The sequence below is a fragment of the Mustela nivalis genome (genome assembly GCF_964662115.1).
Source record: "Mustela nivalis genome assembly, chromosome: 1".
In the NCBI taxonomy this organism is placed as follows: Eukaryota; Metazoa; Chordata; class Mammalia; order Carnivora; family Mustelidae; genus Mustela; species Mustela nivalis.
In genome coordinates this window covers 74,750,887-74,895,065 of record NC_139020.1, presented here as the reverse complement: position 1 = coordinate 74,895,065, position 144,179 = coordinate 74,750,887, and the positions used below count along the sequence as shown (strand labels likewise).

The window sequence follows — 144,179 nt, the reverse complement described above, 5'->3', positions numbered from 1 at the left end:
GTTAGCATGGGATGTTTTTCTCCACTCATTAACTTTTAATCTGTATGTGACTTTATACTTAAGGTGGATTTCTTGCAGATAATATATAGCCATGTTTTGTTTCCTGATCCACTATGATTAAAAGCTATTTATAGTTCATTTTAATTGGCACATTTACATCATTGACATTTAAAGTGATTATTGGCAAGGTTAGATGAATAGCTGTCATACTGCTTCTTTTTTCTTTTTGTAGCCTTTGTTCATTTTTCCTATCTTTGTTTCTGCCTTTTGAATTTTTTTTAAGATTTTATTTATTTATTTATTTAGAGCTTGGGGTGGGGCACACGGAGAAAGAGAGAGAATCCCAAGCTGACACTGTGCTCAGCGAAGAGCCTGACTCAGGGCTTGATCTCACATCATGATCTGAGCCAAAATTAAGAGTCATCACTCAACTTGCTAAGCCACCCAGGCACCCTGTGCCGTTTGTGGTTTTAACTGAGTATTTTATTTGATTCCATTTTCTGTCCTTTTCTAGCGTATCAGTTATATTTCTTTTTCCCCCTTTTTTATGGTTGCCCTAGAGTTTGCAATATATATTTACAACTAATCCAAATCTTCTTTCTGATATCACTAAACCACTTAATAAGTATTGAGAGTACCTAATAATAATAATAATGATTATAATAATAACAATAATTCCTTCCTCCCATCCCTTATATCATTGCTGTCATTCATTTCACTTAAGCATACAGAAGGCATATATACATGATATATACATAAGTATACATAATTGAATATATTATTGTAATTATTATTTTGAACAGATTGTTATCTCTTAGATCAGCTAATATTAAGAAAAATAAAGGTTTTTATTTTACCCTCACTTACTCCTTTTTTGATGCTCTTCCCTTCTTTCTGTAGGTCCAAGTTTCTGACCTATATTATTTCCTTCCATCCAAAGACTTCTTTAAATATTTCTTGCAAGACAGGTCTAGTGGCAACAATTTCCTTTAATTTGGGTTTATCTGAGAAAGTCTCATTCACTTTTAAAAAATAGTTTTGCAGGGTATAGCATTCTAGGTTGGTGGGGGTTTTTTTTCTTTTTTCTCTCAATACTTTAAATATTGCCCTGCATTCTCTTCTTGCTTTCCTTGTTTCTGAGGAGATTGGATGTAATTCTTTTCTTTTTTCTTCTATAGGTAAATGTTTTGCCTCTGGCTTCTTTCAAGAGTTCTTCACTATCTTTGATTTCCTGTAGTTTCAAAATGATATGCTTAGGTATAGATGGGGACATCCATTTTGCTTGGTCTTCTCTGAACCTCCTGGATCTGTGGTTTATGCCTGTCATTAATTTGGAGAAATTCTCAGTTTTTGAGTATAATAATGAATTTCAATAATTTGAAATTATTATTTCACATATTTCATCTGATTCTTTCTCTATTTTTCTTCCTTCTGATGTTCTTGTATGCATATCTTATACTTTCTGTGGTTGTCCCACAGTCCCTGGATATTCTGTTCTGTTTCTTCTCACCCTTCATGCTCTTTGGTTTTCAGTTTTGTAGATTTCTATTGAGATTTCCTCAAGCTCAAGATTCTTTGCTAATCCATGTCCGGTCCACTAATAAGCCTATTAAAGGCTTTCTTCCTTTCTATCACAGTGTTCCTGATCTCTAACTTTTCTTTTTGGTTCTTTCATAGAATTTCCAGTTCTCTGCTTACATTGTCCTGTCATTCTTGCATGCTGTGTACTCTGTCTGTTAGAGCCCTTAGCAAGTTAATTACAGTTCTCTTAAATTCCTAGTCTTTAACTCCAACATCTCTGCTATACCTGGTTCTGATGCTTGCTCCGTCTTTGTGTCTTCAAATTGTATTTTTTCCTTCTACTATACCTTGTAATTTTTCACTGCTAGCAAGACACAATGTATCAAGTAAAAGGAACTGCCGTAAATAGAGCTTTAGTAATGTGCTGGAGGGAGAGGGAAATCATTTTGTAGACCTATAATTGGGTCTTACTCTTTTAGTGAGCCTATCCCTCTGGACTATAAACTTCACAAGTGTTTCTCAGTGGTTTTCTCCTCCTTTAGATGGGACAGAATGGCCAGAGTGAGCTAGAATTGCACGTTTCTTTCCCCAGGTCAGTTAGGATGTGATAGCATCACAGCAATTTAGGCTCCTTAGTTTCCCCTGAAGGCAAGACTTGTTAAGAAAAACAGAGTGCTTAGGGGCACCTAGGTGGCTCAGTTGCTTAAATGGCTGAGTTTAGCTCAGGTCATGATCTCAGAGTCCTGGGACTGAGCCCTGAGTTGGGCTCCCTGATCAGTGGGGAATCTGTTTGTCCCCTTTTCCCCAAATTGTGCTTGGTCTCTCAAATAAATAAATAAATAAATACATCTGAAAGAAAGAAAGAAAGAAAGGAAAAGAGAGAAAAACAGAGTGCTCTGACATTATTTTTAAATGATTCTTTTTCCTCTCCTCTTCTAGGAAGCACAAGGATTTTTTTCTCTAATATTTACTATGAGAACCTGGCTGAACTCCTGGAGGTAAATCTTACAATATTGTGGGGCCCCTATATGACTGGGGTCTCCCAGCATTTGTAACTCTCAGGCTTATCCCCACTGAACTGCCAGCAATTCATCAATTGTAGTTCAGGTTTTCCAACCCTGGCACTGTGGGTGGGTAATTTCCATTCTCAAGTCTCTGTTTCAATAAGCCAAGGCTCTTTGTATTTTCCTGTCTGTCCCCCCAATCTGGAGGTTTATCTCCCCTATGTTATTCTCTCTCTTATGGATCCATGAAGAGCTATTGATTTTTTTAGTCTTCAGCTTTTTACTTGTTGTTAGGAAAGAGAGAGGATTTTCAAGCTCCTTATATGCAGAGTCAGTTGTAGATCTTGATAAATGCCAATGTTACTGAGAGAGTTTTTATTCAAGGTGGAAGAATTTAAGATATACCAGGAGAATCCAGATGCTCACTGAGGTCTAATTATAAATATTTTACTCTAACTACAAGGATCAATTGTGAAGAACTTGGTTGGAGTCATGGATGGGTTGAAGATTACGAAAAAGTCTTGCTCCAATCACCAGGCTACCTAGGCAAGGTGCTGGTCTTTCTTTAATCTCTGTAATCCCTCTTGGAAAGGCAATTTTCATAATGAAGGGATCTAACTTAACTCAGGCTTGGGCCTCCATAAGGCAATATCTGTAAAGCGGGTATATTTCTAGTTAGTAAAGATACTCAGAGGATTTACTGTATGTATAGTGTTGTGTTATTTTTTTCTCAACAAATCCAATGTAGATATCCCATGCCAATTCTTTCTATCAGTTCTAACTCTCACCTATTTGTTTTTTGAATAGAAAGTGATAGAGTATGATGTTTCCTTTAATACTGAAAATTTCTTAAACAAACAAACAAAAAGCCAGGTTATTCATTGTGGGAGGAAAATGAAAACCAGTGTGTTTGTATCTTTAAATAAAACACAGCCTAAGAAATAATACAATCTTTTGTATTAAGTTGATGATGCTGTGTATTGCATATCACAGTTCTTTTTTGTTTTTGTTTTTGACTCCCGCTAAGGTCTGGTAAAGAATCTGCAACCCTGTGTTGAGAAAAGGCTGTGTTCTGATGGAGCATAGGAGAGATGGGTTCTGATAAAAAAGGCCTGTGCCTCCAAGTATAATAGCAGTGCCTTCTGATTTTGCAGTATCTCTAGTCAATGAAGCCACAAGGTGAGATCATTTGGAACATTTTATATTAACTTAGGGTAAGATAAGGGAGAGAAGCAAAACTTTAAAACACAATCTGGTTTAATCAAAATCAGAGGACCATGAACTATTTGGGCCTCAGGTGGGAAAAGGAGAACTTGAAAGTGGTTATAATAAATGAGCTCCAGTGCTGCTGCCTGTGATGGCTTCTACTTAGTAGAAAGCTGTGGTTCTCCAAGGTAAAGATAACAAATCTGATTAGGGACCTGCCTGAACAGGGAGTGTACTCTGACCTCTGGAAGAGGGTTTTGCCTTCTCAGAAAGCCTCGCCACATCCTATGTGTACACTGGATGACTAATATTTATTATAGAGCCATGTGATGGAAGAGTGAACAAAGGTTGTCCCTGGTCACCTTGGGTCCATCCTCACAATTGCTCCTCTTGTGGAATGTGACATATTGTGGCCTCCTTCAGCAGTTTTTGAGCCACAAGCAAATGCTATTTTATGAATACAGCTCAGAACTCCCAGGTATGTGTTAGTGTAGCTTATCAGACATATTGCAGACTCACCCTGAGTCTCAGTTGCGAAACGATTCTCCCAGTACTTCCTTTGCCTTTCCTGTGCTTGGATTGGCTATGAATGATGTCATGACACTGTTTACTTTTCCTGGTGAAGGCGAGGATCTGAGTGTGATGTGCGTGTCCACGTTGCATTAGGTAATAGGAGAAACTCTGTGCATGGGTCTTGAACCATGTTGGACTCATTTACTATGAGTCTATGATGTGGCAACTGAATGAAATACACATCAAATGTGTGCCCTTTGTTATTTACAACTTTTGGAAATGTCTGTTTACTTCCTCCTGGACTATCTCTCTAAGTTTAGTATTCAGGCTCTACTGTTAACAAGTTGTGTCTTTCCACAAACACAAGGCAAACTACTAGGCACAATTTAAAAAGAGATTTATTGATAGAATTCTGCCTTGACGAATTTTTAAGACAAGGAAACTTTGTTTATATTGTGTGTTGAATTGCAGGTCTTTCCAGCTCATTTCCACAAAGCAGAAAATACCCAGAAAGGAGGCATTTGACTAGGTGGCTTTAGAAAAATATTAACATATCTCAGGAGCTTAGAGTAAGTTAGATACTTCTCATTTCTAAGGAGGTAGGAAAATACTCATCATAGAGTCTACAAAAAAAACTGTTTAAGTCATAAAGTTGAATGTATGCGATTATACTATTCAGTCAGATGTCATGGATGTCATGGAAAAGACCAAATTTCAGGAGAGATAAAATTCTATCAAAATGTCTTCAAAGTGGTTTCCTTTTTTTTTTTTTTTTTTAAGAATGATCTCACTCTGCTCTATACAAAATATATTCCAGTATATTTGGTTGGACAGTCAAAATAAAAAACAATAATTTTTCACAATTACTTTCGTTATAATTTTGGAAATGGGATGCTCAATAAAACATTATAGACTCCAATTAAATAAAAATTGCATTAAGAATCCAAGGAGCATCCTGAGACATTGTTTGGCTCTTAGACACTTAAAGCTTTCACATCCTCATTATTCTATGCACATAAGCCTAACAAACATTTGTTAATGCTGGTAAGAAATATTTCACATGATTTTAGCATACCCATAGAAGCAACTGTATATTAAAACATTCCTCAAGGTTAATTCTTATTTCATTGATTATTTTGGCTGTCTCCATGGGATTTCCAGAAGTTTCATTATTCTTTTGGGCCATTCAGCACAACTCACTCACTTGAAGCTGTGTTCCTGGACAAAATTCAGAATGTGTTGCTTTTATTATACCACATTCATATTCTAAGAAGCAAATTTACACTATATAGATTGATATAATTTTGGATTCCTATTAGAGTATGTATTTATCTAGAACCTATCAAACTTTTTAGATAAATATTTATAGATATTAAAAATTTCCCAAAATATTTAAAATTTTGAACTTAAAAAATAAAATTACTGTAACCATATTGAAGAAGTTCTATAAGGTATTACAAATCACTAGCCTGTACTGTGCTTTGTAGAATCACAGCTCAGACAAGACCACTTGGACTTAAGGATAATCTATGACTCATAACATCAGCCTGTCCTCAGACACTTCCTGTGATGGGGAACTTACCTTTCATGATAGCTCTTTGAACTTTTTATAGCTTTTAGAGGAAATTTAGCTGGCTGACCTTGCTTAACATTTTTAACCTTTCAGGTCTCAATTTTTTCACTTGTAAAGGTGTTCAAGACATTTTTTGCATTCCTACTATGGGTTAGGCAATCCCAATTTTTTTGGTTACCCTGGGTGGAAACCAGGGTAAGGTATAAATAGATGGATGAAATGAAAAAATAAGGTGCACAGAAACTTTAGGCTTTGGGGATATAAAGTGAATAAGACAATAGTCTAAAGGGAGAGACTAGGACATACACAAATAGTTATAAAGACAATACAATGAATGATTTAATAAGGTACACAGAATTCTGGGCACACTAACACTACTATTTTCTCTTTTAGCAACTCTCTTCTACCCAACCTCATGTAACAACCTCAAGGTGTTAATTTCCAACAAAAACTGACCAACAGCCATGCCCTCTGGATCTGGACTTCTCTCTAGGTGCCTTTTGTCTATTGTCTCTATTCCCTTCAACTCCTATCAAAGCAGGGATTTCATCTGTTTTGTTCATCCAAATGAACCATATCCAGAAACTAATGGGGAGCTACCAAAGGAAGTTATATAAAGTAGAGACATGAACTTCCCTTTTCTTATTACCTTATCTGTAAACATAATTCTGTTAGCAGTGGAGACATGGGTCAAAGAAGAGATAAATGGCCATGAAGGAGGGCATTGCAATAATTCAAGTAAACATGCACAAGGGGTTAAATAGGGTGATGCTGAGGATACTGGGGCAGCCTTGATGACTGGATATGGGGGTGAAGAAGTGACAGAAGTTGAGAGAATTACTTTCGGAGTTCTGGTTTCATATTTCTGACCAAATTAAGGCACCTGGGAGGAAGAGTAATTTCTAGAGGAAGATCAGGAGTTCACCCTTGGACATGTTGCATTGAAGTTAACTGTGAACAGTAAGATGAGGAGACAGGCAGTGGGCACATGTTAGAAGAGGTGTGGGGCTGATGTTACTGCTCTTGTTGACACCTCAACACCTATTCTGGTCCTCTCTCAATGTGATTTCGAAAATTGACCTCATCTTCAACATAGGCCTATTGATCTAAAAGTGCTTATCTAAATGTAATTACATGCCAGGAATCAAGGATAGGCACGTGATCTAATTCCCATCAATGAGAGGCAAAGAGACATTCGTAGGAGGCTTTTGGGAGAGGTGCTGGAAGCCAGGCTTTCTCTCCTAATGGATTTGGACGAGGAGATCTACAACCCTGGTGCTCCTGATGGCTTCCCTAAGCCACAAAGATACCCAGCCACAGGATGAAGTCAATTCTGAAGTACAGAGTGGGGAGAGAGAATCTGCTTCCTTGATGGCATTGTTGAACCAGTGCATGTCAGCCATTTGGGAAGCTTATACCACCTCTGGACTGCCTCTTATATGAACATTCCAGTATCTTTTATGATCATTTAGGTGAGAATCTTGTTAATGACAATTGAAAGCATGTTAACTGAGGCAGCTGAAGATATAAATTTGGCAGTCACTAGCCAATGGGTGACAGCTAATACCAGGGGCATGAAAGAGATTCCCCAGGAAAAGTGGCTAAGAATGAAGTTCTGGGCACCTTATATTTAATCACTGAGTGCGATTCTGAATTCCAGCCCATGGCTCAAGATCCCTTTTTAATCAAACTCAATCTCCTTCAACAAGTCTATCCTTTAATAAGTAGCTCTGTGACTCTGAACATTCTGCAAATCATGTAGGTGTTTCAATGAACTCAACTGTGAATTGAGGGTATGTATTCAGTCTATCTATCCATATGGTCATATTCAGGTTTTCTACAGTTTGAAATGCACAGAATTTTGAGAGACCCTCTTAAAAACTGGGCACAAAATCTTGGAAGGAACCCGTGCAAGTGACCATAAAGCTTCAAGGTCCATCTTCCTCTGTTTAGCCTCCAGGTTATTTTGTGGAGTGAGTAATTGTTCAAGACATATTAGCTGGTATGATTAGGAAGAATTTAATACTAGATTTAATTTAATACTTTAAATCTAGATTTAAATCTAATTTAAATCTAGATTGTGGAAATACACAAAATATGTACTTTTAGAATTTTTGTATTGCTCATTTTAACTCTGCCCTCACTTCTGAGCAAAGTGTTCTTCCTATCTCCCTTACTCTCCCTCTATCCGTAGGGCTAAGTTAGCCATAAGACACAGTGGGCACAGTGTCTTGGGCTCATCATTCTTTTAGGAGCACACAAAAATAAATTTATTTCTTTTAAAATCAGAAGCAAAAGATGAACTTTTTTTTCGTTCAAAAAAATTTTTTGAAGAAAATTTATAATGCATAATCAGAGGGTAGTTATCTTTATTCCAATGAAGTAGTAAAATCTCATCTTTAATATTTTCTTCCAGAAGAAGGCAAAATTTCCCAAGGCCCACAAAAGTCAGAGCATAGCCCTGCTGTCTGCTTTTCCCTCTTGTGTTGCTTTTTCTCTCTTCCCATTATTTTTTACACATTCTTCTCTTCCTTGCCTCTCTCTACTCTCCACCATATTACTTTTCTTTAAAAAAGGCTTTATTTATTTAATTTAGAGAGCCCACGAGTGTGAGCTGGGGGAAGCGGCAGAGGGAGAGGGAGACAATCCTCAAGCAGACACCCCACTGAACAGGGAGCCTGAGAATGGACTCCACCTTTGGACCCCGAGTTCAAGACCTGAGCTGAAATCAAGAGTCAGCACTGCTTAACCAACTGAGCCACCTAGGCCTCCCTCCACCATTTTACTTATAATTCTCCCACCTCTAGCATTTTCTGGCCTCTGTCTCTGTGACTCTCTCCTGTAAAATGAAAATATAAAAAATAAAAACAAGCATTTTCCATGCGTTAGCTTTTCTTTCCTGTCTCAGCTGCTTATTTCCTCAGGTTATCAGCTTTCTGAGAAAGATACATAATCCCTTTTAGAGTGGAGGGCTCAAAAGAGAGTTCGAGACACTCTTTCTGAGATGGCAGCCTCTTGAGAACCTGATTCCCAGTAAAAGAGTGTTGCCGCTCCACATTTTTCACACAGAGCACAGTGAAGACAACGAACATTAATTAGGATTACAGAGCCAGGGAAGCTTACCGCCCTGTGACAGCTCACAAGAAAGAGAATGCCACTTCTTTTTTTGGATGCAATTCTGAGTGTCATGTATGTATTAATTCTTGGGCTCAAGCCAAGTTACTTTGGGGGTGAGATGTAATCTGTTATTTTTAGGTCATATCGGGTAGGAGTATAGTCTATTATTTTAGGTTAGTAAGAAGGTAGGTTTGGCTAATTTTAGATGATCAAGTTTCCTATTATGCACCTTCCTTCAAAAACTGATTTTGCAATGTTATCATTTATAGTTCATGCTTATGAAGAATTTAATGGTGGAAGCATTCCTCAGTTCAAGGGGATTTCACGCCTGGGTAGTTTTCACGTTTTATTGTCTTCCAGCTTACTTGCCTGACTTAGGATCCCTACTGCTTCTTAAATTTCACAAATTAAAAATGAAGTAAAGAAAAAAGCATACACAACAAAAACAAACCAACACTTAGTTCCCCCTTTCTGACAACCCCACTGTCCAGAGGGACATACACTTATGTGTAAGAAATAAAGTGGCAAGTTTCCTGTTTCATGAATGCCTTGGATTCTAATTATTTCTTACAGACAGATTTAAAACAAAGACTTATGAATAATGTACAGATCATTAAGATTGTAATCTCTAAACTCTGGCATATAATACAAGCCTCTGATTCACCATATGAGTTCACACTGATTACCCAGGATGATTTCCAGATGTTTACTCTCTGCATGTAATTAAATTTTGGTAAAAATTATAACTTAGCTGCTTAAAAAAAGAAAAGAAAAAAAAGAACAACAAAAAAAACCTCTCAACAGAAACATGAAAGAAGTTTTCACTGAGACGTTTTGTCCCCCCACAGGAGTCCCTTCTCTCATGATATAAATCTCCTTCCTCAAAAATCTCTGGCTTGCTTAAACCTACTCCTGATTGTAACCAGAGAAGAGAGTGTTGCTCTAAGAAATGGTGATGGCTTGATCACCTCAAGTCCATCATTTGAGAGGAAATTGCCACAGAATTTGCATAACTGATAGAAAACTGATAGAAGTAAATTATTGAGTATTCACAGACTTTAAAGGAAATAGGAACATATTACAATGGGCAGTAAAATTAAATCTTCAGGGAGAATCAAAGTATCATGGAAAAAACAGGATATGAGCATTGTCTTGTTATGTGTTGGGAACTGAGATTCTAAGTTTGAGAAAATCTGTGCAATGTGTCAACTGGAACGTGACAGGATAACGTGCAACTACTAACAAAGAGACAGACGCCCCAAGATGAAAAAGGAACAAAAGTTAGATACGTAAGAAAATATCTCAAAGGTACATATCATGTAGAAATCATTTAAATATATCAGAAAAGAGGAGATGGTAAAATAATCAAATACAGAGTAATAAAGGAGAGAGGAGACAGAGAGACGAAGGGAGAGGCAGAATAATTTGACAAGAGAGAAAGGATGGAGAGATAGAACGAGAGCAAGTGCTCGGCACTGGTTCCGTAATGACCTGTTTCTCATGAAAAATGCATTATCCGAGAAAGGAATGATTTTTCTCCTCCCTCACACTCCTGTGATTTGTGTGTCTACAACACGCCAAGCCCATGGGGACGCAGCCGATGGATTCAGAGTTCCAGAATGATCAACCAGAGACTGCCATTCCAGAAGCCAAATGCAGTGTAAATAATTAAATATCAATGCAAGTCAACTAACATTTCTTGAGTGTGCACTCCCAGAACAAAGCACGCATCAACATTCTGACAGAAGTTTTAGGATCTTGACAGAAAAGCAAAAACCACCGTGGTGACTCTGGTTTGGGGGTGGGGGGGAACGTGACTCAAAAAGGGTTAATGTAACTCAGCCTGGAAGTTCTTGACCTTGTTTGGAATAATGGATGTCATGTTGGATGAAAGCCTCAGATGTTTACCCAGGAAAATACACATTTGTGTGTACAAACAAAATTTTGTTCATATTGGGAGGTTTAAGGATGTTCTGAGGTCTGTGTTCCCCCTAGTTGAGGATATAGAGTTCTAAATTTAATAGAGATAAAATATGTAATATGTCACTATTTAAACTACTTGCTGATTCAGTTCAGTTACAATCTGAGGAATAATTGGAACTATGGAATTTAACTAAAGAGTGAGGCACAGATGTTGTCTCTGTGAAATCTTTATTCAAACAGCTACTTCCTCAGTCTTCCAGCAGGATTTGAGATTTTGGTTTGCTTATGTAGTGTTTATACCTTGTAGTGTTCTAGAAAAGAAAACTGATTTTTAAAACGCATACACAAAATTACAAAATAAATACTTGGAGAAGGCGGGGCAAAAGGAAAACATGGATTAAAAACAAATAAACAAACATAATGCGGGGGCAGCTGGCTGGCTCAGTCAGTAGAGCATGCGACTCTTGATCCTCGGGTTATGAGTTCAAGCCCCGTGTTAGGTATAGGGCTTACTTAAAAATAATGTTTTTTTTTTTTTAAAAGCTCACAATCCAGAGACAAAAATTAAAGCATATAGTCTCTGGGGGTCAAGCAAGAGGCATGCTTTAATTACAAGATTTATAAGAAGCCACACAATGGAAACCAATCTGGTCGCTGGATTATTGGTTAGAGCATGTTAGGCTGCAAGTAACAGAAAACACAACTAATAATGGTCTCCATGAATTGGTGGTTATTTTTCTTCCTCAACAAGAAGTTCAGAGGAGGGCAGTTGTTCAGTGATGCTATCAATCTAGGCTTTTCCTGTGTTTCCCATGGCTCTTAGGGTGTTGCTTTTCTTCATTCTTAAGAGTCTCATAGCCTCAAGCCAAATGAGGACTACACTCTTTCACCAGGAAAACAACTGCCATCCAAGAAGTTTCTTTGCAGACTTCTTTTTATGTTTTATGGCCAGACTGGATCATGTGACGACCCCTTGGCCCCACCCTCCCTACCAAGAGGCTGGAACATTGAGCATCTACCTTTTTGACTTTTATAGAAAAAGAAGGGCAAGTGAAGGCTTTGGGGATGGCTTTGGGCTGACATTGTCTAAGCACAAAAAGAACAATTTTTCCTGCCATTGAGCAGCCTCACTCCTGGGTGTTCTCAAAAGGAGGACACTGTCTATACCTTTGCCGATGCCCTCAGCATAAACCCCTGCAGTAAATGCACCAACAGTTTCCATCATGTTCCATGGAACTTCATGTTCCTCTTCTGAGGCTGATGGCTTAGGCTAAGGGACAAAACTGGGAAACGTAGGTCTACAAGGAGTCAAAGCAAGACATCAAGTTTACAGACCTGTGATGACCTGGTTTAACTCAAGGGTGATATTTAGCCTGTCTAGAATAATGTATGGGCAGCAATGCCCTTGAACCACTCCTTTGTAAATATTATTTCTCACAACTGGCCTTTGAATAAGAATGGATCCCCAGGGAGTTAAAGCCTGTAATCTCCAGCACAAACCAAGCTGGAGTACAAAAGTCTGCATGGCTGATAAGGGCAGGCTCCTAACAACCAACTAGCAAGGAGTACTAAGTGCTCTGTATGCAAATTCAGAGGCATAACAAAGACATATAGGGCGCCTGGGTGGCTCAGTGGGTTAGGCCGCTGCCTTCGGCTCAGGTCATGATCTCAGGGTCCTGGGATCAAGTCCCGCATCGGGCTCTCTGCTCAGCAGGGAGCCTGCTTCCTCCTCTCTCTCTCTCTGCCTACTTGTAATCTCTCTCTGTCAAATAAATAAATAAAATCTTTAAAAAAAAAAAAAAAAAAAAAAAAAACAAAGACATATATATGCCTGACAGATAAACATTCATCCAAGAAGAGGTGCTCCAAGAAGAGGTAATCATTCTTTTTACAATACTCCCTTAGCGCTTTATCTCAGTGATAGTATATTTATGTAACTCTATTGCTGGTTATGAGCCTACTTATTTTGTAGCCCCAGACCGTGTTATTTTTCATATAATAGACTTATGCATGTTTTTAGAAATAGGGAGAAAAAATTCTTCTAGTGAACAGCGGGTGGTGGTTCACTTAGGTAATAATTGGAAGGGCCTCTTTGCACAAAGAAATCAGTGACAATTTTCTTCATGCTATTTTCAGTAGTAATTTTTTTCATTTTTCTTTTCTTTTCTTTCTTTCTCTTTTTTTTAGAGAGTAAGTGAAAGAGAGAGCATGAGCAGGGGGAAAGAGAGAGGGAGAAACAGACTTTCCGCTGAGCTGGGAGCCTGACACGGGACTCAATCCCAGGATACTGGGATCATGATCTGAGCTGAAGGCAGATGTTTAACCCACTGAGCCACACAGGCACCCCTATTTTCGTTAGTAATTACTTGAAATAAGCATTATTTGAATGCTTACTGTTTGAAGATTGGAAGGCTAGATGCAGTGGTCTAGGCACCAAGGCTCATGGGAGGGTGGTGGGGGGAGTAGAACACATCTGAGAAAGGAAAACAGAAAAAATGGTGAATTCTACATGAAGCAAAAAAAGGTACAATTTGATTATAATCTTTTGTATCTAATTCATGTTTGATAAAAAGGATTAAGGTCTATGACTTGTTCTTTAATTGGAGGCGTTATTAAATGAAAATAATTGGTAAATGGGTTACCTGATGTGAAATCTTAAAATGTACCTGTGAGGGGCGCCTGGGTGGCTCAGTGGTTTGGGCTGCTGCCTTCGGCTCAGGTCATGATCTCAGGGTCCTGGGATCAAGCCCCACATCGGGCTCTCTGCTCCGCAGGAAGCCTGCTTCCCTCTCTCTCTCTCTCTCTCTCTCTCTGCCTGCCTCTCTGCCTACTTGTGATCTCTGTCTGTCAAATAAATAAATAAGATCTTAAAAAAAAAAATGTACCTGTGAAATATACCCTTCATCATTTATAATCAAGCCACATCTTTTGCATTGTTCGTTTAGAGTAGAAACACAGAAACACACCTTGCTAATTGTTTCTTGCCACTAGAGACACTGAGGAGGCATTCCTGTTTTATTTGGGGTTTACTAACAAAGGGAAAATAACATCACACAAATTACACACTTAGTTGCAAGAATAATAGGAAAAGGAAGATGACTAAGACATACAAAGTGAACAAAATACTCATTTAGTGTCACAGAAAGTTAAAGAATTAAGAGGTGGGATGTCAACTGGGGAGCATGAAATCCTGGGCAAAGAAGTTCCGATTTCAAATGCTAAGAAATAGAAAGTGATGGTGCTTTTTAAAATTTTTGCATTTTTAGATTACAAGATTTTTGAGAGTAATAACTGTCATTGAGGTTTACATTTATTCATTTACACACTATAGCACTATGGGGGATCAAAAATAAATAAAAAACAATCCTTGCTCCTCTCTGGCTCATGGTCTACTAGACAAGAAGTGATGTTTATGTAAAAAGCTGTAATAGAAGGTAGACTGTTTTAAATCCCATGGCAGAAATATAGATCGAGTTCCAGGGATTCTGATAGGAAGGCTTATCTCCAGCTGTAAGGCATCAGGAAAGGCTTCATAGGAGAGGTGACATTTGAGCTGGAAACTAAGGGATCAGCAACACTTTGACATAGGGAGATGGAAAGAAGAACATTCTAGGGAGGAGAAACAATGTAGCTTCAAGTGTTGGTGGCAGAAAAGAGAGACATATGTATAGAGGACAGAAAACAATGTAGTGTTTCTGGTCCACAAGAGCTCCTTTAGTGGAAAAATGAGAGATAAGGTTGAGGTCAGATTCTAGAGCGTCTGTTAGGCTTAAATGAAGGCAGTTGAACTTCAGTTGGCAGATAATGAGGAGCTATGGATGTTTTTTTGAGTACCTGATAGACGCTGAGCATATGTTTTCTGAGTGGAAGAGGCATCAAATGATAAAAACTGCAATTTCACTCTGCAGGCCTAACATGGTGTTAGCAAGGAATAAATGTATAACGGGATTTGTAAACTGTCCACAGAGAAATGTACCAACAGGGAAGCTGTCTCAGAAAGCTACTGAGAATGTGCGAGGTCTGAGAGAGAACCAGCAAGAGATGGCCTGAGGAGGTGGGCGGGTGCTCAGTGTTCCTACCCACCCCTGCGGTGCGCACTCCGGCCAGCACCGGGGCTAGGAGGTGAGCGTGGAGCGGCAGGCCTCTCGGGCCCCCTTCTGCTAGGGTCTGAAATGCTTCCCATGGGATTTAGAGGGAAAAATGCAAGTGGAGGTCATTTTCATTTTTACAACAGTGGCAGGTTCTGGCAGAAACGAGTTATTAGGGCGCCTGGGTAGCTCAGTGGGTTAAGTGTCTGCCTTCCACTCAGGTCATGATCCCAGGGTTCTGAGATCGAGTCCCACATTGGGCTCCCTGCTCAGCGGGAAGTCTGCTTCTCCCTCTCCCTCTGCCTGCTGCTTCCCCTGCTTGTGTTCTCTCCCTCTCTGACAAATAATAAATAAAATCTTTAAAAAATAAATAAAAAAAGAAATGGGTTTTTGCTGTGGACAGACTTCCCATCCCACTGTCTAATGACCAGCTTCATGAATGTGCGGCAACTGTGAAATTGGCAGCAGGTCCTTGATGTCGGGGTATTGATCGTGATTTCCTAATCTCCAGCTCATGGCTACCAGGTTAGACACATGGCAGCAGCATGCCTTTCCATCTAGTGGGGTCTCTTTCCTTACATCTCTGTAGCTCTACCAATGCTTTTGTGGCCCCCTAATTCCCTGTATTCAATTCCTTTATACTTGAAATACCTAAAATGGCTTCTGCTTCCTGCAATGAACACCCACAGGAATGGGGGATGGGAAGCTTGCAAAACAGAGGGAAACTCATCAAGGGATGACAAGGACAACTCTTTAATGGATGGAAGGAAACAAATTCAAGTCAGGGGTCCTTTCGACTACAGAGGGCATCGGTGTGCCTTTCAGTCTCATTTGTAAACAGTCCACAGAGAAATGTGGACCTGTGTTCTGGGTCCTCTCTTCTATCAATCTAAAAAAAACACACAAATCCCCCACCCCATTACAAAAATAATGTAGATTCACTCTAAAAAGCTTGGGAGATATGCAAACTTATACAGAAGGAAATAAAAATCACCTGTCATGATATTCAAGCTGTGTCTTGAATCGACAAGGATGAGGTTCAACTATGACTGAGAAGTCACTCTAGCAGTCGCTTAAGTAGAGCAGACACACATTTCTTCCTCTGTCACATAAATAAATTCATGGGTAAGCGCTCCAGGGATGGTATGGTGGCTCCATGACCACTGAGAACCCAAGCTTCTTTTCTCTGGTACTCTTTTCTTCATATGTTCCCACTTAATTGTCCAAGCTAACTGGCCTAGCTCACCCTCTCATATCTGCATTTCAGGCAGCAGGAGGGAGAAGGAAGATTAAGAGCCTGCTCTTTCAGGAAACCATATGTGACATTTTGCTCGTGTTCCTTCGTTCCCAGTGGTCACATCTATGTGAAGAGGAAGGTGTGAAATGTAATCTTTATTCTGTGCAGCTATGTACTCAGCTAAAAATGGGGTAAGGGGAGCTTCCATCCTTCCATCTTCCATCGTCCTAAGGGAGGAGGCAAGAAGGGATACAGAGGATAGTTAGCACGCCCACTCACATCACCAAACCATCCCCTCTCCTTCCTCCAAGCTTGCTGTTTTCCTTTTCATTTCTTCTCAGGTCCCAACACCACCCTCATCCCAGGTGGTAATCTTGACCCTACTGCCGATGTTGTTTTTGGTCTCTGTGCCTGCTTCAGTGCCCTTTGCCTGGATCATTTCACTCAGAATGATTCTCTTGGCCTTAGCTACTTTCCTTTTAAAATTCTTTTTCTGTCAGCTTACCCCTGAGTTTCCCTCTCTCATCTTAGAGGACTCCCTGAAAATGTAACACCCACTGGGCCCCCCCAGGGCAAACTTCTATAATGCCCTCTTGTAAAGTCATTCTGACCTGGCTTCTCAACCCTTCTCCAAGAAGGGCTTCAGACTGTATGGCTCTCCTCCTGACCCACCATTCTATTTTTCCCTCTAAAAGTGCAGTAGTTCCTGAAAATGACATCTTTCCTGAAACTTCTCCTGACTAACTACAGCCCTTTTTACACTTCACATGAAGCTCCAACCAATGTTCCTTGTGTGCCTTACCAAGACTGCAAATCATGTTCTGTAGTATAAACTACACCTCTTCTGATTTCCAGCCAGTACTCTTTTAGGGCTCTTTGTAGTTTGTGAGTTTCCTCCAACTATATTTTTCTTTTTCCTTTTTTTTCCACTTTCACATTAAAAACTGCTCAGGGACTGAAGTTCTCTGACCACAGAAATATATGAAAACAGACACGTAATTCATGCATCTGGTTGATGATGTTTCTCTCTTGGCTCCCTTGAGGCTGAGCCAGTCCCAGTGAAAATCTTCCCGCATCTTCTGGAACTGTCATGGCTCTCATCTGCAACACCCTGGGCTTCTCAAAACTTGAGGCTCTGAGATGCAAGCCTAGTCAGTCCACTTTGGTGAAACTTCCTAGAGAAATTTCTGGCTGTGAAACCTTCCAGTGCCTCAATAAGGTGAAGATGCTTTCCCAGCAAAGCTGAGGATTTGACTTCAATAGATTCAATATTTAATCTCTGTGAGTGTACCAGCTCAGTGAAAAGAGAGTCATCTGGCCCTTCAGCAATTATAATGGTCTAGGTCATGTTGCTATAAATCTGCAAATCTTAGTGGCTTTAAACCAAAAAGGATGATTTCTTGCTCATGCTACTTACCTCATGTGGGTTGGCAGCTGGAGTCTGACATAATAGATATCTGAAGACTCAGGCTGACAGAGAAGCTACCATCTGAAATACTGGTGGTCCCCATTCCAAAGAGGAAAGAAAACTCTGGAGACTTTTGCATCAGTAATTCAATACTCCGGTCTGGAAGAGACCCTTATCACCTCTACTCACTGGCTAGAACTAGTCACATGGTCCTATCCAACCACAACCACAAGTAGACCTGGAAGCACATTCCACCTTGTGCTTGAAAGGACAGAGAACTGGAAATATTTAGAGAACAGCCATAATAATATCCGCAGAACCTAAGAAAAGTTGAGCCAGTTGTGATAATTTACATTCACAGGCCACTATCAGGCCCAGACCAACTTCAGGCCATTGCAATCCATATTTCTAAACCTCTTTGTGTCTCAATCAAAGGAAATAACTTTCATCATTTTGCTCCTAATTACTCTGTATACCTCTCCAAGTGTTCCTACTTCGAGGTAAAATGTTTCGAGAACCGTGGTGCACACTCCCAGGACTGTCTCAGCTTCCTTGCTGACATCCTTGGCATTTGAGCTCTCCTTGAGTGTCCTCCCCAGCCCCACCACCAATCCCAGCCTCCCAGCTCCCTCCCGCCTCCCCTGTCACCCTGGGAGCTGCTTGCATGCCTCACTGTTTCAGCGGATGGCAGCAATACACAAGGGCACCTCATTGTTGGAAAGGAACAGCCTTCTGCCTGCCAAGGACAAATGCAGACACACAAAGCAGTATCAAGCAAGACTTCACATCAAAGGGAACCCTGCCTGGGCTTGCCAAGAGCAGGGCTGCCTCTGAGCCTCTCCTTTCAGCCTTGTTGGTATTCTTAGGGCCTAAGGGGCCCCCACGGTGCTCCTGCCAGGGCTCCTCATTTACCCAGCACTCCTGTTCACTCAGACACCTGAAGCTGAAGCTTTCCCTGAATCTGGACTCGACCACTTGAACAGAGCAGACTGCCAAGCATTTAACAATGTTGGGAGATTAGGAAGGAAAATTCATGAGGAATATTTACCCTGTGAACTCCTGCTGAGTAAGAGAAGGAATACTCAACTTCTTCAGGGCAACAACCCAGAGAAAATTAAGAAGTTCCTGCCTTGGGCCTCATGGAAAAAGACACATGAAGGAAGGTGTGCCTCCGGAGGAAGCAAGGATGCCTTAGGAACGGAAGTTGGGGAACATGAGAACCGAGGCCGAAATGGAGACCAGTTGTCCTGGGCAATTAGGCCTGGTGAGGAGAAGTGGTGTGCTAGACTGAAGACCCAGACAAACCGAGTTCTCCTTTAAAATCAACATGAGGGGATGCCTGGGTGGGTTAAAGCCTCTGCCTTCAGCTCAGGTCATGTTCCCAGGGTCCTGGGATCAAGCCCAGCCTCGGCTTTCTGCTCAGCAGGGAGCCTGCTTCCCTCTCTCTCTGTCTGCCTCTGCCAACTTGTGATCTCTGTCAAATAAATAAATAAAATCTTTTAAAAATAGATAAATAAATAAATAAATAAATAAAATTGGCATGTGAATTCAGGCTCTGTTGCTTTAAGGAAGAGACAAAAGTCTTTTGTTTTAAAAGAAGGATGAGGAAAAAAACCAAAAATGGAACCAAGAGGGGACAGAGATAGGGATGAAAACTTGATTTTAGAAAACAGGTGAGGCTTTCTGTCCCAGAAGCTGAAGAACTCTTTTGGAAAGATGCATGAATTGTCAAAATACAATGAAAGTTTTAAAATCACCTCCTGTGAGAGCCAGGAGGGGAACTTATGGTTGTTGGTCCTTTCCAGATGATTTTTTTGAGTTCAGAAAATCTGAGGCTCAGGGAGTTCAAAAGGCTTTTTTGCAGCCACAGGAGCCAGTTAGTGGCAAATCTGTTCTAACTCCTGCCTCTCAGGCATGGTGGACAGGGCAGCGCTGGGCATGGCATATGATCAGAGCACACAGCTCCACGACTTCATCAAGTACAGTATTTTTAACTCCGTGGCTTCAACCTTTTGACTAAGATCTTCCACTGTGGCCAACCCTACCACCCTGTTCCAATAGCTTCCCAGAACAGTAGTAATTAGAGCGAGAAAAATAATGGATAGGGCCCAGAGAAAATGTCACATTTCTGCAAGTGGGAGGAGGTGGAGATAATGCATTTACACAATTTCCAAACTTCAGAGCACTTCATGTGACCATAGGTCCATGGAGAGAACCCAGACATTCTATGACAGAGAAAAAGAAAGTTATATCTTTTATTAACCTCCCATTGAAAGGAAGCATTTTCTTCATTATGACTGTAGGCAACAAACCACAACAGTATGTGCAGTCCTTGCACTCTGTCACTAATAGAGTTCATAAGTATTCTCATATTTTATTAGTTGTGGTAGAGATCTTGAAATATCTTTACCCTCATTACCACTCTGAAATTATGACAGTTAGATCTCCCACTAGATCTTGTTATTTAGTGTTTAATAAATAAGCACATATATTACAAAGCCACAGATTTTTATAAATATTTTGATAACAAACTTTCAATGTAATTAGATTTCTTTATAATTATGTGTTTTCTTTAATGCAGTTAAAGGTATTATTCTGAGAAGGGATCTGTAGACTTTGCCTGACTGTCAAGGGCTAATTGGCACAAAGATTAGGAAGCCCTGACATGTGAGGGGTGAACAAGTGTCAGGTTGCTGTTGGAGATCCATGACACTTGGTCCCATGTCCCTGTTCCATCGCCCTGTGGGCTCAGAGTGACAGAGATGCTCCCTTGTCATTCTGGCTTGGAGAATTGCCAGTGTCTCCTGCCACAGACTGTGTTTGTAATTTCAGGGCACACCAGCCTTTGAAAGCTGGTATGACTGTATTACAAAATGTGACAGGAGAGAATCCATTGTGCATTATTATTAAAATTAAGGTTGATGGGGATTTTGTGGCATTTGTTTTAAGAGGGTGTATTCACATGCCCCATGGAAGTTGACTTTTCCCAGGGAATGGGCACTCCAAGGTCTACTCACACGGAAACTAGTTTTTCAAGGATAGCTAAGTTGGTTTAGTATGACAAATAAATGCTTAGAAAGAGAATGAAATTTTAAAATATCAGGGCACCATTTCCACCTCTCAAATATGCAAAGAATTTTAAAGATGTAATTCTCGGGACTGATGGAATGTAATGAAAGGAGTATTTTCGTAAACTTCCCACAAGACCAAGAGTTGGCATAACTTTTCTAGATGGCAGTTTGAGCCCTATGTTTTAAGTGCTTTTCAACCAGTAATTTCACTTCTAGGAATTTATCCCACAGACAGAATTATAAAGATATTCTTACAAGTAATATTTCAATGGACATCCTTGAAACAGTAAAAAAAAAATTTGGAAATAACATGAATGCCAACAATATGAGGCTAGGGGAAGTAAGACATGCTACCTCTGCAGGGCAACTATGATGCTGTGATTTTTTTTTTTTTATTCATTTATTTTAACAGAGAGAGGGAGAGTAAGAGAGGGAACACAAGTGGAGGGGAGTGGGAGAGGGAAAGGCAGGCTTCCCGCTGAGGAGGGAGCCCAACGTGAACCTCACAGGACCCTGGGATCATGACCTTAGCTGAAGGCAGATGCCTAATGACTGAGCCACACAGGCACCCCAACGTTGTGAATTTTTAAAAAATCACCATTCCAAGAATATTTTATGAAATAGAAAAATGTGTAGATATAGTGTCAGGCTTAAAATGCACGGCATAAAACTACAGGGGTAAAATTCTGTTTTTTAGATTGAAAAATATTCATTGTATCTTTTTGCAATCTTACTTATATACATATCTGCATATAGAATCTGTATGTGTTTAAAAAAAGACTGGCAGGAAATGTGTCAAAGGGTTAGGACCAGCAGTCTTTGGGTAGTGGTGTTTTAATTATTTTTCTTTACTCCTTTTTATTTTTTTGTATAATCTAACCTTAGATAAAGCGGTAAGACTTTTTCAAAAGATGATTTGGTGCCACATGAGCTCATCCAATGTTTGCTGTGCCTTCTTGTTGCTCCAGACCAAAGTTTGTTTTGCTGGTTGCTACTGAGTGTTATTTTTCTCCTAACCTTTGCTCTCTTTCTCCACCATTGGCTTCCAGATGTCGGATTTAACCAAGTTCAGGGCACTCGACTCATGTCCTTCTCTCCCCTAGCTTGGACAGAAAATGCAGAGACTATAGCAAAGCCTGCCAACCTGAGAGAGTCAGCACCAATGCAAGCATCAATTAGAAAGCCCTTGGCAGAATGAAAAACCGTGTGAGGGGGAATTCGAAGCTCTGGTCAACAACCTCGAGGACTGAACTTAAAATCGGGTGAGGCTTCCGGGAGGCATGTGCCCCTCTGCTCTCTTCACCTGGGGCTGCATCTGAGCTTAGAGCTTTGCATGCGTCCAGAGCTGGGAGGGAAGAGGACAAAAAATTCTTGCAGAACTACTTCACCTTTTGCTGATATTTGGTTGAAAGGGATATATTTTCCAACTTCCCTTGGTTATTCAGCATGTAGCATACATAAATCAGCTGGAAAAAAAAAATCTGTTTGGCTAGATGAAGACAGATTTTCTTCTGATTTTAACTTGTAAATGAGAATCATGAAGGTAAGTTTTCCATATTTAAATGTTTGTTTTCAAGGTTCTACTATTTGCGGTGCCATTTAGAAATTTGAAAACACTAGAGTCTATATTCTGTTCCTTCTCTCTTTCTTGAACTTGGATCAATTTTCTCCTGGGTGAAGTTTAAAATAATAAAAGCTGAGAAACCATTTACTCAATGCCTCCTGTTGCATAGCAATCTAAACAAACAAGCCCCTTTCCTCTGTTTAGAACTTCCAATAAAACAAATCACAAGGCTGTGTTTTAAAAAGATGATTTCCAAGCCTCCTTTCTTTTTTTTTCCTTAAGATTCCTTAAAGAAAAAAAAAAAAAAGAGGTCAAAGATTGCTGGCAAAAGACTCAATTGTCTTTTCAGTGATTTCATTTCACTTCTCATGCTACTGAGGGATTTGAGAACGTTTTTTGATTGTGGTGAGGCCTGAGGTGCTGAGCTGGATACATGAATACCAAGCCAACCAAAGCAGGAGAAACACTAAGAAATCATAATGACCTTCAAGTCTTCAGTACCTTCTGCATGCCAGGCTCTGGGCCATGTCGATTACCTAATCACGTAACAAACCTTCTGTGTTGTGTGCCTTCCATCTGCACCCCTGGGTCACACTCGACTCTTCTCCATCCTGTCCTCTGTCCAGAAATGATGGCCTATATGGACTGAAGAGAGGGCTCCTGCCCAGGCAGGAGAGGAGTGGGAGGAGGGAGGATGGGCTATTTATTTTCCTGGTTACCTCCCTGCTGCTTGCAGCATGTTGGCTGTGTCCCCCCACCCAGAGTCACAGCTCCTGCCAGGCGGCCCTTGGATCCAGCTCCGCTCCCGGAGTCCAGGAATTGCACCTCAGTCTCTGCCCTTTCAGGGTTTGCGTTGGTAAGAGCTACAGAGGATGACTTGAGCTCTGATGGCAGAGTCCAGCCCTACCAAGACTACCAAGACTGCTGGGAAGAGCCCCTCTGTTAACCCTTTTCAGTCACCCCTTTGGTGCAGGTCGTTGGTTTTCTGCTTCTCTGTTTTCTCTGCCACCACCCTCGAGGAGACCGGCAAAAATTCTGCTGAAGAGGACAGCACTGGCCTCCTAATGGACTCTTATGTTCCAGCTTATTTAATATACTCTAGCAGAACAAGCCTTTCAAAGGCACTGCTAAGATGCTCCATCGACCCCCAATGCCCAGAGGAAAGAGTTCAAACCTGCCATCTTTAGACTTTCCTGAGCTCTTGGCTTTGGGCAAACAGTTTGTGCCCTGTCCCTTAGAAAGATGGTGCAAACTCCTGTAGGATTGCTCACAGAGTCAATGGGCTTCGGCTACCCTTCCAAAATTACACTCATCCCTCAAGATTGTCTTCCAACCCCACCTTTTCCAGTCAGCTTTCTTGCCCTGAGGTTCCATTTGGAAGTAAACTCTCACAGCCTTGTCTTCCTGTGGGATGTGCTGGGAATCAGTCAGCTAGCACCTTACTACACATCTTCTGGTGTCTCGGAAACATGAATTACATTTTAAATTCTTTGTCTTTTCAGAATTGCGGGCTTTGGAACCAAGGAGTTTTGGCCTTAACCATCAGCCCTGTCAACATTGGAAACGTGTACAACTTACTAACCTGGCAGATCTTCCTTACTCAAAAATGAAAGCATAATAGTAATACCTGCCTTATCCCACAGTGGGAGCATTATGTTTACGCATATAGAACTCTTATTACAGGGTGCGGCAGATGCCTATTATTTTACTTCTCTTTTTTCCTTTTCCTTCCAACTAGGGCTCAAAACGAGCTAAAATTAATTGAGTGCTCTTTATGTGTCCCCTACTATTCGAAGCATTGTGCACACATTAATTCATAGGCAGCAATCCTGTGTCCTGTTATTCTCCCCACTTTACAGATTGAAAAACTGAGGTACAAAGAGGTTAAGAACCTTGTCCAGGGTATACCGGGACATAAGATGGGAGCATTAATTTACAACTATCTCGTTGATTTTGGGGGGCAAAGATCTACTTTATACCGACTTGCTTTCTGTCTTTCACAGGGCCTCACAAGATGTCTTACACAGAATATAGCTGGTGTTCAATAAATGTCGATTTCATTCCAAGAGGCAGAAGCAATGGATCTAGTGTTGCAATAGGCAGGGGGCTAGAAACACACTTGGTCAAAGCAGCAGCTGCTTGCATTAAGCGAGCAGTACCATGTGCAGCTGGGAAAGGGTGGGATGCCAGGTTCTGGCAACCGGGGAATGCGGCCGCTGCCGGGAGTCACAGAGGGGACAGCGAGAGGCAAGGCAAGAAAGAACCTGAGCCGGGAGGCCAGCAACAGTGCAAAGTTGCTCAGCTGAAGCCCAAACTCCTCTTTTAGCTATCCTCCAGGGTCTGAGGAGACAGTAAATCTCCCTCCATCCTGTAATTATACCACACGAGCATCTTTAAAAATACTTAGCCCCAAACTGATGAGCCCTTTCCTGCTGCTTTTCTACCTGAGCCAGCAGCCTCAGAGCTTTCTGGGATTTCTGTTAAAAACACTCAGATCCCAGGAATCCTTCCCCACCAACACAATTGTTGCTCAGGCCAAGCATGGGACATATGGCTGAGCATCTGGGAGGGGGCAGATTAGCCAGGAGCACTGGCGAGCGGCACATGCTTTCATTAGGCTGGACGTGTCACAGTAAATCATTTTGTAACTGTTCCCTCCCTTCTCTCTGCATAGCAAAACATAAAGGAAGATGAATGACCCAAAGCACCATAATGCTGTTGGGATATGCCAAAGCTTGTGCCTGAGACACTTACTGACATTTCCTTAAATATCTTTTTAATATCTTGGCCAGGTCAGGCATACCAATGACATTACAGAGCTTGCAAATCAATGCCCCAGCTGTTTTGGTTTTTTAATAAAACTGAATGTGATCTCTTTAAAATGATTGCCTTCCGCACCCCCACCCCCCGCCCCTTGCTTTTTACAGGGCTTTCAGAGAGCGGGACTGTGGGAGCCCTGAAGTCAGGAGCTGGCTCTCAAAGAGTAGTTGTTCCTTCGGCCCGTGGGGGTGGGGGTGGGGGGAGCGGCAGAAATCAACCATTTGCTGGATTATTGGCATCATCTGTTCCTGGTCCCCTGTCTGACAAATCCGATCTACATGATTCCCCAGACCAAGTTATGGTGTGCTGCTGTTGTTAAAAAATGAATTTACCAAGAATCTTGATGAAAAATCTGAAGGCTTCGACTTCTAAAAATCACATTGGTTTCTCCAACTGGGATCAGTCCAAATGATTTATTCATAATTTTATTAAAGAGATCTTTTTCCAGAGAAATTCTCTGTATCAACATAACAGAAATTGAAAGAGACACTCTACCAAGAATCCAACCGTATGCATGTGACTTTTGCCCCCTGAAGAAATGGAATATGTTAAACTGTCATCAGTGGTCACCATCCTGGCCACTGGAAAGCCACCATCCCCCAACTGCAACAGGAATTCCTCACGCAAATGACGACACAGTCCTGTCAAATGGGAAGTCCCAGTGGGAGGAAAAATCCAATATAAGTGCCTATAAATCAGAGTTTTATAATGATATTAGTTGACTGCTACCTATATGGGTCATAAATGTGACACCACAATAAACAGCCCAGTTTCTTTGAGGATGTATTTGAGGACTCTTTTTAGTGCCCTTGAGAAGTTACAGTACCTCTCTTATTGCTTTTATTTTCTGTAGCTTGTACAAAATGTCTAAACTTTCTTCCTTCCAACATTTTGCCTGGGCTACATTAGCGCAAGTCTGTGTTTTCCTGGGCCTGCAGAACCACAAGCCAAATTAAGACAAATGGGGAGTTGGAGCCTCAACTGGGCCCCTGGAGAGGCCTCCTCCCACTGCCTTTCCCCTGTGCTGACTTTTCACAAACCAGCTTCGAAGCAACTGAAATTTCCCTTTTTGATTTTTTTTTTCCTGACCACAGGCAAAGTCCTGTCTCCTCAGTTCTCTGAAAGTTATCCATTCCTGAATTTTTACCCTTAACCACAGTGGAGGAAAGGGAATAGCTGAGGTTAGGAAATATGGAAAGAATGTTAACAATTTACCACGAAAATATACATTAAGAATATTTTCAGCAAGTGTAATCTCCACGTTGAACTTCTAAATCTAGAATTCTCCTGTCACGTGACCTTCCTCGCACTGATGTGTGCCCCTCTGGGCCTCAATTCCTACCTTCCGGAATGAACTCTCTGGAGAAGGTAGGACTGATTAAAAATAGACAGATTCAGTCTCCAAGTTTTCCTCCCTGTTCAACATTTGGCCGTACCGGTTATAAATGTTCAAGCGGTTAGGTTAAAAGAGTTGTCTTTTGCATGAGCCCGCATGTGAAGATCGCCAGAGATTTTAACAGGCATAAAAACAGAAGTGAAAATTCACGCACAGATAGTGCCTTCAACGGAACAGCTACTTCTGCTAATAGTAATTCAAACTCATAAATACTTTAGCCTCAAGAATGTCACTATTAGAAAGGGACTTAGAGGAGTGCCTGGGTGGCTCAGTCATTAAGCATCTGCCCTCAGTTCCGGTCCGGATCCCAGGACTCTGGGACCAAGCCCTGCATCAGGTTCCCTGCTCAGTGGGAAGCCTGCCTCTCTCTCCCTCTCCCACTCCTCCTCTTTCTGTTCCCTCTCTCACTGTGTCTCTGTCTGTTAAAATAAACAAATAAAATCTTAAAAAATAAAAGAAAGAAAGAGATTTAGAGATCCTTCCACTCGTTCCCTCATTTTACATAGACACGATTAACAATAATTACCACTGCCAGTGTCTCTGTATCATCTCATTTAATCCTAACCAGCCCAGAATATGGCTTCCCCATTTTGCACCCGGGAAACAAGGCAGGGAGGGGTAAATTAACTTGCCCAAGGTGAGACAGTGGAGGAAGGATCTCAGATTCCTAATTCCAAAGTCAGGTTGGACAGCCTCCAAGGACTTGAACCCTTGTGACCAACAACTGGCCTGGCTTTATGGGGTCCTTCTGTGTGGCCCGCCACCCACTCACCCTGTTCTCAGGTCGGCCCTGAGGGGCTGTCAGGATCCGAGATGAATCTGCCTCGGTCCCAAGGGCCAGAGCTGGTGCCTCTACAGACAGGCATGCCGGGCTGCATCTGTCACTAATGGCATTTCCAGATTTCTGCCTCTTCGTGAGCCCCCCTCTTGGCAGCTTTGCATGTCCGTGAACCTAATGTGAATAGTGTGCCTGCCTCTCAGCTGTTCCAGGCTGGCAAGAAAGCAACCACGTCTGTGGCCAGGTTACTTTTGAGGGCACCTGCATTATGGAGGAGATGGCCTCGCACAGGGTTTAGGCTTCTGGATCCATCTTTGCAGGGCTGAAGCTACCTTGGGAATGTAATGTGTAATGCTGACCCTGGACACACCCACAACTTGCTTCTTTAGTTACAAAGCACTTCATGTATATTTCTTTGTATTTTAGAGATTTTCCTCCCCTTCTTCCCCCTTTTTTCTTAGTGACATAGGATAGTAACTTGAAGGTCACTGTATTGTTCAACTTTGTTCCTCTCTCTTTCCAACTTTGGAAACCAGCAAATGATTTTTTTTTAAATATTTTATTTATTTATTTGACAGAGATCACAAGTAGGCAGAGAGGCAGGCAGAGAGAGAGAGGAGGAAGCAGGCTCCCTAGGGAGTAGAGAGCTCGATGTGGGGCTCAATCCCAGGACCCTGGGATCATGACCCAAGCTGAAGGCAGAGGTTTTAACCCCCCCAGGCCCCCCCGGGCAAATGATTATTAAATGCAGAACAGAAAAGCCTATAGTAAAGCCCTCTCTTCTTACTTGATGTAGTGGATTTGGGCCTTTCTTGGCTACCCACTACCATTCTATATCCCAACATCCCGCTTTCCTTTTAAGGAATTCTCTTTCCCTCACAGTGTGAGATCATGGTCACAAGTTCAGCACCCACAACCCACTCTGGAAGCTAAAGGGGGGGGGGCTATTTCACAGGGTGATAACAAATGCTTAATGAGTGACTTCAGATAGCATCTCAAGCACGGACTAACAGCTCAGGAACTCTGAGCTCTTCGACGCAGCATTCTTCTTTGTCTCTTCATCTTGGTCTAGTTTGCCTTTTCATTTTTGTTATTATTTTTCGATTACTATTCCTCTATGGCAGTCTGCACTGGGCCACTCCGACTCTTTATCCTGGTATATTGAATGTTGTACAATTAACACAGGACAGGAGGTATGGTCCTTTTTTTTTTAAAATTGTGAAATATAACACTACTTCAAGAAGAGCACATAAAACTACACAAAAGATTTATAAAGAATTGAAAGCAAGTGCCCATGTAGGACTACGGTCATGATTATTTGCCTCCTAGAGCCTCCTCCGTGCCCTTCACCAACTGAAACCCTTGTCCTCATTCAGGGACGACTTCATGGGTGTGTGAGCTGGGCAGTCACACAGGACTCCCTGCTTAGAAGTGTCTGGGGCTTGCGTTAATGTTCTGCAGTTGTCATCTCGAAATTCTATAATCTTTCAACGAATCATTCTGCATTTTGCCTGGGGACCTATAAATTATGTAACCCATCCTATCTTTATTTCTTGAGTTTACTATTAACCCAACTTTTATGAAGGTGATTTTCTCGCTTTTCTTTATAATTTCACCACCTGCATGAGCATCTAGAGCTCTTTGATCGCAGTGGTGTGCTCAGACATATTGTCCTGCTATAAGGCCTACCAGTCCTAAGATTCCTGTTTCCCCAGAGATGCCCTGTTTCCTTTCAGTATTCTCCCAGTACATTTTACTTTGCTTAGATTGCCAGTGTTGATTTCTGTTGCTTGCAAATGAAGAAACACAACTGGTACTATTTGTTACTAAAAGACTCTTGAAGGGCACCTGGGTGGCTCAGTCAATTAAGCATCTGTCTTTGGCTCAGATCATGATCTCAGGGTCCTAGGATCGAGCTTGGCGTCAGACTCTCTACTTAACCAGGGAGTCTGCTTCTCCCTTGGCCCCTTCTGCGCATACCCTCTCTCTCTCAAATAAAGTCTTTTAAAGAAGATAAAGACTCTTTTGGAGACATAGACAGTATATAATGGTTTTTCTTTGTTCTGTTCCTTTCTGCACATACCCCAAGGTCTTATGAGTGTTCTATAGATTTGAGATTCATTTAAAAACCAGCTAACATTCAATCTGATAGATTCTTATTTTCTAGAAGAAATTGAAACTTGAAATTGTGAAAGCACTTAACTATATTTAGGAAAATATTCAGATCAGGCCATGAAGTCCAAATTCCCTGCCAAGGACACTTTTCTTCTTTTCAGAAAAATTACCTCAGGTTGTTCATGGATCACCACTTTCCTGGAGAGCTCCTTCCCACAACATGTGGCTGAGGTAGGACTCTAACTCCCTGGCGACATGTGTGTCTCTCATCCCTCTACCTTCACTGACTGGTGCAGGGACACACAAGGGACCTAAAAAAAAAACCAATAATAACCTTCTCTAGGAGGGTTCTGTTTGAACTACCGAAGAAGTTGATTTCTGGTCCTTGGAGTTCCCAGAAAGACATAGGCTTAGGACGTAGAGACGTGTAGAGACGGACGCCAAGGTGTAGAGACGGACGCCAACACACAAAAGGTGGTGAGCAGAGCCATGAAGCAGTAGAAGTTGTGAGATTTGGTAGCTGGGGATTTGGCAGTTGATTATGGCACAAAAGCAGAGGCAGAGAAATTCTGGCTACCACGCTGCTTTGAGCCTCTGGGGTTACTGCGGTCTCTAGAGGAACATTTTGGTGCTCCACAAAGCTTGTCTTCATCTCTGTCAAGATGGTTTCCTCTGCTTGCTCACTTCCTAGTGTGTCCTAAGATAAACTTACAACACCTGCATCTGCCTCTGGCATCAGAAGTGGCGCTTGTAAGAAAATGTATTTACAAAACCTGGACTGGATCATTTGATTTGAGATCCTAAAAAGAACCCTTCTGCAGACTCCCTATGCTTGAACAAACCGTGTTCTTACTAACTCGAACTGGTGGAAGGGTGAAGTGTAAATGGTTAAGCAGATACTTTAAATCCTGCTAAAATAGGAGGAAAGAGAAGAAAACCAGAAACATCACCTCTAGCTTGGCCAACATGAGAAGAGCTGATAGGTGGATGACAGTGCATTTTGATCATATAAGAATATTGGTTTGTTTTCATTTTCTTTTAGGAAGATTTCTTTGGGGCCCCTGGTGGCTCAGTCAGTAAGGAGACCAACTCTTGATTTTGGTTCAGATCACGATCTTGGGATGATGAGATCGAGCCCTGCATCAGGTTCTGTCTGGGTGTGGATCCTACTTGGGATTCTCTCTCTCATTCTCCCTCTTCCCCTCCCCCACTGAAACAAACAAACAAAAAAAGTATTTCCTTTCTTTAGAAGAACATGATATAAACAAGCAGACCCTGGAAGGCAATATCTTATGGCTGAGAGAGCACTGAACTGAGAGTAAGATCCTGGGTAAGTCACCTGACTTCTTGGAGCCCCTGTTTCTTTAATCTGTAAAATGGGAATAGTGATAACAATTGAGCTTTCCTGCCTGTTGAGAGATGCCTCCGGAGAGAGTGTAAAAATAAAAACTGTTTTGTAAAAGACAGAGCACTCTGTAAATGCAAGACAGCTTAAACCCTGCCTATCATGGCCTACAAGAGAAGCAAAGCCAAGGAAACTGAATCAGTAAGCATCAGGTTTGAAGAATTGTTTCTGAACCAAAGTCATGAGATCAAACTTTATGATATCAATAAGTGGGAGGGAAGCACAGAAATCACATTTTCTTTGATCAAATTATTTTAAATAAATTCCCCTTATCAATTGTGCTATATTATTTTGGGGCATCCCAGGCAGTTTTCTACAATGTCATGGTGTTAAATCAACTAGTTGGCAAAATAGTTGCAAGTACTGAGGTTCCCCTTTCTCTTCAGCACAGAGAAGGGACACCAAAGGAATGGTCAAGAATGTATTTCTATCTGGGTCTCAAGTAAAGATGGCCATTGGTACCAGTTCGGACTAGACTGAGGATAATCACAAGACATGCACATAGCTACATCCCCTCACCATGGCAACCATCAGCAAGCAACCACAGCACCTTTTCCCTCTGTAAGCCTGGAGATGGCCTCAGAACCCTTCTAACTCAATGGTACCTTGATGAGATCAGGGCGAAAGCCATCTGTTGTACCCAATCAAGACTGTTCATAATCAAAGTGTTAGGCAGGTATTAGGTGATGCCCTAATTGCCCATGGAGAGAATCAAACCAACAACTTATAGGTTTGTGACTTCTTTCATTTTCAGAACACTTCATCGTTGCACTTAACTCTAAGCAAAGCAAACAAGTTCACAGGGTTCAACCAAAATGCCTGGGTTGTAATTCCATAGAAGTTCCTCTCTCTTCATCCAGCCATACAGGATATTTGATCCTTCTAATGCCTTTAGCTGTTGGCTGCAAACAACTGTGAAGAAGAGGAGGAAACCTGACACTTTAGCTGGATGATGTTTACACAGATGCAGCTTCTTCCTCAGCATATTTGGTTAGGAAGAGCTCAATGAGCTAGAGGCTGAATCTCAGGAATGTGTAAATAAAGTGACATTGACACAGACCTTTAGGAACATTTACAAACCCCACTCTAACCCCACTTAGAGCAGGGGTTCTTAACCTTTATTGGGCGTGGATCCCTTTGGCAGTCTAGCAAAGTAAATGGACCCCTCTCAGGTCTTTAAGTAAAAGTTTAAAAAAAATACACATTGGGTTATAAAGAAATCTGACTATCCTGAAATATAGTTATTGGGATATTCTTTTAAATCTGTGATATAATAACATGTGTGCCTCTTTATTAAGTATTAACTAACTAGGTCTAATTGCAGGTTGAATAGCTACCATAATTTGGGAGTAGAGATGAAAGCAAATAAATTGAGATATGTGGGACAACTGTCATGTTCTATAAAATTATCTGTGATTTCTATTGGTGACTAAATCACAGGTCCTGACTGATAATACTACTGTGGTTTGTGATCACAGTTAAAAGAGAAAAGTTACTAAATTTCTGAAAGAGGTTAGTAAAGATAAAGACAGATTTTTATTCCCTGCTCCAACTAAACATGAGCCCTCTGAATTGTGTTCTAGGATCCCAGTTACAAACCTCTGACTTAGACAGCTTTGGCCTTGGGGATCTATAAGCTTATGAGGGACAACATTCTTACCTCTAGTTTTTCACTGTGGGAATATTTATATAAAAGAAAATAGTTTTCTATGGGCTGCTTTGCTTTGGGGTGTGACAGCCAAGCTCTACTCAAAAATAAAATCTTCTGTAATCTCACAGCTCCCGCCCCCCACTGCCAGGGGTACATACAACTTAAACACATTCTCTGGCCTGGACTCTGTGCAGATGCGAGGAAATGGGGGCTTAAGCAGGTTAAGTGACCTTTCCTCCAGAACTAAACAATGGGCAGAGCCCTCAAACCCTACAGCCTCTCATTCCTAGAGGCAGAATAAAGTTCTATTACTTATGGTCCTTTTCTATCCCTGGCAAGTTGAGGGTTAAGAAGGCCAGGAGCTCTTTCTAGATCAGACTTGAACCAGAAGTCCGAGAAAGGAATCTTGTAGGTAATCAGGGACCCCTCATGGTTTATTGGAGTTTATTTGACATAGGAGACTCTAAAGAGGTAGATGACCGCCCCCCCAAGCCCATGTGGTGTTGGTGGAACAGGCTCTAACAGGGTATCATTGAAGCATTGTTCGAGCTTGATACTTCTGTTTTGTGATTGATCAAATGAAATCATGGATGGATGGGTGGGGTGGGGAACTGGGTAAGAGAAGACATTTTAGAAAATATTATCCCTAGGTCCAATAGCCTCTGACACAACGTTATAATCTAAATGCACGTTAGAATTTAGATTATATTCCTTATGTCAGCATTAAAGTTGACTTTAATGATTTATTTTAATTAATTTAATTTATTTTATTTTAATTGCAATATCACTGTTTTATTTATTCACAGGTGATCACAAAGGATCCCTTGAATTACTTACCACCAGAAAAATAACTCCCGAGAGTAAATCAAATAAACCATCTGTTTCTAACAATAGGGAAGCCCACAAACAAATCCAGTACTCCTAGTACACTACTTTCCTCTGGTTCTCTGTGCTGGCATTATTTTTGATGGCCAGGAGGGGAGAAGGGAGCTTCTGGGCATCTCAGTTTCTCCTGAATTTAGATGATTGCGGGGAGTGAAGGGAAGGAGCAAAGACCACTCTCTACAACTTCTTGGAGGATCTCTGTCTTTCAATCCAGTGCCTTTTCTCCCACTGGGAGGAAAAAAAAATTACCCAAGTAATACATGCTCTTGTAAAAATGTAAATAATATGGGGGCACCTGGGTGGCTCAGTGGGTTAAAGCCTCTGCCTTCGGCTCAGGTCATGATCCCGGGATTCTGGGATTGAGCCCCGCATTGGGCTCTCTGCTCAGCAGGGAGCCTGCTTCCTCCTCTCTGCCTGCCTCTCTACCTACTTGTGATCTCTATCTGTCAAATAAATAAATAAAATCTTTTTTTTTAAATGTAAATAACATGGAAGTGAATTAAATAAAAGTTAAAGTTTCTTTTCCTTTGCCTTCCTCTAACCCACCTCCCTCCCCAGAAGCTGAGTATCTTCTAGTGTTTGTATGTGTAATCACATAGTATCTTCTATGTGTTTGTATGTGTAAATGCACAGAAAATACATAAATGCAAAAAAATACATATCTCTACATAAATGGGAACCTATTATAATTATACATATTTTTCTTTTACTTGCTTTTTTAAATTAACAGTGTATCTCAGATATCTCTTTGTGTTTGCACATGTAGAATTTTTTTTTTTTTTTAATGACTACAGACTGCCCATAACATAGCTGGGTGTACCATATTTGTTTCACTATTTCCCGATGCATGGACATTCCTGTTTGCAGGTTGGATTTTTGTTGGTTTTCTTCCTAACTAGAAACAGCACTCTAACATTATCCAACCTCCTTTAAGCGGCTCAAAACCATCCCTCAGTGTGTCCTCTCTCTCTTCAGGAATCAGAGCCGGGTGAGAAGAATAGATAAGGCAGAGTAGGCAATCGTTTTTCTTCCCCTTTGCTGGCTTCCTTTGCCACCCCCACGAGAGTTCCACGCAATGCACAACAGGAGAGCTCCCCCTGCTGGGAATGCCCTCCCTTCCTCCCTCTCACCTGGGGAACTCCTCTCAACCTGTAAGCCTCGCCTCACATCTGTCTTCCAAGGCCCCGCCCCCACCGCCACGCCTAGTCAGCGGCCCCTCCTCCCGGCTCCTTTGGCTCTTTCTGCGTCTGGGATCACTTTAAAGTTACCTGCCTGTGCACCTGGCCCATGAGGGGAGAGAAGGAGTTCACCGTGTGTCCTCAGCTTCCAGCACCTTGATTAGCGCGTTGCCCGGGGACACGCCGGTGACCTGAACCACAGGGCCCCCAGGTGAGCAGCTCCTGACGTAGTGTACGCTTGGTCTGGTTACCTACAAATCTCTGTTGAAGCAACACCATTAGGTTGTGAACCATCTGGATCGCATCTGAGATAGAACAAGGTGTACAGACTAAGAATAGCCTTGCAGAAGGTTAAAATAACACGTGTCGCCGGCGCGGGCCGGTCCCTTTTCTGGCTTGCCCACACTCATCACATCCATGGGGATCGCTCTGATCTTGGCAGGAGGCTCCCACGGACTGAAAAAGAGCAATACCGGTTCTGCAGTGACTCTGTTTAATTTGTGTTAGCGTTGGTGCTCATGCCCGGCCGGTCGGCTCTCATGCAAGTTGCTCTGATAGAACCGGTTGTTACTCCCTTTCCAGCTGCAACCCTGCCCGGCCTCGTGCCTCTGCCGGGCCTGCGGGGATCTGAAGGGCTTTCCGGCACCACGCTCCCAGCTTCGTAAGACGGGAGGCCCCAGCGGGCTCACAGCTGCGGCGGAAAGGGGCCTGCCTTTCTCCAGCCTGTTTGACGTCGGAGGGCAGAGCAGGAAAAGACGGAAGGCAGATAGCACGGAAGGGGGAGCCTGGGTGGCTCAAGGTGGTTAAGCGGCTGCCTTGGGCTCAGGTTATGATCCCTGGGTCCTTGGATAGAGCCCCGCATAGGGCTCCTTGCTCAGCGGGGAGTCTCTCTCTCTCTCTTTCTCTCTGCCTCTCCCCTGCCTGTGATCTCTTTCTCAAATAAACAAGTAAAATCTTAAAAAAAAAAAAAAAAAAAAAAAAAAAAGCACAGAAGGGCTGGAGAGACGTTCCGTCTGAAGTAGCCACTAGGTCAGATTCCAGAGTTGAGGCTGACATTTTGAATCCTAAAACTCTAGGCTATACGGTATCTTGGGGATAAGATAAGTGTTAGAGCCGAAGGACGCATGAGAGCTGGTAAGCCTTAGAGCCGAAGAGCGGCTTGGGTGGAGGTGGGGAGGGCACCGTACTATGTAGAGCACGCGCCTGCCCGCTCCACCCTTCCACCAGATTGCTGCTCCCTATTCAACCTACACAGAACTTCTGGGGGTGACTCGCGATAGGCCCTGATTTCCCGCTTCGGCTTACACAGCTGGCCTGGAGTAAACACTGTTATCAGTTCAGGGCCCCCAACAGTGAGGGGGAGGAAGAGGCAGGAGGAGAGGAGATGGTGGAAGGAATGGTGTGGACTGTGTCTTCCTTCTGTCCTTCATTCTTCAGAGACGCAGACCGATGTCCAGAAGCGGGAGGGGTCAGGGCTGAGTCACTCAGCTGGTAAAGCCGTGATTAATCTCTTGTATGTCCCACATTTTTTTTTAAAAAAGATTTTATTTATTTATTGGACAGACAGAGATCACAAGTAGGCAGAGAAGCAAGCAGAGAGAGAGAGAGGGAAGCAGGCTTCCTGCCAAGCAGAGAGCCTGATGCGGGGTTTGATCCCAGGACTCTAAGATCATGACCTGAGCTGAAGGCAGAGGCTTTAACCCACTGAGCCACCCAGGTGCCCCTGTCCCACATCTTTGAGAAGGGAGAGCAGGCATCTGCCGCGCTTCTGGGAGAATCTTTGTCTAGGGGAGGGATGTACTATGGCTAAAATGCTTCCCTTACTTTCCAATACCTCCTCTATATTAGTTTTACTCTTTGACCTCAAGTTTGGCTCTTTTACAGATGCAAATACCCCTGGGAGAAGCAACAGAATCTCACCAAGAATAATTTCATTCAGTCTTTTCTGTAAAGCCGACTGAGCAAAGTAAGTTGTAGATGAGGAAGAGATGTGAATGTGTGTTAAGGTTTCCAACTATTTCCATCTATACTCCAGAGGAATCTAGATGCCCGAAGGGAAGAGATGCCCCTTGGTTTACTTTTTGCCTAGAGACTGGTCTGACATCAGGGACTCTTCCCCTGAGAGAGTGCGCGTGGTCACTCTGACCACAAAGTTCAATATGGAGTCACCATAGTTCACATCCTGGGCTGGCGGCTCCTACGGCTAGAAACTCCCACTAACCCAGATACTTCTTGGCAGCCCACAGGAAGGTGGGTCTATGCTGATAAGCACAATCATTCTCTAAAGTGGAAGATGGCCAGGGAGATGTGTCAGAAGCTCTCCTTAGCAGCAGAAGGTGGGGGAGCTTGCCTTTTGAGCAAGGTATATCCTGGGCCAATGGCTCATTTCTGGGTTCCTGAAGTCATCTGCTAATTCCCAGGCAGTAAAGAAGGCACCTCCTTTCCTCCCTCACAAGTGGACTTACAAGTCCACTCAAGAACAAGATCATTGCTTTGCTCCAAGTGCAGGAGTGCCTCCAAACGCTGACGACTGCCCCCATTCTGGTGGCTCTACCTTCGTCGTTCATTTCTCTGGTGGCTCTACCTTGGTCCGCATTTCTCCTGAGTTATAGAAGCCCAGAATAGAAATAAGGAATATGGGACTAAGACAGCTGAGCATGCTGGGAGGATTGCTTAAAAAGCCTGCCCCCCCCCCCTTATCTTCATGTCCCTTGTGAGGTTGAATAAAAGAAAGTAATGTTTCCAAAGCTCTCTGAGCTCCTTGGGGAGAGAGATTATGAATGCCCAGATTCTGTGGTTATACAGGGCATTTAATAATATACTAACAGCTAGACTTTCCCCTCCTTGACAGAATTTGATTACACGAAGCTCCCAAAGGTCTCCTCTGAAATAGAATTTTCTAAAAGTCAACAAAAGTGGAAAACACTGCAGGCTTCCAATAAGGACTGACCCCAGGCAAGGTTCTGCTAAGTCTGGGGGAGGGGCAGCGTTTCCTATGGGACAGGCAGAATTCTTCCTCTCTGGAAGATCTCAAACACTGGAGCCCTAATGGGAAACACAAGAGTTTGACTACTGAGACTTAATAAGGCCTGACATTTCTATTCCTAATCCTCATATATATTCCATTATGGTGATTTTTCATGACAGAGCACTCAAAAGGAGCCCTCTTTTGTTCTGGCGGGGGGTGAGGGAGGATAGGGAGGACACAAGGCAAGTGGTGGGGAGAGGAAACTATAACTGCTATAAAAATAAGAACAATCACAAGTAACCCCAACAAAATTTCTGGAAAGCCCAGCCCTGACTCCTATTTCTCAAAAAATTCTCCCTTTAAATGATCTGCCCAGGCTCCAATGAAATCCTAAACCATTTTCTTCTGTGCTTAAAATATGAAATCCAATGTAGAACTAAACGTTTGAGAAATAAAGACACGAAATAACATTATGAAGAGCTGGGGGAGAGAAAGTTTGGTAAATCAACTCTTTCTAAAATATCTGAGCCTGCCTGGGCCTGGATAAGGGAGGAATTCAGAACCCAGTTGTGCAGCTTCTTTCTGCGGCTGCTCAGCCATCCTTCAGTGGCTCTGGAGGGGGAAAAAACAGGTAACCTGCTTCACAAACACTGAGCAGCTCCCACTTGAGACCATTAGAATGCACAGATAATCGGGACTGTATTCACACTGGTCCGATCAATAAGAGATTACACGCCTCCTGTGAAGGTTACAGTACGTACCATCTACCCTCGAACAGAATGAGTAATTTTGTGCTATTTTTGGATGGTGTGGTTCTTTAAAACAAAGTGATAAATTAAAGTGGCCTCAGTAATGCAGCAAAAATGTTAAGCTGTTTTAAGGCAAATGGAAAATGTGGTCTTCGTGTACAAAGAAGGAGTCAGCAGATGGAAAGGTTTGGAGTCGGCTCTCTACTGAGTTCAAAAGAATTTCAGCCCGTCAGTCTGGTATTGAACTTTGGAAACTATGCAGTGCCCAGGATTGTGCCAGGGCATGAGGAGTTATTAAAGAGATTTTTTTTTTCTAATGCATTTCCAGTTAATAGAGAATTCCTTGAGGGCAGGCATGTTGTCTGTTTTTTTCCATGATAATATCACTGCGTTAATATCCCACCTTCCACAGTTCTCCCAGACCACTCAAATGGCTTCGTGTTGGTCACTGGCAGCACATATAACCTCTTCCACTGCTCCCCAAATCCAGGCCCTCTTTGCCCACATTTCTCTTAGCTAAATCCTACATCCCACACAACCTTCAAAGTCCAACATAGACCCCCGTGCATTCCTTACCGCCTTCAGCTTGTGCCGCCACCCCCCTTCTTTCCTCTCCCATTGCACTTAGGGTTGGTTAGACCACACAGAGGGGTTTAGCTGAGCAGCAGCGAGAAGGGGAACATCCAGGAACAGCATGGGCAAAGGCTGAGTGGGTGCCCCTCCCCAGTGATGCTGGGGGAGGTGGAGAAAGGGAGAGAATGAGGGGAGCGAGAAGGAGGAAGAAGAGGGATTCGCGTTCAAATCCAGGTCCCTCCATGCCTGAGGTGGGTAATTTGGGACAAATGGTGTCATGTCCTGGAGCCTTGGGTTCCTCCACTCTCAGAGACCTCCCTTTTGTGACTGCCTCTAGTATCTATAAGACAAAAAATAAAATATAAAATAAAATAAAATAAAAATAAAAAAATAAAAAAATCCATCGAACCTAAATCAAACTGGTGTCCTGGGGTGAGGAGGGTACAAAGTAGTGGGAGTTTCAGGAAATCTTTCTGAATTAGGGTCTCCTCAGTGATCCCCTTCACAGCACCAAGTTATTTTTTGTTGCTGTATCAGTTTAAGCCCGGAGAGGTGTCTGTATGTGTGGGTGTCTGGCTCCCTCACTAGGCTCTACACTCCCTGGACAAGGATGTGGTATTTCACTCACTGTTTTATCCCCAGGATCAGGCCCAGTGCCTCAATAAATACTCATGGGGTCAATGAATGCGTTCACCCTCACTGAGCTGGTAGCATTTCAACCAACTGAGCTACCCTAGCACCCTTAGCTAGTAGCATTTTAAAAGGCACTTTAGAACGTTCTAGCAATGGTGTGCTGTGTAGATAAGAGAGGGAGAGGCTGGAACCACAACTTCAGTGGCATAGCTTCTGAACTTGAGAAATTTCTGGCATTCGTTGTTGCTTTTAGTTCTTGCCAGCAAGGGTACTCCTCTTCTCAGTCCTAGCAACAGTTTCTGCTCTGTATACTTGCTACCAAAGATCTTCTAAGGGAGCCCAACACAGAATTAACCTCATCGTGTTTGATTCAACATGATGTATCTTAACAAGATTTATTGTGTGCTTGGTATGTGCTAGACATTGTCCTAGGGACTTGACATGTTGCATTAGAGCTCTCCAGAGAAACAGAGACAATAGGATATATATGTACATATATATTAAATGATTTATTATAAGAGTTTGGCTCCCACTATTATCCTTATTATTTGGGAGGAGCCAGGATTTCGGCCTGTCTGACGTCAGAGCCAAAAGGTTTAACTAGTACTGTGTACTAGATACCTCACCCTGCCTTGGAAAACGATCCTAGGGTTTTCCTTCATCCTTGCAAGTGATTTTCATTTTATTTTATCAAATAAGATAACTTAGCAGCATCAAATAAAAATTTTAAAAGTAGTTTATTATTTTTATCTGTTACTTTCTAGTCCTCACTCACTTTTACATGTAATTTCAAAAAGGACCAGGTTTGCCTCAATTTTATACACAAAGTTAGAAGTGATGCTGGCATAAAGAGTGTCACCCTCATTTGGCCCTGGTTAGTCATTCATAATAATAATGATAAAATAAGGGACGCCTGGGTGGTTTAGTGGGTTAAGCCACTGCCTTCGGCTCAGGTCATGGTCTCAGGGTCCTGGGATCGAGCCCCACATTGGACTTTCTGCTTGGCAGGGAGCCTGCTTCCCCTTCAGTCTCTGCCTGCCTCTCTGCCTACTTGTGATCTCCCTCTCTCTGTCAAATAAATAAATAAAATCTTTGGAAAAAAAAAAAAAAACAGGCTCGTAACACCTTTGTTCTCAGCCTCCTCTTTAAAAAAAAAAAAAGATAAAATAACATGAAATTATTATTACCAATTGTGTTAAATAATTATTTAATGAATATTTAATATTATTAAATTAAATTAATATTAAATAAAACACTCTCTTCGTCTGCAGTTCAGTTTCCTGAAAAGGAGCCCAAAAAGGTGAATCTGTTAGTTATCATAGAAGACATTTATATCAACTTCTCTTCAGATCAAGGGAATATAAGATATCAAATGTTGGATTTGAATGATAGGAATACAGGTAATTTTGAGGGCTCCTGGGTGGCTCAGTTGGTTGAGGATCCAACTCTTGATTTCAGCTCAGGTCACGATCTCAGGGTTGTGTGATCCAGCCCTGTGATAGGCTCCGCACTGGACGTGGAACCTACTAAAGATTCTCTCTCTTCCTCTGCCCCTCTCAGCTACTCTCAAAGAACAAAAAACAAAAGCAACGCCCCCCCCCCCAAACCAGATAATTTTCTTTTGGTCTCTCTTTTCTGCCCTTTTTTACACATCATAAGAGAAATGTTTATAATTCACTTTGTTTTTTCTTATGTTGGACAATTACAGCATTAATTAAAACAAGACAAAACTGGGCCAAACTGCCCCTAAGAAATACTTCCTGTGGCTGAAGGAACATCAGGGCTGGTCTACAAGCCATCTCCACTTCCAAAGGCCTTTTAGCACCTTCCTTATCACATCTTAGTGATAAGGAAGGTGCTCCCAACATCGATATCCCAACACATTGATTTCCTCCAAGATTCTTAGTTACTTAGTGACGGGCCAAGGAACAGAGCCCAGGCATCTAGATCCCCCACTCCCTTATCTGCTAATTATACCCCAAATCAGCCAGCTTTCTGAATTTTTTTCTTTTCTTTTTTTTTTTTTTAAGATTTTATTTCTTTGAGAGAAAGAGAGTGAGAAAAGAACATGAGAGCACGGTGAGGGGTAGAGGGAAAAGCAGACTCCCCACTGAGCAGCAGTCCTGATACGAGGTTCAATCCTGGAACGTGGGATCATGACATGAGCCAAAGGCAGATGCTTAACTGACTGAGCCACCCAGGTGCCCCTGAAATTTTTTCTAAAAAGGTTTCATCACATGCATTTTCCTGCTTCATATTGGGTCCCCGGGTCCATGGCTATAGGAACATAAATACAGTAATTAGGAGCAAGGGTAGCAAAAACATGGTGTGCCCTCACCCTCCTCAACCATGGCTGACATCATTCATGGGTCAGGGAACTCTCTTCCCTGAGCTCAGCTTTCCTCTAGATTCTTCTCAACATAGTGCTCCAGGCCTCCGCTACAAACAGCTGGCTCCCAGGGTGAGTCTACTTGCTCTACCTTGATAGGGTAGTGATGTCCACCTTGATTCTTTCTCTTCCTTACATCTGGCCTTGGCTCTATACTGGTCATGGCTATAAACTTGCACTTCTTTCTCACTCTGCTTGAGAGAACAGATTTTGAAAACGGATCTTCAGGCTGGAAGCTACTTTCATCCCAAAGCAGGTTCCTGGGGCATGAGACCTGGGGAGTCACATCTAACCTGTTTATTGTGCCTGCTTTGAAAGCCTTAAATGACCAGTTCAGGCTCACACAGCTGGATTCAGGGCAGAACAAAAGCCACCCGCAGGTGAGCCGGCTCTTGGTCCAGTGCTCTTCACCACTGCCTATCTGACTCTGGGCTTTATCAGACAGAACAGAGAAAATGTTCCTGGGATCTGACATGTGTAAACACTCCTCCATCACCCTGGTCATGGCCGCTTGCCAAGATAGGACTGAGGCCAGATTTAGTGGGTCCTTCAGCCCGGTGACCCTGATGGAAACAATCCCGTGATGTAGAACAGAGGGAGCGGGAGAAAAATGTGCTGTCCTACAAAGAACAAAGCCTGGGATGATTCATTCTCCTGATCCTGGTGATTTACCCCGGGATGCCGGTCACTCATAATGGCTGTCAGCAAATTTGCTGGAATTCTGAATGCTTGTCCTGAACATATAATCCCCTAGTTACTTCCTCATTGTTCCCAAACGTTCAGAGCTTTCCTGGGAATGCTTTCCTGGTTGCCCTCTTAGTACTGTGCAAGAGAACTTTTTAAAATGCCAAATAGTCCGGAGGCCTTGGGTAACTCCCTTAGCTTCCCTGGGCCTCAGCTCCTCAGCATCCTTAAAAATCAGGAATTGAACTCACTGGCCTATTTAAAAGGAAACCTTTTAAATAGTAAAAACTTGTTTGAGCTTTCTCTATCTTAAAACTTGTCTGATTATGTGTTAACTGGACCAGGCAGGTAAGGTGGGTGGGGCAGGGCGGGCCAGGGCCTGGCTGTGGGCATAGCCTCTGGCGTGTGGGCCCCCACCAAGCACTCACTTCCCTGCCTTGGATCTCCCACCATATCCTGGAGGGATCACTTATGTTCAGTTCATCACGACTTATTTCTTGCCAAATTTAGTAAATTCTTACAAAGTAAAAGAAAAGTAAATGACATAAACACCGTGAAAGTATTATGAAAAATCAACAAAGCAGAGTATGTGTATATACAAAGTCATATGAATACAAGTAAATATTTACATGGAAATGTAAACATTTACAACATTCCATTTTTAAGGGGACATGTTGTAGGTGTCCCCCCACCCACAAGGTGTATTTAGTTTTATTTACAGAAATGGGATCAGTTGGAGCACATTACTCTGTAACATGCTTTTTTTGACTAAACAATATGTCTTAGAGTGCTTTATTATGTCAGCTCATGAAGCCTTTTAAAATGGCTACAGAGTCCCTTGTGTGGATATATCACATCATGTTTTAGCTACTCCTTTTTGTCAACCACTTCTTCATTGATGGATATTTAGTTTGCTTCTAGGGTGTTGCTATTTCAAAAAAAAAAAAGTATGGCAATAAACAAATATTCTTGCCCATATGTCTGACCATAAGCAAAAGCATTGGGTTTATAGAAATGCACGTTTTACATCTGAAAAATTCTGCCCACTTGTCCTTCTGTATGGTATTACGAATGGGAATACCCATTTCCCCATCTCATTGATCTTCCATTGTTGTTTTATATTTGCATTTTCTTTATTACCAGCAAGGCTGAGCACATTTACATGTTCATTTGGCTGTTTATATTTCTTTCATGGATTGCCTATTTATACCCCTTGCTTATTTTTCACTTAGGTTGCCTTTTTTCTTATCAATCTGTAGGAGTTGAAAAAGGTTTTTAATCAGCTCGTGTACTTATCACCCAGTTCTGATACTGTCGACTCAGGGCCAGTATATTCTCCTATCCATTTCTACCCCATGCATGGATTCTTCTGAAGCAAATCCCCAACATCATACCAAACCATCTGTTAATATTTTAGTAAGTAAACCTAAAAGATCAAAGCTCTTAAAATATCCACAGTAATATCATATCCAAAAAGAAAAATTATTTCCTTAATATCATCAAACATTCAATGTTCGTATTTCCTTCATTAGCTCTTGTAGTTTTAAAAATAATTACCTCAACATCATCAAGTATCCAGTAAATTTCCTCCATTGGCTCATAAATCTTTTTTAACAGCTTGTTTGAATCCAGATTCAAAGAAGGTCAATGAATTTTAATCGGCTAATAGGCCTTCTAAGTCTCTTTTAATTTACAGATTCTTTCTCTCATTTGTTGGAGAATTCTGGTTCTTTTTCTTTGGAGTTTCCCATAGCCTGGATTTTGCTGATTGCATCTGATGATATCATTGGACATGTCTCTGTGTCCTGTGAGTTTCTTGAATACTTGCGTCGAAGTCTTGCTTAGATTCAAGATTGATGTTTTGACAAGAATATCTTATAGGTGTGTTGTGTTTCCAGCAAGGCCCCATGACTCCGGCTGTGTCTTTGTGAGGTTAGTAGTAGGCATTCCCTTATATTTAATCATATAAAGAATGATTAACTGTGATAGGAGAATAACTGTAAAGAAGGATGATGTATGGTATCCAATATCTAAGGGAGAATACTCATGGAGAAATGAGCTTGGAGAGAGGGTTCTCCAAAGACTGAGGCTGCCCCTTAGTTGGAGCAGGTCTGGTTGTGCACAGCAGATGAAGACAGTTGAGTTCATTGGGCTTCTTGGCCAGAGCTAGTCCACAGTCGCCAGGCAAGCCAGAAAGACTCCACGGATGCCGGCAACGGTGGGAGCTGGCGGCTGCTAAGGGTGGAAGGCCTGCGCGCAGCGTTCATGTTGGGAACAGTGTCCTCAGGCACAAGTCAGCTGATGCTGAACAGTGCAGAGGAGGAGCTGGGGCTCCACTGCCCGGGTGAGGCCTGGAGAGCGCAGTGCCGAGTCAAGGTGATCGCTGGGCCCAGGCTAGGACTCTGAGGTCTCTGAGGGACTGCACGGCCTAAGCACGTGGCTGGGGCAGAGCAAGCACCCTTGAGAGGCCACGCGGTTGGACCAAGAAAAACAATACTGGAACGCAGACTGAGAAAAACCCCCATTCTCCAGCAGTGTCCCTCCTCCGCCCTCTACTGACAAAGCTTAACATTGCACTCATTGTTCAAAAAAACTGCTTCAAGAGTCCAATCCATTATTACGGAGCAGGTACTGAAGGGTGGTAGGGGGCTGAGAGGCAATAAATTGATAACTGACACAATGATCAGGTCCTAGGCCCTTTATTTCATTAGAGGTTGCAAAATGGTTACATTTTTAATTCTCGCTATCTTCATTTATTAGCCGGAACACTCCTAGAGGGAGACACTTTCTACATCTCTTTGGTTGTCCTGAGGCACAGTATATACAAGAAACTGGCTCTTTCTCCACTGCCACCATTTCTCCCTGTGTCACAAAGTCTGGGTCCTTAGGGTTCCAATATTCTCTCTTCATTCACAAGATCTGAATATGAACTCTAATTTTTGCTCCCTTGCATCTCCTTCTTTCTCTGGTCCAATGTCTGACTTCAGGTCAAAGCTCTTTTGTTAACACCTCCTAAATCCTGACTCTATCTGTAATCCCCCAAATAGAACAAACAGGAAGTGAAACTTTTCATTCACAAACCCCGGAATCATCACAAACACCTTAGGAAGTGGGTGTCCTCGTCCAGGTTTCACAGATGGGGCCCCTGAGGCTTAGAGAAAGGATGAGAGTGCTTCCAGTCCCCCCAGTGGGAAAGGGCAGAGCTGGGCCTACCCTTAGCTCTGCTTAACTCTGAGTCAGGAGAGCCTGCCAGCCCTGGAAAACTCCCAGCCTTCTGCTTATTTCTCTCCAGGTACCCTCCAATGCACTTGTCTCCTGACTTCTCACCAGTTCTCCATTTGCTTTTGCTTCTGAATTTTCAGGTCATGAAAAATGTTCTCCCAGAATCATCACTAGAAATTCTCTGCCAGGATCACCTCCTCCAATATCCAACTGAGGGCTTACTTCCTAGGCTGTGGTGTCTTCTCAAACAGGAGTCTGAGAACTGTATTTAGCAACAGCTTATTTTTTCTGGTCTCAGGTTGACGGGGCAGACACCTCTCTAGCTTTCAAGACACTGTTTGACCTCCTCCATCCCCTGTCCCTCTCCATCCCCAACACACGTGTCCGACAGAAGGGAATGAGGATAGAGGTGAGAACATCTCTTCCTCAGAGGAGGTTATGCTACTCCGGGGATTGTAAAGAAGAAAATAAACAACACCAAACTTGGCACGGACATTAAATACGGCTCTCTTCATTCTCCACTCTCAGGAAGCCATGAGCCAGCTGTGAAGCCCTGGCCATTCCAGCTGCGTGGAGACTGCTGAAAATCCTATTGTGGTCCTTTTCCTCTCTTCCTTCTCCAGTTCACTTTTCTTCCTCAACAACACACCTGCCACTTTTCCTTTCCTCATGAGTCACCTCCTCGGCCCCACAGTTGTCACTCCCACCTCCTGTTCTTCCTTAGCCCTTTCCTCTGAATTCCTTCCTTTCGGTCCATGGCCCCCTGTCTTCCTCTCTTTCCTTCCTCCTACCCCAGCTTTACTGGCAAAACCGAACAAAATAACAAAGAATGGGGAATAAGTAAACAGCTGCCTACCCTCACTTGGAAGTCCCTGGAAGTGGCTTCCTTCACCTCCATTGCTAGAGTGTCTCTGTGTTTCAAAGTGTTTGGCCCTCATTCAAGGCCAGTCACAGTGGCCGTGGAGTCATTGTGTTGAGATGAAGGTAAATCCAGGCAGTTTCTATTTTTAGATGCAATTGTGTTTCTGGAAAAGGCTGCACATAATAGGAAATCCTGAGTGTGAAGACTGTTTCCTGCCAGTTGAAGCATTGTTGTCTTTGGCAGTTCTGACAACAGCAGAAGTCTTCTAGTAAGTGCACAAAGGTGGAGGGGCAGGGTGAGGAAGGAACCTGGCATGTTGGGCAGATGAGAAGCAGTCGAGGGTGGAGGAGTTGGGGAAAGTGGGAATTGCCAGAGAAGGTGATTTAAAACTCTAAGTGAAAGCAAATAAGTTACAGAATCCTGTCAGATAGGGAAAAAATAAACGGTTTACTTTATAAATATACTTGTAGAAACGGGGTCAGCTAGGACAAGGCATTGTCTGCTCCATATGTGCTGGTCCACGATGAAGTGTCTGCCTCATCGATCCTGCTAGAGGTGATAACGCTGACAGTCACTGATGATGACAAGGGGGTTGGTGATGATGGAGTCTGAGAAAATTAGCTCTTTTACTCAAGCCTAAGAAACTGAAGACTCTTTTCTGCTGGGGTCTCTGGAAAGTTCTGAAACAGGGCTTCTCATCCTTTCATATAAAGATGAATCACCTGGGAGCTCATTAAAAATCAATTCTGATTCGGTGTTTGGGAGGAGCCTGAGATTCTGCATTTCTAATGGACTCCCGGGTCAGTTCTGCTAGCTGATCAATATAGGCATCCTGTTCATACACTGAGGGACCAGGAAAACAAGTATGGAAATTCATCTTCAGAGTATTGAGTCACCGTTGGGCCACAGAAAATAAGGCAAAACTTTTTTATTTGACTCACTCTCATGAATCAGGACTCACATCCTTGGGAAGACATGGTAGACACTTTCTCCAACAGATAAAGAACCATTAGCTGGGAGGGCTTACACCAACACCCCTGAACAGTTCAGCAGTGGCTGCCTTCTGTAGACCAAGACTGACTGAAGGATATATAACGTTAAACTTGGGCTCTAGGCATTGTATGGGGTGGGGGGGGGGGAAGCAGGGAGGCATTTGCCCATCAGAGGCAAGGTGGAAGTTATTGCCATAATGGCAAGCAAGGCAGAGAGACAACCCTCCAGAGGCCTTTGTTAATGACTGCTAGACCACGGTGCACGTGGGAGTCAAGTCAGGGGAGCCAGTACGGGAACTTCCTAGCCTACCTAACAGAAAAGATCAAGCGCAAATGGACAAAGGCTGGTGTCAGCTGCCACAATGAAGAATGGCAGCCCTCACCCAGTTTCTCGGTGTGGGTTGCAACAAAAACAAGCTAAGACCCAGCCAAAAGACACAGGACAATCCACATGGAGCAACCACACACACACAAACAATAGAAAATAATTAGTTAGGATTGTCTCCTAAAAAAAAAAAAAAAGAAGAAGAAGAAGAAGAAGAAGAAAGAAAGAAAAGAAAAATAAGAAAAGAAAAGAAAGAAAAAAGAGGGGGAAGGCTTTCTTTATACAGAGAAAGTGCCCACTCGGGTTCCCGGTCCCCTGGGTCAAATATGTTGATAAAGGAAAGAAAAGTAGTGCTTCATCCTGATTGGTTGGAAAGACCTTATCCTGATTGGTTGGAAGAGCCTAATCCTGATTGGCCGATATGGGCGGCAACTCAGGCAGCTCATTGGTGCTTTTTGGAGCCGGATCTTGTTTTAAATCTGACTGGCGCAGGGTACCGACTCCTGGCCGCCTCCTGATTCTGTTCTGTGAGGGGAGCCGTCCTACCCTAAGAGCCAATAGAAGGTACCTTGGCTGCACAACATTTGTCACTTGGGGCTTGCCTCCAGGCTCCGTGTCTCACGGTGGTATGCTGGTGGCAGGCCAGCTCTCTATGAAGAAGGAGGAAAACGCGGGAGCGGAGGGGAAGTGGCAGGAGGGGAGGAGAAGAAAAAACTCTGACTTCAGTACGTGGCGTTTACTGATGTTTAGTTGGGACATAATTCCACCATGGCCAGTTTCGAGCCACTAACATGAAGGGACAAGATGGTTCAGTTCCTCCGTGTAGAAGCAGGATGGTTCTATAGAACAGCTGGCGGAACTCCCCTGGGAGTCGTTTAGAACTCGGGCCAGGTCTCCTGCATGATCGCCTCCTTCCCGTAGCGGGGATATTACTCCCTTTCCAAACCTTACTAAGACAGGACTGTAATTATTGATAAAGCTGCAAATAGGAGTCGGAGGAGCAAATCTCGAGGCTAGCAAGCACTGTCTAGCAAGGTATCTGGTGGCGGGGAGGCCTTGGTCTAATCTCCAGGTGGTAGGTGGTTGCTCTGTTACTGGGAGAGGGCTGCTGTGACCGCCTAGAGCTTCTGGGGCACATCACCCCAGATGTCCCATCTCAGAGTCCCACTCTTATCAGGGCCCTCACTTCCTTATGGGAGATCTGGCCAAGGCTGTGACTTCAACTCTCTTGTTACTGCAACAGCCTGAAAATCCAGTCCTAGACCTGGTTTTCTTTTTGACTGACCCTCCAGCTGCAGTGGAGGAGGGTTCTTAAAATGTTGCCTACGAAGCCTTCTGGCTTTTTTTTTTTTTTTCTTTTTAAGATTTATTTATTTGAGAGAGGGAGAAACTTTTAGCAAACTCCTCACTGAGCTCAGAGCCTGACATGGGGCTCTATCTCACAACCCTGAGATCATGATCTGAGCCAAACCAAGAGTCAGACACTTAACCGACTGAGCCACCCAGGCGCCCCAAAGTCTTCTGGCTTTCACGCTATGTTCCAAGTTGATGGTTGGCTGATCTGAGCTTGTTGTTTTCTTCAACAATTAACCAGCTCTATAATCTTTTGCCACTGAATCTCTGATATGCCAGTGCCAAAGCCATTGCATAAGCGGATGCATCTCCTTCCAGCAGACTCCATTTCGGCACTGCAAGTGAGTCTTACCCAACTTATTCACAAGCTAAAGAGAGAATCTTCTAGAATCTTTCAAAGCCCCAGATAAGACTCACAATGGGCCCTTGTTGCCATTGGGCTGCTTAATGGTCTGATTCCACAATGCCATTCCAAGTTTAACTTCCAGTACCAACTGTCCTAGGTTGTGTTTTCCTGAATCAGACTCAGACACCAGGATTTGGGTGTAAGTAGTGGATTTGTGAGGGGTTCCCAGGAAGCACTCGTAGAGACAGGGAAGGGCAGGGAGCCAATAAGGGTGTGTATCAAGCAAGAGCCCTCTGGGAGATACTGGGATTTAATCCCACTGGGAAACACTCTAGAATATTCCTCAGTTATCCAGTGCCCAAGGGATGAGAAACTTGATGTATTTATCCACACCTCTTCTGACTTTGCCTGGGGGCTGCATCTGGAGGTGCTGATTCATTGGCATCCCAAAACAGCCCTCAGCAAAGAAAAAGCAGGTGTTTACCAAAAACAGCTGTTGGTATTTAGAGGTGAGCGCCAAGGAGATACTGGCTGGGCATGTCAGCCTCAGCTACAAATTTGTATCAGAACTGAGCTAAGGATTATCCCCACTATGATAGTGGTAGCAGTACCAAAACGATATGACCCAGCCCAAATGGGGATGGTGGTTGGAAGCTACTGGGGAAAGAGACATAGTCTCAGGTATAGTCTGGGTGATCTCCATGCTGGAGCCAGTAGGTAGATAACACAGTTGTCGGGAGTTCCAGTTAAAGAGCTAGAACCCGGCCCTGCTGTGTGGGGTAAGTCCCCAGTTCCCACTGAGCCTCTCCACTGGAATGCGGGTAGACGTAATCTGTGGGTGGATTCCTGGGATAGACGAGCTACTGCAGATAACCGCTGGGCCCTCCAGGTAACAATGCCTTGCCCAGTTAGGAAAACCCCTTAAGAGTGACTCTGTGGGTCAGAATTTCCAGGCACAAATTGCAGGAAGGTATTTAAAAAAAAAATACAGCTTTTGGAAGGGCCAAATTATACTGAGAATAACAGCGTCTAGCTGCATTGGTGTGGGGTTTTCAGAGCACATTCACAAGTTCAGCTGACCCTCACAACAAGGCAATGAAGACAAATGAGGGGGTATTTTTGTCCTCATTTCACAGATGAAGAAAATTGAGACTCAATGAGGTCAAGTGACTATTTCTGTTACAGGATTTCTTTTACTTTAATGCCTGAGGTTTTTGCTCACACTACTTTGAAGAATAAAGAGGTAGATGACCAGACAGAGTGGTTGGCAGCAAAGTTTATTGAGCGATAGCACAAAGCTCCCGAGGAGGGAGGGGAACTGAGAGGGTTGTCACCGGAATTTCTGAGTCAAGGGGGTTTTATGGGCTTGTTGTCTATTTTAACCTGATTAACCCTTCCTGTGCCTGTCATCCAGTCAGGTTTTTGTCCTCTACCGTGGCTTGGGAAAGGGTGGAGGGCTCCTTTCCCCATGGTGTAAATCTTTTTAAGGGTGGTTCCCTCTTTGGGCAGGGCTGTCCCTGTTCGCCTTTCTTCCAACTCCTGCATTATTTCGAAGATCACAAAGCTGCATAGTGGTGGAGGAGAGGCTCAACATCACATCTTCTGATTCTGTGCCATTCAGTGCTTGCTCCTAGGCCAGTGTTTCCTATAAACTGTCTCCCATTAACTGTAAAAGAGAGCCTTGGTAGCAGGATCATATCTGGTTACTTTTGGCGTCCCCAGTGCTGGTATATTTTGATTGCTTGATATCTGTAGGTAAAGCAAATGAATTTTTAAAAAAATTTTTTTAAAGTTTTATTTATTTGAGAGAGAGATGGAGGGAGAACGAGCAGGGTGAGGGCTAGAGGGAGAAGCAGACTCCCCACGGAGCAGGGAGTCTGCTTTGAGACTTGATCCCAGCCCCACCGAAGGCAGATGCTTAACTGACTGAGCCACCCAGGTGCACAGTAAATGAATTTTAAAATCCCTCCCCTCCCCCAAGACCTGTAAAGAGATGCAGAAGTTTTTGTCACTCCTTTTTCTCCTCCCAGCTACATTTGCATCCAACACACATGCACACACTTCTCTCACACATACCCTCACACACTCTGACACACACGCGAACTTCAACCCTGCACACTTTGCTTCCTCTCCCCCAGCTGTATTCATGGATAACTGACATATTAAACTGTAAAATACTTGGTATGGGTATACATTGTGAAGCATTCCATCTAGTTAATGAACACATCCATCACCTTACATATTTACATATGCTCATCTTTATATGAGAATATTTAAGTTCTACTCTCAGCAAATTTTTTTTTAAAGACTTATTTATCTGACACAGAGAACACAAGCAGGGGGAGAGGGAGAAACAGGCCATCCCTGCCACTGAGCCAGGAGCCCAAAGCTCCATCCCAGGACCCCAAAATCATGACCTGAGCTGAAGGCAGATGCTTAATTAACCAACTGAGCTGCCCAGGTGCCCCTACTTTCAGCAAATTTGAATTAAACAACACAGTTCGGGTGTGTTCTTTTGATGCCTCTTGGAAACCCTCATAGAAGAACATGAGAAATCATGAAGGGGTCATGATTCTCAGAAATCCTAAGAAGAGCCCTCACATTCATTAGGAGACCCAAACTGCTCTCTGGGAATGCCTTTAAAGTTAGAAGACAGAATCTTGACGGACTCCTGACAACTTGCAGAATTGTTCAGCTACCTTGAGGGAGGCGGTTAGGGTGGAACTGCTCTCCCAGGGTCAAAGCCTCTCTGGAAGTTGCTGGCAGCTCAGCGGTATGCAGTGACCCTCTAGAGCCACAAGAGGGAGCCAGTGGTGTAGGGAGTTGGGCTTAAAAGAGCCACCCGCAGCAGGAATGAACCCCCAGAGGCTGGACTGAACCCACAAAAGGAATCTGGACAGAAAGCCAAAGTGAGAGAAGGGGGAGGCCTAGTGGGGAGCAGAACAGAGAGAACATGAGGGAAAACAACTGTAGAATTAAACAGAGGGGGAGCGTGTCAAAATTTAATCATGTTTTATGTGAAGAATAAATTGTTGGGGGACTTTCATCTTTTACTTTGCACTATTCTGATTTTTTTTTGTCTAAAGAAGCATACATTATTTTCTAAATTGACAGCATATAAAGAAACATATTTTAAATAAATGGGAAACAGAACAAGCAGTGAGAAAAATGTTGGAAAAAATCCCAATGTTCTAGGAACATCAATGTCATTCTTGGATTTTTGTTTTGTTATGAGGCACTGCCCCTCCACTTCCACATCTGTACTCATCTCCATGGTCTCTTTTTCCTTCCTTCATTCTTTTATGAATTCTAATTGCCTTCTGAACACACTACCTTTAGCCTGAAATTAATAGAAATAAATTAATACCAGATAGTATCAGTGTTTTGCAGTGATTCTTTTTTTTTTTTTTAAGATTTTATTTATTTGACAGAGATCACAAGTAGAGAGGCAGGCAGAGAGAGAACAAAGGAAGCAGGCTCCCCGATAAGCAGAGAGCCCGATGTGGGGCTGGATCCCAGGACCCTGGGATCATGACCTGAGCAGAAGGCAGAGGCTTTAACCCACTGAGCCACCCAGGCACCCCAATTGCAGTGACTCTTAACTGAAGCTGTTCCCATTTCCACTTTTTTACGAAGATAAAACTCCAAGTGTTTGATACCATTCAATTGTTAGGAATTCATTAGAAACAATAGTAAAGCTATTTCAGCTGCCTCTTGGAAGCCTCTATTTAGAGAATCTGTTTTGCATATCCTAAGAGGCATAGCCATAAAGCAGTGACAATGATTTTTAATTAAACATCTTAGACCTTTTTTATCTAATTGACACTCTTCCTGCAAACCACAGGAACCAATATGATTATTGCAGGCATCAAAGCATTTGGCTTAGGAAATTACCCTTGGAGTCCATTTAGGGAAAAATTTTTAAAAATTGACTTGTGTCATGGCTCTTTGGGACTCCAAATATTATTAGCCATCTTACAAAGTGTTTAATGCAAGTGAATTTAGCCTCCGGTGACCCAAAGCTTTTCTGGAAATTAATCCACCTCCAAAGGATAAAGACTCACCACCTCCATTAGGGGCTACCATTCCACGACGAGGAGGGAGGAATAAACAGAATCCAGCCTTGGTGTTGGGGTTATAGCTCTGTGATGTGAGAGGAGGTTATCTTTGTGGCATGCTCTCTTAGCCTCTCCCTGGTTCTTACACAGCTGAGAGAAGGCTGGGGTTGGAGAGCAGCCTCTGCTCCCCTTCCACTCCTCTGAAGGTGGGTCTGAGCTGGTGTGGGCCCAGAAGTGGGCTCCTACTGTCCCAGTGCTTCCCAACCATCTTTATATCACAAATGCATAAAGAGGGCCACTTTTCCGTATTAAAAAAAACTAGAACTTGGGGCGCCTGGGTGGCTCAGTGGGTTGATACCTCTGCCTTTGGCTCAGGTCATGGTTCCAGGGTCCTGGGATCGAGCCCCACGTCGGGCTCTCTGTTCAGCAGGGAGCCTGCTTCCCTTCCTCTCTCTCTGCCTGTCTCTCTGCCTACTTGTGATCTCTGTCTGTCAAATAAATAAGTAAAATCTTTAAAAAAAAAATAAATAAAATTAAATTTTAAAAAAAAACTAGAACTAAAGAGGATCTGGAGGCATCATATTATATTACATAAGTATTGAATGTGTATGAAACTTTCAAATAAAATCTTTTAACACTTTTAATGAGAAGCTTGAGTTTGCTTTCATCAACAGAATTTTTTAATTGGATTTTGATGCCTAAAATGTCTCCTTACAACAATTCCTCAAGACGTTTTAATCATAACCTCTTCAGAGTTTTGACAGTCACCATCAAGGATTTTGTTTGCTATAGAAGGCGATAAAATTTCTAAGACCGGCTTTACAGCCGTCCAAAAATTTACAACATGGGAAATTCTAACAAAAGAGACCCCAGTGTTCTTCATCTTCTTTCATTGGGAAAGAGAATGTTGGCATTTCCAGTAGATTATGAATTCAATGGAAGGTTTTTAGAGCAAATATTTCATTTGCAGAGGACATATGTCATTAGGGGGCTTCCCTTGCTGCAAATGGCCCAAAGTATTCCAGGGATATAAAGACAGATAGTAGGACCTATGAAGCCTAGAAGCTGGGACTTTTTGTCTCCTTATTCTCCTCCGCTGGCCACCTCTTGGGCTTCATTCTTGTTTCTTGGCTCCCTCATCGGTACAGGCACTGCTGCTCTCTACCAGGGTGTAGATGCCTAGGGGGAGGGTGCCTCCTTCACTTGCCTTCAGCTCCACTGTGCATGGCAACCAACACTGAAATCGCCAGTGATGCCCCAGCCTCTCAAGCCTGGAGGCCTAAGAAAATCGGGGTTTAGGACACTCTAGTAACCCATCCAGAGCCCCCCACTACAAACCACTGTGGGGGAATTCTCTTCTACATTGAATTCAAGGAATCTTGAGCTCTGGTACCAATCTGGCCTCCGATACTGACAGAGCCATGACCTCTCCCTGCTGGTTTAGCAGAAGGAAATCTCAGGTCATGGCTCTGTCAGTATCAGAGTGCCCTCAACTGACTTTGCACCTGGGGCCAAGCTCTGTAGGAGCTCACCAGGGTTAGCCACAGTCACAGAAAGAAGTTCTGGAGTTTCCGTCTTTGGGTATCTATTACTTTTGAGGTGTGACCAGCAACTTCTTGACTATTCAAAGTGGAGTATCTGAGAATTGTTCCCGATGTGGTTGGAACAATTGTCATTAGAGTAAATGTACAGTCACTCAAGGTGACTATTTTGAAAAGAGTGACACTCATTTGGATATTAGACTGCTCACGTTAGAATAACTTACCTCTTCCTATCCTTATACATAGTCCTCTTTCATCCATAGGTCAAGAATTCTGCATTTCTGAAGTACTGTTCTAATGCTTCCTCCGTGAGTGAGTCGGCATGAAATCAGCTTGGTAAGTGGGCCTCTTCTAATATTAATCAGCTGTTGCTTTGTATCGCTCATATATTTGTAGCCCTCCCTAAATAACAAATTACCCCACAATTTAGTAGCTAAGATAGCAAACAATTACTACCTCATGGTTTCTTTGTGTCAGAAATCAAGCCGGGGAGCGGGGGTGGCCTATCTGTGTGCCTCTGGCTTTAGAATTTCCTCTAAAATTTTAGGTTTTGCAAATTCCAGTTAAGTTCATTGGAGCTTAAGTTTTCCTTTTCTTTCTTTTTCCATCCTGCTATGCTGGGGCCCTAAACATTTTTTTTTTTTTTTTTTTTGACAGAGAAAGATCACAAGCAGGCAGGGAGAGAGAGAGAGGGAAGCAGGCTCCCCACCGAGCGGAGAGCCTGATGCGGGACTCGATCCCAGGACCCTGAGATCATGACCTGAGCCGAAGACAGTGGCTTAACCCACTGAGCCACCCAGGTGCCCCGGCCCTAAACATTTTTAAGTCAGCCCAAGTGGTAATTCACATTGACTATGGCTATGGGGAGAGTTGCCACAAAAATTATACCTGCCTCCAGAGGTGATTTGGAGGCTTCCATAAGATAAATGTACATGAAAAACTCCCTTTCATGGCATGCAGTGGTTCCTCAGTTCTAGGAGATAGAGATACCTGGGAGTCCCCCTGAGTACCTACCTGGCTAGGTACACACATTGTTTAATCCCCTCCCTTAGAATGTGGGCAGGCCGAGGGGGTGATGGGATGGAATGTCCCTCCCATGATTAGGTTACACTAATCCATCGACTGTGAGTTAATAAAGGAGATTATCTCAAGTGAACCTGATCTTTAAAAGACAGTGAAATATTACATTCTCTCAAACTACCACACTGTTGGAGGGTCTGTGGAAGGAAGCACCTGGCAAGAACTTGCAGAAAGCTCTAGACTCTAAGGGCAGTCCCGGCCCATGGCCTGCAAGGGAAACCAGGACCTCAGCCCTACAACCATGGGGAGTTTAATTTTACCAACAACCAAGTGAACCTGGAGCAGATCTTGTCCTAGTTGACCCTCCAGATGAGGACACAACTAGCAAACACCTCCCTCAGTTTCAGCTTTGTGAGGGGTCCTGACAGAGGACCTCTGGACCCTTGCCCACAGAAACTGGAGAGAATAAATGTGTTTTTAAACCACTAAATCTGTGGTAATTTATAATACCACACTGGAAAAGTAATACTCACCTTCTCCATCTTGAAATAAAATTCATAGATAATGTAGTCTGTTTATAAAACATAATAAAATTTCAGTATAGTGTCTTAATCTATTATAAGAAGTATAAGGAAGGTTTTCTAAAAGGAGAATAATACATGTATTTCAATAGGTGAGTGCCCAGTCCTAATCACTGAAGAAGACATATGAAAGAGCCAGATATTTGCACCCTGTGTATAGAACCACAGAGAATGTCACAGGTACAAATCAGACTGACCACATTTTTCCAAAACAGTGAACAATCGCTGGTAGAATTTTGTACAAAACAGAGTACAATCTTCTGTCCATTTGTACACTAGTGGCAGTTCCCCAAAATGTCAGTGTATATTAAAACTTCACAAAAAGTACCTTGTAATTCAGGTTAGATTTTTTACACATATAACTTATGAACACATCTCTTATTTACCCAACCGTCCAGCGGGACATTTATAATTTATTCGGGATACAGAAAAATTCTTGTATGAGGGACACCTGGGTGGCTCAGTTAAGCATCTGCCTTCGGCTCAGGTCACGATCCCAGGGTTCTGGGATTGAGTCCTGCATTGGGCTTATTGGGCACCCAGCTCACTGGGGAGCCTGCTGTTCCTTCTGCTTGTGCGGTCTCTCTCTCTCTCTGACAAATAAAATCTTTTTTAAAAAAATTATTGTTCAAGGTGGGAGCCCATGCTCTACAGGTTGGGAACCCCCTTCCCAAGTCATGGTGAAATCATAAACTCCCCCATAAATTTCCAAAATGAGCCCCAGGGGAGGGCGCTGCTAGGGCATCAGTGTAACATTCAAGTGCTGTTACTGCTTTGTGGTGCTTATGTCCCATGTCCTGTTGGACTGGCCTTTGGGGTTGTCACCCTGAAGAAAGGGATGCCGTTAAACATTTCAAATGCTTCTGGTACAGGGGATTTGTTTGTTTGGCAAGATGACAATATTGAAATTAAAAATACAAAAACCTTCCAGTGGTGATGACCAAGAATAAAACCACTGCAGAGTGCCCTCCCCAACCCCTGCCTTGCTCTGCGCACAGCTTCCCAGCAGAGAAGCGTGTGGAGGCCAAGCTGTGAGACCCAGCAGGGTGTGCCAGTGTTCTGGAAGCACAGGAAGCAAATGGAGCCACTTGCCCACGACTGCAAATGTTGTTGGTGACAAGGTCACTCCGGCTAGTTAACAAGATGCCTGGCTTGGTTTACAGGGAACGCTGATGCCCATTTCTGCTGCCGCAAAGGGGGCCGTGAGGAGGTGTAGCATGCTTCCCAGCCAAAAAGCAAAAGGTACCCCAAGAGAGCACCATCACCTGGGAACTCTGACTGCCCCACTTGCCACAGGCAGGCTGGGGGGCCTTCCCCACCCCACCAGACAAGCCTGAACGTGCAGAAGGAAGGTCCTTGGGTCCAGTCTGGACCCTGGAAAATAGCACCAGTCAGATCCTTCTGTGAGAAACTCGGAAGGAGAAATGTTCACAAATCACAGACTTCCAGCCTCAGAGCCCAGCACTCCAACCCAGTCACGGTGGGGAGGCTTTCCTCCTGGGACTCCCAGCTGCCCAGGGCCTTGGCAGCGAGACTGAGAATAGAAAAGCTCTTCAGCAAGCAGGCAGGTTCCCTCGGTGCCTCACAGCCTCAGAATCATGAGTTGGTTTTTTTTTTTTTTTTTTTTTTTTTTTTAATGTCTGATCTTATTTATTTGTCACTCTTAGAAAATCTCATTTTTGACTGGACTCAGACTTAGAGGTAGAAGCTCTCAGAGAGGACAGCCTCCGTCTCTTGGCAATCTGTTCCTGGCGTTTTTCTTTGGCCTCCTTCATTCTCTTGGCCAAAAGTTTAGCATATTCTGCAGCCTCTTCCTTGTTTTTCTTAGTGCGCTGTTTTTAACGAGGTGTTACTGCTTCTCCAGTACCACCAGAGAGAATCCAGTGTCGGGATGTGCTCTCGCCACAAGCGCGGAGAGCCTCTGTTGTCCTGTGCATCTAGATGCTGGCTTTTATTGTGAGTGCCTGCCTTCCCCCAATAATCTGGGGATGAATGCTATGTCCGCTCTCGGCTCTGGCGTGGACTTGTTTTGGAAAGTAAGCAATATATCGGAGTCCTGTGCTGGTTCCCATTCACCATGAATCCTCTCCTTTCTTGGATTTCCAGAACTGTTCTTCTGTAGTCTACCTACAAGGGAACATTTCTGCTTCAAGCCAGGAGTGAGAAGGGCCCTATTTTGCAAAATTCCCTGGTTCAATGAAGACCGATTTCATCACATCTTTTTGCTCAGACAGCAAAAAAGAGCACCTTACTGACACCCCATCGGGCAGGACTTTCATTGCTGAGCAACAATCTTTTCCCTAGCAGATGGGGAGAGCAAATGGCTCTCCACTCCGTTCAGCCCCACTGAGGAAAGAGCTACTTTCTAAATGTGGACCTTGAAAAAAGGAATCCGGAGTAAGACAGAAACTTTCAGCTTTAGGACCAGTACCATGGTCCAGAAATGCTTGATTCTTTCCTCTCTTCTTAGAGTCACACCTTACACTCAGGGCCATATGGTCCTCAGTTACAAAGCATACATTTCTTACATTTCAGCATCTTTAAAACTAGACGTGCCTTGTATATCTCTTACCATTATGACATTGGGCTTTTTATCTCTTAGTAACTTAAATAATGGTGTGTCTTATAATTAATAGTTATGTTTATAAGATAAAAACACACAGGCAAAGCAGCTCCAGCAAAGAGAGAACCTTTCCTAAAATTCAGAGCAGTGGGAAATGCCTTGTGAAGAAATCTTGGGTTGTACCTTTTGATGGGGTTATCAGATTACAAATGGCATAAAAATAGTAAAATATTTCCAGAGCGTCAAGGATGGTGTCTTAGCTCGGCTGCTGTAACACAGTACTATACATGGGGTGACTTAAATAATAGACATTTATTTGTCATAGTTCTGGAGGCTGTGAAGTCCAGGATCAAGGTACTGGCAGATTTGGTTCTTGGTGAGGACCCTCTTCCTGGCCAACATCTTATTCATATCCTCACAGAGCAGGGGGATGAGGGAAGGGGTGGCAGAGTGCAAGACATTCTGGTCTCTTCTTATAAAGGCATTAATCCTTTCATGAGGACCCTACCCTCAAGAGCTCATCTAAACCTATTTACTTCCCATACTAGCATGTTCCAGCTGCTATAACAAAAATGCCATAAACTGAGTAGCTTATAAATAACAGAAATTTCTCACAGTTCTAGATGCTGGAAGGCCAAGATCACGGTGCCAGCATGGTCAGGTTGTGGTGAAGGCCCTTTCTTGGGCTACAGATGTCCCACTTCTTCTTATGTCCTCACATGGTGGAAGGAGCAAGGAACACCGTCAGACCTCTTCTATAAGGACACAGATCCCATTTATGAGGGCTCTGCCCTTGTCACCTAATGCCTCCCAAAGGCTCTACCTCCTAACACTATTACCTTGGGGGTTAGGATTTCAACATATGAAGTTGGAGGACACAGACATTCAGACCATAGCACCTTCCAAAGGCTTCATCTTCGAATATCATCAAATTGGGGGTTAGGACTTCAGCTTATGAATGGAGGCACGGGGTGGGGGGGTTACAATGTAGTCCATAGCAGATATCATCCCCAGTGAGGTGTGACCATTTGGATGACAGTTTTCCTAAGTCATTTCTGTTTGAACATCATAGCACATACAATGTAGTGATTAATTTCTGTGTCCAACTCATTATTTTTGATGTGCCACCAAACACCCAACCAAACACCAAACACCCAACCTTGGCCCTTTTCTGGTCAATGATTTTCTACCAATAATTTTAACAATAGTAACATAGAGTTGTTTACCTAGTTATTTATAGTTTATTCAAAGCAAGGAGGACAACTTCTATCCTTTGGGGAAAAACAGTTCCCACTGAATGAAATAAGCAATTTTTTAATTGGAATGGAATTTTTCCATTGGAATGGAAATTTTTAAATGGAATGGAATTTTTAAAAATGAAGGATTCACTTGGGTCCAAAGAATAATGGCCTATGTATAAGATGAGGAAGAAGGTGATCAGACCATTCCTTATAGAGGAAGGTTATTCAACATAAGGCTTGATATGAAGCAGGAGTGTAACAGTCATGAAAATGAGTAGCAAAGAATTGCATTCTAGAATGTGTTCTGACCTTAAAATATAATGGTTCTACTGGACTCTGGACAGATTCATATAAAGCAAAGTTTCTCAACCTCCACACTACTGACACTTTGGACTAGGTAATGTTATGTTGTGGGGCCTGTCCTGTGTGTTGAAGGATATTTAGGAGGATATGTAGCACACATACACACACACTACATATCTGTCTATATAGAAAGAGGGGGGTGGGGATGAACGCGCAAATATGGAATATGCTAACAATTGTTAAAAACTAGGTGGAGTGTGGGCACCCGGATGGCATAGGTCATGGTCCCAGGATGGTGGGATGGAGCCCTGATCAAGCTCTCTGCTCAGAGGGAGCCTGCTTCCCCCTGCCCCTGCCTGCCTCTCTGCCTACTTGTGATTTCTGTGTCAAATAAATAAATACATAATTCTTAAAAAAAAAAAAAAAAAACTAAGTGGAGTGTGTATAGTTGTTTTGTCCCATTTTCCTTTTCCATATGTGCGAAAATGTTGAGAGAATAAATGGTTTGGGAGAAAAATTGGTCTCATGGTTCAATTGGAGACCAGGTCATTTTATTATTTATTTTTAGAGCCAAAAAAGGTTGACCTTTTCTCCAAGTAGATCCCAAATAACTTTATTTACTTCTTCACCCTCTTCTCATTTCTGGAGGTACTTGGAGTTAACCATTGAGAGTACAAACTGTCCATAATAATGTAACCTGAAAGGTTTTTTTAAATAACCTCTTTGGGGACTGGTGTGTAGTTAACACACACTGTGCCTCACGCAAGGGGGCATCATTCACACAGGTGCCTTCATGAGGAGCCCCGGCCCTGGAGCTGTGTGGGTAGGATGGCCAGTTTATGCCAGTTTGCTCTGGGTGGTTCCAGTTGGCACCCAGAACCCTTCCTTAGTGGTTGGTCACTCTGTGTGCAGTGCAGAAGGCCTGGCGGTGTTTTACAATGTTGGATCACGAGGAGCAGGGCAGTGTGAATTCTTGACAATTCTTAGTGGGCAGTAAGATGTTTTGTTAGTAGATGGTTCTGGCTCCATGCATGAGCCCACTAGGCCACACCTCTGCTAGTCAACAGGTACCATCCACCCACAAAGTCTAGTTCAAAGAGGAGGCGTCAATGTCAGGGACACTCTTTAGAAACTCTGACCTAGACTGAAGGCTTTGAAATAGGCAGAACAAAAGGCCAACATCACCAGCCCAACATGTGAACCTTATTTTTGACATGGTTGCCTTTCCATGTTATTTCCCCTCTTAGGGTTTATAAACCATGTCCTTCTTCCCTATCCTCTGCTTTCTCTACTCTTTGTAATCATGTAATTACTGCTTTGAGAAGATTGAGGTCTGGAGAAATTAAGCAATTTGCCCAAGGTCCCAGACCTAGAAAGGGGAGACACAGGACTTGAGACCAGGGTCCCCTGAATCCAGAGTTCCTCCTCCTAATCACTTCATTCCTGCTGTAGACCGTGTCCCCCTAAAATTCGTATGTTGAAATCGTAATCCACAATATGATGGTGCTGAGAAGTGGGGCCTTTGAGAGGTACTTAGACCTGGGGTTGGAGCCCTCATCGAGAGAAGTCATGCCCTTATTTAAGAGGCCCCCCAGAGCTAGCCTGCTCTCTCTCCTGCATGTGTGGATACAGCAAGAAGTAGACGGTCTGCAACCCAAAACCGGGCTCTCACCAGAACCCAACTGTGCTGGCACCCTGATCTCAGACTTTCAGCCCCCAGAATCATAAGAAATAAATTTATGTTGTTTATAAGCCATCCAGTGTATGGTAATTTGTTGTGGCAACCCGAACAGACTAAGACTATTCCTTTCCAGCTCATCAGATGTTCATGAGCAGTGACTTCACCTCACTGGTTCTGCCTTCTCAGGGGGAGTTTGTTCTTACAGGAATTTATAAACACAGAAACCCCACAGGACCCGCAGGGACCCAGAGAAAGGAGAGCGCACTGGTAGTGGTGGCATTTCTGACAGCACAGAGTCATGGAATGTTCTGTGCCTATCAGATGGGCATCCCACCCACGACTGGAGGCTCACAGTCTCCTAATCCTTAGTGTGGAGGAGCGGTTGAGAGCCTCGCTTTGGAAAGAATACACCAGGGTTCGATAACCTGGTTCTGCCCCACAACCTGTGACATTGGACAAGACATTTAAACGTCTCTCAGCCATGATATCCTCATCTGTAATATGAAGATAACAATAGCCATAGCCCCTACCTCATAGAGTTACTGTGAATTTAAACCAGTTCACGTGAAGTACTGAAAGCAGTGCCTGGCCCATTGTGAGCGAATCTTAAGAAAAACACTCTTAAAAGATGCCTACAGTATTGAGGGAAATTCATGTGTTCCATTTCTCCCAACACACTTAATGTACCTCAGTGGAGCCAAGTCACACATGATTCACACTGAGAATAGAGTCATATTTTTAATATTTAAATATTTAAAAATTAGCTTTTTAAAATTCAGTCTTCAAGTTTTTTGAAGGAATGTAAGGGTAATCAAATACAATCCTTTATGAGCTTTCTAGGACCCCCTTGTCTCTTCGTTTTAATAAACCTCAGAGTCTCCCCCAGCCTCTCAGCTAGCTCACCCACACCCTCTTCCTGAGCCCCAGCCCAGCAGCTCTCTAGGACACTGCTTTTGACAAGTCCTTTCCACCTCCTCTGCCCACCCCTCGCCCACTTTCCTCCCCCCGCTACCCTTCCCCACGGTTCTCCCCACTCCTCAGTTTTGCTCAACTCCATCCTTCACTATCCGTCCTCTGATTTCACAGCACAAAAGTCTTGGAATTACATATATTTCTGGGAAACACACTAAAGTAGGTGGGGGTGAAATAACGTGACGTTTGAGATCTGTTTTAAAATACTTCAGAAAAGAAAAAAAATGCAATAAATGCAGCAAAATCTTGACAATTGTTAAATCTGGGTGATGGGAATATGTGTGTTTTTGGTTTTAATTATGCTTTCTTTTGTGGACGTTAGAAATCTTTCACAGTTAAACAAATAGTAAGTCTTAGACCAATGTGGCAGAAAGACCTGCCACAAAATGGAAGGAGAGAGGGGAGGAAGTGGAAGGGAAGCTGTTCAGTCAGGCCTCGGGGAAGCGGGGGGCAAGGAACTGCAGCTATTAGGAACCCAGGCCACCACTCTGGGGGGTGTGGGGTCTCCTTCTGGGGCTACATGGTTTCTAGTCTTTCTTCATTCAGCACAAGTACCTCCTACTTTTTTTCCCCCACTCTGGCACTTTGTATCCCTATGCACAAGGCAGAACACGGCTACTCCTTAGGTCCCAAATTCTCCAAACCCTTGGCTCAAGGCAACTGGTAGAGGCTGCAGGACTTTCCCTAAATTCTGACTTCCCAGTTGCCAGGAAAGAGAATCTGAGTATCTTCCTTTGGTCAGAGCTTACTCTCAACCCAATTATCTGTGGTACAAATGCATTCACTAGGTGCCCGTGTGTGTGAGTCTGTTGGGGTAAGGGCAGTAGTTCTCAAAGGAGCACTCCCAGCCACAATGGGGGCTTTCTCTTGTAAGTAACCCCAATACTGTAAAGCGAATTTCAGTTTATAAAAATGATCAGTTCCAATTTTTTTTTTAAATTCTGAAATATAAAACCGAGGCCTTGCCAGATCCCGAAATGCCATCTGAATCACCACCTCAAAGGAAGGGTAGGTTGGAGCCTCTATCATTCATAAGTGCTTTCTGTATCGTTCTGAGTCTTTCCAAAAATCTGTCATTTATGTCTGAGCTGGGTGGGGATGCCCAGCTCCCCAGAATATCCTATGCTCGGGCCTGCCAAATAAATAAGGGTTTACTGTCTTCCCTGGAGTCTGGAATGGTTTTGGTCAAATAGGCTCCACATTTCCATGAGTTTTAAGATGCTGAATATCAGCCAGCTCCACCCCACCAAGTGTAATTGTTGACAGCTGTGTCTTGAAAAGACTTTCTTTTGTTGCTCATCCTGCTGAGTGAGCCGAATTGCTTCATTAACATTTAGGCCATGTTACACGTTCAAGTGCTTGTGAGGTATTTGGATTTCAGATGAGCTTGGTTTTTTTTTTTTTTTTTTTTTAATTCTTGTTCCAAACATGACAAGCCTCCATTTTTTTGTAATGAGTTTTTGTGTATATGGGTGCCGCTGAAAGCGAATTTGCATCTTTGTGCATTTGTCATGCAAAGATGTACAGAAATGATTGGTATGGGTTGACCCAGTTATTAAGGCCTTTTATATTTTGTGAAGAGCAAATTTCAAACCATTCCCCAGAGTAGCTGAGGAGGCTGGTGCTTCATTGCCTGAGAAGATAGGGTCAGTTTCAAGGGTGCTCAGTGGGGGAGGGGAGTCGCTCCCAGACTAAAAGAAATCACAGGCTTCCCTAAGCCATCCTGATAAACGTTTAAATGAATTTAAGCAGAAACAAGTGAACTTGCTCTGAAAGTTCAGCTTCCATCACCTACCTTTCTGAAAAGACTTGTGCTCTAAGCCATTTCTCTCTAGGAATTCAGGACCTGTAACAACAGGCAGCTTCTTCCCTGCTTGAGGCTCCAGGACAAAAAGAATTCTTGGGAAATATGCTCACTGCTTCTCTACTACCCATTCTCTCTGCTAACTCTGGTTATGATGAGGGCAACAATGTGCTGTGCTAAAACCTTCTCAGACTCCTTTGATGGCTGGAGTACCCCCCTGTGATCCAAATGTTGCCAAAGAAATGCACAGGAAAGTTACTGAATGAAACCTCCATAAAAGCTTTGGGGAAGAAGCAGATTTGCCTGGCAGTCTCCTAGGCCTTTGTCCTCTCATTGCTCTGCCCTTACCTCTTTTTACTGTCTTCAGTGCTGCTGCAGTGGTTGGAGAGATTATAGTCATCCTGGAGGAAGCAGGAAGGTAGAGCCCAGCCCACAAGGGTAGCCTGGAGAAGTTGTCCCATTCCAGGACACCTGGCTCTGGACTTCTGTTATCTCTTCAAGCCACTAAACAGGGTTTTCTTTTATTTGCAGCCAAACATATTCTTTATTGAGACCCTCCATGAGGGCACAGAAAGGGGTTTTGGTGGGAGCCTATTCTGGTTATCTATTACTGCATGACAGACCAGTCCAAAACTTAGAGCTTAAACCAGCAATTATTCCAATTACTCTCTTTCCTGGCTTTGTGAGTTAGGAATCCAGGCAGTGTCGGCTGAGCAATTATTCTGATCCATATGGCATCAACTGTGGTCACTGGGTGGTACTCAGCTGGTGGCTGGTCTAGTCTAGAGGCTCCAAGACAGCTCCACCCACTTGTCTGGTGCCTTGGCAGGGAGCCCCTGAAGCAGGGCTCAGTGGGGTCTCTTAACTGCAGCACATACACATGGCTTTTCCACCACAACAGCTCAGACATCCCATGGTGGCTCAGGGCCCCTGGAGAGAAAGAGCTCAAACAGAAGTTTCTAGTTTCTCAAAACTGGCCCTGGAAATGGGCCCTGTTTCACTTTCACCGTATTATATTGGTCAAAGCAGTTACAGAGCTTATCTAGATTCTTGAGCAAGGGGACTTAGACCTACCACCCAACTGGAGTATTATCTAAGAATTTGTGGCCATCTTTCATCCTCCATGGTTGCAATGAACTATAAGATTGCCTGAACGTGATCTACAGGCCTAGAATAGATAGACACAGCTGTGGGAGTAGGCCTAATACTCCCTGTGATTTCTGTAGGGAATACAGATTGTCCACGAGGTGTCAGGAACTAGTCTAGGCTCTGGAATGTAATAAACACCACCAACAAAGCCCCCTTTGTTTGAGGTTCTTATTGAACACATAAGAGGAGATAGAAGACATATTTGAAAATACACAATAACTGCGATGGTTAATTTTATGTCAGCTCGAATAGGCTAAGGGATATTAGATAGCTGATAGAACATTATTTCTGGGTATGCCTATGAGGTTGTTTCTGGAAGAAATTTGCATTTGAATCAGTAGACTGAGTAAAGATCACCCTCATCAATGAGCCTGGGCGTTATCCCATCTGTTGAGGGCCTGAACAGAACAAAAAGGATGGAGGAAGGACAAATCTCTCTGCTTGAGCTGAGACATCCATCTTCTTCTGCCTTCTGCCATCTTCTTCTTTTGTACCTCGGTGTTCTGATTTGGGGTCCTTTAGACATGGACTGTGACTTATACCATTGGTTATCCTGGTTCTTAGGACTTCGGATTTGGGCTGGAAGGACACCACCAGCTTTCCTGAGGCTCCAGCTTGCAGACCATAGATCATTGGTCTCCTTAGTCTCCATAATCATGTGAGCCAATCCTCACACTAAACCTCTTTCTACCTGGTTATGTCCTTATTGGCTCTGTTTCTCTGGAGAGCCCTGACTCATATAGTGACCTAAAGTGGCTGCTATGGTAGTATAAAGAGCCTGGCCCACAGATGAGGTGTCCTGGGTTTTCATCTTCAGCTCAGTGCTAAGGATCTATGTGACCCTGAGAAAGGCCAGCAACACCTCCAGGCTGTAGTTACATCATCAGGAAAACTATGGGAGTGGATTTTATAATCTCTGAGGTCTCTCTCCCATTGTAAAGTTTTATGGGTCTAAGCAATCACTAATTAGGATTATGAGAAGAGCTGGAGTCATGATTTCTTCCTTTAATTCTTAAAAATAACATGCTTTTCTGTTGTCCACTGAACTTTTCTTCCAGAGACTTAGTTCATTCATAGAGCAGACCTCAGAGAGAACTTGGGGTAAAGGTAATATTTTTATGAAAATTAAATCTTCCCAGATAATTTGATTTCTTTGGCTTTCCCTGAGAACTTGTTCTTTCCAAACATACCCTGCTGTTCTCCTTTTAAGGTTGTAATAGAAAATGTTTCCATTGTCATTGGAACATGACAGGTGATTCAGGACGGCCAAATATTCCAGAATTCATTGGGTTCTGAACCACAGGGGAATCGAAGAAGTCTTAATAAGAAAGAATCTCACAGGGAGTCACTTAGGGTTCAGTTACAACAAGTGGACCCTTCATGACTGCAAGATGAGTGCCTAGAAGTGTAACATTGAACTTGGCGGTGGGAGAACAACCATAATTACTTCTTTTGGCGAATTTATTCATTTCCACCTCAAAGATTTGCAGTCAATTCTGACTATAGCATGGGCAAGTGGGAATTTATTGCCAAGGAACAGAGCAGGAGTGAGTGGGTGGACATTAGAGGAAGCACTGGGGGGTTAAGGGGGGTCCAGCTAAACTGACCTAACAGGATTCTTGCTGCAGACAGGCCAAGGTGACCAGACATCACCCAGAGAATGTGGAGGCTGAGGAACCTGAGTAGAGGTTCAGAGGATCAGATGTGGAGCATGGGGGATCCTTGGCACACTGACTTAGCAGGGTTCTTGCTGAAAGTGGATTTTGTAAGTAAGTGTGCCATTGGGCCTAAGAAAAGCTTCAGGAGCCTGGCTTAAGTTTGGTCAAGCAAAGAATCATTGTCAAGAGGTAGAAAAACCTGGGTTTCTTTCTGAGGGACAAAAATGTATATAATTTTGGCTTTGACTTCCTGAGGTTTTCCGGGTCAATCTGTTAATTATTTTATGATTATGTTATGGATATGTTATTTGGGTTTCTGGAAGAGAAAAAAAAAGATCTACAGTGTATGCTTTCTACTATATTAGTACAGAGCACTATTATGTAAGGTTTATAATTTGGGGAAATAAACCTATGACCTCCCTGTAACTCTATCCTTGGGATCCCTCCCAGGAGACAGCCTTATAAGGTTAAGACTGCTTCATACAGAGGCCTTTGTGATTCATCAGTAACTAGTCTTCTTTGGATTGGCTCAAGAAAGATGCAACGTGTGCAAAATGACACTTTATAGTGAATAGTGTAATTCGAAGAATCATTACTACTAATAATAACATAATAATCGAACATTTACCAATGACTAACATGCCAACAGTGTGCCACACACTGTGCTAGAAGCTTCTCCACATCATCTCTAATCCTCATAGTAGTCCTGGAAGGTGTTACTGTCTCCTCTGAAAAGGCTGAGGTTTAGGGATGTTGAGTCTTTGTACTGGTGAGTAGTGGGGCTGAAATTCTAACCTAGTCTGTCTGTTGCAAAAGTCTGAGTTTTGGAAGTCTGAGTTTTCTTTACTTTTGTCTGTATCCAATTATCCCTTTGTAGATGCTGCAAATATTGATAGAACACCACAGAACCATAGAACAATTATGAACAAACAATTTGCATTTTGCTCACTTGGTAACAAAAGACAAGACAATGAGGCAGCAATTAACATTGCTGAAACAGGATATTTTCCCTTTAAGATTTATTTGGTAAATACCCATTGTCAAGTAATTCTGGATTCTACTGAGCTCTCTCTCACCTCTCTCATGCAATTCAGAGGTTCATGGAAACCACAACAAAGACTAGCTCTGGCTAGTGGGTAAGAAGTAAAAATGCTCATAATTTTATCAAGTGCTGGCTCTCTGGATCATTTTTATTTTTGAATTTACAGTCTCCTCCACTCACCTTGTCTTTTGAGGGAATTCTTCTCTCCTAAATCTCTTCACTCTTCTTTTTTGCCTCCAAGGTCTCCCCTCCTGCCCATTCATTTGCAAACACCTTTAAAACCGGCTTGCTGCCCTGACTCCTGTTAATCTAAGGTCATTAAAAAAATAAACGCCTTGAGAAAGGCATCTCTTTCAGTAATGACTGCACATAATACTTTCCGGCCCTGGCCCATATTTTTGATTTTTTTCACCTTCTTCCTCTGCTAGGTGGCTTTGTATATATTTCAAGTCTGGGTCCTTGCCATTAAGTCATGGAGAATAGATAGTAGAAAAATAAATCACCCCAACTGGCTACTTCTTGGCATCTTCTGTAAAGATTTTGAAGAAAGGAGAGCAAGACCAGTGGCAAAAATGTAGTATTTTAAAAGTTTTCTCATATTGAAGTAATTATAAATTCATAGGAAGTTGTAGACGTAGTAGAGACAGATCCTATGTACCCTTCTCCCAGCGTTCCCCAGTGATAGTGACAACAGCTAACAAGGATAGCACAGTATCAGAACAAGGAAACTGATATTGGTACAATTCACAGAACTTCTACAGATTTCACCAATTTTATACACATTATTTGTGTGTGTGTGTGTGTGTGTGTGTGTGTGTGCATGTGTGCACATTCTATGCAATTTTATCACATGTGTATGTAAGGGCCTATTTAGCCAGAGCAGCCCCACCTCGGTTGAACAGCCATTTTGTTGTTTATGCAGTAAAACTTAAATTGACCCTGGCCCCCGCCAGGGGAACTTATTTAAAAACAAGTCGGAGAAACCAGTCCCAGGTTTTGGGCTTTGTACAAAGCCCAAATACAAGGGTGGGTCAGGTCAGGTGGAGATAGCAGCCCAATGCAAGGATGAGTTGGGTCAGGTGGAGACATCCAATCAGTAGAGCAGGCATACTATCTCCCTAGCTACCAAGGAGTGTCCCCTCCCCCCCCGCCCCCCCACCCCTGCCTTTTGGGCACCAATTCTGAGCAAGGTGATAGGCTAGTTCAAATGTCTATTATAGGGTAAATTGTAATTCAGTTGGTCACTTATGTGTGACCTAGCATGACTTTGCAGCTTTCTCTGTGTGTTACAATCTCATTCGCCACCTGTGTGTGGCCAGGCCCAACCACATGGTTGCTCTATAAAAGTTAGTCTGTGAGGCAGGGAGGGGTCGCACTCTCTCTAAGAGATGTGGCCCCGGCCAGTCGGTTTGATTCTCAATGCTTGGCGCAAAATAAAGCTTTGCTTCACCTTCGCTTTGTATCAGTCTCGCTCCTTTAATCACGGACCCATTATTGGGGGACCCAACAGTGTACATTCATGTACCCACTGCCACAGTCAATAACTACTTCATCACCACAAAAATTCCTCATTCACGGTCATACCCAGTCTCCTCTCCCCTGATCCTTTAATGCTTGGCAACCGTCTATCTGTTCACCATCTCCATAAATTTTCTCATTTTGAAATGTTGCATAAGTGGACTATTTTTTTTTTTTTTTAGATTTTGTTTATTTATTTGACAGACAAAAATCACAGGTAAGCCAAGAGGCAGGCAGAGGGAGAGAGGAGGAATCAGGCTCCCCCGCTGAGCAGAGAGCCTGATGTGGGGCTCAATCCCAGGACCCCAGGATCATGACCTGAGCTGAAGGCAGAGGCTTTAACCCACTAAGCCACCCAGGCACCCTGCATAAGTGGACTATTGAGATGGGATTTTTTTTACTCAGGACAATTCCACTGAAATCCCTTTTGGTGAAATGTCTGTTCTTGTCTTTTGACCATTTTCTAATGGGATTACTTGCTTTTTGTTTTGTTTTACTGTTGAGTTTTTAAATATATATGTATTCCAGATATATCTTCTGTCAGATATGTGGTTTGCAAATATTTTCTCCCAATCTATATCCAATCCATTCATTTTCCTAGCAGAGTCACAGAGCAAAATTCATAATTTCCATGAAGTTCTGTTGACCAGTTTTTTTCTTTGATGGATCATACTTTTGGTATCATGTCTAAAACCTCTTGATCTAAAGATCAAAAAGATGTTTTGTTTTCTTCTAAATGTTTCATGGTTTTGTATTTAAATCTATGATCTATTTTGAGATAATTTTTATAGACAGTATGAGGGTTTAGGTTAAAGTTTATTAGTTTTGTTTACGCATGTTCAACTGTTCTAGCATCATTTATTGAAAAGTATATCTTTCCTCCTTTGAAATGCTTTTGGAAGTCAGTTGGCCATACTTGTGTACAGGCTCTATTTCTGAGTTATCTTTTCTTTTCCACTGGTCTATGTCCATATTGCTTTGGCCATTCCACACTGTCCTGGTAGCTACAGCTATATATTAAGTCTAAACATCAAGTAGGGGGATTTAGTAAATTTTATTCTTCTTTTTCAAAATTATTTGCTATTCTGGTTCCTTTGCTTCTCCATATAAAATTTAGAGTAACTATTCCCATATCTGCAAAAATTCTTGTTGGATTTTGATAGGAATGGGACTAAAACTGTAGCTCAATTTGGAGAGAACTGCTGTCTTTATCATGTTGAGTCTTTCGATCTGTGAACATGGTATATCCTTCTATTTTTTTAAGGTCTTTAATTTCTTTCATAAATATTTTTTATTTCAGCATATGAGTCCAGCACATGGTTTATTAGAGTTATGCCTAATTATTTTACTCTGTTTTCAGTGGTTACAATTTGTTTTTAATTTTAATTTCCATATAATCATTGACATATATAGATATACAGTTGATTTTTGCATGTGGATTTTGTATTCCACTAACTTGCTCAACTCACTTATTAGTTGTAGAAGTTTTGTTGATCCCAAAATATAGATTTTATTTAATCTAAATTTAAATTGTGCGTACCTCCACTTTTATTTTCATTATTATTAATATAGATTTAAATCCAGAGAGTACACTAGATAGGAACATGGTCCGTAGTGTTACCAGATATAAAATATTCCTTCAGAAATTTTATTAGCATGGAGATACAGAATCCTAAATTCTCAGTGGACATAATAAAGATTTTCTCTGTACTATAATGTATTTCTTAAATCTGAAGCATAACCCTCAAAATATATAGACTTCAAGCCAATTCTCCTTATTTTCTCGGTTATTTTTTTTCATCTATGTGCATTAGCTATACATATAAAAAAAGCATGAAAATCCACTTTTATTTCAATAAAATATTAGTGTTCTATATGAAATTATTGATAAAAAAAACTATTTTCTCATTAGAATGATAAATACTGTACATGTGGATTAGTCAGTGGTTGGGAAAAATAAGACTATGCAGTTATCATAAATAGATTTTCTTTAAACACACCTTAGCTAAGTGCTTTCTAAATAAGAGAAAAATACCCTGAACATTTTGCTCTAACATATGAATTGAGTAAGATTAGGGTGAATAATGGAAAGTAGTCTATTCAGATCTACCTATAGATCCTGAGACCTTAAAACCCAGGGCCGGACAATGTCAGTCTAGTTAAACCAGAACTGGTCTTCTGGCATCCTACTCTGTCTGATTGTGGTAATACCTAAGTGGACCAAACATCATATTTGTGGTGAGGAAAAAGTTAATAATGTTTCTATTTAATATGCTATGCCTAAGGCAAATTATTTATTTTAGGGCATTTCTTTAAACGTACATTTTCTATTGACATTCTTGTTTTTGTACTTAAATTAAGTTTTAGTATTTCTTTTTCTAAGCTTCTCTCCCCTTAAAATTAGTTAAATCGATTCATTTTTTTAAGATTTTATTTATTTATTTGACAGAAATCACAAGTAGGCAGAGAGGCAGACAGAGTGGGGGGGGGGGGCTGAGCAGAAAGCCCAATGTGAGGCTCAATTTCAGGACCCTGAATCATGACCTGAGCTGAAGGCAGAGGCTTTAACCCACCGAGCCACCCAGGCAACCCAAACTGATTAATTTTTAAAACCAAAAATTTCAAACTCTAAATTTCCAACATCTGGAAATGGGGAGCTAAATAAATGAGACAAACCCATTCACTGAGAAAAACGAGTAAAAAATGGAAAAAATTATATATAAGTAGATATGTCTAAAAACATGAGAGAGTGTAGTAGGTCAAGAGTGGGAAGAAAATGAAAATCCATAAAGGTGATGCTTATGCCTTGAAATTTTTGTTGATTTAGAAGAGGCTGTTGAAATGCCAAGAGGCCAATCAGTACTCTTGTTAGTTTTAGAGTCAGAGAGATAAAAGAGTAAATGATCTGTCAAGGTAGGGTTTTGGTGAGTCCCATTTTGGTCTGGGACCCTGAGCTATCCCCTGGAACTAAGGAGCGAACCTAGAAAAAAGTCTCTCACAGTCCTCTTACAGACCTCACACAAGTAATCCAACAATGCTAGGGACTCCAGATGCTTGACAAAGGCAAGCCAAATGCACTCTGGAGAAATATAGTATCACCTTGGCTTCGAAATAATTTCAAGAAAAAAATTTTCTAATATAATGCCTGGCACACAAAGATAACTGAGCACACAAGAAGATAAAACAACACAAACTATAATCAGTAGAAATAGCGACTTCTGGTAGAAAATGATGTATGGAAACTGCAGATATTGGAGTTATCAGAAACAAGTATTAAAATAACTGCAGTATACATTCAAGAAGACAAAAGACAAAACGGATTATCTGGTGAAGGAACTGAAAACTTTGATAGCCAATTAAAAAAAAAAACAGAAATTCTAGAACTGAAAAAAGAAACAGTGAAATTAAAAATGCAATGGATGGGGGTAGCTGGGTGGTTTGGTGGGTTAAGCCTTCAGCTCAGGTCATGGTCTCAGGGTCCTGGGATGGAGCCTCACATCAGGCTCTTTGCTCAACAGGGAGTCTACTTCACCCTCTCTCTCTGCCTGCCTCTCTGCTTACTTGTAATCTCTCTCTGTCAAATAAATAAATAAAATCTTTTTTAAAAAATGCAATGGATGGGCTTAATAGTTCATTATTCACAGCTGAAGAAAAATTAGTGAACTGGAAATAGTTTAGAAGAAAATATGCAGAATGAAGCAAAGAGGTATGAAAGAATGTAGTAAAGATAAAAGAACGCAGGGGCACCTGGGTGGCTCAGTGGGTTAAAGCCTCTGCCTTCAGTTCAGTCATGATCTCGGGGTCTTGGGATCGAGCCAGGCATCGGGCTCTCTGCTTGGCAGGGAGCCTGTTTCCTTTCCTCTCTCTCTGCCTGCCTCTCTGCCTACTTGAGATCTCTGGCTGTCAAAAAAATAAATAAAATCTTAAAAAGAAAAAAAGATAAAAGAACACAGATCTTATTTAGAGTTGGAGAGGAAGAAAAAAGTTGGACAAGAGCAATTTTTGAAAGGAAAATGGCTGAGAATTTCCAAAATTGATGGAGGATGTCAATCCACAGAATCAAGAATCCAAATTAATCCCAAGTAGGATAAATACATAAAAATATGTTAATATACATCTGGCCAAAAGAGAGAGGGAGAATCTTACTTAGAAAGATTGCTGAGAACACTCAGTTAATCTGAATGAAGTCAAGGAAAGGGACTATATGTGAAAAATTAATACAGAGTAACAGAGATAAAATCCAAATATATCTGTCAAATATAGTAACTATAAATAGAATAAATCTTTGAATTAAAAAGCAAAGATTATTAAATTGCTTTCAAATATAATGGGACTACTCATTTCCAGTCCAGCTTGTAAGGCGCTTGGAAATCATTACTCTATTCCAAAACAAGTAAAAAACTGAACAAATTGAAAAATCAACTCCTCTTAGATTTGTCAAGAGAATTGAGGTAAGAGGGCAAACCACTGCCCCCTAAATTAGACAGGCAAATACAGAGAATCACAATTTACTGAAGCAGAAACCCATGAGCAGAAACCTCCCTGAGAATGAGTAGTGGGGCAGGAAAACCTTAACTGAAATTGATAAGGTGCTAGAGACCCAGTGTGAATACGTCTTAGAGTTAAAAGCCCAGTCCTAGGGGCCCTCCACATTTTTGTGAGTTTTATGTCAAAACACAGCAAACTTCAAGGCAAGGAAAGTTATCAGTGATAAAGAGGGTCATTATGTAATGAAAAAAGGAGGGGGTATCTGGGTGGTTCAGTGGGTTAAATTCTTTGCCTTTGGCTCAGGTCATGAGCTCAGAGCCACTCAAGCGACCAATAAATAAAATCTTAAAAAAATTAAAAAAAAATAACTCAGAATGGATTACGGACATGAATATAAAATGTAAAACAATAAAACTTCTAGAAGATAACGTGGGAGAAATCTGCATGATCTTGGGTTTGATAATGATTTTTTAGATATAATACTAAAGTCATGATTCATAAATGACTTAGTTTTAATTAAAATTAAAAATTGTTGCCCTGCCAAAGGTCCTATCCAAAAAAAATGAGAAGACAAGTCATAGATGGGGATAAAAAATATTTGATAAAGGGCTACAAAAGACATATCTGATAAAGGGCTGTTATCTAAAATGTACCAAGAACTCTTAAAACTCAACAATAAGAAAATGAACAGTCGTTTTAAAAATGGGTAAAAGACCTGAGAAGATACCTCACCAAAAAAGAGATACAGATGGAAAAAAGTATATGAAAAGATGCTCAACATCATATGTCATTAGGGAATTGCAAATTAGAAAAAGAATGAAATGCCTCCAGACACCTACCGATTTGAATGGCTGACATCTGGAACACTGACAACACTGAATGCCGTCAAGGATGTGGAGCAACAGGAACCCTGATTCATTGCTGGTGGAAATGCAAAATGGCACAGCCACTTTGGAAAACAATTTGGCAGTTTCTTACAAAACTAAACATACTCTTATTATAGAATCTAGCAATCACACTCCTTGTTATTTACCCAAAGGAACTGAAAGCTTATGTCTACACAAAAACCTGCACAGGGATGTTTATAGCAGCTTTATTCAAAATTGTCAAAACTTAGAAGAAACCAAAATGTCCTTCAGCCAAGCCATGGAAAGATAAATAGAGGAGTTTTAAATGTATATTACTAAGTGAAGGAAGCCCATCTGAAAAAGTTGTATGATTCCGACTATCTGGAAAAAGAAAAACTATGGCTATAGTAAAAGCACCAATGGTTGTTGGGGGTTAGGGTGGAGAGAGGGATGAACAGGTGGAGCGCAAGTATTTTTAGGGCACTGAAGCTACTCTGTGTGATATTATAGTGCTGGATACAGATACATGTCATTATATATTTGTCAAAATCCATGCAATTTTCAACAGCAAAAGTGAACATTAATGTACATTATGGACTTTGGGTTGTGATGATTTGTTGTGTGTTCATTGGTTGTAACAAATGTGATGCTTTAGTAAGTTGTGTTAACAATGGGGAAGATATGTCCATGCAGGGGTAGAGCATATATGAGAACCCTGTTTACTGCTCATTCTTGCTGTGAAGCTAAAACTGCTCTAACAAAGTCTATTTAAAAAATTACAAAAGCCTAAAAAATCAAATATTTAGAAATAAGTCCAATAAAAGAAGTCCAAGATGCCTATACGGAAAGTTACAAAGTATTATTGAGAACAACTAAATAAGACCTATATAAATAGCCATGTTTATTGACTGCATACTTGATATTATAAAGGTGTCAAGTCTCTTCCAATAGCCTACAGATTTAATGCAACCCTGGGATTATAGATTTCATTCAGAAGGTACGAAGGTTTAAGAATGGCCAAGACGTGGGATGCTGGGTGGCTCAGTCAGTTAAGTGACTGCCTTTGGCTGAGGTCCTAGGATCGAGTCCTGCATTGGGCTCCTCACTTAGTGGGGAGCCTGCTTCTCTCTCTGCCTGCTCTACCTGCTGCTCCCCCTGCTTGTGCTCTCTCTCTCCGTTAAATAAATAAATAAAATCTTAAAAAAAAAAAAAAAAAAGAATGGCCAAGACACTTGAAGAACAAGGTGAGATGACTAGCTCTCTAGGATATAAAGACATATTATAAACTTACAGCAACTGGGACAGTGGAACAGAATAGAACATTTCAAAACACAGAAACTGACACCTGATTTAAGATCAGAGTGGTACTGCAGAACAGTGGGAAGAGGACAGTCTTTCCAATAAACAGATCTAGAATTGGAAATCCACATGGAAGAAAATTAAAAAACATGAGTGCTACCTCCTACCAACAAAATTTCATTTTCAGGAGAGTGCAGACTTCAATACAGGAAACAAAACTTTAATAAAGTTTTGAAAGATAATATAGGACAATGTCTTCTTGTTCTCAAGATAGGGAAATGGTTTTAAAATAGGACACAGAAAACACAAGCCATAAAAGAAAGGACTTATATTTAAAAAGAAAGGATTTATACATTGAATTCCATTTGAGTGTTCATCCAGGGATGCCAGGAAAAGAAAATGAAGAAAGAAGGCATGAGACATGTGCTGATAAAGACCTCTTAACTGGCATATGTAATGAACAAATACTTTAAGAATTAAGAAAAAGATCATGGGAAAATGACCAATAGGTAATTCATAAAGAAGGAAATCTAAATAGCCAAGAAACTAATGGGAAGTGCTTGACTTGACTACTAACTAGGAAAATGCAAATTAAAACACCACAAAGTATCAGGACCATAGCCATCAGGATGACAAAAATGAATATGGCTGACAAAACCAAGTTTTGGAGACAACAAGGACTAAAAGGAACCCTCATAGAATGTCAGCATAAATCATCATATCCCTCTTAGGAAAACAGTCTGCCATTATTCAGTAAGGCTGAAGCTATGTGAACCCCAAGTGCAAAAATGTGTAAAAAGCTCCAAAAAAAGTCACCAATGTGCAGGACCCAGTGTATATGTCTCCCCAGGGTCCTCTGGATGTTGTCAAGGGCCCAGGCCCTGATTTTATAACAATAAATGAACCTCTGCGTGGGGCTGGGGTCTGCCATTCCAGGAGGAGATATTTTATGCGTTGTCATGGACGAGCAAGAGCTTAAGACCACTGAGTCTGCCTTCCTAGACAAAGGTGAACCCCACTTCTACTTTGTGCTAAACTCCCCCAGCAGTTCCAGCTTTTTAGATCATCTTTCTTGATACCGGACAAGGTGTGTTTGTTCACCTGATAAATGACGTTCAGGGTGCATTGCGTCTTGTTCTGTGACAACACTAGATGGAGCTCCTTCTTTTCGTTCCCTCTCAGCTGGTGCGGGCGGGCGGGAGCCAGCTTGGGTTCAGCAGTTTCTCAGAACCCAGAGCTAGGGGGCCCCTGGCACCTCAGGCTTTACCAGGATGTCAGCTTCCGCCAACATAGACATCTTTACTCTGGGGGAGGGTGGAGTGCATCTTCCCTCAGGACAGCAAAGGAGCTTAAGCGGTCTGCCAAGCATCTTTATTCTTCTGCCTCTAGACCAGGGTGAGATCAAATCATTTCAAATACCATGGATCACTCCTTTTTCCTTTGGGACCTTCTTCAGCGGCAACCTTGATTTCATCCTTTTGAATAGCAAGTCTCTCTCCATAGCAGACAAAAAAGGGTTCAATGCAAGTTTATTGTCCATTGAAAAAGAACATTACATCAGTATGGCAAGGAGGGAAAGAATTAGCAGTAGAAACGAGTAGCTACATGTACTGGGGTGGCTCTGCTCCTGGGAGACTAGACTTCCACCTTCCAAGGTGTTTGCAAATTCCTTATGGAAGTCTCAGCTTCCATATGGCCTCTGCAGGACCACCACCCATTCTCAAGTAGGTCCTCCATTCACATCACCTCCCCTCAATTTGTTTTCTCTTTTAGTTATTTGTTCAGTTATTTACTGTCCACCATTCCACTAGACTGTGAGTTCCCAGAGACCTTCTCTGTTTGGCTCAAGCCATTGTCCTCAGGTCCTAGAGTAGTGCCCAGCACATATTGGTGCTCAATGACTGTGGCATGGATGTTCATGGATGTTCATGGATTCCAGGCTCCACCCAGATCAGCTCTGTACATAGCTCTTTGCCCAACCTGCACAATGACGTCCCTATTTCACTGTTTGTCAGATTGTAGAATTCTAGCCCTTCCTAGTGTGCTCCTGGAAAACCTCCCAGAGAAGGTAGAAAGCCTTCAGTGATAATGGAAGAAACAAAGACTTATGTGGAAGTGACCAGATAGTTTAACACTGAACACGCATGTTTCACGAATGTGGCAGATTCATCTTCCTCCCCATCACATCCCTAATGCTCTCACCTTGCCAACTCTTCTGGCATCTCGGGACTTTGCCGTCACTTCTCTCTACATTTCTTCCTTTCCTCAACTCCCATCCTTAAACGTCCCTGCAGAATAACTCAACCAAACCGTTCGCCAGGTCTTCCTCCCAAACTGAGTTCACAGCCCAGTTTTTACGCACCTTAAGCCCATGGAAGATTAGCCTGATTAAAAACCACCTCCATTAACACACCCGGAGGTCAGAGATACTATGATGTTCTCTTATGGTAGCATTGCCCTCTTCTTCACAACTGATTTTCTCCTGTTTATCTGATTCTGTTACTCTGCCCCTTCTCCTCACAAAAAAGCTAGGGTAAAAACACCTAGTGTCCTTCCTATTCTACATTTTTGTCTAGAATCAAAGTGGTTTAGAGATGACAGATGGAGGCCTTGAGAAAGAGAAATCAATCCCCCCAAAGTCTGGAGCCTGAAGCCTAGTGTAGAAGTGGAGGGGGAGGGAAGTTTCCTTTACTTGGCCTTGGTGGCTGCCCAAGATGCTATATCTTAAGGTCTAGTTCAGAGGAGTCATCACCTTGATTCTTGAATTGCCTCTGTTCCCCACAGGCCTCCTCTGACCTTTCATATGTATTTTATATGTACTAAGTAAAGCAGGCTGCTGAAATACACAAACCCTGAACTCTCAGAGACCCAAAACAATAAAGTTTCTTTCTAATTCCTGTTGCAACCTAATGCAGGTCTTATGGCCTTCCATGTGATCATTCAGAGGCCCAGACCTCTTTCCTTTGTGGTTCCTTCTTCCTCTTCATCTTCTTAGAAGCAGGCAAATGGAGAAAGCGATTATCTGGAGATACATGTGTTCTCGTGGCCCACTGGCTCCCTTGACTTTTTAAAAAAATCTTCTGCTCACATTCCATTGGTGAGAAGCAATCAACAGCCCACCTGCATGCAAGGGGTGGGAGATGTGGTCTCTGGCTGGCCAGGGGGATCGTGAATCTGTGGTGATCAACTAACCATGTGTATCACATGTCTTTAAAGTCCAAATTTCCATCTGGGGATTTCTTTCTTCCCCTGGGCCTTCCTACTTTCTTCTAGCATGATTTCTCATCTTTTCAGCCCAGGCCACTCCTCTTAATCCCTTATAAACTTCCCCCAAATGCTTTCCCTTCTCTTCTCTCCGTTTGGTATCTAACTTAATACATTTCTTCTCCCTGAAAAGGTTCACTTGTTTGGGGGGCACCTATACTTTGGCCTGTTTCTGGACTTTAGCTTTTCTCTTGCTGGCCAAGCCTGTGTCTCTTTGTTTCTGATTCCACTTCATGAATGTGCTGTCACATTCCCAGGATCCCTCAGGACTCTAAGAGTCCCGAGGCCTTCTGCCCAGCCAGGGGCTACACTTCTCATCCTCCCCCACCTACCCACTGTCTAGATGGGTGAAGTGACTGATTGTCGCCAAAGGAATGTGAGCCCAAAGAGGGGTGTGTGTGTGTGTGTGTGTTTTAAGACCCGAGTAGTTAAGAAATAGGACCTTTCTCTTCAGGCTCTTTCCCCATCTGCCAGCTGCTAAGAGGAAAAAGGAGCCATTAGGTGCAGCGGGCCCAGGCTCTCGATGATCACACAAGCTTTACAGCTTGCCTTAGACTGCTGACTCACTCTCAGGGAAGCAGTATCTATAGCAATGATGTCATATGTATGAAAGTTAGCTTCTGACACCACCTCAACCCCTTCCTGACTTCTGTCCTCCCATGTGGCCACTGTCCCCTGATTTTCTTTGCCTTCTTCCTAGACTATTAAAAGCTTAAGGTATAAGACTTTCAAAATAGCTTCCTCAATAAAAGTATTTTCTAATAAGATTTCAAAACTCAGTAAAGGAATTATAGGCACCGTGACAGGCAGAGAGGAAGATATTTTTGAACAAGGTATTTGCCCATAGCTCTTTAAATCTCCTACAGTTATTAATATCTACCATTTACTGCTGATTACCACAGACTGTGCTTAGCACTCTATATGTGCTTTCATTGAATTTTTTCCACAAACTTGGGTTTATATTAGTATCTGTCTTCTCCAACTTTTGGGCATCTGAACTAGGGACCATTCCTGGGAAATCTGCCAAGCTGTCTCCTTCTTCTTTTCTTACTCAGTTTAAAACATCTGCTTATTTCCCCCTAGCATCATAGTTCCATTCTATTCTCTCCATCCCACGGGACTATAAGTTGATATCTGAGAACATCCCTGTCTGTCACTTACCTGCATAACCTTCTTGTCCTCTGCTCATTTTCAAAGGCAGGTGAGGCAGCCTAAGTCTTCTACATATTTATAAACTCCATAGAACTTAACTAAGCAAATTTTTCATAGAAGATGCTTAATGACCATATATTTGAATAATAGATGAATTCCAATGATTTAAGTATTTACATTCTAACCACCCCCATAGTTCCTAAACCTATCTGTATATCAGAATCAAACAGGGGAATTTGTAATGATATCAAAACTTTTTGGGGTGGGTTTCAGAAACCTCTATTTTTAACAAGTTTCTTAAGTGATTCTGAAGCAGCCAGCTTGATCTCAACCTGCCCACTGGTGTTTGAGAACCTACAGAGCCCTCCATCTTTCTTCACCTCAGAATCCTATAACATTTCCCCTTTCCTCCACCAGCCATGCTGCCCTAACCATTTTCTCTTAGCAGCCAAAACCCAGCAACCAAGTTGATCCATCCTGAGACTTTCTCACCATGAGACAAAGATCTGCCCCAAAGTCTAGAAAATGTTTAGTTCCACACCAGACATCCAAAATTCCCCCTGCCAATCAGCCCCTTCCTACAAATGGGGGAATGTTCCTACAATTCAAGTAAGAAGAGAGACTATTTCTTGGACATGTTTCCCCACATTGCATATTTTACTGAGTTTGTCTTTAGACTATCTTCTCATCGTCTTCTTGGTGTTGAGGGGGGATCCCATGTTCTCAGATGACTCGAATCCAGTTTTCTCATGCTGACCCTACCTGCAGCATACTCATTTGGGGAGCTTTTTGCAGAGAGGCTGCTAAAGTAGAACAGGCAGATTCAAGAAAACTGCCATCTGGTTTCCATGCTGCAGATGCCCACACGAGTCTTGAAAAATCTAGCTGGGGAGGAGGTGGAAGATCCTGTGGGCTGGCTGATAAAGGAAGAGATGAGAAGGGTACTTTTTCCCCCTTAATGTTGCAACAATTGGGTCTAATCACCATAATTTGAGAAAGAGAAAGAGAGAACATGATCTTATCACTGTTGGGTAGAGCGAGCTAAAGGTTTCAGAAAACAACCTTATTTTTGAATTCTATATTCTAGAGACACACAGTGTATGGCCCCTTGATAGCTCTTTAGCGCTGCCCAAGAAGTGGAGTTCTTATCTAATCCCTCCCACTTTTCCCCTTGCTTGTACTTTCCTGCCAAACTCCTGTTGTGACCAAAGGAACAAGGCAAGTTTCCATCTACTTGTATGCATGTTTATATTCTTCCATTGTATATATTACATAGAACTATTTTCTACATTGGCTGAGGCAAGGTAGAAGTCAGGGTATGAAAATTCAGTTTGATTTTTTTTTAATTTAAAATTTTAGAGTTCCAAGAAATCCTAGAGATGATCTAATCCAGTCAGCCCTTTTCTAGGAAATAAAATTGAAACCCCAAGTGATGCTGCCCAAGTGCATGGTGAGACCATGACCAGATCCAGGGTGGTCTCACTAATGGGTCGCCCAGATGTCTCTTGAAGGACTGGTTGCCAGTGCTGCTGGGAGGGCCGCTGAGCTGGCCAACAGCATTCAGCTGTCAGCCTTTTTAGGATTTGCCCCAGTTGCAGAGAGTAGTCTCTCCTGGGAACAGGCCTTTCCTGGGGCAGCCCATATCCAGTGACTGACTGAGAAGGCAGTAGAAAAGCCCAGCCTTTACCTTCATGTGGGACACCTGAAAGGGCGATTTTCACTCCAGAGATCTCTGTAGTGTTGGCTGAGTCTCTTAGGCAGTCAGTCAGTGGGTCTCATTCTTCCTTTGCTTTCTTTTCCCCTTTTCACAAATGTTCATCCCAAAGGCACTGCTGAATACACTGCATACTTAACCTTCCTCTGAGGGTGGCCAAGAGAACCAGTCTTGAATAAACCAAACATAAAAATTGTCTAAAATAAAGACTGGTTCCTGCTAAAATGTCATGCTGGAACTACCCGTGTGTGTATGTGTGTCCATCAGTGAGTGTATGTGGATTTTTTGTTTTGTTTTATTCAGAAGAAGTGGCCTACAGAAAAATAAACACATAAGGTACACAGTGCAGATTTCAGTCAGGTCCAGACTTACCCCAGAATTAATCTGTTCTTAAGGATCTATGTAAATTATTATGAATATATAAAATAGCCGTACATTTAAAAATATTCTTACAAATTTGACATTTGAAAGGCGACTCTAAATGTATACCACATTTCCAACCATTTGGCAAATAACTTAGTTATTTTCATCTCTCTCCTCTTTCTATTTATATCCATGAACATTACGTTGTAAGTGTATTGACACACTGACATTTTAAAGCCTTTTTATTTTAAGCCATTTGTCTTTGAAGATTCTTCACCACCATCCCCTGTCTACTCCCTCTTAAGAATGAAAATATCAGAGGGATAAGGATGCAAATATATAACTAAAAACAGAGCTCCTGTTTGATGAATAAGTAGCCTTATTAGATTATAGAAAGGACAGACTGCTACTTCTGGATACATTTTGTAAGTCTAGAAGGCCCTACGTTTGTTTCTCAGTGAATAATAATAAAGATGGACGAGAAGAAAGGAAAAGAAGTACTGAGGAATGAAAGTAGAAGATGTTGATGTTTTAAAATATAGTATATATTTTTGGGAGAAAATCATCATAAAACTTAAAGTTGAGGGGCACCTGGGTGGCTCAGTGGGTTAAAGCCTCTGCCTTCGGGGTGCTTGGGTGGCTCAGTGGGTTAAAGCCTCTGCCTTCAGCTCAGGTCATGATCCCAGGGACCTGGGATCGAGCCCCACATCGGGCTCTCTGCTCAGCATGGAGCTTGCTTCCTCCTCTCTCTGCCTGCCTCTCTGTCTACATGTGATCTCTGTCTGCCAAATAAATAAATAAAATCTTAAAAAAAAAAAAAAAGCCTCTGCCTTCAGCTCAGGTCATGATCGCAGGGTCCTGGGATCAAGCCTCGCATCAGGCTCTCTGCTCGGCAGGGAGACTGCTTCCCTTCCTCTCTCTGCCTACTTTGCCTACTTGTCAAATAAATAAATAAAATCTTTAAAAAAAAAAACCCCAAAAAACCCTTAATATTGATACATGTAGTAAAAAGAGAACAGATTATGAAGAATTGCACTATGCCCTTAGTGATGCCATCCCCCTTATAAAACATTTTAATACTGAGATATTTTATTTTACTGTTAAATTATTAGTATTGTATTTTACATTGGTGAATTTACTTATCAGCATCATCATTTTGGGCCAAATCCTAGCCTCCACATTTCTAATAGAAACTCCATAGAATACAGAAATGAGATCATTTTGACAAAATCTACACTATGAGAATATAGGGCATCCTTTCCCTACAATGTCAATCTAACATTTATGGAACATGAACTCTGCATCAGGAGCTAAGCGCCTACACATATTAACTCATTTACCTTTCAACATCCTCTTGCAGGTCGGCTACATCACTTTACAGTTGTATTATCCTTTGTACTTTACAGTTGAAGAAACTGATTTGGTGATGACTCTGGTCTGGAAGGCAGCTGTCCACTCTGCGCTGGCCCTGACTATGCCATGGCTTATGGCGTGACCTTGGGCTGCCAGTTCCAGACAGTCAATTTCTCATCCGAAGCATGTGGATGCTCCATCGCATCCTCTTGAAGGAGTCCCCTTCCCCTAAGATAGGACTGTGCGCTTCTCTATTTTGTTCCTAGAAAACTTGATTTTGGAATTGCTAAAACATCTTCTGTGGCTTTTTAAAAAAAAAACAAAAAACGAATTTTATAATGAAAACCTCAGCATTTGTCTGAAGGTGCAAAATGATGTTGCCTGCAGATTTTGTCTTGGAAGTGAGAAAAAAATAAGAAATTGTGGTTGTGTGGATCACTACTTCAAAAGAAAAAAATACATATATATGTGTGTGTATATGCTTAGAAGAGGGTGGCTTGTAAAAAAAAAGTCTTTAAGGAGAGGTGAGGGATATAAGAGAGGGGAATTGAACACCACAACATGTTTTTCCCTTTAGAAGACCATCTGCTGAAATTCTGAGCATGAGAACAAAGTAGGATTTGAAGGATCTGGAATAAATGAAGTGAAAGAATTGCTGAGAAATCTTTTGACTGAGCAATTTCCAGACAAGTGAAGGAAGTCATGTGACTTGCCCTTCTGGTCCAACAAAAGTATGCAGCATCTTGGAGGGCAAACTGTGTCGCGAGGCTTCTCTGACTGAAAGCATGTGATTCAAAGACCGTAATAACAGAGCCCGCAGCAAGGGGGAAGGCAGATTTCAGAGTGCAGGCATTCAGGCACTCCACACAGGAGCCAAGAGGGCAAACCTCAAGGCCCAGAGAAGTGAAGAGAATTACAAAGCTCAGTGCTCTGGGAATCCACGTGCTGAGGATTCACAGCGTGAATTTTAGAAATGAGATTGATGCTTGAAATCTTTTACTTTCTTAAAATATGGAAAAGACACCAGGAGAGGGGAAAAACTTTCCCAACAAAGGCACTAAGTGGTAATCCTTGGGCTCTTCAGCCATCTGTTTTGAAAGGTATGGCATTAATCTATCATGTCTTCTAAAGCTGCTGACTTGTTGGGTTTTTTTTTTTTTTAATGTAAGAAATTATGAATCAACTGAATTAGCAAGCTTATCTACTGTTCTTATACTATCTCATTTAGGGTAACATTAATAACAGAAGATGCTCTACAATGCAAGAATTTAAAGCAATAGGAAATATACATTTTTTAAAAACCTACCAAACCCTTCTTAGAGGAAAGCAGCAAGGATACAAGGGCCTGAGAAACTAGAGAAAAGGATAGAAGATCCACCCAGGGTTATTTTTAGCTGTTGTAATTTTAAAATTTTATGTGTTAAAAGTAAAGAAGAATTCCTCAGAATAGAAATTAAGATTCATCACTGAGAAAGAAAAATAATGGTATACACGTTTTCCAAGACTTACAGGATGTTTTAATCTACCTGCTAGATTTATGACCTACTGCAGTTCTCCATGCCTCACATTTTCAAAAATGGAAAAATCTGCAAATAATAAACTGCTTTGTAAGGTTTTTTTTTTGTTTTGTTTTGTTTTTTACGGTTAGAAACTGAGGTTTTAAGCACTGAGCTGGGCCTTGGGTTCTCGACCCACGTGGACACTATTGCTTGGGTCTCAGGGATGGGGCTGTGGTATCTGTTGCTTCCTTTTCTATCTTTAATTCAGATTGTCAGTAGCTTTTCATCCTGGCCTTTCAAAGAGGAGCCAGTCTCAAACCCTGCTTTTTGGCTCCTGATTTTTTCATGAGTGCTTTTGAAATGATGGATTCCGCACACTTTCAGGAGGCCAGGAATGAAGGGCACTGGAACAGAAAGCACCTTTACCTCCTTTCCCTTTAATTAGGGAGAAGAGAGCAAACGGCCCATTGGCCTCTGACCTACAGGGCCTGGTGGGCAGCATCTGGCCTTCTAGAGAGGCCAAGAGGAGAAAGAGGTGGCAGCTGACCTGCCTCTCTTCCTTGAGCTGCCCTACATTGACCGAAAGTTCTCCCAATCAGGCCAAAAGCCCCCGAGAGATGACTGCAACTAGTCAAACCACCTGCCTTAGGTCCGGTCTCCTCTGGTCATGGCTTTGGGGACTGAACTGGAACGAGGATCATAGGTGAATGCTATAGTTGGGATTTGAGCCATTTCTTCAGGTATCTCTTGGTCAATAGCCTTTCTGAGAGTAGCCTGGCATGCCATTTCTTGCCATCCGTGGTTGCCAGGTGGCTCCTGGGGCCATTAGGCACTAGCAAGCCCTGTGCAGTTAAGTTCTTCCTGTCCTTGAAAAGGTCCAGGCACATTGCAGAGTAGTTTCAAGCTCCTCCATTGCAGAGCTTCCTGTGAACTTCAAAATTATTTGGGAACCAGTTTGAAGGGTTTAGACATTTTTAGTAAAGATATCTCCCTCCAATTTCCTTTTCACGGTTACTTCATTTAGCCCCAAGTATTTCTCTTCTGGATATATGGAGACTGCTCTTAATTAGTCTTAATGCCTTAGAGCTGTCCTCTTTCCCACCACCTGAACATCTTCCCACATTGACTGTCACTCAGCCCTCCACTGCCTACCTTGCATTCTCTTATGGGCATTGAGGCCCACCAGAGTCCGGCTGTCTCTGTCCAGCCCCTCCCTTAATGAACCCTACCCCCTTCATTCTCCTTACCCCACCAGGCAGGGCTCCATACTCTTTCCACCTTGGCCAGCCTTTTGACATTCTGATTTGCTAGCACCTATTGCAGACTCACTTTGAGATGTCAGGCCCAGTGTCACCTTCTGTGGGAAGACTTCTCTGATCCTCTCACACTGGGTCAAATACCCCTCTGCTGGGCCCCTACCACTCTTTGCTTCTGCCCACAATGAACTTAACTGTGCACATGTCCATCACCCTCACCAGAGTCTGAGCTTCTACAGCCCAGGAGTTGTGTCTTCCCCCATCCAGTCCTCAGACACTGGTCTGGTCCAGGGCTTGACATGTGCAAGAGCTCAATACATGTTTGGGGAATGAATAAAGGGTTTCATTGACCCCAACAACCAGAGAGAAGGAGCTGCCTGCCACTGGAAGAAGATCTGGCGGCTTCTTCCATTCTCCTTGCCTCACTGGGGCTAAGAGAGTGCCAAGATTCCCCAGTCTCCTCTTGGCAGCCAGGAGGAGGGTGAGGAGAGGGGCCTTTATTCCTCCTCCAGATGGCTGGAGCTGGGATGGAGCCCAGCAGCTGTGTTTGGGTGGAAGGCAAGAGGGCAGATGGCCTGGTGTCTGTTTGCAGACAGCCTGAGAGGCTGCAGCCCTGGTACAAGACATTCTCCGAGGTAGACTCACTAGGACAGCGGTAAAGTAGGGCACACGCCAGGGCGGGCCACTGTGTTAGCATTCACTGCTCAAACACTGACCAGCCTGATTACAAAACAACATAAAGAGAATCCTTTGTGCATAAGAACCTTGTGTTTCTTCTGGTCTTAGCTTTTAATGTTGCCATCTAAACAAAGCCTTTCCTATATGAAAACTCTCTTAATTACTATCATTTAAAAATTGGTTTAACACAAGCAAGCCTCATTAGATTTCAATTTCGTTGTCTGCAAATTTTGGCAGCCATTGAATTAGTCACCCAACCAATCCTGGTGGTAGGGAGGAGTAAGTAGAAGAGGGATTCTTCATTGCTGAAAGATTTTTAGAACCAGAACATAATACAAGGCATAGAAATTTGTACCAGGGCACTAGTTTCATGCTTGCATACTTAGATCAAAATAAGCTTATTGATCTCTTCATATCATCAAGAAATTCTTCCACTAAAAAAAAAAAAAAAAAAAAAAAAAAAAGCCAAGATCCTGAAGGACCAGGGTAAGAGCTGAGGGAGGTGCTGTCACCATCTGCCTGATTGCTCCTCCTCTCTTGATCCAAAGCCAGTGAGCCTAAAAAGCGAGGCACTTGTGTCCTGGGGTTGTATGCATGGCTTCCCTAAAATGCCAGTTTGTAATGGACATGCTTGCAAGACAGCCCCCTTCCAAGTCTTCAATTTTTCGAGCCTCCATTGTGATCATCTTTCCCTAATTAAATATTGAAGCCATGACCTTAAATCACTTTTGAGTTTCTTCATGTAGTGAAACCAAGCATTTGAAAAATGGCATGTCATGGTGCTGTCACATAGCACAGGTATAAAACACCCACCCCCTAAAAATAATTTTTAACAACAATAAGGAATCTGATTCTACCCAGAATCCCTTAGGGACATCCTGGCGATGGAAGTGCAGTTGCCTTCTTTCTTCTCATCCTCCTGCCTCCCACCCCTAGAATACACAACTTTACGGACTATGTGGAGGAAGTACTCCAAATCAGGACCATTCAAATACCCACCATTCTTTAAGGCACCTGTAACAAAACAGCTGTGGTCAGAGGGACTCCCAACTTTCTTTCTTGTGCCTGATGCTTTAGTGTCCTCTCACCAAGGGTTCTTGGCTGCCAGATTGGCATTAGCCTGAGCTGTCCAGTATGGTAGCCGCTAGATACATGCAGCAAGATAAAAATTCAAAGTGAAATTAAATGAGATACTTAGTCCCTCACTCACACTAACCGCATTTCCAGTGCTCTGTAGGCACACGTTGCTAGTGCCTAACATATTAGCACAGATGAAGAGCATTTCCACCAGCACAGAAAGTTCTATTGGGGAGCACTGCTTCAGACGATTTAACTAGGCAATTTACTTTGGCATCAAGTCAGGCTTGCTTGATTTCATGGCTGAATTGATCCACTGTTCGAACTTATTAATCGGTTCAGTTGGGCTAACTGTGCCCTGAGGCAGCTGTTGAGGAGGTGACAGAAGTGATTTGTTCCATAAAATGGCAATAGTAAAAGTGAAATTATGAACAATAGTAACAGCTGACATCTATTGAGCACTTATGATCCAGACACTGTGCTAAGCACTTCATCTGTGTTACTTCATAATCTTCACAAAGCTATTATTATCTTAGTGAGAAAGGAAGTTAATTGCAGAGGTAGAGTCTTTAGCATTCATCTAATCTGACACCCCAGATGACACAGCTCAGACTCTGGATTCAGATGGCCTGGGTTCAACTGAGTGACCCTTGGGTGTGTGTACCTCAGTTTCCCCATTTGGAAAATAGAGGAAATAGTAGGATCTAGCTTATGCATTATTATGGAAATTCAACATGAATGGTTCATGTAAAGTACTAAGGACCCTGTAGGTGTTAATTACTTTGATTATTTATCATAGGTGAGAAAAATCCAGGGAGGTTAAGGACATGCCCAAGGTCACACAGCGGATGCTAGCCTAGCACTCTTTCCATTATATCAACGAACTCCTCTTGCCTATGAGTCACATTGTGCCCTCTCTTCCACCTCCCACATGCTTTCAACTAGCTTGCTCCCTTTTATCATAACCACTTGGCAGCCAGCTGCTAGTATCATGAGTCGCATCAGCACTGCTCCATTGGCAAAATGTGCAATGACTGTCCCTTGGAAGCAGCCAGTTTCCATGGCTCTCTGGCTTGTTGATATTTGGAGTATAGCCTAGATCGTTTCCAAGGTCCCTGTCATTCCCAATGTTCTCAGAGGATTTAAGCTAAGAAAGCAAAGGCAGTTTTTCCTCTTAGGTAAAAGAGAATAAATCTTTTGACTCAGTTGTCTGGACTAAAGATAAGGCTCCTTAAGATTTTCTACAGTAGGATCATATCTGAGGAAGGAGAAAAGAGAAAGAAAAAAAAAGTAGTTCACTAGAGTGTCCCTATCCAGGTGACCACCTACAAGGTACAATTTATTGATGACATAAACCTTTCTGCCTCAGTTGACTGCCTGTTGGTATGTCAGAGTGGCCCCCAGTCCCAAGCCCTGCCAGAGTTACTCTCTTTGGTTTATTTCTTGTGCTGGTCCAAGGTGCTCACATTAGAGTCCTTTTCCTAAGAGGACATCAACTCACTGAGTGTCCATGTGTTTGGATGTGTCCACTCTTATCTGGAAATTTCCGGACTGAAAAAGAAAATTCTCTTACACATCAGCACCAAGAATGGCCAGGCAACTAAAACAGCTGATGGATTTTTTATCTTACATACAGAACATGTGAGTCACAGTATTTTACCCTTCTCATTGGCCGCTAGGAAGCTCAGAACCAAATTTACAACCTATTTCTAGCAAGACATTCTTCAATATGGTATAGATTTGGCACACAAACCCTACTCCTGGGGCTTTTTCATATTTTGTTACACTTATTTCAGTTCTTCAATTCTTTTTAGCACAATGTAAAATATAGGATATAAGTAATAAAGATGATCTCTGGTATCATTTCAGGACCTTGAAAAATCCCCGGGCATCCCAGTCTATCAAGTTTTCTCCAAAAGGCTTAGTTCTTCTCATTTCTTAATTGGAGGGAAATTATAAATTGTAGACACCTTTAATTCTGTTCTCTGTAGTGTGATGCCATTTGGAGTGTTGCTCAGAGCTTGTGCTATAGGAGAGAGGTAAAATAAAGAGAAAGCACTGGTTAATCTAAAAAAGTAATTAGAAAAAGGAGGACCCCAAATATAAAAGGAAAGAATTAGAATTGAGGGGGTTGGTGTAGGGATACTGGAGAAAAATCTGCATGCATAATTGTTTTTCCTCAATCCAGTCTCAGGTACCAGCCAGCTCCATCTGGCACAGGTACCCAGGCAGGCTTTCTGCAATGCAGTTTTAGAATCTATTTTAAGTGTCCTATAGCAGCAATTCCCAAACTATAAAGTACGTACAGATCACTGTAATTCTTATTAAAATGATTCTGATTCAGTAGGTCTGGGGTGGGGCATGAGAGTCTGTAATTTTAACAAGTTCCTAGGAGATGTAAATGCTGTTGGTCCAAGGTCCACACTTTGAACAGCAATGAACAGCAAAGATATGCAGAATATTTACAGCAGCAATTGGCGATAAAAAACCTTTGGACTCAAAATCTTCCTGGTTGATGTCGTCTCTTAAAGTCTTGCTGGTGTGGATATCTGAGGCTTACATCAAATTCCTTTCCAAACACTTGCATTGACCTCAGAATGCTTCTTGAGAACACACTTGCCCAGGCTACCCCACTTGGTAGGCTGCCTCTTACAAGGCAAGGTAACTCTTTAGTGGGTTAGCATTTACATCTGCTTCTTGCTATCTCTTGTAATTGCTAAGTTAGCTGGTGAGGGCTATCCTTTGGAGGGGGAGGAATGGGAAAGCCTTGTACCCAGAATGTATAAAGAACTCTTACAGCTCAATAATAAAATTAAAAGATGCTCAACACTAGTAATTATTAGGGAAACACAAATAAAAACCACAGTGAGACACTTCTTCATCCCAGTAGAATGGCTATATAATAATTTAAAAAAGAATATCAGGTGTTGGCAAGAATGTGAAGAAGTTGTAACTCTCTACATTGGTAATGATAATGTAAAATTATGTAGCCACTTTGTAAAACAGTCTGTCAGTTCCTCAAAATTTTAAACATCAGGTTTACCACACAACCCAGCAATTCTACAACTAGGTATATACTAAAGAGAAATGAAAGCATATGTCCACAAATAAGCCTGTACAAATGTTCATAGCTGCATTATTCATAATAGCCAAAAAGTGGAAACAACCCAAATGTCCATCGATGAATGGTTAGAAAATGTGGAATATTCACACAAGGGAATTGTCTTAGTTCATTCAGGTGACTGTCACAAAATACCATAGAATTGGTGGCTTAAACAGTAAACGTTTGTTTCCCACAGTTTTGGAGGCTAAGAAGTCCAAGATTGAGGCATTGGTGGATTTGAGTATCTGGGGAGAGCTCACTTCATGATTCACAGACAACTAACTTCTCACTGTCCTCACATGGCAGAAGGAGCAAGGAAGTTCTCTGAGGTTCTTTTATGAGGGCACTAATTCCATTTATGAGGACTTTATCCTCATTACCTAATTACGTGAAGTCTCCATCTTTTAACACCATCATAATGAGGGTTAGGGTTTCAACATATGAATTTGGGGGAGGAGTATAAATATTCAGTCCGTTGCAGGAATATTATTTAGCAATGAAAATGAAAACACTGATAACATGCCACAATATGGATAAACCTTGAAAACATTATGCTAACTGAAAGCCAGTCACAAAAGGTTACTGGTTGTATGATCCCATTTATATGAAATACCCAAAACAGGCAAATCAATAGACAGAAAATAGATTAATGGTTGCCAAGAGCTAGGAAGAGGGATAGTGGGGAGTGACTGCTACTGGGTATAGTGCTCCTTTTTGGGATGATGGGAATGTTCTAAAATTAGATTGCACAACTCTGAAAATAAAAACTACTGAATTTTACATGTTAAATGGGTGGGTTTCACAGTGTGTGCATTGTGTATTAATAAAGTTGATAACAATTTTGTAGGGACAGAGAAGTGGGGAGCATGTTTTAAGAAAACCCTCCATGCAGGAGGTAGCACTCTGCCTCCATAGAGGTTTGTACTTCTTTTCCCCCTCTTGGAGAACCCTACCCTTCACTATGTGCTGTCTCAGTTTTGGTAATATATCTACATTTAAAGCAATCTCATCCCAGCTTAGTCTTCAAGTATCCTTTCTGTATGTTTGCCACAGCTGATTACCTCCTGTGTTATGGTTTACTTATTTTTTTGAAACAGATTGGTTTTTACCTAAATATATATTTTTTCAGAAGAAACCTTATATCATTACCATAAATGGAAAATCAGTATTATTTACCATAAACTGAAAGTAACTTCAAAATAAGTGCCATGAAAACCAAACAATTTTATTAACTTTTATCTTGATACTGGTGCTTAACAAAATCTCTGAACCTGGGCCTGCTTTCTCGTGTGTTTTGTTTTATTTATTTTTTAAGATTTTATTTATTTATTAGAGAAAACAAGCAGGGGGAGCAGCAGGAAGAGGGAGAAGCAGGCTCCCCACTGAACAAGGAGCGCGATGTGGGGCTCCATCCCAGGACCCTGAGATCATGACCTGAGCCAAAGGCAGATACTTAACTGACTGAGCCACCCAGGCACCCTGGGCCTGTTTTTATTAAAGAGTTGTCAAAACTTTCAAGTGGAAAAACTTTCTTCCTGATTTAACCAGGATTGAAGAGTAATTTCAAAGGGAATACATTTCTCAGCATGTGATTCAGCATTCTATAATACCAAGTCCTAGAGCTATTTTGTGTACCGCTGTGACATACATTCCACACTGGGGATAGAGTTTAGCAGTGTACAATGTACTGTCTTGGCAATTTCTTCTGTGATCCTCCAAATCCTACTTTTCTTTGGAATGGAGTCCTGGTCTTTCCAATTACCAGAGTGCCTTTCCTTACAATCACCCATCATGCACCAAACCTAGCTAAGTGAGGATGGAATCAGGTCATAGGGTCACCCTCATGTTCCACCCTAAGAACATCCTCTTGTGCTTGTTATTCTTTGTTTCCTCACCCCCTCATTCCCCACCCCTTCTTTGACCTATTCTCTGTCCTGGGGATTACCTGCTAAAGACTGGATTGGATTCAGCTACAAAGCAGCAGCAGCAGAAGATGGATGCCCAAGAGAAGAGTGGCCAGGATATTTGTCATTCCACTCGCTTCCTGCTTGATGAAGTGGTTCTGGAGTCTCGTCACCCCTACATAACTGCACACCCCTAAGAAGGCCCTATCCCCATGGTTCTAACTATTACTAGCTTCTATGAACTATTTCCTCACATTACTCTATCAGATCTAGAGGTGATAATGACATCCTATTGATGATGAGTCAGCAGTGATTTAGCATTCCTTGTTTGAGCCCTCTGTCCTAGTGACACTTCCATAATAATTTCTTATTAAAATACCATCATATGAATGATCTGAGTTGGAGAAATTTTTGTTTCTTGCCAGATTCTAAGTGATACAGATGGAATCTTACTTTCCACTGTGTATGCATTTATATGTGTGTTTTTATGTGCTTGCATCACCTAGTCAAAATATAAAAATAATAAATCAAAGAAATAACAATATGACACATCAAAATTTGTGGAACACAGCCAAAGCAGTGCCTGGAGGGAAAATTTTAACTTTAAAAGGAAAAAGTTGACAATTAATGATCTGAGCTTCTTTTGTAAGAAAGTAGGCAAAGAAAAACAAATGAAGCAAAAAAAAAAAAAAAAAGGACAAGAGCAGAAATTAATGAAACAGAAACTAAAAATGTATTCTTTGAAGTGATCAGTAAAATTGATAAACACCTAGCATGGGATCAAGAAGCAAAATACATAAGTTACCAATATCAGGAATAAAAAAGATGACATAACTATAGATCCTAAATATTTAAAAAATTTAAAAGGGTAATATACCTATGTAACTTTATGCCAAAAATGTAATATTATAGTTGAAATTGACAAATTTAATATTATAGTTGAAATTGAAACATAAATTACTTAAACTGATACAAAAGAAATAGGAAAAATAAGTTGTCCTACATTGATTAAAGGAATTGAATCTATAATTAAAAATCTCCCTTCTCCTCCACAAATCCCTACAAGCCCAACCCAGATGGCTTTGTTGATTATTTTTTTTCTGAACATTCAAGGAAGAATTAATATACTTTTAGAGGAGAAAGAAGAAATAATTCCAAACTAGTTTTATAAGGCCAGCATAACCCTGATACCAAAACTGCTAGGGATATTGTAAGAAAGGAATGCTATAGGCCATTATGTTTTAAGATTACAAATACTAAAATCCTGAACAAAATAATATTAATAAATTGAATCCAGTGATAAATAGACATACATATGACCAAGTAGTTGCAAGAATAATTTAATACTCAGAAATCAATGTAATTCACCAAATAAACTAAAAAGGAGAATCATAGATCACCTCAAAACACACACAGCATTTGACAAAATCAATAATCATTCTTGATATAATCTCCTAGCAACCTAGGATTAGAAGGGAGCTTCCTTAATTTATAAAGATATTTATAGAATACCTTGTTATTGTGAAAGAGCAAGGTATTATGAAATAAATGTGATATTGACCTGAAGATAGGCAAATAAGTTGAAAATAAGTTTAAAATAAACTACAGAATCCAGAAATATACCCAAATATATACAATTCCTTGATGTGCAAATTAACACAATGGCAAATGGATCATCTTTTTTTAAAAGATTTTATTTTTAAGTAATCTCTATACTCAAGGTGGCGCTCTAGCTGAAAACCCCATGTTCAAGAGTCACACACTCCACCAACTTGAGCCAGTCAAGCACCCTTTTAATAGTGGTGTTACAGCAATTGTATATCCATGTATAAAAAAATAAACATTGTCTCTTACCTGACATCAAACACAAATTATTAATCTAAGATTGATAATAGACCTATATGTGAAGGGTGAAACAATAAAGCTTCTAGAAGAAATGTAAAATATTTTCATGAACTTGGACTAAGGGGAAAGATTTACTAAATAAGACACAGAAATTGCTAACATAAGAAACTGATAAATCTGGCATAGTTAAAATTAAGAACTTCTGCCCACCAAAAGTCAGACACTTGTAGGGGAGAGAAAAGATAAGCCATAGCCTAGGAGAAAATATCTGAAATGTACATATCCAACAAAAGACTTGTACCTAAATGTATAAAAGATTCGTATAAATCAATAAGAAAAACACAAACAGCCAAATACAAAATGGGCAAAAGACTTGAACAGACACTTCACAAAGGAGGATATGCAAATAGCTAATAAGCATATGAAAAGGTGCTCAACAACATTACTCCTCAGAGAAATGCAAATTAAAACACAATGATGTAACCCATTCCATCCAACAGAGTGACTGAATTAGAAGTCTGATGATACAAATCATTATTAATTAGGATGTCAAGCAACTGGAATTCTAATACATTGCTGGTGAGAGTAGGGATTTGTATAACTCCTAAAAAGCCATTTGGCATTAGACATTAAAGGTAAACACACAACTGTCTTATGACTCAACAATCCCATTCTAGGTATATCCCAAAAGGAGTGAAGCCTATGCTACCAATTGACATGTGCCAGAATGTTCTTAGCAGCTTCTTTAATGATAACCAAAAATTGGCAACAACCCAAATATCCATCAGTAAGAGAATGGGTCAATAAGTCATGGCCTATTCATTCAATGGAGTCCTATGCAATAAGTTTTTAAAATACACAAAACCACATAAGTGAATCTCACAAATATTAAGCTGAGCAAGAGAACCCAGACACAAGAAAGTACAGTGTACAATTTCGTTTATGTAAATGTCAAGAAGAGGAAAATGCTGTACTTCATTTTATAGCAACTAATCCCAAATGCACACAAAAGGTGCACTTGCATAGTACAGGAAAATATAATAATGTCCACTCTTTAAATAAAAAGACATGATCAAAGAAATCAATTAATTGACTGTATGCGAGCAGGGTCTTATAATCTAATCACCACCTAACAGGGAGACTGAGTAGGAGCGTGATATACTTAGACATTCATAAAAAAGCCAAAAACAGCCCTTGCCAAACATTACATATCAGACCCCTGTGGTGGAATAATATTTTAAGATATTAACCACAGGGGCCCCACCCAGCCCCAGGATTTTCCCATGGCCCTTCCTCCCACTCAAGCTCAATGCACTTTGCCTCCGGGCAGGAATGACATAGGGAGAGGAAAAGAAGCCTTTGTACTTCCAAAAGCCTAACCCACAGCAGGGACCAGAAAGAGCCCAGGGCATAGGACAAAAGATTCCAGAAGAATAAATAATGACTCAGAGCCAGTTTTTCCCACCCTCCAAACTAGCTTTCCCAAATCCCCTGGGTTGCCAGGAGAAAAGGACTAGAAGGGAGTATAAAAAGCTGGGTCCCTGAAGAGGTGATCTGTGCCTGTCTCCCCTGGGGTCTGTTGTTGGGGGAATGCTGGAAACCCCACACAGATCTGAGGGATCCAAGTGCAGAAGGTGTGTATTCTTATTGCCCAAGTGGAACCCAAGTGGTGATAAGCCTCCCCCGTTTATCTAGCGCTGGGCAGGAAGCAGGAGCAATGAAAGAAAATGGTTAGGTGGGATGTCTGGGTTGATGAACCTGCAAGAGCCCCATAGAATTGCTCATGCTCCCAAACAGAAAAGGAAGATGCACTAAAAAGTGGGCCCAAGAGTGGACTGAGAGAAGCAAAAAGAGCCACACTTGGAGAGCCCCAGAGGTCAGAAATGGGGATGAGATAAACATACACGTGTGGACCAAGGGGAGAGAATACACATCTAAGCAGATGTCAGCCTAGTAGCTGTCCCTTCCCAGTGCCGTGACACAGTATTAGCCTCCTGGAACTTAGACCCAGTCTCACAGAGAAGGAGGAACTCTGAACGAATGTTAAGTTTCTAGCAGCAGGTAGGATGAAAGCTGAAGCATGAGTACAGTTAAAAAATAACAAAGAAAATTCTGCTTCTTGCATGGGTGGGTATATGGCCTGGGGTTTGTTGCCCATGTTATGCTTTCCTACAGTGCAGGCTGTTAGTCTGTGGTGTATTCTAGTCTGTGGTGTATTCTACCTACCTGCTTCTTGGCCTCTCCTAAGCTGCACAACAAGACTTGTCTGGAGACTCTGGGTTTCCCTGCACAAATTCCCATGACCACTGCCATTTCTAGGCACCGAGAAGCCTAGCAGTAGAATGGGCAAGGTGGCCTCACTCATTTGTGGGATATATGGCAACAAAAAAGCACCAATATATGAGAATTCTCAGCCTTCCTCTCCCAAGTTCATTGCAGTGGGTTCTGCCTTAACCCGTCCAGCTTTAATCATTCTAGTGCCCGCTGGGAGAGATCTGCCTTTGCCGGAGAGGTTCTTCAGGAGGCTTGTCTGTGGAACTGAGAGGCAAAAGGGAAAGGTGGAAGAATGTGAGAATCTCATTAGCATCCTGGGAAAGGAGTTTGCTGAGTAGTGGGGAAGTTTGCAAGGTGTGAAGCAAGTGGATGGAGAAGAAAAGGTAGCTTACAAATTATGTTTGTAATTTGCCCTAGGCTAGTAAATTATGTTAACAAATTTGCCCTAGACTAGTATTGCTTTGCTTTGTGCTTGAGTAGTAAATTTGTCAGATATTTTGAAATTACTTTTAGATGGCTCAGACTGTACCACTTTTAGCTACAGTTTCAATAGAATCACCGTGACCTAGCCGCCACAATTCTCAATAATAACTCTTTTGAGTGGCAAGTTTCATTGCTCTTACTAGTAAGCAACAGCAAGCTACACATTCTCATGGATTTAAGCTTAAATGTCATTTATTTAAAAGTTTTTGGGTAACTCACAGAAACTGAAAGGCAGTAGAGAACTGGGCTTGGATCTATATATCTAGAATGATTCTGAAACCTTAACATGAGTCTTACAAGCTTTATCATATAGCTCATCTCAGTTTTCCTTTCCTTCACTAACTTTGGTTCCAAGGTGTGGCTGAGAGTCAAGTCCAGGTCATGCACCTGGGATCTTGGAAGGTGTATAATTGTCTTTATCAGCTTCATGGAGGGTGGTGGTAGACTCTCTCTGATACCTTAACCCGGAAAGAGGAGGAATGTTTCCAGAATTCTCCATTAGAGGGAGTCATTGGCTGAAAACCAGAAAGATGGGACTTGTCTACCACTGAGGTCAGCTACCTCAAAAGCCCTGCCTTTGGGCATCAGATTTCCTCTTTAGTACTTGTTAAAAAATGCAGATTCCATGTTCCTTCCTCTGAGCTACTGAATCTGAGTCTATGAGAATTGGGTCCTGGAACTGTAATTGTTTTTAACCAGCATCCCTAGTAATTTTTATGTACCTCAAGCTTTAATGTATACCCCCAACAGCAAACCTGATATTCACTCTAAAAATCCACATATGTTGGAAGCATTGTTGCCTTCCAACCTGGGTAGTTGAGAGAAAAAGTATAACTCTATGGAGGTGGTCCTCTGTATAGCTTTGGAGTGTAATAGGTGTTAGTTTGGATCCTAGTTCTACCCTGTATAGCCCTGCAATTTTTCAAAAATTAATTTATCTCTCTGAGCCTTGGTTGATTTGCCTGTAAAATGGGATAACAATAGTATCAATCTATATTAGTTAAAGTAGGACAAGCTATGCTGTTGTAACAAACAAATCCAAAGATTCAGTGACTTCAGGGAGTCAAAGTTTATTTCTTGTTTCACAGGAAGGTACAGATGGATGGCTGTCCCTGGCAGCTCTCTCTGACCATGTGGGCTCCTTTCACTGGGCACAACTTGGAGTCAATTGCTTGCAGTTTTGTAGATGAAGAAGAGAAAGCAAAAAGGACATTGGGATCTTACATGACCAGGCTGAAAGGAGGCACCTACCTTTTGCCTGTATTCAATCTGTCAGAAGTCTGTGGTGTGACCAACCTGACTGCAAAGGTAGGCTGGGAAATGCTGTGAAACACACAGATTTGGTAGAACACCAATGGTTTCAACTACAATTATCTCATAGGATTATCATGAGGACAAAATGGGCTACATGTATGAAACACCTACAAATTTGTTTTCATTCCATTTTTTTTATTATTATTTGACAGAGAGAGATCACAAGTAGGCAGAGAGGCAGGCAGAGAGAGAGAGAGAGGAGGAAGCAGGCTCCCTGCTGAGCAGAGAGCCTGATGTGGGACTTGATCCCAGGACCCTGAGATCATGACCTGAGCTGAAGGCAGCGGCTTAACCCACTGAGCCACCCAGGCGCCCCTCATTCCATTTTTTTTTTTTTTTTTCTGTTTCTACTCTAAAGGAGGAAAATGCCAGATGGTAGAGTTTTCATGGCTTTATTTACCACAAATAAAACATGCCTATGAGCTGCCTATTCGTTTACTTTGCTGTGCAGCCTCACAGTGGAACTGGTGACTATGATAACCAGCTGGGCAGTTCTTTCCTCAATGACTTTGTGGTTCTTGGAGGAAACCATTTTTTGAGCAATCTCTGCATAGTAAAGTCTGTTGCACATCAGCAGCACTTATAGCTCCGTAGTGTTGTGGACCAGGAATTTCTGGAAGCCACTGGGCTGCACATACCTCATTTTCTTCTTATATCCATAACCAGTGCTAAGCATCACAATATGGCCCTTGAATGTAGTCTGTATCCTGTTGTCAAATGTCTCTGGATTCCCACCAGTTACATTTAAAATTTTTTAATTAAAAAATAACTTTGGATACAAAATTAATAGATGTTCAGTTACAGAAAAATTATCTAGTACATATAAGCAAAAGAGTAAAATAAAAATTAACTGTAATCCTCCACTTAGAAATAATAACTATTAAAATGTGAGTCTTTTATTTTCTTTAAAAAAAAAAGATTTTATTTTACACATCAACTTAGAAACTTTTTTTTTTTAGACATGGTGGTAGAGTATAACCTGCTTGAGTTGTCATTGGGTTCTCTTTCATATCATTATCCTTGTTTTTCTTTTTAAGATTTTATTTATTTATGACAGAGAGAGAGAGAGAGAGAGGGAACACAAGCAAGAGGGAGCTGGAGAGGGAGAAACAGGCTCCCTGGTGAGCAGGGAGCCCAATATAGGGCTCTATCCCAGAATGCAGGGATCATGACCTGAGCTGAAGGTAGATGCTTAATGACTGAGCCACCCAGTCGCCCTTTCCATATCATTTTCCATAACTATGCAATTGTGAATGAGTGTTACAGGTATACTGTATTTTTTAAGCATTTCACCAATTGTTGGGCATTCTTACTACTATCATCAACTCTATGAAGAAATGAACATTGTATGCTAAATTTTTACACTCACCCTTGGCTATTTCATTAATAGCCTGGGTTTTTCCACTTCCTTTGCGTCTCTGTGTTGGAGCTGGCTGGCTATGCTGGTCATTTAATCAGCCATGCAGACTGAAACCAGTGGAACAGGTTGAGTTTACTGCCGTAAAAACCAGCCAACCCTAGCTAGGACTCTTAAAATTATTGCTGTTCCCTGGGGATTATGCCCCCAGCTCAAAATTTCTGGCAGACACAGTGAGAAAACTGCCTTATAGGTTACCTCATATTCTTAAGAGAATACAGTGTCATCTTTGCCCTCGTCAAGAGGAGCCCCTGGCAGCATGGGCTATGCTACTATTTATACACCATGTTTTATACATGCTGGAAGGTGCCAAGTGTATTAAGTCAATGAGAGTCACTTGCACGATGCATATGGGATCAGGATATAAAATGACTTGAAGTCCTTTTTTTGTACAATGAATCTTCTTCTATAAAATCTACAGATCAGCTTCCAAACATAATTTTTTAAAAATCTGGCCAAAAAGTTTCATAAGAACTTTTATTCTTCTGTTAGTTCTTTGCTTACACTTACCTCTGGTTAAATGGGGCTCAAACAGAGGGGAGTAAAGCCCTTAAATGATGGTGCTACTCCCTCTTTTTAAAATGCACTCCCCCAAAATAAAGAAAAGAAAGGGAAAAAGAAAGGAAAAGAAAAAATGTCCCAACCCCTTGATTGCGTATAGAGGATGAAGTCCTAACCTCTTAACACATAGGATTCCTTAGACTCATTCCTATGAGTCTAGCCCCAAACCTTTCCCTACAGCTTTCTCTCCTCCTCTTCACTTCTTTCTTAATGTTACATGATGGATCTCAATACTTTGTGTCGCAATTGCTTTAAATATCTGTCTTTCACTCCCCATAACTTATCTTTTTAACCACAAAATACTGTTCCTCTCTTCTGTCTGTATGTAAGAACCTAGTACCTGCCATATAGTAGGCAATCAATAAATGCGTGTCACTAATAATAACTAACATATGATAAGAAGGACTAGCACTTACTATGTTTTTAGGAATTTATTTGTGTTGCAATAGGCCATAAACTTCGTACTATTATTATCCCCAGATGAGGAAACTAAGGCACAGAGGTTAAGCCAAGTCAAGATTACAACAATAAATAGGGGGTAGAAATGAAATTCAAACCTAGGCAGAAACTCTCTAAAATCCTAGTTCTTAACCTACAGCAAATGAAATTCATTACAGAATAAACAGTGTTGACCATATTCTGGGGAGAGAGACCACATGTGTGGAAGTAGATCAGTTTTTCTAATGGCTACACAAGTTCCACGGATTGACTGCTTATATTTAAATTCTGTTTTCACCACTTAGTGGCTTTATGAGTTTGGAAGAGTTATTTCAGTTTTCTAAGCCTCTATTTTCCCATCCATACAATGTGGAGAAAAGTGACCCCATTCTGATAAACATATAGCAACCATGAAATGATATAATCCTTATTAAGCACCTGACATTTCATAAGAGTGCAGTAAATACTGCCTACCCACAGCTATTATTACCAGATCATAAGACTTGTACTTACTGCAGTTTGCCATCTTGGAGTGAATATTTCAAATGCCTTGGAAAACAGGTCATTCATTCTTTAGTCACCTGCTTTGAGCTTGAGTCTGTGTCTGTGTATGTAGTGGTCACACAACATTACTCATGTTGTGTGAAAATGAAAAGGTTCCTAATCCACCTGGAAGTCCTCCGGAATGTTGTTCTGCACCAGCCATGTATGTTATAGCTTTTCAGGGCCACACCAAATAGGGCTGTGGTATCGCACTACCGAACAGCTTTTAGGGACCCTCTGGTTTCAGCGTTGTATGTATCAAAGATCAAGGCTCTTCTAGACCTCGGGGAGTCATGAAGTCATGGGTGTAGAGTAAGGGTTGGAGGCAGTTCTACCCAGCACCCAGAAAAAAGCTCTCCCTGCAACCCATCAGCTAATAAGACACCAGTACATGGCATCTACCCCGTAAGACTTTGAGCTTAACCTGCCAGAGACTAAATTCTCACTGGGCTCTTCTCCAACCAGGAGGCAGCCAGGTGGGATTTGCCCATGACCTCATATCTCCTCTTGTTTTTATTTCTAGTGGGTCTAGGCAGCTCTGCCCTGAAAATATAGCTCTGACTAGAAGAAATACAATCTCCTTCCTTTCATCACCAAAGCTCCAAGTTCAAGCCAGAAGTAAACTGAACTTCTGTGAAGGAAAGGAAGAGATCAGCCTGATTCAGAAGGGTGTTGGGAGAAAAGAGAAGCAGACTGTACAGCATGAGGGAATTCCAAAGACGAGGAAGCAATAGGCCATGGCAATGATGACAGCCAGGAAACCCAGAGCCCGCCTAAGTGGGCTCAGAACCTCTATCCTCAACTCAACCTAAATTCAGCTTGAGTCAGACTTTACTGGTGAAGAAGGGTGGAGGGCCCACTGTAATCTGCTTGGGATCTTGTGAGTCAGTAGAGGCCTATGAGGACCTGCATTGTTTCCTCTGTCATTTCAGAGGAAGTGGTCCCTGGGAGAGGTGCATAGACATAGAATTTTCGTGTTGGAATCTATCCAGCTATGCTCCCTCTTTCCTCCTCTCCTTTCAGAGGGAATCCATTTGCCCAGGGTCACAAAGCTAATTTGTGGCAAAACATCGCTTCTAGTCTGTCATCCTCATAATGACACTTTCTGCCTCCTACAGCTGATTCACCCATGCCACTTCCATTTTACCCACTATTCATGCCTAATATATGTTGGAGCCTGTGACCCTCCCTTGTGTGCTGCCAAATGGGAAACGGGACATATGACAGCATTTCTCAGGACATATCATGGCATCTGTATTTCCGACCACTTGTGGAAATCATTTTATTTTGGACTTCATATATGAAGTTATTTCTCGACCCAAAAAGGAGACCACAGAGCTCCCAGACCAGAGAGAAACTTCCAGGGCCCAGGGAGATGTTTTAGGTAATCAAACAGTTGGAAGGGCCAATAAAGTTGCAAAACATTTGATAAAGTCATTCATTTGCTACACATAGCTGATGATTATGAACATTTTTTTTTTTAGCAAGAAAAGAATCATTTTCAGAATGGCTCTAGTAATATTTATTGAGTGCTTACTGTATATAGGCAGTATTATTTCATCCTCAACCACGCCACCAAGCAGTTACTGTTACCCCCACTTCAAAGAAGAGGAAACTGAGGCATAGAAAGCTTAAGCAACTTGCCCAAACCCTTGCCAATAACAGTCTGACTCCAGAGCCTGCCTCTTCGTCATGCTTTTGTTAACTGTGTTGTCAAACTGTGTATCTCTTGCCTCATAGCATGGGTTTACTCACTCTCATTGAGTTCTATTCTCTTTATGAAGGCCTAAATCAAAGTACCCCTCAAGGTATTATTGTTGATTAACTCCTGAGCCAAATTTGTTTGTAACCATTCAGATGCTATGTTCAGGTAATTTTCAGTCCTTACAAAATACTGCAATACTGCTTTAAGATTTTTTTTTCCTGTTTGAATGTACTACACTACATAACCAATATTAGCATGGTGGTATATTTTCTTCCTGCCATTTTCCTTTTTATTTAACATGTGTAGAGGAAGAAGAACTTTCTCCTCTATCCTCTTAGGTTAGCTCTGGGGCCCTGCAAATTAAACTGACAAAGAACAGGTGAACAGGAGAAGAAAAACCCCAGAGCTTATTTATGTATCCAATGTGTACATACACTGGCAGACTCAGTAATGAGTCACTCAAAGGAGTTGTCAGAATCTGGGGCTTATATACCGTCTTAATAAAGGATGAGAAATTTGTGGAGAAGTGCAAGACGAAAGAAAAAGGATTCGTGCTCGGGGCGGGGGGGGGGGTGGTAAATTGTGGGAAGGTAAATAAATGGAGGAAACTACTGGAAGATAAGGGTTACTTCAGTATGATTTGTTTGTGCAGACCCATCGCAGGGCCAACTTTCTGTCTCCAATGATAATGACTGCTCTTCTGGTCCAGGAGCAGGGAGGGGGACACCTTCACAAAGGAAGATTTATATCCTGCTTTTAGGCAGATGGGGGAAGCCAGAAAGCTCTTTCTGTATTTGTTGCTTCTTAATTGTTATCAGCTCAAAGCAATTTTTATGCCAGGTTGGCATATTTTGGGGTGGCATATTTAGATTTCCTTCACATAATAAAAACTGTGGGGCACATTTAACTGCTTTCTCCCCTCCCTTGTTATATAATGTATTTTTGTATGTGTGGCTAAAGTCTTTTTGCTACCATTTTTCAATGAGTAAATAACATTTCATTGAATAAATCTATCATTATTTGCTCGTGATGATAAATAAATAGGGCACATAAAGCCCTAGTGATGATGAGATGTTTGGGCTGGTCCCAAACTCCTCGTGTTATCAATAACTACAGTATACTTCCTATTTTCTTTCCTAACCAGATGTAATTTATTCTAGGTTAGCAGGCATTTAATTCTCTTAAGTAGGCTAAAAGCATGCTTTATATCTTTGTTGACTTGAGGTAGGAAGGGTTTAAGGAGATGTGGATGGGCCATGAGCCAACCCAGAAGTCTCAGTAAGTTCAATGAACACCATGAAAGGCCTGCATAAATCAGGAGTGACAAGAGAAGCACGTTGCCACACCAACCAAGGGAATATGTACAAGTAATTTAGGAAGGCTGGAAATACTACCCAGTCTCAATGTCCTGGTTGGAGAAACCATTCCTATCACAGGGAACACTGGCCCTTTCACCCAGGAGAAATTTTTGATGATGACAAGATAATCACGATTCTCAGGTTATTCGGAGCATTCTCCATTTTTTCCAATAACCAAATGCACAGCACACATTACACACAAACACGTCCAGAAATGGCCATTTTCTGCTCATTTAAGCAGCAAAGAAAGGCGACCTTTGGATTAGGAGACAAGAAGATCTCAATTAAGACCTCGGTGTCATCCCTTCCCATCACAGCCCATAGGCTCTTACTCAACATGGCTATTTCTCAGTCTTCTCAGCTATTGAATGGGTATCTCATTTAAGGGAATGATTGAGTGGTTTAGAAACTTTTTGCAAACTACAAAACAGTACATAAATGCTAATTTTTATGTACTGTTGGAGCATTTTCAAATACTGGCTCTGTTATATAATGATTACCCATCTTGAGGCCAGAGTTAGAAGTGATTATATACCTACTTAACAGGGTATTTGGTGATCTGTAAAATGTGAGATATTGATAATGATTTTTATCTCCTGCTGTAGGAGATGCCAGAAGGTGTGTTATTTTACTCTCAGTCCCAGTGGTGTTCAGAGTTTGAGCTGTACCCCTCCAGGGGCCCAAGTAGCTATCCTCCCAAAAGAATAGTCATGCAGAAGACCCCCCATACACACCCCACCTTCTTGCTGGGAAGGTGGGAGCCCATTTTACTCAGTTCCTATCTACTGGAGCCCTTGTATTCTTTCAACTGAGTGTCTCTTCTCAGTCCTCCTGCTGCCTGCCTAAACTCTGTCCATAGTATCTCTTGCTTTGTGTATTATGATCACCTATTTGGTCTCCCTGCTTCTGGTTTCTCCTCATTTCAAACCATCCTACATATCACTGCCAGAAATTACATTTCTAAATAATGTCACATTTTGCCTCAAAATAATCTATTGTCTCCAAGTTGCTTGATGAATTAAGAACAAACTATGCTAACATGGTATTCAAGACCATCTACAGAATGTTCATGTATCAGAGCCTACTAATTTGTCCTCTCTCTCCTCATTAATAAGAAATATTCTTTTCCTACTGAATGCTAGTACCAGACTTCAGGCTGCTCTGAGTAAGGACTACGTCCTCCAGCCTCCCTTTAATTGGATATAGTCACATGACTTACTTCTGCCAAGGAGATATAAGAAGTGACATGCACAACTTCCAGGAAGTATTGTAGAGAAAGACCATGCTTTTCATCCTTCCCTTACTTCTTTCTGCTGCCTTAGATGCCAGCGTGGTCACTGAAACCCAAATAGCCATTTGGAATCATAGAGGGAAGCCACATGCTGAAGATGACAGAGCATGGTTCCCTGACCTTGTGGAACACCACATCATTCCTGAATTGACTGTCTTGATACTACTTTTATATAGAGAAGAAAAAGGTTTATCTTAATTTTACATTTCCAAATGTGCATTTTTTACAGCTCTATGAGGTATAATCTGATGTGGAAATATTGGGGTTCAGAACGAACAGTCAGGAAAGAATTCTTGAGATGACTTTGGTGGAAAAAAGTGATTTTATTAAAGCATGGGGACAGGACCTGTGGGCAGAAAGAGCAGCACTGGGGTCATGAGGAGTGGCACATTATTCACTTTCAAGCTGGGAGAGGCTTAGGGATGGTGCAAGTCTCTAGCGAATTTTGGAAACAAGGTTTGCAGGATCTTGAGGGGGCTAGCCATTGTTAGGAAAAGGTCACTTATTACTGTCTAGTAAAACCTTACTCATGAGACCCTTCAGGTGTATATCAATGGGCCATATGCTTGGAAGACTTCTAGTATGTATCTTGAGGGGTAGAGATAAGTAGAATCCTGGAGGTTAGGACAATGTTAACAAAAAATTGCCTTTTTTTTTTTTTAAAGATTTTTTATTTGTTTGAGAGAGAGAGCAGGAGGGAGAGGGAGAGAGAATTAGAAGCAGACTCCACACTGAGGACAGAGCCCCATGCAGGGCTCCCCAACAAGATCATGACCTGAGCCAAATCCAAGAGTGGGTGCTTAATGACTGAGCCACCCAGGAGCCCCTAAGATTGCCTTTTGCCTTCAGCAAAGGATCAACATCAAAGAAGCTGAGTTCTTAGAGGAAGTTCACTCTGCCTTTTCAAGGACTTGCCAGTGGGGTTTAAGTAGTAAGAAAAATTCGCTTTTTTTTCTTTTGCCTTTGTTTCCCACATCATAATTGATGTGTAAAAAATGCACATATTTAATGTATATAACTTCATGGGTTTGGACATAATGTGATACTCATGAATCCATCATTGTAGTCAAGGTAATAGACATGTCCATCCTTTCCAAAAGTTTTCTTGTGTCTCTTATTGTTGTAAGAACACTTAACATGAGATCTAGTGTCAATACATTTTTAAGTACACGATTCAGTATTTTTAACTAGAGGCACCAAGTTGTACAGCAGATCTCTACTCCTTATTCATCTCATATATCTAAGACTTTTTACTAAATAACTCCCATTTCCCTCTGCCTCCTGCAACCAGCTCCAGGCAACTACCATCCTGTTCTCCGCTTCTATGAGTTTCATTATTTTAGATCCCTCATCTAAGGGGAGTCATTTGTCCTTCTGGCTTATCACTTAGCCTTATATCCTCTATATCCTCCAGATTCATCGGTGTTGTCATATATGACAGCATTTCCTTCTTTTTAAAGGCTAAATAATATTCCATTGTGTGAATTATACCTTTTCTTTATCCACTTATTTGTTGATACACATGTGGGTAATTTATATATCTTGGTTATTGTGAATAGTGCTACAATGAACACAGGAATGAAAATATCTCTTTATTTTGATTTTGATTATTTTGGATATATACCCAAAAGTGGGACTGCTGCTAAATATGTATTTTTAATAACAGATGTGTTGAGATATAATTCTCAGATATAATATAAATTCTGTTTAAAAGTGCCACCTTCTCATAGATTTGTTTCTATCCTTTGGACCCAGAACTTTCTTGTTTATTTATTATAGTTGGTCTTGTTTTATAATTATATGTACGTGTCACGTCTCGTCAACTCCTGTCCTATAGTACCTGGCACTTTTAGGACCTCAGCTGTTTACTTGTTAAGATTTTTGTACTGATTATATTTGTGATCATATGACAATATTGATTAAGCTCAAATTCTAAGATGAGCACAAATCAAATATATTTAAAACACTTACATATAATTGGACTTATTCCAAGAGAATGAATATTCTATTTAAGGCAACACATTAAATTTAAAGGAGCTTAGCAACATTAACAATAGAATTCAAAACAGGATCTTAACCAAATTGCCAATTGTTCTTTCACTATGCAGATTTCAGTCAAGGTACTGACAAAGACAAAAATAGGACATCTCTTATGGTAGCAATTCCATTTTGCAAATGAGGAAACTAAAGCTCAGAATTTAAAAAGTATTATCTCAGGAAATGGTGTACCTCATTATTAGATATTATTTAAAGATTTTAATCATAATCAGTTTCCTGCAGTTGTGAGAATCTTACTTCTTCCACATCAATCTACCCTTCCCAAAATTGGTCAGTAGAAGACTCCAGATGCTTGATTAACATATGGATGCTGGGCTCCCACCCAATGTCTATGAATTAGAATCTCTGGACATGAGGCTCAGGAAACTGCATTCTTACTAAGCCCCTCAGGAGACTGTGATGCCTGTGGAGTTTTGAGAACCTAACCAATACCTAATTAATGATCCCTAATTAATTAACATTAAATCAGAGGCTCCCATGGAACCTACCCTGTTCTTGGGCTCCACCCCCAAAGATTCTAAGGTAGGTAGCCAGTTTTGAAGACTATTCCACTTTATTTCCACTCATCAAGGCTCAACTATCCAGAGGTTTAGATTGTTTAGTGGGCTATGCGTTTGGATAAAAAATCAGTACTCAGAGATCAATTAAGGCACTGAATAATATCTGGAAATAGATAAGATTCCCTTATGTTCTTCATGGGCAGCCATCCCTACTTAGATGAAGAAAGTTGGAAAGATTTTTCAATAGAATTGCATCGGCTCCTTAAAAGACCATCGGGAAAACCTGTTAATTAAGAAAAACTAAGATTTTTGTCTGTATTGTATTGGAAGAAAACCACCTTGACACTCCAGGATGTGTCTCAAAAAGTGAAAGTCAAGAGAGGATGTTCATAGGACTTTAGGGCCTGGGATGGATGACTTGAAGGCAAGACTTGGAAGGGAGGAGACTGGGACTATTACACCTCAATGGCTTTGGGTTGTCAGGCTGGGAGGAGAGAGTCTTGAAGTTGAGCTTACTGAGCAAGCTGTTACTTTTGATAAGTCATCTTAACCTCAGTCTTACTCTCTGGGAACAAATATTTTCTGGAGCAAGTAGGTAAGTTATTTGGCCTGGTCCCAGGATTGCTAAACATGAGGGAAATGTTTCCACTTTCATTGAAATAAAAACATTTGCACAGAAACCTCAATTATCCCTAAAAATTCATTCCAAAATTTCACATGTTGTAAACCCTGTGGTAGAAATCATTAACATTTGTATTTTATTTAACAGTTTACAGAAAGCATTCACACATTGTGTCTTTTGATACAACTTGTGAAGTAGTTATTGCCAGGTGATTTAATATTCCCATTTTACAGATAAAGAAATGAAAACTCAGGGAAGTTATGTAATTTGTAAGTTATGTAAAGTGCTTTAGTTTTTAGGAAATTGAATCTAGCATTCAGACTCCAAAATCCATACTCTTTTTAAAGATTTTATTTATTCATTTGACAGAGATCACAAGTAGGCAGAGAAGCAGGCAGAGAGGGGGGTGGGTGGGAAGCAGGCTCCCTGCTGAGTAGAGAGCCTGACACAGAGCTCAATTCCAGAATCCTGAGACCATGACCTCAGAAGGTCAAAGACAGAGGCTCAACCCACTGACCCTCCCAGATGCCCCCCAAATCCATACTCTTAAACAGCACCACAAACATGCGCTTTTTTTTTTTCAAGATTTTATTTATTTATTTATTTGAGAAAGAGAGAAATAAGGGTGCCTACACAAGCACAATGTGGGGGAGGGACAAAGGAAGAAGGAGAAGCGGACTAAGCAGACTCCCCGCAGAGCCAGGAGCCAGAGAGGAGACTGGCTGGGCTCAATTCTAGGACACCAGATCATGACCTGAGCTGAAGGCAGATGCCTAATCAACTGAGCCTCCCAGGCATCCCCAAACAGGTTTTATTATGTTACACTGTAGGCTTTTTTTTTTTTTTTTAACTTGTGAAATCTGGGGATCGCCCTTAAAATTTGTTAACTTAATTTGGTCATAGGAATAATAGAAGGACTTCATTATAACTTGGCTAAAACTACAAACTAGAATCATGGATCCTAGAGAAGGAGCTTTAAACTAGTCAACAGTGGAGAGAATTAGCAAAGTATAGATCAACTGAGAAGTAAGGAGTAAATGATGACTTGCTGAGTACCAAAAGCACCACATAGTACTTTTATCCTGTTTTTTTTTTTTTCTTTTGAAGATTTTATTTATTTGAGAGACAGAGATCACAAGTAGGCAGAGAGCCTGAACAGAGAGCTGAACAGAGAGCCCCATGCGGGGCTTGATCCCAGGACCCTGGGATCATGACCTGGGTGGAAGGCAAGAGGCTTTAGCCCACTGAGCCACCCAGGCGCCCCTATCCTGGTTTCTATTAGTTCCTAATGTAGACAGCCTAGAAGCAAGTTTTGTGGGTTCCACATTCAAGTACGTACCCTGCCCAGGCCTGACCAGGAAGTTATAAAGCTTTTCAAGTGGAAACCTATTGGTGGGGCTTAATGAGCCAAGTCATTTCCATTAAAGAAATGAACTATACCACATTTCCAAATATCCCCTTAAATTGCAAATTGATCAAAATGGGTCTTTTCAGATAAACAAATGCCATAATTCCTTCTGGATTAAAAATCACACTCTGTGATGATCTGGGTAAAAACAGCAGCAACCTAAAGTCAAATACAGGACTATTTCACAACTCTCATGGGCATAAGGTATATAATGAACCATCTCTTGGAAACTGACTGTCTGAACAGAAGAAGTAAATAACCACGGCTGCTCCAAGAACAGAAGAAATCAATTGTTCAATGTGCTTTTCTCAAGTGGGGCCAATTCTCTAAACCAGAGACTCTCAGTCCTCATTGTCAAATCACCAGCAGAGCTTGGACAATTCCTGATGTTCACGTCTTACCCCAGACCATGTGAGTGTTAAAATTCCCCAGGTGATTCCAATGTGCTATCAGAATTTGTAACAGTGCTCTGAATCCGTGGTTCTCAAAGTGTAGTCCTTGGGCCAGCAGCATCACCAGCACCTGTGAGCTTGTTAGCAATGCAAATTTTCCAAACCCCACCCCAACCCCTCTGAATCAGAAATTCCGAGAGTAGGACCTAACAATCATTTTTTTTTTTTTTTCACAAGCTCTCCAGATGATTTTGGTATATGCTACAGCACTATTGACCAACGCTGCTCTAAATAAAAATGCTATGTCTCTCCACCTGGAGCTTAAGGGAATACAAGCCTTACCTGCCCCAAACACTGTTTTGTCTAACAACAGAAGCCACTATTGACACAACTTCTAGGTTTCTGGGTTTAAATTGAACTTTGCAGGACCGTGCATAAACTGTGGGGCTTTAAGGTAGAAGGGAACAACAGAAGTCCCCAGCCTCAACTCTGGAGCTGGTCCCATGCGGCAGGCTGATTCCATATGGAGCATCTACTGGGGACTACTGTCCATGACCCATAGCCAGCATTTGAGGTTTGCCTCCCTGCACACGGTATGCCTTCTTAGGACTGTGGCTGAGACTTTTAGGGATCCACCTCTCCCCGACTTTCAGTCCCTGGGTGGAGCCCATGAGCCAGGCCATCACCTAAAGGCTTTGCACTGAGAACATTGACCCAGCCTTCCTCTCCCTTCCATCTACTCCGTCCTCCTGGCAACAGAAACATCACCCAGGATGGCCATAAGTTCCTCTGCCATGTACTTCCCGAACGTCATTTCCAGCGAGTTTCCCCTATACTACACCCACTGCTGCTCACAAATCTTTAAATTCACTCATTTAAACATCCCATGTTCAGCCTCCACCCTTGGAGCAAGCCCCTTCTGCTATCCATGGCAAATCTCCCCAGATGCATTCCTGTACCTTTCTCTACCCCTCTCCTAAGAAACCTCAAGCTACTCAGTATCTGCCCTTGTTCTCTGCTAGCTTTTCAATCTTATTCTAGCAATTTGATCCTTTCAATCACCTGTTAAACATGTTCCAATCATTCTTAACTGAATTTTTTTCCTATATGAAGATATTACAGGTGCTGTTCTATTCCCACCCCCTTTGCTCATTCTTCCCACCAAAGTTATCTGTGTTTCCTCTCTCGATTGGTACATCATTTGTTCCTTAGCCCTCTCTGGTCTGGTTTCTGTTCCCACCACACTAGTGTCTCCAGTGAGCTCCATGTGGAAAAATCCATTGGATGCTCTTCGGTCCTCATTGTCACTGACTTCCCAGAAGCATTTGCCACACTTGACCTCTCTCTTGCTCTACCTCCTTCCTTATTAGCCCTACCTGTTAATCCCCACTAGAAGATAAACTTCATGGAAACAGGGACCCTGTCTGTCTTGTACCTGCTGTATCTGTATCCTGAAACAATTCTGGCACATAGTAGGTGCTCATTAGATATTTATTCAGTGAACAAATGAATCAATTACGTAAATGCTTACTATAGTACATGATATAAAGTGCAACCTGGAGAAGAGCATATGAGGGGGCTCTAACCTCATTTTAGGAAAAAACACTTGGGTCAGGAGACTTCTGGTTTCCATGAAGCCATACTCTCATACTCTTTTCTTTCCACCTTTCTAACCTCTCCTTTCCAATCTCCCTAGCCACATGCTTTCTCTTTCTCTCACCCTGATGTTTTGTGACTCTTCAGAAATTCTGCCCAGGACCTCTTCCTCACATTACATTCCTTCCATAGGTAACGTCAGCCCTGTCATTTACTATCTATATACCCACACCAGCCCCATTAGATGTCTCAGCCTAATGCTCTCTTCTGAGCCCCAAACCCATACATCCAATAGATCCCCACCTGCTCAACATCTCCACCTGCATGTCTCATGGGCACCTCAAACATAACATGTCCAAAATTAGACAGACAAATGTGCTTCCTAAAGACCCCCAAGCAGGGGATCAGAGGATCCTCTCAAGAAACTGAACAACCTCAGAACAAAGATACCCAAAAATTGATGTTTGACAGTCTTCTGAAAAAGCCAGATTGTCATGCAATTGCCCTACAGTAAAGTCCACACCAATAGACTCCATCCAAACACACTGAGTAGCTTAAGCTGAATTATGATATTCAAGATCTTTTAAGAACAGCCTCCACTGTGAAAGGGAATGATAAAAATTCCTTAGAAAAACAATAGAAAAAAAGGTGACCAAAAAACAAAGTTAAACTTTGGAACCAGAAAGAGAGAGAGAAAAAAATAATGGAAAAGGAAATTTTATATTAAAGGAAAATTATTAAATTTAATATTATATATTAAAATATTCCATATTAAAACCTAGTAATATAGACATTTCTTCAGAACATGAGCTTTCAGATTGAAAGGATCTAAGAAATGAAAGAACAAAGATATGTATCAGGTCCATCACAAAATTTAAGATCTCCAATGTTAAACAGGGAGTTCAGAATCTTTTAGAGAGAAAACATATCATACATAAGAATTAGAAATTAAAATGGCATCAAACTTCTCAGCCACAACATTTAAAACTAAAAGACAATAAAACAAGTTCAAAAATATGATGGAAAATTATTTTCAACTCGAAGCATTCTAATATGAGGATAAAGATATTTCAGACATGTTGAATTTCAAAAAATTTATTTCTGATGTTTTTCAGAAGCTACTGGAGAAAATGTTTCATTAAAATGAGACTACACCAAGAATAGAAGACATAGGATCCAGGAAACAGGGCATCCTGAAGGAAAAAACACTTAAAGAACTATCCCTGGAAGAAAAATGGACTGGATGAACTATGTAACAGTTTTGACAAAATGGAAGATTGTACTCTTAAGTGTTTTATAGAGCTATTCAAGGTGTGGGAAGAACAAGCCAGTGAACAGATGGGGAAAAAAGAGGCAATAACTCCAGATAGAGCAGATCTATAAAAGAAAGTTACATATAAATATATATCTGCTATAACTGGGATTTACCTGTATTTAGTAGACAAGGGAAAAAAGAGTAAGGGGCCTGAGAAAGAATTCCATTTATTAAAATAGATGATATCAGGGAAGGAAGATCCAGTATCAGTTATTTGTACCTTAGTGTAGCTCATTACAAGGAATGATGTTAATGTTGAAGAATATCAACAAATTAGAATTGCAGAGTTAGTGTCATTGCAAACCTATTAATCAATTATGTCTAATATATAAAGAACATTAAAGTGAACTTTGGGGTACCTGGTGGTTCAGTCAGTTAAGCATCCGACTTGGTTTTGGCTCAGGTCATGATCTCAGGGTCCTGGATCGAGCCCCATGCCAGGCTCCCTGCTCAGTAGGGTATCTGCTTCTCCCTTTGCCTTCTCAATAAATAAATTTTTTTATTTATTACTTCTCAAATAAATAAATTTTTTTAACAAAATTTTTTAAATGCATTTATATGGCAGAAATTTTGTAACCTGACCTTTCTTGAGATCTGACACTATATCTTTAGAGAGAGATGGCTCTGAGTGGCTGGACACTGACATGATGGAGTCCATGTCCTTCCCATTGCCTCCACTTTTAAAGTGTCTTTGCTAATTCTGATGTTCCTTTTGTCTACAGTATTTTTATGTCTAATAGGAATCCAGCCCCACTGATATGTAAAACTTAGATAACCTGACTCTTAGGCAATGACTTACTTGTGGCAAATCTGTGTAGTGGGGCTCATACAAACCTCCATATTGTGCAAGGTTGGGGTGAAGAAAATGTAATGTTTCACCTGAAAACATCTGAGACTATCCCTTTGATCCATGTTTCTTGCCTGGCTTTCCAGGTACAAAGCTACTTGAGTAGTCATTGTCCATTTAAAAAAAATTATTGGATTTTGAAAATTGTCCCTAATTGTGGCAACAACAACAAAAAAGTTTGGTGTCTCATAAAAAAGACTTTAAAATTAGACCAAAAGAAGATTTTTTGAAGGTGTGTGTGGGAAAGAAAGTTGGAGATTCTTTTCACACTTGAAATGAAACCACTAACACAGTGCTGTCTGTTAGAAATACACCTATGTAACTTGAAATTTTCAAGCAGACTCATTAAAAAGGATAAAAAGAAACAATTAATTCTAATAATATACTTTACTTAAATCACTATATCCCCAAAATTATCGTTTCAGTATGTAATCGATGGCAAAAAAAATCATTGAGATACTTCACATTTTTGGTAATGTGCTAAGTCTTTGAAACACAGTGTGTATTGTACTCCTCCAGCACATGTCAGTTGGGACTAGTACATTTCTAGAGCTTAAGGTGGCCAGGGGCTACTGTATCAGATGGTACAGTTCTTAAACCTTTTATTGTCAAAGGGAAGAAAGGGTTGTGATAAGAATCTGAGCTTGAGGTCAAAAATTGGTTTATTTGAACTATTCAAATGTAAAGCAGATTAAGAATTTTGCTATTAAGAATTATACCATTCGGGGGTACCTGGGTGCCTCAGTTGGTTATGTGACTGACTCTTGATTTTTCTCTGGTCGTGATCTCAGGGGTTGTGAGATTAGGCCTTATGTCTGGTTCCATGCTCAGCACGGCGTCTGCTTGGGATTCTCCCTCCCTCTCCCTCTGCAGCCCCCTCACCCGGCTTGTGCTCTCTTGTTCTCTCTCAAATAAATAAATAAAGTCTTAAAAAAAAAATTATACCATGCAGCTGAGAAAACTCTGGGCCTGAATGGCATAGGCCTTGGAGGCCATTGAATGGAGACAGCTTCTATCTGAAGGACCAGCCCCACTAGCTATAAAGTTGTGAGCATTTTCCTTTCCTGAAGCATCCAGCATTCTTCCTCACTTTACCAATTAAGACTTTTATTTTCCTGATTTCCAATGTGTTCTGTATAGCGACTAAGATATAATTTTATGAGCCTCTTGGGAATCTCTGGAATTCAGATGGAATTTCATCCATGTGTGATGGATGAGCAAAGCAGAATGGACTCCATCTGCTCTCTGGGGTGGATGGGACTGAACCCAATTACAACTAATTTCTACATTAATTGAACAAGCATGAATTCAAATAATGTGTTCCTTCGCCTCACAATACATTAGTTTCTCGGGATCCCAAATGCATTATCAAGATGACCTAATTCCTTCTCGCTCTGCAGGCTGGTTGAAGCTGGTTGTGGCTGGTTGTTTTGGCTGGTAAATTCCCAGTTTTATCAGACTGCTTCATTCCATGAGCTAGAGCTTGTTGCTCCTATAAGAGGGGGCTGGGGATAGAAGGGGGGGTTGCTCCCACTTTAGACCAGCTGCCTTCTCTTGTTCTAAGACTCTCTTTGCTTCCTGTTCTTTCATCTTCCATGCTATTCACAGACAGGACTGAGAGGCATTCGTGAAGACCGAAAGGCACACAGAAGCCCCATGTTCGACTTTCAGAGGATCACCGATGTCACTTTTTTTTTTTTTTTTTTTTTTAATCTGCGTGAAGGATGGCATCTTGAAATTTTCCAAACTGGGAAACCAACTCAGCAGACAAACAACCTGCTCATAGTCAAATCACCCAATCAGGCCAAGGAGGCCACGGCACCTGGGCCTCCTGACTCCCAGCATCCCTCTCCAACAAGCGACTCACACTTCTAAAAAGGTGACATTTTAGCAGTCTGTTTATAAACTGCCAAAGGAACATTTATCATGAGGTGCAAACAAAAGAGGCACTGGAGAGGGATGTTTTTCCGTGGGCTTTTCAGAACTGGAAACACACCTCCCAGACCTCCCCAACACCTCCTGTTAGCTGACTCAGCCCCTCTGCTATCAGCAGAGTGCCTTTCAGCAGAACAGGGGCCCCGAAGGAAGACAGGTGCTGAGGGAAACTAGGGCTGGCAGGTCCAGGGTAGCTGGCATGTCAGAATCCTCCACAACTGTGTCCAAAGGATTATTAAAAGAATATGCTGAGGGGAAATTTTTCTGATTAGAGCAGGAGACGAGAGTTCAGGAGGTCATGGAATTGCTGAGGGAAAACACCCCTGACTGACTCTAGGCGCCCCCAGCATTATATTAAATTTTGACAGGCTACCCAAGATGGAAAAACAAATAGACACTTCCTTCAACAAGACGGTGATAAATCAAGTTGTTCTCCATGCCCAGTGGCCCCTGAAGCTCAGACCTAAGGAGTGCTGTACTATATTCTCTGGTGATTTATCCAGCTTGCTGTCTGCCAACTCTTTGGGGAAATACCAGAATCAGAAGTTAATGTCCTGAGTAGCAGCTACCATGAGAACATTACTCATTAACTTGGAAAACCTGAAAGTAATCAGAAAGATCTGGCTCCAGCCTTGATGCCAGACAAATATGGAGCCGCTGTCTCATTCCCATGGAGGTCACGGGCCAGGCCATCCGTGACAGCATGGGCAATAAACCAGTGGATCAACCAGGCTTGGGTGAGTTGAAGCTCAGAAGGGTGCAGAGTTACAAGGTATTCTGAGCATCACAGCATGTCCCCCAATACTGGACTCAGTCAAATGTCTATGGCCAATGTACGGACCTGATCCACCTTAGATCCAAGCGCCTGTGGGCCACCCCGGACTAGATACCATGCAGATTCCCTCTGTCCTCCTCCCATTCCCTCCCCTTTTCCCTCTCTCTTTTGTCTTTCCTCCCCCTCCTCTTTCTCTCTCTGTTCTTGCTCTCTCTCTCTAATTTCTCTCAACCAACAAATGGAAGTGAAGGCTTAAGGGGGCAGAGATGGGAGTCAGACAAATTCTGTGCTGTTCTGGGAAAGGGGAGAGACAAACACCTTGTGCCCCATCAGTTAAAAGCTGCTTGGAGTAGTGGCGCCTGGGTGGCTCAGTGTGTTAAGCGGCCAACTCTTGATTTCAGCTCAGATCATGATCTCAGGGCCCTGGGATCCAGCCCCGTTCAACAGAGAATCTGCTCCAAGATTTTCCCTCTTCCTCTACCCCTCCCCCTGCATGTTCTTTCCCTCATTCTCTCAAATAAATAAATAAATCTTAAAAAAAAAAAAAAAAAGAGCTCTTAGAGCCACCGCTTTCAGGCTGGGCAGGTAAGCGACGCAGCGAAGTCTCGCACTGACATATTTGTTTACATAACTGCTCCTTCCTAAGCTGTGGGCATCTTAAAGACAAAACCTAGGTCTTCAAGTCTTTCAAAACAATATGTGTTTTTCTCTGACTATGAAAAAAAATACATGCTAATTAGAGGAAAAAGGAAAATACAAAAAATGATCTTTTCAAAAGTAGCTTTTAGAATAGTATTTGGAACAAAACAGGGACTCAATAAAATTGTGTCAGAGAGAGGTCAAAAAGGGGAGGAGAGGTCAAGGATAGGCGAACTGTGACATCAGTCTCCTCATTAGAATGCACATAATTCAGCAGCGCCCGTGGAGGCCGTGAGTCATGAGGCGCCGAGCTGCAGAGGGGTTCCGTGTGGGGCTTCGGCTTCACGACTTCCTCTAGCTCTGGACACCAGCCCTGCTTTGGGGCTCCTGTGTTAGAATTTATCGGGCGGTCTACAGTGAATTCGCCCCACAGCCAGAAACTGGGATTATTTAGCCTGGAGAAGGGAAGCCTCAGGAACAATTTAGCAATTGCTCTGGTGCTATCAATTCCGTTAGCGAAAATAATTATGTTTATTAGGAACCAGTCGGGGCATAGACATGAATCCCCGGGAGTTGGTCTTGTTGATCTTTGGCACAGCTCCCCGGGCACGTTTCCTAGACGTACACTTTTGTCGTTTGGTGTTTTCTGGCGGTGGAGTCATGCTCAGTCTCAGCAGGGGCATGAGTTATCAGTGGCCAGGAAACCCATGTAGTGAGCCTGGCCTTGAAAAAGACCGGATGGAGGAGCATATAAAATGCCAAAATGCATGGCATGCAGGGTAGGCAAGCATTGTTTCAGGCAACCTTCATGTCAGTGATAAAAATACATCTGGGCATCCTGGGTCGAGATGTCAAATGAACTGTTTACTGTGGGCTGTGGTGAAAAGGTTTGAAAACCACCATAGAATATTTCTTTCTGTTTGTTCCACTGACCAATTTAACAGAAAAATGGTTATATGCTATTTATTACATATTAACGATAATGTCATTGTAATTAGTCTAACACGCCATCAAATAAACATACTGTAATTTACCAAATACTTCTACTTTAAATCACTTCATTACTAGAAATAATATGGAAATAATAATAATAATAATAAATTAATAAATTATTATTTTAGTAAATTGTCTTATTAAATTATTAATTAATAAAATTATCTTTATTAATAAAATAATATATTAATAACACTATAGAAATGGTGGCTCAATCAGTTAAGCATCTGCCTTCAGCTAAGGTCATTATCCCATAATCTTGGGATCGAGTCCCTCATCGGGGTCCTTGCTTGGCAGGGAGCCTGCTTCTCCCTCTGCCTGCCAGTCCCTCTGCTTGTGTACTTGCTCTCTGTCAAATAAATCATAAAATCTTTTTTTAAAAAATGGAAATAAAACATATCTCTGCATAGTATTTTTTCTTTTAAGAATAGATTCCCCAAAGTGACATGATTAAAGGACCTATGTGTGGCAGAGATGAACTTCAATAGACTACAAAACTCAGAAATGCAGTTTGTGAATTTCTTTAGAGAATTGAACTTAAATAGCCCCCATGCCCTTGTGTCTCCTAAGTAGAAAATAATCCCACTGTTTCAAAGTTAGTTAGTTCCTCCAATTTAAAATTCCATTTGTTCTTAGTAACTTCTCCATCAATTTGGGATTCTTGTTCCTCCCGTGGTTCCCACTGAGCCAGGTGAAGGCCCCTGGGAGGTGCAGTTCTGGTCCACAGTTGTCTGCTGGCCTTGGTGACCTCCCCTGAGGTGTAACTGGTCCCCCAGCTCTCGGGCATCACTCTGTCCCTGCTGCACCTCCTTCCTGTAGCCTGGGGCACTTGGTCCACATACTCTGCCTTCTCCTAGTCTGACCACAAAGTCTCTCCAAGTCTTTCCACCCTTATTGGCTCTTTTGCCCCCCATGCTGGGATCTCAGGACTGCTTAACTCTTTCCCCGGGACCAGACAGGGTGGGTAGGGTGCTGTGAAGCTACCCCCAGGTTCATCTGGTCCAACACTTCCCCACACATTACCTTTCCAATATTCAAGGGCCACAGTCATGGTCATAGTCATGGCCTCTCTGAGGAAGACAGGCAATGGTGCATCTTCTGCTGTGGGATCCTTCTAAACTTATCTGGAGGTTTTCCATGATCCCATCTTGTCCAGCCATGGAGCTGTACAGGTTGGATCTCCCTTTAAGGAAGAAACTTGGTATTCAGATGCAAGAATGGTTTTAGCTACTAGGCCCCACATTTCTGACGCAGGGCCTTGTCCAAAACTGAGCACGTAGCGGGATACTCCAGTCTTGCCATTTCTGCCCAACATTGGGATGCTTCCAAACAGAGCCCTGTTTGGCCTGGAAGAGACTTTGTCAGATTTGCATTATAGGGGTTCCCGGGTGGCACAGTCAGGTAAGTGACTGACTCTTGATTTCGACTTAGTTCATCTCAGGGTGGTGAGATCACGTCCCGCCTCAGGCTCCACACTTGGTGGGAAATCTGCTTGCCCCTTTCCCTCTCTCCCATGGATCTCTCTTTCTTTCTCTCAAATAAATAAATGAGATTTGCATTGTAGTCTGAGCTCCCCCCACCCCATCTTCCCCCTTTTATCTTTCATGGGCTGCCTCTCCTCAAGGTCTCACCTGCTATATGCTCCTAGCTCTTCCCCAGAAACTTGGGCTCCAGCAGCCATAAGCACCTAAACCTTAGTCCCTTCTGTCCAATTCTTCGTTTCTTACCAATGGATCAAACTTAGACTTCCATTGGGTGGGAAGGGTAGAAGTTCTGGGTCTATGTTCCCTGCTTCTATCTCTCTTGGGCCCTCACTGTATGGAGCTTTGCAGCCAGCTGCTTTCTCTGTCTTCTGACATGGACTCCTCAGAACCACGGTCTCCATCTTACAGATGCAGAAAGTTAGATTCAACGTCACTCAGGTACTATGTAGATCATTCCCAAATAACATGTGCAAAATGAAGGACAGAGGACCCACCTAGCAGGAAGACGTTACCACTTTCTTCTTCTTTTTTATTTGCCCGCACTGATTTAACCTTTAGCTGTCCCTTGGTATGTAACTTACCTGACTCTTGACAGTTATATTAATAGTTAATTTCTAAAACTTGATAGAGGCAGGAGAGCTCTGGTCTATTTCCTCAGGACAGCTCAGAATTTGCTGATTATAAAAGGCCTTAGGGCATTATCCATCGTCACCGTAGCTTTGATTAAAAAAATCTAGGAGCTATGGCTTACAAATGACACAAAGAAGGCATTTAGTCTGTGTTTGAGTTGATGAATGAATTGATACATAGGATGCAGGAAATGTAATAGCAAAGGAGAAAACCCCAAAGGTGTTCATTGCTCCCGTATCTATGACCTCTACAGCTCTAAGGTGAGAGCGCCAGCGATGGACGGAGATACGCTAGTATTAAGTGAAACCCAAGGATTTGGGGAAACTGGTTCTTTTGTGCAGGTGACCTATCGGTTGCAGAGAAGCTGAAGGGAAACACAGCAGACACTTTCAGTCTTGGCTGAAAGTGTGCAGCTGGCATTCCACAGGGGGAAGCGAATCTCCGAGTCCAGACTCTGCACCCATCAGCTGTTTGTGGTCTAAGCTGCATGACCAGGCTCCAAGCACTGGATCCGGGCTCCAAGTGCAATTCTTCTCAACGTTTATTGTGCACGTATCAAAGGGCATCTGGTTAAAATACACGTTCTAATTTAGTTAGTCTGGGTAGGGCCTGGGACTCCACATTTTTGACAAGCTCCTAGGGGAGGCCATGGATGCTGCTGGTCCATGGGCTACACTTTTGAGTTCTGGTGACTTAGGAGATGTTCAGGGAGCTCGATGCATAATGTCAGAGGTGCAGACACTATTTAGGTTAACTTATTCTCTCCCCCATTCCCAGTCCACATTTTCAGATTCCTGTGGGAGTTCAAGTGCAGCTGGCAATGTGCACTGTGGCTTTTCTTATTGAGAAAAGTTATCAAGAAGTAAACATACAGTAGTCACAGCCCCTGCGGCTTTGTCTCTATCAGGCTACCCTGTCTCCCAACCTAAGACCCATATTCCTCAAGTGAGGCTTGTGTGCCCCTAAGGTGATTTTGCCTGATAGATGGACACGGCATTCAACGGCCTTGAGTCAAGAAGGATATTACTCCCCTTCCACTTCTCTTTCAGTCCTCCAGATTCTATCAAGAAGAAAGTCTCTGTTGAGTGCTGGTATTTTTTGAATGCTTGCTTCTTTCCCTGTATTGGGATTTGATGGGTAGCTAACAGAAAACCCAACTCAAAATGTTCTCAGTCACCAAACTAGCCTAGAGAAGGAGAGGGGAAGAGCTCTGGCTGGTGTGCTCAGCTGGCCACTTCCAGCCTTGCAATTTGTCCCCAGTATTAGCCCCAGTCAACATCCAAAGGAAGAGATGCATTCTCTTCCAGGGGCTCCCAAAAGACAAAATCTTTTTTCCCCCCCAAAAACCTCTAGGAAAGATTCACCACCCCACCCCCACCCTGCCCTGTTTCATCAGATTGACTCACAAGGCCTTTTCTGAACAATTCCAATGGCCAAGAGTAGCCTTGAGCCTTAGGCCTGGTTAGGGGACTGACTGTGCTGACCAGTTAAAGCAAGACTCGTTCCATTCCCTTGTTAACAAAAAGAGAGCAGGCCTCTGGATGCCTCTGGGCAAGCCACAGTGTTTCACTTGATTTGAATAATGTGTGGGGTGTTTGTTTTTGCCTTTTTTTGTTTGTTTCCTTCTATTACTGGCAAGGGGGACTGAGTTTATTATTACAGTTGTAATAAGAACTTTGTTTTTATTCCTTATGTTTCAGTTTTAAGTGTTTTTTAATTTAGTAAAAAATTTTAATTAAAGGATGGAACATGATACATGAATGTGGCAAAAATTATGAAGGTGGTAAAATGAGTTTAAGAAATATCACTAAGCTATTACTTCCTGACTAACAGATATTTGGACCTTCTAAATAAGTCAAAGGGACAACATCAACTGCTCAGTTCCTGTGATTATAGTCTGATGGGTTCTCAAGCCATGCTGGATGTCTTAGTCTGCTGGGCTGTTGTAACAAAATACCACAGATTGGGTGGCTTATAAACAACAGAAATATACTTCTCCCAGTTCTAAAGGCTGGAAATCCAAGATCAGGGTGCAGGCTTGGCCAGGTGGGGACCCCCTTCTAGTCACAGACTTCACTGTTACATCCTCACATGGGAGAAAGGGCAAGGGAACCTCCCATAGGGATGTTAATCTCATTCATGAGGGTTCCACCTTCATGACCTAATTGCCTCCTGAAGTCCCCACCTCCCTATATTATCACACTGGGCATTAGGATTTCAACGTATTTGTTTCAGGGGAACACAAACATTCAGACCACAGCACTGAATTAGAATTACATAGGAGTTTTGAGAAGGGAAGTACCTGGGCCTCACCCTGCAAAGATGATCTCTCATGGGCTTCTGGAAATATGTATTTGTTTTTAAACTTCACAGACTCTTCTAATCGACAGCCAAGATGAGAAGAACTGCTGAGGACTTTGGAAAATCCTTTTGAAACCGGAAATTTGGGGGCAACAGGAATTTGGTTTGGTGCCTTTGCCAGGCTGTCTCCATTCCAGAAATATCTTGTTTTATGTTTGTGTCTACTGTCAGTCCAGTCAAGAAGAACATAAAGTTGTGCACTGTTGCCAGAGAGCAAGGAGGGCAAGAGCTTTATTAGGGATGAACACAACACTTTGTGAAAATACTCTTTCCCAAGCAGTGTTCTCCTGATAACTTTGCAAGGATAGTTACAAATGCAAGTTGGGAAGGTTAGATTGTGGGGTCTTGACTGTGTACTTTGAAAAGAAGTGTACATTGAGATTTGACATGTTCAAGAACTATTTTTTAAATATCAGTGTCCGTTTTGTAATTATATTCTTGGTGATATAAAATACTAACCTAAGTGTGTTCGGCTTTAAACTTCAGATATCCATATGCTCCAGATTTTAGCTAGGTGTTTGAAAGTAAGTATAGTCAGTGAAAGACCAGAATTATTACAATTTCAACATGTAATCATTGTCAAGTTCACATGAAAGGTCATATATTTATACATGAGTGCTTTTCTGTTGCTCATGGCATTTGCAATATTAAGTACTTCACTCTTCACTCAACACCAGTGAGATCAATGTCATTTAGGAGGTGGCTTGTCTTCTATTTCCACATTTCCTCATGAAATTACACTTGTACCTTTGGTTTTCCTTCTGTGTCATGACAGTTGACATTTTTAATTCAACTGCCTTGTAGCATAAATGAATGTTAACAAAGGTGCTTTGAGTTCACATGTTCCAGCTAAAGGTGAAGTGCCAGTGAAGGTCCACAACGTGGAAGAAACCCAGGCACGGGATTGAATAAAATTTCTGTAACCCTGAAAGGTGCCTTCTTCGCTAAGGAGGTTTCTGTAATGGCCCTGGTGCTGGACCAGGAATAAACGATTTTTTGACGAGAACATACCACCACCATTTGCCCCACTTCCCATTCTGCTCATGTTTTTTATTCAACATTCATTTTTCAACAAATATTTATCACGTACTTATATGTACCAAGGTCTGGCACTGATTTAATAAATGCAAGTACAGATTCCTCCTTGGAGGTCAAAGTCAGGCCAGAAGGTAAGACCTTGATCTCCAGCTAAAGTCCTCTTTGGAGAAAGAGGCTGACATTCAGTTCCAGAAGGACTAAACTCCTATTTAGATCAAAACAAGCAAGTTAACCTTAGATGGGAAAGATAAAATCCCTTCAGATGATGTCAGGGTTGTTTTTTGTTTTTGTTTTTGTTTTTGTTTTTTTCTGGAGAGCTTTCATATATCTAGACTGCATCTGACCTAGCAGGCAAGACTGTTTCCTTTCCTTGCCATCCTGACCACCGCCACTCTTCTCACCATCTCCTGGCCCAATTTTTGCCTACCCTCACTAAACCACCATCTGCACCTGGACCCCTATTCCAGGAACCCACATCCCTGGTATGGTTCTCAAACTTTGTGTCTTTTTTACAAGCCATTAACACTAAAACTTGAGTGAATATTCCCAAATCATATATGAATTTCCCTTTTTCCACATTTACATTCCACATTGAAAAAAATTTTTACCTGACCTTTTTTCTCAAAGAATTTATAAAGCGGTAGGGTAATTCAGAACCTAAATCATGTGTATTCCTTGATGCAACCATAAGTCTGTCTACGGTCTTACATATAATACCTACAAACACTTGGACATTGAAGCTAACAAATGATATGACTATAGAACATCAACAGTATTCCTGTTACAGAGGCCCCAGAAGGATGTATTATATAACATTACTTCAAGTTGTAAAGCAAGTCTCTGAATCTGGCACCATTTGAAGTGTGATAGCACATAAACATGATACTTAATTCCAGAGAGAACCCATTGCATTGCCAGCTGCTAACTAGCCAAGTTGTGTCGCATGTGTATTTTCATAGACTGTTACTTATACCCAACCTTGCTTTTTGACCAGTGTCCATTCAAATGCATGTTTTAACTAGATTCTTGAAAATAAAATATTTGTTTGCTACCAACCAAAGATAATATCCCTTGAAATTTAGTACAGAAAGTGAATGGTGCTGAAGGGTGAGGCCTGACACATTCTCCCTTTAATTTATCAGCAATTAATGATTTTTATGGTTATGTTTGTGTGCAGAGAAAAAAAGGGAGAAAGTCATCCAAAACAAATTATTACCTAAAAAATCATTTTCTTTTTAATTTAATGTTCTTTTCTTTTTAATTTAGCATCAGAGATTGTAACTTCAACAAAATGGATTTTTTCCTTTCCTACTTAAAAGCTTACAATGACCACAAGGGACACATTTTGTTTGCATCCATGAAAGCTGCCTTCATTTAAAGGGTTCAATGTTACAGTCCTGGAGGGCAATTAATTTATTTAGTTGCCTTTGGTCAAAATGGTTTCTGGGCACTTTAGAAGAATATTGATCATTCAGCCCACTAAACTACTTGCAGAAAGGCAGAGGAAACCACTTCATGCCTTTCATAAAAATCCTTTCAATTATAGTTGAAAGAGTTTTATTTACACCTGCCAATGCTGCCTTTCATGTCTATGTTTTCCTTTCTCCAGAGTTTATCTTCACTCTATCATATCTTTAAAAAGTGTAGGTAGGTCATAGTGATTATGGTAAAACTCAGGAGAAATATGGGACTCCCACGGTGGATGTTTCACTTTTAATTTTTATTTATTTATTTTTTTTAGATAGTCATTAGAGCTGTTCCCATATATTCCTGCTCTCCTGGCTTCTGGATTCATGGTGGGATCGTACCTCCTTGCCCATGGGAGGTCAGGAGTGCTCACAAGACTTGCTCTGGTGGAGATGGATCTGGAAGTACCTATGTCACTTTTAGACAGAGCTTTAAGAGCTGCTGCATGCTTTACCACATTCTATTTCCCCATAGCCACGGTGACCAGCCAGGATCCAGAGAGTGGCTTCTTCAGTGGGTCCCAGGGAAAGGATCATAAGGAGGTAGAACAAAACTCCTGCTGACATTTGATGGGCATGCAGCATAATTATAAAACTTTGTTGTTTTAAGCCATCAAGGTATGGGGGCTGTTTGTTATTGCAGCATAACCTGTATACTCTCTCCTATTACATCTGTTCTTTGGAGTCTCAAGGAGAAACTAACTTACAGGTGTTGATTAAAAGGGAATTTTGCTTAGGAGTCATAGGAGTTACCGCTTACCTAAGTGGTGTCAGTTAATTAAAGTTCTATATTTATAGAACAACCAACCCAGTTCCTTCTCCCTTCCAGCAGTATTTTTATTCTTAAATAGAAAGTGAAATCATGGGGATTGGGGCGGGGGGGTACTGTGAACTCCCATTGTCATATTTTTTTTTTAGATTTTTTTGTTAAGATTTTATTTTTGAAAAAGAGCATGAGCTGGGGTGGAGGTGCTGGCAGAGAGAGAAGCAGAATCCCCCACTGATCAGGGAGCATGGGGGTAGGGTGGGAGGGGGTTTTTGATCCCAGGTTCCCAGGATCAAGACCTGAGCCAAAGGTAGATGAGTAACCAACTGAGCTACCCAGGCACCCTTGAGATTTTTTTTTTTAATGCCCATTTTATTACTAAAGAACGTATGGCCCTGAGCAAGTCACTTCACTTTTCTAGACTTCAACTTCCCCTACTATGGAGAAGGGAGAAATTCAAGTCACTTGACGTTCCCGTGATTTCTCACAGCAGTAACATTCTGTGCTTAGTTTGCAGAAGTCAACAGGAAAATTAAACAGAACCTAGAACTCAGGTCTTTTATTACTGCTTCAGTTTCTGAAAAGTGTTATCAAAGCAGTTTTTTTATCACAAGGCTATAATCTGAAAGAAATAGTCATATTCATGAAAGAATACTCCCATGAAAGAAAGGATTTTCAAAGAAATACGAGTGTTGGAAATTTTTGTTTTGTTTTTTTTTGTTCTGTTATGTTTTTATGTTTGCTTTATTTAGTGAATGTCTGATTGAAGTGTAATCCACATATGAAAAAATGCACAAGCCATAAATGAGGAGATGCTGAATTTGCACAAAAACACACTTGTGTAACCAGCATTCAGAAACCCTTCTTTTCACTACTCCCTGACCAGTCTAACTTTTTTTTTTTCCAAGATTTTATTTTTTTGTTGGACACAGAGAGAGAGAGAGAGAGGGAGCGTGCAATCACTACTCCCTGACAAGTCTAACTTTTTTTTTTTTTCAAGATTTTATTTATTTATTTTTTTGGACACACACACACACACATACACACACACACAGTGAGAGAGAGAGAGTGTGCACAAGCATGGGGAGCTGCAGGCAGAGGGAAGCAGGCTCCCTGCTGAGCAAGGAGCCCAATGTGGGGACTTGATCTCAGGATCCTGGGACCTTAGCCAAAGGCAGTTAACCAGCTGAGCCACCCAAGCATCCCACTAGTCTAACTTCTAAAAGCAGAGATTAGGGGCGCCTGGGTGGTTCAGTTGTTAAGCATCTGCTCAGATCATGATCCCAGGGTCCTGGGTTGGAACCCCACATCAGGCTTCCTGTTCAGTGGGAAGCCTGCTTCTTCCTCTCCTACTCCCGTTGCTTGTGTTCCCTTTCTCACTGTGTCTCTGTCAAATAAATAAGTAAAAATATTTAAAAACTAAAAAATAAAAAAAATAAAAGCAGAGATTAGTTTGCTGCTCTTGACTTCATTGAAGAGTACCAAATGTAATTTTTGTGCTTTCCCCTTTCATTTAACAATGGATTCATCTGTGTTTTTGCACTAAGTTGCCTTTTGTTCATACTCCTTGCTATGTAGTATTCAACGGTATGAATTTACACAATTCATCCTTTCCATTGTGATGGATGTTCGGGTGGGCATTTAAATGCATGTCTTTTGGTTGATGTTATTTCCTTGTATTTTCATGTATAGGGTTCAGGAGGTAGATATCCTTAGACCTAAGTAAGAGGAGATAGCTCTGTGGCAAAAGATCTTAGGTTGGAGCATCTCCCTAGGGACAGAGGGGAGAATGTTCCAGGGAGGGAGAAGGAAGAGAGGGACAGAGGGACTGGAAGAGAGAGCAGAAGTTCTGGGGAGCTAGAGGAGTGATTGCTGTTGAGCTCTGCTACTCCTGACAGGATTGTCATTGTCCCTTTAGCTCACTCCTTTGAACCCTCAGGCAAGGACACCCTGTAGAATTTCCTCGAAGCACTTTCTGGAGCAGCTCTATTATGTCAAGGTAGGGAGTCAGCAAAAATGGTAGATACTTACAAGGAAAATCTTTTTCTGGATTTGCTATTCAAAATTGAAGGAATCTTGTAAACAAACACAATATATCAAATATTAAAATTGCATTAAAATTCATAAGGGAAATGAAGAGTGTGAGCAGTTGCTAATTCACCTGATTCCAGTTTTGAGCAATGTTGAAATCCATGCCCTCTGTCCTCCACTCCCACGGTATGCAATCATTTTTAAAAATGATACCTGATCCTTAGGCATGGCTTTTTCTTTTCTCTTTTCTTCTCAAAACCATGAAATAAGGAGGTAATAAATAAGAGGCAGCACACCCATAAGCTTGCCAGTTCAAATGTCATACTTGTTTTCATTCCTGAAATGTGGGGCTCATTTTGGCCTCTCAGAATTCAAAATCCTTTTTCATCAAACCCATTCCATTTCACCTGAATTTCCAGCTCCTCTCTTTAGTCCTGTTTTTCTTTATAACTGTTTTAGTGAGTTAATCCACTAGTTATTGTTCAAAAGAAAGCAGTTGCTTCATTACATTAATGTAATTTATTGAGTTTTTATGAACATTCTCTCTGATCCTCTCTACCGTTTTGAGCGTTATCATCCCTGTATTGTAGATAAGAAAACTGAGGCTCGGTGAGGTTAAGACCTGTGGCTTAAATGGTGCAATGTCAATATTTAGACATAGGTCTGCTCTTGCCTTCCATTTTTCCATTTTTCTGAGGTATACCTATGCTGAGACTTATTATTTTTTAATTTATTTGAGAGAAGGAGAGAGAGAGCCCAGCAGGGGGAAGGGCAAATGGAGAGGCAGAAGCAGAATTCCCATTGAGCAAAGAGCCCAATGTGATGCAGGGCTCTTTGCAGGGCTCCATCCCAGGACCCTGGGATCATGAGCTGAGCTGAAAGCAGATGCTTAACTGACTGAGACACCCAGGCGCCCTTATGCTGAGACTCATATTCTCAACCCAGAGCTGTAGAGATTTAACAAAGCATACATGGTTTCCTTAGAGCACTGGTTCTTTTTTTTTTTTTTTTTTTTAAGATTTTATTTATTTATGTGACAGAGGGAGAGATCACAAGTAGGCAGAGAGACAGGCAGAGAGGAGGAAGCAGGCTCCCTGCAGAGCAGAGAGCCCGACGTGGGGCTCGATCCCAGGACCCTGAGATCATGACCTGAGCCGAAAGCAGAGGCTTAACCCACTGGGCCACCCAGGCGCCCCAAAGCACTGGTTCTTAATGGCAGGCTATTTTGCCCCTCCATGGGACATTTGACAATGTCTGGAGACAACTGAAAGGAGGAGAATACTACTAAAATCTAGTGGGTAGAGGTCAGGGATACTGCTAATCATCTTTCAATGCACAGAACAGCCTACGACAAAGAACTACCCAGCCCAAAATGTCAATAGTGCTGAGGTTGACAAACCTGCCTCACAGTGTTTGCACATCATAATGGTATTTATTAAGCCTAGAAGAGTGATAAATTGCATTTGAAGGGGACAATGAGGGATAGTTGAAAATATGTCAAGAGTCAGAAGATCTGTGTTTTGGTCCCAGGTCTACTGTTCACTAGCCTTATAGCTTTATGAAAATAGACTTTCCAAAACTTAGTTACCTCGTGAGTAAATGAGTGAAAATAGACTTTCCAAACCTTAGTTACCTCATGAGTAAATGAGTGATATGAATATCTGTCTTATCTGTTTATTTATTAATTCATCAAATTTTTCTTCATTACCTACTAAACACAAACAGTGTATTGTGGGAACACAATCTAGTCGCGGGCAGTCAGGGGAAGCACCACCTAAGCGGACAACTGCAGAGCCAGAAGTTAGACAGGAAGAAAAGGGGAAAGAGCAGAGGTTAGAGGGCCTGCAAAAGCCCAGACGTAGGAAAAGGCATGGGACAACGAAGGACCCGAGAAGTAGGCAGCATGACTGGAGTGTGTGGTGAGAAGGGAAGAGGGAGGTGTGCCTGGGAAGGGAAGTCGGGGGCAGCTCTTGGAGCGTTTTATGGACCAGGCTAAGGAACAGAATCTTTAGCCTAAGGCAGAGCGGAGAAATTGAAAGCTTTTGAATGCACAGGGGTGATATGATCCAATTTGAGTTCTAGAAAGATCATCCAGGCTACAGGACGGAAAATGGATTCTAATTACTCTAGGGCCTGGGAGACCAGGTGGGAGTTTGTTGCTGCTGACCCAAGAAAGGGTCACTATGGCTTCAGCTGGAGTAGAAGCAATGGGATAGACTGAAGTGAGCCTTTAAGAACAGATCAATTCCTACTACTGATGGGTTGACAAGATATCCCTGTTTTAGAGCTGCAAAGTTCCCAGAACAAAGTATGACTGCCACAGCTATGTTTAGAAGCTGGAAGTATCGGCAGACACTGCACCAGACTGGATTCTGTACAGCGCCTGTGTCCTTGTCTCATCAGTGTGAAGTGACTTCACTTTGTGGTACCTGACTGGCAGGGCCTAGGTCACAGGTTTACATGCAGACTGCAAAGGGTGCTGGGAAAGTGAGAATCTGGCTTCTCCCTGGGAAGAACATCCTGAACTTAGGAAGATGATTAAGAAGGACAGACTAATATGTCCTACAGTACCAGTGGAGAGTGATTTGTTAGCACCTATTTATTTTTAAATTTATTTATATTTTAAAGATTTTATTTATTTATTTATTTGAGAGAGAGAGAGAGAGAGAGAGAGCACATGTGCACACACACAAATGGGGGTGGGGTGGGGGAGGGGCAAAGGGAGAGGAAGGAGAACAAGCAGACTCCCCGATGAGCACGAGCCCAACATCAGGCTGGGGCTCGATCCCAGGATCCTGAAACCATGATCTGAGCAAAGGCAGACACTTAACTGACTGAGCCACTCAGCCACCCCTGTTAATGCCTATTTAGAATGCAAACCTGATAATATCTCTCAAATTAAAAATACTTTTTCCTTAAAATCCCATTTTTTTGTAATTTATTCTGTACAAGTAAAATTATCCATACATAAGAGCATATATTCCTAGGGATAGTATGTAGCACTGTTCTTTGTGGCAAAAATTTGGTAACAGTATGAGTTTCATGTAATTGAGAGATACTGCATTTATACCATTAAGTATGCAATTTACATGCACTTATACCATTATGCATTTATACCATTAAATATGCAATAAAAAGAACTGAATTAGAGTCAAACCAGTTGGGACTTAAACTCTATGAAAGACTGAGAGGGTCAAGCTGGGGCCCCTCAAATACTAATCTCTTCAAATTTAGCACAGATCTTGATTTGTACCATATCCCAGGGAATGAGAGGGGAATGAACAGCCTTGTTCCTCCTTCTAATTCAATACCACTAACCAGATCCAGATTCCTGCATATTTAGCTCATAACAGCTGCTTCACTCAGAAATGAGGTGGCCATTGATAAGCAGGAAGGTACCTAGCTTACAACAGAAATCTGATTCTGGGACTTGTACATACCCTGGATTACCTTTGAGCGAACCATATAACTCAATCCCATTCTACAGTAAGCAAGACCCTCATAAGGAAGCACTTAAAATAAATCCCTGGGTCTGAGTGGAAGCTCTTCTGTCTACAATTCCCTGACCTCCTAGGTAACAGCTTGATTGTGCCAGCTTAGTGGTCTGTCATAGTCTTCTTGGGCTGCTATTCCAAAATACCAAAGACTAGCTGGTTTAAACAACAGAAATTTATTTTCTCATGGTTCTGGCTGCTGGGAAGTCCAAAACCAAGAAGCCAGCAGATTCAGTTCCTGGTGATGGCACTCTTCTTGGCTGGCAAATGGTTGCCTTCTCAGCGTACTCTCACATGGTAAGGAGAGAAAGTTCTAGTGTCTTCTCTTTTTATAAGGGTAGTAATTCCATCATGGGGCTCTATCCACATGACCTCATCAAATTGAATTACATTTCAAAGGTCCCACCTCCAAATACTGGGAGTTAGGACTTTGAACATATAAATTGGGGAGGACACAAATATTCACTCCACAGTGTGACCTCTGAGGCATTACAGTGTGGTTATCAAGAACACAGGCTCATACCTAGAGCGATATACACATTTAATGCAATCTCTTAAAATGCCACCAACATTTTTCAAAATGGAACAAATAATCCTAAAATTTGTATGGAACCAGAAAAGACCCCTAAATAGCCAGAGGAATGTTGAAAAAGAAAACCAAAGTTGGTGGCATCACAATTCCAGACTTCAAGCTCTATTATAAACCTGTCGTCATCAAGACAGCATGGTACTGGCACAAAAACAGACACATGGATCAAGGGAACAGAATAGAGAGCCCAGAAATAGACCCTCAACTCTATGGTCAACTAATCTTCAACAAAGCAGGAAAGAATGTCCAATTTAAAAAAGACAGTCTCTTCAATAAAAGGTGTTGGGAAAACTGGACAGCCACATGCAGAAGAATGAAACTGGACCATTTCCTTACACCTCCCACACACATACAAACACAAATATACTCAAAATGGATAAAAGACCTCAATGTCAGACAGGAATCAATCAAAATCCTTGAGCAGAACACAGGCAGCAACCTCTTCGACCTCAGCCGCAGCAACTTCCTCCTAGAAACATCACCAAAGGCAAGGGAAGCAAGGGCAAAAATGAACTTTTGGGACTTCATCAAGATAAAAAGCTTTTGCACAGCCAAGGAAACAGTCAACAAAACCAAAAGACAACCAGCAGAATGGGAAAAGATATTTGCAAATGACATATCAGATAAAGGGCTAGTATCCAAAATCTGTAAAGAATTTATCAAACTCAACACCCAAAGAATAAATAATCCAATCAAGAAATGGGCAGAAGACATGAACAGAAATTTCTGCAAAGAAGACATCCAAATGGCCAAAAGTCACATGAAACAATGCTCCACATCACTCGGTATCAGGGAAATACAAATCAAAACCACAATGAGATACCACCTCCCACCAGTGGGCATAGCTAAAATTGACAAGTCAGGAAACAACAGGTGTTGGTGAGGATGCAGGGAAAGGGGAACCCTCCTATGCTGTTGGTGGGAATGCAAGCTGGTGCAGCCCCTCTGGAAAACAGTATGGAGGTTCCTCAAAAAGTTGTATATAGAGCTACTCTATGGCCCAATAATTGCACTACTGGGTATTTACCCCAAAGATAAAAATGTAGTGATCTGAAGGGGCATGTGCACCTGAATGTTTATAGCAGCAATGTCCACAATAGCCAAACTATGGAAAAAGCCTAGATGTCCAACCACAGATGAATGGATAAAGAAGATGTGATATAACACACACACACACACACACACACACCATGGAATATTATGCAGCCATTAAAAATGAAATCTTGCCACTTGCAATGACATGGATGGAACTAGATGGTATTATGCTAAGTGAAATAAGTCAATCGGAGAAAGTGAATTATCATATGATTATCATATGATATGATAAATTCAAGAAACAAGACAGAGGATCATAGGGGAAGGAAAGGAAAAATGAAACAAGATGAAACCAGAGAGGGAGACAAACCATAAGAGACTCTTAATCTCAGGAAACAAACTGAGGGTTGCTGGAGGGGAGGTGGGTAGGTGGGTGATGGGGTAGCTGGGTGATGGACACTGGGGAGAGTATGTGCTATGGTGAGCGCTGTGAATTGTGTAAGACTGATGAATCACATACCTGTGCCCCTGAAACAAATAATACATTATATGTTAAAAAAAAGAAAAGAAAAAAGAAAAAGAATGCAGGCTCAGAAGCCAGATCACCAGACCGAATCCTGGTTTTGCCACCTGACAGCATGTGACCTTGGGCAAGTTATTTAGTCTTTCTTTGTTCCAGTGTCCTCATCTCTAACAAGGGTTAGGAATAGTATCTATCTCTTAAGGTTGTGATGAGGATAAATTATGTAACACATGTACTATGTCTATAGAGCAGTGCCTTTGACATACAAAGACCGCAACAAATGTGATGATCATCATTCCTTTCTGGATCCAGATATGTCTTAATTCAGTCTCTTCCCCAAGTATTCAACCTGATCAAATTACCCGGGCAGCTTTCTTTCCATCCCAACCTTTGGTTGAAGATCCTAGTTTCAAAACAAAACAAAGCTGTATTTATTACACAAATATTATTATAGTAATGGGGATTCATGAAGGACAGGACTGAAACTCCTGGGGGTGGGAGAGGGAGGGAGGAGTTTCGGAAGTGCTCTACAGTCATCCCGGTTTGGGGATGGTCTGGAGGGTGTTCTAGCCCAGTGCTGTTCTGTACTTGCAATGTAGCTATTTTCTATTTTCAAAAGCTCTATTTAACCATTGTAATTTGTGGCTTTCTTCAAAGCTAAGTATAGAGCAAAACATAATAATGCAAACTGGCTCCTACTGAGCTGAAATGAGTAGTGTTCTCTCACCAAATTCTCTTGTGAGCTTTAATAACTTCTTTAATTTCTCTGTTATTTTCCAATCTTGTATACCTTTTGCAGAAGCACTCATTTTGTCTTTCTTAAACTGGCTTTCCTCTGCTGGGAAAATGACCAAATTATTCTGCTCCATCCTGCTGCCACACCTCTATTTTTTGGTTTTCAGCTCCTATTTTGGGTTTATAACCAATTTCGCAGTTGCTGATCATGGTGAGAGACTATAATTGAGTGAGTACTGGAAGACAGAATGACTTGTCAGAACATTTTATTAGAAGGAATCCATTTTCAGGACATGAGACGAGAGAATGAGCAGGAACGTACACACAGGCTGTACTTGCTTAGAAACTAACAATGTGGATTCCAAAGTAGAGTTAGATTGGGTCATTTTCCTTGACTCCATGACACAGAATTCCTTTTTTTTTTTTTTAGTTCAAGATTAGCGTCTAACAGAAGGCAGTAAATTTCTCTGGGTTGAGGCACAAACACTGTGTTTAGACTATACGCTCTCAGAAAGAGCAAAATATCAATGTCATGGGAACTCAGAAAACACGAATTAAAATTGACAGGCAGAAAGAAAGATCCATGCTTGCAAAAGACAGCGGGCTGGTCAGCGGTTATCATATGGCTGCTTTTACAGGTCACGTGTAGCCACGTTTGTTTCTACATTGGATATTCCTACCAAAAGGAGAATGTCTAGACATTTCAGAGGACCAGTCAAGAAGCGTGAGTGGCTGGAGCTGAAGTTTCAGATTAAAGTTACAAGAAAGACCTGCTTCCTTGCTGGAATGTGAGAGGCTCTGGATTACTTTCTAGGAAATTCCGAGATGCTCCTCTACCCACATACTCTCCAGACTCAATTGCCTACAGTTCCTTGAGCACTTTTTATGCTTCCGCATTTCCATGCCTCTCTTTTCTCAGTGGGAAGCAGTTTTTCCTACAGGTACACTCACAGCCCCCACCAAGAGCCTATTCAAAAGATGCAAGTCTTCTCCTAGCCAGAATTAATCCTCCCTCGGCTGCATTCTCATAACACTTTGAATGTGCCTCTGTTACTTATCACTCTAGTGCTCAGGCATCTTCTAAAATCAGACCCAGAGTAAGGGTACATACATACAAATGTATGTAAGAATTGATTTGGAAAGAGATCCTACTCACTGTGAGTGAGTAGGAAGTAAGACCAAGAAAGGAGAAAAGCCAATAAAGTGTGTTTTAATGAACAGGTTACTCCTATGAGCAACTGGGGCTTCACCCCATTGGAGATCTACTGAGGGTATGGGTGGCACAGGCTCAGAAATGTCCTACTGCAGAGCAAAGACCTGCCACCCTCATTGGTTGTGAGTTGTTCTGGAGATAATCTTCCAACACGTCCATCCTGCCCCTAAGATGCTGAGCTGCTGCAAGGCTAAGGAACACTTTTTCATGAAGAGATGTGGGAAGTCATAGCCTTCCATGGACCATGGGCTTTACAACAACAGCATACTATAAGGATTGACAGCGGGGTAAGCTTTTTGAAGGTGGGGAATGAATTCTACTCATCTTCATATACCCCAAATAATCAACATTCCCCTTTGTGCCTAGGAAGTGCTTAGTCATTGCTGAGTAAACAGGGTTGATTATCATGATATCTGACCTACCAATGATAAAATCAACAAATGCATATTGAAATATTGGCTGTGTGCCACAGAGAAATCAAATGGGCCTTGTTGCTGTCCTTGGGGGAGCTGACTGTCTCAAAGAAAAGACAAGCAATAAACAAATAATACAACATGGGAGATGAGTGTATGACTGACATCATCAATATACTCGTCACGCATTGGTACAGAACCTGTCACCTGATTCTCAACAGATTAGATTTTTATCTTCTAAGAAGGGGGAGTTTATTTCTCCTGCAGAGGGTAGGGACAGAAAATAACTGATGAAAATTTGGGGGGGGGGGTGATTTCATATTCTGGGTTGATGAACCTGGATTTGAAATAAGCATAAATGGAAATGATATGGAAATGTAGAAATACTACTTACTGATTCTTTGTCATTTTTTACTTGAAAAATGAGCTGTTAAATTAGCTAAGCAGATTCTCGATTCCAGAAACCAGAGGGAAAACTGTATTTTCTGCTCTTGCTTGATAAATTATTATTTGGGGAATGCTAAAAAAAGAAGCTCAGAAAAGAAAAGGAAAAAATGTTCCCTCAGAGTGGACTACTCTATTACTGATTTCAATTTGAGATGAAGAGGCTGAACAACATAACCACCGAAACTTGTGACCATAGTACTTTGGTTTTCTAGAACTTTAAAAAATAATGCCTTGAGGAATTCCCATTTCCAACCCAACATGTAAGGAGCTTGGTATTCACCTAAATGAATTGAAAAATTATGTCACACAAAAGCCTGCACAACGATATCTATAGCGACTTTATTCATAATTGCCAAAACTTGGAAGCAACTGAAACATCCTTCAGTAGTTGAATGGATTAGTAAACTACAGTACATCCTGGTGATGGGATGGTATTCTGCACTACAATGAAATGAACTATCAAGCCATGAAACAACATGGAGGAATCTCAAAAGCATATTACTGAGTGAAAGAAGCTGATCTGAAAAGGCTACAAGCTATAGGATTCCAACCATATGACGTTCCAGTAAAGGCAAAATTATGTAGACAGTAAAAAACTAACGGTTACCAGGGGTTGGGGGGGGGATGTAGAGGTGGAGCACAGAGTATTTTTAGGGCAGTGAAACTACTCAGTATGATACTACGATGACAGAAATAGGTATATGTCATTAGATAGTCATCAAAACCCATAGCATGGGGGGCGCCTGGGTGTCTCATTCTTTTAAAACATCTGTCTTTGGCTCAAGTCATGATCTCAGGGTTCTGGAATGGAGCCCCACATGGGGCTCTCTGCTCAGCAGGAAGTCTGCTTCTCCCTCTCACTCTATTTCTGGGCTCTCCTCTCTCTTTCTCTCAAATCAATAAAAGCAAAAAAAAAAAAAAAAAAAAAAAAAAAAAAAGAGCCCATAGAAGGCACAGCACTGAGAATGAAGCCTGATGTAAACTGTGGACTTTGGATGATAATCATGTGTCAGTGTAGGTTCCCTGATTGCAACAACTGGGTCCCCATGTGGGATGTTGATCGTGGGGGAGGCTGTACATGTGTGGGGACAGGGAGTGTGTGGGAACTCTCTGTACCTTCTGCTCAGTTTTGCTGTGAACCTAAAACTGCTCTAAAAAAATAAAGTTTATCAGTTAAAAAATGATTGAATTGTTAGAAACACAAACCAATATTTGCCAAATTAAAAAGAATACTTTTTCTGAATCGTGGTATAATTAATTAACTTTTAGGTGACATAATTTGATGTGAGAATTCATGGTGCCTTTTTACATTTATATTTAGACTAAATATAATTCAATAAAGTACCTATTATGGATTCTACTGCCACTCACTTTGACAAGTACTATTGAGAAATATTAATCTTAAAATACATAGTTCAGAGATGCTAGATCATCTTTATTCATGAAATTATGTTCCCAGAAACAGTCTAGATTTCATTTACACAATTTGTGCTTCCCTGCATTTCATTCCTGCATTTGTATTCTCTGTCTCCCTTCCTAAGTACACTAAGGGCTCCACATAAGGGTGCATGATTTGCAACACACAGAGAAAGAACAGACCTAAATTGCTTTGGATTTTAAACTCCAGCATATATTGACGGGTAATTGTTCAACTATTTACTATTATTCTAACTACAGATAACTCTTTTGCTAGTCTTATCTGTCAACAGAAGAAATTTTAGCCTCAGGGAGATTAGGCAACTGAATGATCCTCTTGAGCCAGACTCTAGAAGAATACGGGAAGGTAGCGAATTTGGGGGCTGGCTCTCACCTGCCTTGGCTTCAGAGAACACTTCATTGATACTGCTGCCTTCCCCAGCAACTTACCATGAATTATATGCACATTTTTTTTTTTTTTTAAGTCAGATCAGTAAGAATTTTGTTTTGGTTTTATCTTTGTTCTCCCTATCTTGTCTTTAATGAGCATGCATTATGGATATAAGAAAAATCTGTTTAAAGGGGTAGGATGCTTGTTAGAAAAGCTTCTGTAAGGAATTCTTAACCACTTTTGTCTATGATTCCCTCTGGCTATTTGAGGAAGCCAGGGGACACCTTCCAGAAGTAAATCTGCTCTACAGGCTTGAAAAAGCGTCGGGTCACACCCTGATCTGAGTTAGGGCAGTGACCAGAGGAAGGAATACACAAACAAACAAAGAAAAGGAAATTCATCGGATTTTCAGGAAGCTCCTGAAAAGTGTCTGATGAGATGCCTGCTGCTTTGTTACAACAGATGCCCCATTTAGGTGGCCAAGCCCCACCTTCTTTATTATATGAGCATTTCAATCACGACATTTAAAATATTAAACATCCCACTTTCCATAAGGCAGGTTTAATTTGCAGGCATTCACAAAAGAGAGGTTAGCCCTTGACAGATGACATTGCTCCAAGTGCGTCCCTCCCCACTGGGGGCTGTGCAGGACTCCAGCATCATCAAAGGCCCTGCGGGTGGCATATGGCTTAAGTCTATCAGAATGACCTGGCCCTAGCATTTGGCTAGGCCCCAGGGCCTCTGGGGGCAAGACAGGAATTCACAATGAGGAAGTTATTTGTGGCCTGTGTTGAAGATCTTTTCAATTAAAGCTTTAACATTTTTTTGCAAGCAATCCCCAGGGATTCTGTCATTCTCAGCCTCGGTTTTGATGGATGGTAGGCTACCACAGCAACTGACAAACCCCGCTCACTGCAAACACTATCACAACTCAGGTACCCCTCCTTCTCCAGAGACCTCTCTGTGCTGCTGACAGGAAGATAGATCAAGAAACTTGAAGAAACGTTGATTTTACTTAAATAAATGCATAAATGCTGTTTTCAGCAGAAATGGTTCTTGTTTTGATGAGTCATTAAAGATGAGGAGAACATACAATTAATAAAACTACAAGGCAACCTACAGAATGGGAGAAAATATTTGCAAATGAAATATCTGTCTAATAAATGGTTAATATCCAAAACATATAAAGAACTTACATAAATCAACACCCAAAAACCAAATAATCCAATTAAAAAATAGGCAGAAGACATAACAGGCATTTCTCCAAAGAAGACATACCAACCGCTAACAGACACATGAAAAGATGTTTGACATCACTCACATCAGGGAAATCCAAAAAAACTACAATGAGTTATCTCCTCACTCCTGTCAGAATGGCTAAAATCAACAACAAAAGGAACAACAGGCGTAGTGAGGAGTGGAGTGGAGAAAGGGCAATCCTCTTGCACTGTTAGTGGAATGCAGACTGCTGCAGCCACTATGGAAAATAGTGTGGAGATTCCTCAAAAATTTAAAGATAAAGCGACCCCACAACCCAGCAATCACACTACCTAGTATTTACCCAAAAGGGACAAAAACACTAATTCAAAGGGATACACGCCCCGCACTGTTTATAACAGCATTATTTACAATAGTCAAGATACAGAGCAGCCCAAGTGTCCATTGTTTGATGAATAAATAAAGAAGATAGAGAGATAGAGAGATAGATAATGGAACATTATCTGGCCATAAAAAAGAATGAAATTTTGCCATTTGCAACAACATAGATGGAGCTAGAGAGTGTAATTTAAGGGAAATAAGTCAGAGAAAGACAAATACCATATGATTTCACTCATGTGGAATTGAAACAAAACAAACGCACAAAGCGAGAGAGACAAACCAAGAAACAGACACGTAACTATACAGAACAAACTGATCATTACCAGAGAGGAGGGGATGAGAGGGGGCCTGAGTGAAATAGGTGATGGGGGTCAAGGAGTGCACTTGACCTGATGAGTACCAGGTGATGGAATTAGAATAAAAACTTAAAATAGTGAATTCAGGATGAGGGGGAAAAAAAAAAGATGAAGGGCACAACATCCTGTGGTCTCTTCATAGACTGAATGGCAATTCGGTATCAGGGGCAAAGTTGTTCTGATTCAAATCCCTGCCATGTGACTTTAGGCAAATCATGTCACTTCTCCAAGTCCTCTTTCCCTCAGATCTGCAGTGGGGGTAGTAATAATACCCAGTTTCATTTTAATTGAAGGGTTGGACCTCTTCAATACCTAAGGTGTAGTTGCTGCTACTCCTGGCTCTAACTGCAAGGGGCCATACGTATGAACGCTGTAAGCATGTGGTATGCACATATGTGTGCGTGTCCTGTACAGATACATGAGCCAACATTTAAAACCTGAATGATTGCATGTAAAAACCTCAGATTGCCTGTTTCTTTTTAAAGTAAAATCAGAAGATCTGAAAACACTGGGCTGAGTCTGAGTGGCGGCTATCCCTCGAGTCACAGCAAGTGCGCACAATCCCACTCTTCCTGGACCACCTCATTATTCTGGGCTCAGCCTGGCCCCTTTGGCCATCTGACTGTGCCACTTTCTGTGGGTCCCCCCATCCCACACCACCCCCTACCACAGGTCTCCAGTCAGGAGCTCTTTGGGAAGATAGACTGGGGTGGGGAGGTGGGCGTTCACTTTCAGTGAGAGGCCTCCCTTATCTCTTAACTTATTGGGTAGTTAAACTTGAAAGAGAGGGATTCAGAGAAGATGAATTGAACTAAAATCTTTGCTTTTTTCATTTTTTAAAAATTTAAATTCAATTAATTAACATATAATGTATTATTGGTTTCAGAGATAGAGGCCAGTGATTCATCAAATACCCAGCGCCCATTATATCACATGCCCTCCCCAATGTCCATCACCCTCCACCCACCTCCCTTCTAGCAAGCCTCAGTTTGTTTCCAAGGATTAAGAGTCTCTTAGGGTTTAAAACAAGATGAAATCACAGGGGGAGTCAAACTGTATGGTAAATTAAAATTTTTAAATTAAAAATAGGTTTTGACCTAACCCTGTTCAAGAAAGGCACCTGAAGAGCAGGTGCCTTTGCTGCCTGGCTAAGCAAATGGGGTTCCTGGAGGTAGAGATGAAACAGTCGGTCCCAGGGCATATTT

At 41.7% G+C, this 144,179-nt stretch overlaps 2 long non-coding RNA genes across 4 annotated transcripts; both read left to right on the top strand.

Annotated features, from left to right (window-relative positions):
• The first annotated feature begins 21,707 nt into the window (after nucleotides 1-21,707).
• On the top strand, nucleotides 21,708-24,291 carry LOC309870438. 2 transcript variants are annotated; one of them, XR_014314595.1, is made up of 2 exons: nucleotides 21,708-22,204; nucleotides 23,728-24,291. It is a non-coding gene; the product is annotated as an uncharacterized lncRNA (long non-coding RNA). The 2 variants fall into 2 exon arrangements; XR_014314596.1 differs by having other exon boundaries at nucleotides 21,708-23,081.
• A 10,214-nt stretch (nucleotides 24,292-34,505) lies between these two features.
• Nucleotides 34,506-118,444, top strand: LOC309840286. 2 transcript variants are annotated; one of them, XR_014298572.1, is made up of 5 exons: nucleotides 34,506-34,664; nucleotides 36,338-36,419; nucleotides 55,412-55,484; nucleotides 100,369-100,588; nucleotides 118,254-118,444. It is a non-coding gene; the product is annotated as an uncharacterized lncRNA (long non-coding RNA). The 2 variants fall into 2 exon arrangements; XR_014298573.1 differs by lacking the exon at nucleotides 118,254-118,444 and adding an exon at nucleotides 115,599-117,141.
• The last annotated feature ends 25,735 nt before the right edge of the window (nucleotides 118,445-144,179 follow it).